The 142,378-nt window shown below is 41.0% G+C and overlaps 6 protein-coding genes, 1 long non-coding RNA gene and 1 pseudogene across 7 annotated transcripts; 2 read left to right on the top strand and 6 right to left on the bottom strand.

Annotated features, from left to right (window-relative positions):
* Positions 1–1,367: 1,367 nt before the first annotated feature.
* Positions 1,368–7,706, bottom strand: LOC134624507 (zinc finger protein 99-like). The gene is made up of 3 exons (XM_063469499.1): positions 7,001–7,706; positions 5,967–6,044; positions 1,368–5,029 (listed from the first exon to the last, which is right to left on the bottom strand). The coding sequence occupies exon 3, from the start codon at positions 4,965–4,967 to the stop codon at positions 3,267–3,269; it is 1,701 nt and encodes a 566-aa protein (XP_063325569.1). The 5' UTR covers positions 4,968–5,029; positions 5,967–6,044; positions 7,001–7,706; the 3' UTR covers positions 1,368–3,266.
* A 33,471-nt stretch (positions 7,707–41,177) lies between these two features.
* LOC135932710 (uncharacterized) lies at positions 41,178–116,972 on the top strand. The gene is made up of 3 exons (XR_010573601.1): positions 41,178–43,626; positions 116,157–116,338; positions 116,814–116,972. It is a non-coding gene; the product is annotated as an uncharacterized LOC135932710 (long non-coding RNA).
* LOC134624512 (zinc finger protein 99-like) lies at positions 45,945–51,979 on the bottom strand. Its single transcript, XM_063469504.2, has 3 exons — positions 51,627–51,979; positions 50,909–50,986; positions 45,945–48,960 (listed from the first exon to the last, which is right to left on the bottom strand). Exon 3 carries the CDS (start codon positions 48,896–48,898, stop codon positions 47,282–47,284), a length of 1,617 nt encoding a protein of 538 aa, XP_063325574.1. The 5' UTR covers positions 48,899–48,960; positions 50,909–50,986; positions 51,627–51,979; the 3' UTR covers positions 45,945–47,281.
* LOC135932539 (gastrula zinc finger protein XlCGF7.1-like) lies at positions 66,609–67,181 on the bottom strand (annotated as a pseudogene).
* LOC134624518 (gastrula zinc finger protein XlCGF8.2DB-like) lies at positions 79,574–86,685 on the bottom strand. The gene is made up of 3 exons (XM_063469516.1): positions 86,333–86,685; positions 85,409–85,486; positions 79,574–82,300 (listed from the first exon to the last, which is right to left on the bottom strand). Exons 2-3 carry the CDS (start codon positions 85,458–85,460, stop codon positions 81,378–81,380), a joined length of 975 nt encoding a protein of 324 aa, XP_063325586.1. The 5' UTR covers positions 85,461–85,486; positions 86,333–86,685; the 3' UTR covers positions 79,574–81,377.
* On the bottom strand, positions 91,873–93,779 carry LOC134624519 (gastrula zinc finger protein XlCGF57.1-like). The gene has a single exon (XM_063469518.1). The coding sequence runs from the start codon at positions 93,701–93,703 to the stop codon at positions 92,822–92,824; it is 882 nt and encodes a 293-aa protein (XP_063325588.1). The 5' UTR covers positions 93,704–93,779; the 3' UTR covers positions 91,873–92,821.
* On the top strand, positions 102,807–105,844 carry LOC134624514 (uncharacterized). The gene is made up of 7 exons (XM_063469506.1): positions 102,807–102,916; positions 103,108–103,784; positions 104,282–104,327; positions 104,684–104,775; positions 104,857–104,967; positions 105,087–105,360; positions 105,638–105,844. The coding sequence occupies exons 1-7, from the start codon at positions 102,866–102,868 to the stop codon at positions 105,842–105,844; spliced, it is 1,458 nt and encodes a 485-aa protein (XP_063325576.1). The 5' UTR covers positions 102,807–102,865.
* On the bottom strand, positions 106,089–109,117 carry LOC134624513 (G2/M phase-specific E3 ubiquitin-protein ligase-like). The gene is made up of 12 exons (XM_065470296.1): positions 109,085–109,117; positions 108,682–108,962; positions 108,564–108,599; positions 108,384–108,457; positions 108,205–108,282; positions 107,731–107,936; positions 107,549–107,648; positions 107,289–107,451; positions 107,080–107,186; positions 106,861–107,005; positions 106,597–106,723; positions 106,089–106,410 (listed from the first exon to the last, which is right to left on the bottom strand). The coding sequence occupies exons 2-12, from the start codon at positions 108,790–108,792 to the stop codon at positions 106,106–106,108; spliced, it is 1,452 nt and encodes a 483-aa protein (XP_065326368.1). The 5' UTR covers positions 108,793–108,962; positions 109,085–109,117; the 3' UTR covers positions 106,089–106,105.
* Positions 116,973–142,378: the final 25,406 nt, after the last annotated feature.

The raw sequence follows: 142,378 nt of genomic DNA, 5'->3' as shown, positions 1-142,378 counted from the left end.
TGCCACTGTTTTTTTAAGGAGACGTTCACAGGGCCATATCTTGACAAACACACACACACAGACAGTTGCTCTTTGTTTACATATATGCCTGTTTAACATATCACATGTTAATGAGACTATACATATTCATGTGTGTAAACAATAAAAGCAGCCTGCAGGGGGAAGCAAGTTGAAGTGAGTTGGAGACAACTGCTCCCCTCTCGCGAGTGAAAACTTGAGCTCTGTATGACCTCATTCCTGAGTGAGTTTCTGTTTATTCAGCAGTATCAGGGGTAAAACTCTGACGGGGGCGACATGGGCGGTTGCCCAGGGTGGCATCGTGGTGGGGGCGGCATCATGGGCATCTACCAAAAAAAGGTTGCTCGCATTCATGCTGCCCCATCATCAGTAGAGGTTTTTAGATACGGGCAACATGGGCGGTTGCCCGGGGCGGCATCACGGCCATCGGCAAAAAAAAAAAATAAAATTGCTCGTACTCATGCTGCCCCGACGTCATGCCAGCGCATATTGGGAATGGCATAGGCACCAATCTTTTTTTTTTCGCCCATTTGCTGGGAGTAAGGGCGCCCTCCGTTTGCCAGGTGCGCCTATTGCTTGCGGCGCAGAGAGGAGAGGGCGGGGCGGCGGGGGATTCTCTGACCGGCTGGAGCAGCATCTAATAACCGACTCGCAAAATAAAACAAGATAAAAACAAATCAACAAACACGAAAACACCAGACATTATGATACAGACTTATAATTTGCACCGATGTTTTTTCGAAACCTCGGTGCGCCTGCTTGCTGCTGTGCTTAAGTCAAATTAAACTTTATTGTTATCTCCGCTACATACAGTATAGTATATAGAGAGACGAGACGACAAGGCTCCAGTTACAGCACTGCAAGTAAACAAACAATAAATATAAGAAGAGTAAGAAAATACATATACACTTTAAGACTACGGGTAAAGGGATTAATAACAATTTAAAATGTATAATTTACAGTTTGATGATTTAAAGTCTCACACAACCTGTCGACAGAGGAGGGGGCCCTGCTGCTTCCAAATAGGGCACATTTCGATCATAATGTCGTAAATCCAAGCCCATTATGTATTCATGATTTGAATCCTGGGTTGTGTGAAATCCCAGAAATAAACCCTAGACAAAGTGAATCTGTCAACTAAGGTGTAGGTCTATTAGGTAATGTTGTGGTGATCCTCAAGTTGGAAGATGGGTGTTCATACTGGAGTACAAAAGTAAAACCAATGGAAGATGGACAAGAAAAGTTCAAAGCCATCAGGTCCTCAGTTTAGGAAAAAAAGACTAAAGAAGAGGAGGAGAAACGAGCAAAAGAGACAAGTAAGCAGACTTGTCATCGGATAATAGCAGGTCATGAATCCTGAAACAATCAGAATACTTTATTAATCCTTAAGGAAATTATATGGATTACAGTTATTCCAAGAGAAATTATAAAAATAGCAACAGTGACAGACTAAACTCCAAACAATACATTATGTTACAGATTTTACACATTTAGGAAATAGCACTAATATATAAAGATCAATCAATTATAAATATCATGGATTAACAGAGGGGATAATAAATAAATATCAAGAAAATTGACAAGAATATTACAGAGTAGAAAAGAGCTTATGTAAAAAGGGTGTAACTATTGCATATATATATATACATATATATACTATATACATATATATACTATATATACATATATATATACTATATATATATTATAGAGCTGGGCGATATAAGATTTTTTCATATCACGATATGTTTTTTTCATTTCAGGCGATAACGATATATGTCACGATATAAGCCAAATTATAACGGCGCTGGCACGGCTGGCAGCCTTAACCCAATTTCCCTCGGGATGAATAAAGTATAATCAATCAAATAACTATATTTGTAAGATTTAAATGTGCCGTTGCTCACGAGAAAAATGTGAAATAATCTGCAGCTTGTTTTGATTTAAATATTTATTTCCCATATTAAGTTCAACTGGGTAGATGTACTTAAGGAACATGAGACTTCAGTTTCAGATAAATAAAGGCAAATATTGCAAACTACACAAAAGGCAGCCGCTAAAGCGTTTAAGTTTCAAAATAAAACAAACAAAACAGACTACTAAATTGTCAATTCCACTTAGAAACAAAATTTTAATTCTAAAAATAAATCTTAGTTCGTTTTACAGAAGAACAGACAAAATTGACTAACTTTTGTCAATATCAAATAATAAACTGAGAACTAAAAGGAAATTCTCAATCTCTCCTTGTTGTATAGCTTAGCTTTTCAAACAGTTTTAACAGTGACTTTAGTCTGACAAAAGCCGAATGACGAATTAGCGCTTTCAGTCAGAGATTGAGCATGCACCGGTTTATTGTATTTCCAGACTTGCTTTCGGCACAATTTACAGTGCGCGCTACTCTGTTTTTTGTCAGACTTGAAATAGCCGAAATACCTTCACACTACAGAACTTCTATGGCCCTTCCGTTCGACAAGCTCTCCAGCATTGGAACCATCATTGTTTTTTTCTTCAGTAACCTTCGCTCACGCTCTCGGTTGATTTTTCTCTAGTTGGCAAACTCATTTCCTTCATTACCTGGGCAGCCCGGCTGCAAAAACAAATACACGTGCGCCTTGGCACTTGTGCTGTACGTAACAAGTCACGTGACGTGACGCTGCGGCTGTGATTGGTTCGGCTCTGCACTACTTAATTTGGATTGGCTGTTCTTTTTTCTTCTTTTTTTAAAGAGGACAAGAGGGATGAGGCCTATCGCAATAGTTTAATTTTTCTATCGAGAAAAAGTTATTTCGCAATACATATCGTTATCGTTTTATTGCCCAGCTCTAATATATTATATATACATATATATACATATATACATTATATATACATATATATTATATATACATTATATGTATATACATTTAGTACGGTTCCAACAAGTTTTTACAGTAGAATGTTTTATATGTTTTATATGCATGTACAATCTTTAATATACATATATACACATAATATTCACATGAAACATACATATATGTTATCTGTGTCTGCAATCAGTAGAGCCTCTTCAAACTTAAAATGATTGACCAGGATGTCCAAAAGAACTTTGTCAGAGTAATGTCACATTGGTCTGCCAGTTTTGTCATGAATTTGAAAGAATTTCATAATTACCACAATTCAAACACGCTACAATTGCAGTGTGAACAATCTGATTTTTTTTTAAATGTTTACATAAAAGTGGCCGCATTTCAGCACTGACCACTTAAATATTAATTAACTCCAGTGTGGATTAGTTGATGATTTTTTAAAGTCTCCATGCGACGAAAACCCTTTCCACACTGACAACAGACAAATGGTTTAATGCCAGTGTGGATGGCCTGGTGTTCTTTCAAGGAACTCATGCAGCTAAAAGACTTTCCACACTGATCACAGGTGAATGGTTTAACCCCAATGTGGAGGAGATGATGTTTTTTTAAGTTTCTACGCCGAGTAAAAGATTTTCCACACTGATCACAGCTGAATGGTTTAATTCCAGTGTGGATGAGCTGATGTTCTTTTAAATTTTTACTCTGAGTAAAAGCTTTTCCACACTGACCACAGACAAATGATTTAATACCAGTGTGGATGAGAAGATGATCTTTTAAGCTTTTACTGTGAGTAAAAGACTTTCCACACAGATCACAGGTGAATGGTTTATCTGTCGTATGGGTGAACTGATGTTCTTTTAAGCAGTTACTATGAGTAAAAAACTTTCCACACAGATCACAGCTAAATGGCTTTAATCCAGTGTGGATGAGCTGATGTTTTTTTAAGTTGCCTTTTTCAGTAAAAGACTTTCCACACTGATCACAGATAAATGGTTTTAATCCAGTGTGGATGAGTTGATGTTTTTTTAAGCTGCTATTCTGAGTGAAAGTCCTTCCACACTGATCGCAGCTGAATGGTTTAATGCCAGTGTGGACGAGCTGATGTTGTTTTAACTTGCCATTCTCAGTGAAACACTTTCCACACTGAGCACAGACGAATGGTTTATCTGCAGCATGGACGAGGTGATATTCTTTTAAGCCACTACTCGTAGAAAAAGACTTTCCACACTGATTGTAGCTAATTGCTTTTAATCCAGTGTGGATGAGCTGATGTTGTTTTAAGTTGCCATTTTCAGTAAAAGCCTTTCCACACTGATCACAGCTAAATGGTTTTAATCCAGTGTGGATGAGCTTATGTCTTTTTAAATGTCCATTTTCAGTGAAAGCCTTTCCACACTGATCACAGCTAAATGCTTTTAATCCAGTGTGGATGAGCTGATGTTTTTTTAAGCTGCCACTCTGAGTGAAAGTCTTTCCACACTGATCACAGCTGAATGGTTTAAATCCAGTGTGAGCGAGCTGATGTTTTTTTAAGGTGCCATTCTGAGTAAAAGCCATTCCACACTGATCACAGCTAAATGGTTTAAATCCAGTGTGAGCGAGCTGATGCTTTTTTAAGCTGCCACTCTGAGTGAAAGTCTTTCCACACTGATCGCAGCTGAATGGTTTAATGCCAGTGTGGACGAGCTGATGTCTTTTTAAGTTGCCATTCACAGTGAAAGTCTTTCCACACTGATCACAGCTGAATGGTTTTAATCCAGTGTGGAGAAGCTGGTGTTTTTTTAACTTGCTATTATGTGTGAAAGCCTGTCCACACTGATCGCAGCTGAATGGTTTAATGCCAGTGTGGACGAGCTGATGTCTTTTTAAGTTGCTATTGTCAGAAAAAGACATTCCACACTGATCACAGCTGAATGGTTTAAATCCAGTGTGGATGAGCTTATGTTGTTTTAAGCTGCTATTACGAGTAAAAGCCTTTCCACACTGATCGCACATGAAGCTTCTGTCTCCACTGTGAATGCACTCGCGTCTTCTGGCCTGCTTCATAGTGATGAAAGTCTTCTCCACAAGGATCACAACTCGTTCATCTTTACTTGCTGGCATTGGTTGGTTTTTGTTGAGGTCAAAAATTTGGAGAGGTTTCGGCACGCTTCCCCTTCTTTTGCCTATGATGACAAAGAACTAAAACAGTGACATGCACTTAACAAAACCTATAAAGTGTACATATATCTATACACAGATACAGATACACACACACACACAAACACTCACACACAGTGTGAAAAGTAGTAATCAATACAAGGCGTGGCTATTTTAAAGAATCTAAAAAATTTTAAGAATCTAATATATGAATATGTTTTGAGTTATTTAACAGTTTTTTGTCTCCTAATTCCATATGTGTTCATTTGGAGTTTTAATGGTTTCAATTAAAATCTATAATGTAAAAAGTCATTATAAAATAGAAAAATCATGAGAAGATGTGTCCAAACATTTGACCGGTGGCTTAGTCAGCCTGGCTACAGAGCTGTTCCTGTTTTCCTCATTTACTAAGATTTCATAACTTTACAGAGAGCTTTTTCTTGTCCAGGTCAAAAAAAGTTCTCCTAAATTAGTCTTCAGTGTAGGTGTACTTATAAGTTCTTCCAGGGAGTCAAACTTCTCTGGTTTGTTGCCTTCTTTTCCAGAGCAGCCAAAGTGTGCAGAGGATGTAATACTATTTACAAAATACACTATCAGAGATTATCAGAGGGAATAAAGCACAACTGTGTATCAGCTGTGAAAAATGTATCATGTGGAACACTAGAACATATTATTAGATACTTTATGATACAACATGTAGAGTGTGTAAAGGTTACAAAAAACTACAGGACCAAAAGTGATCCTTGAGAAGCTTATTTTCTGGAGGTTTAAAAACAGCCAATTCCAGCCATCCATTGATTTAATGTAAGCAGGTTGAGAACAGTATTTTTCTTCAGCAGTGATTTGTCTCTCATTTGGGATAAACAGGCAAAATGTCAGTGTGTACAGAATTAGATGTTATTATTATTAAAATAATAACCAATTAATGTCTGTAGAATAATGTTGGCGATTTTTCTTTGTCACCTTCGATGAAGAACCGATGTTTCTGACTACAGCTGCTGAGCTGCTCCTCCAGCAGATTCTTCGCCTCCTGCCAGTCGCCTGTGACAGCAAAAAGATTTTTATTTTTTAATCCAGTTAAATTTATTGCATTATTATAGGGCACTACTGCAGACCATTGTATTATGTAGCATTACTGTGCCTCGTAGGTTCAGCACCAACATCAGAATCAGAAAAATCTTATTAATCCCAGAGGAAAACTAAGTTGTCATAGCAGGACAGTTTCACCCCAACCGGTCGCAGCAGATGGCCGCCCCTCCCTGAGCCTGGTTCTGCCGGAGGTTTCTTCCTGTTAAAAGGGAGTTTTTCCTTCCCACTGTCGCCAAAGTGCTTGCTCATAGGGGGTCATATGATATGATTGTTGGGTTTTTCTCTGTATTTATTATTGTGCGATCTACTGTACAATATAAAGCGCCTTGAGGCGACTTTTGTTGTGATTTGGCGCTGTATAAATAAAATTGAATTGAATTGAATTGAAAATAAATTGAATTGAAATATACAACAAACAACATGCACTCACTGAGTGCAGAAACAGAGTTATGAATAAATATTCAATAAAAAGAGAAATATAGAGCTAATAGCATCAAAAACAAAATAAGTCAAAACAAAATAATTAAAACAAAATAGTAGGAACAAAAAGAAATTTTGTGTGTGTGTGTGTGTGTGTGTGTGTGTGGGGGGGGGGGGGGGCTTACGAAGACAGCTGCTAGATCAGCGCCATCTTAAAAGACACATTACTGTTATTAATTGTGGAATCTGTTGTATTCTATCCGCCTCATAAAATCATAATACTCAGTACAACATCTTCACATGAAGGAAAACAAATAGCTGAACACAAATGATTAAAAAAATTAAGGTCCTGAACTGCTGGATGCTCCAGGCAGACAAAATGACAGGGGCTGAACAGAACGTACAGACGAAAACAAAATTAGCTAAGAGAGAGAAACCCTGTAGACAGTTATCGAGTTAGGAAACTAATATAATTATAATGTACTCACTCTGGATCTCCTCTCAGAATAACCCGAACTAAAGATCCCCCAGCAGAGAAGGCCGGCTTTGTAGTTGGACTAGGAGAGAGACCAAGCTGTCCGAGCTCCGAGAGCCTATATCTTTCCGATCACGCATGAGAAACAGAAACGTACCAGTAGGAAAGCTCAGCACAGTCACACTATATTTGCCTTAGCCGACTTGGGAAAAAAACCACAAAAGTCCCCGTCGTAGATAACAAGTATGATGACTGTGGCTATAATCGTTCCTCCGTAAGTCTACTTTCCGCTGTGTGCACGCGCAGTACTTCGTCTTCTTCTTTGTGGTTTGTCGGCGGTTGGCAAATAACGATGTGACTCATTACCGCCACCAACCGGTAGTGATGTGTCCTGCGTGTCAAAGCTTCGAAGCCTGTGTCGGGTAATCTCGGGGGAGTTTTTGTAAAAAGCGCGTATCGAGGTTTGCTTTGATTACTTATGCAGTGACGTTCGAGCCCTCGCGGGCAGCCCGTATCATGTGACTGATTCAGGAACTGGCTCGCCGGTTCGCGCCAGATTCGAAATAAATTGGGCATCAAAACACAGCTGATTTCCCCCATCACATTGTGTTGTGGAATTGGGTTACGTACGTGCTACATAGTTGCTTGAGCATTTCATCTTCGATGGAACCATCAAGGAAGAGATTTTTTTTAATCTCATCTCTCCTTATAAAGTATGCACACAGTAATAAATATCACAAATGATAATTACCATAATAAAAATAAACAACACTACAGATCCTATAATCTGAAGTCTGTCTTTTAGTTTATTAAAAAGTGAAGCGCCACACGCTAGTTTGTGTCATTTTCCAGATGTACATAAGCATGATTACACAGTTACACAATCATAACAAAACTCTGTCCTGATAGTTTCCACTTTCTCTTTTGTGTCAGACATGCTGAGGCAATATTCGGGATAAATAACCATGAAAACAATTTATTTATTCAGTTTAGAGGTTTACACATCACATCATTATAATCACAGAGCCTGTTTCACTTGAATCGTTCACTTGATGGCGCAGTAGAGCAAATGGATCATCACAATGCTTCGAACCATGAGTCAACCAGTTGGATGGAAAGCTTCAGTTCATCAAGAGGCTTCATCTCACCATCACTACCAACTGGCTTAGAGTGTGATCAGAATTCGCTCATACCTAATAATAAATAAATAAATAACTAAATAAATAAATAAATTCTAACGGATAAATACAGACGTGTACAAAATTGTTGGTGCCCTTCGGTCAATGAAAGAAAAACTCACAGTGGTCACAGAAATAACTTTAATCTGACAAAAGTAATAATAAATAAAAATTATATAAATTCTTAACCAATGAAAGTCAGTCACCCGTTTTTAACCATGCTTCAACGGAATTATTTTAAAAAATAAATGCCTTAAACAGGCCTGTGACCATTGCAGATTTTTCTTTCATTCACCAAAGGGTACCAACAATTTTGTCCACGTCTGTATGTAAAAATTGTGTGTGTTTCTGTTCTGTCCTGTTCTGTTTGTATATACTTTTTGTTTTTGTTCTGTTTTGCTGCTGTTACAACCTAATTTCCCCTTGTTAGACAATTAAAGGATTATTCTATTCTATTCTATTCTATTCTATTCTATTCTATTCATCTCTTGTATGTTCTTCCAGTATTGCTGCATGGTGGAAATGTTCTCATTGTTCCCTTGCCACTGACTCTGGCCTTAGGTCTGGGGAGCTAGCTGTACTTCTGAGGCATCCCTTTCTTTATTACATCTTTCTTAGCTCTGATTAGGGATGGGAATTGATAAGGATTTTGAAGTTCCAATTCCATTATTGATATTACTTCTTACTAGCTCCACTTTGAGAGTTTCCACCAACAATGAGCACACACAACAACACAAAGACTTTACATTTGTGCAAATTATTGCATGTGGTCAAATATTTGTCCATGTTGCATGTATTTTATCTCTTTGTTGCGATAAGTGTTGGGTGATAACTCAAAAAGCTGACTTTCAGCTTGTTGTGTTTGTGGATATATGACTGACTTCAATTATCCATAAAATCATCACATTCTCTGTAAGATTAAGGTCAACTATTGAACGGCGTTTATTTTAAAGGCTTTAAAACAAAGTTAACGCTGAAAGTACTAACATCACTAATGTCACATAACTTTGCTGATGTAACCTCTGTGTAGTGTCTTCTCTGGTCTGCATTTACAATAAAAAGGCAACAGTTAGAATGCTTTCCTTTATTGTCGTGGGCAATCTGCACAAGATCTAAATGGAAAAGCAACAACAGAGTTAGCTATGTTCCCATTTTGTTCTCTCTTCCCAATAAAGAAATCTTTTATAAACGTGCACTCAATTTAACATAAAGACTGGAGAAATGACCCGCAACAAATTATGTATAATCGGGTCAGATTGTATTACTGTTACAACCTGCGATATAACTTTTCTTCCCCACGACATTTGCTCATTCTTTACCTTGCAGGAATCCTCCATTATTCTGAGGATCACCCAGAATCCCTTGCCTTTTGTGAATGTTGCAGGGTGACTTTTACAACAGTAGGTGGTGCTAATGTCCTATTTAGCGGGATTTAACTGCGACTCTATTAACTATGTTACACTGATATGTGGCCAACAGTAATGTTTTAATATTCTTCATTACTAAACATTTGGACATAAATAAGTGACATGATATTCAGTACTTACTTTTGAAACTTTGCTCTTCAGCCGCCCCGCTTCAGCCATCTGTCGTTTTTTTTCGGAGAAAATATCCACACCCACTGCCACGCTATGAATTGTGGGATATATGGGACCATGATGTCTACACCGGACCCACCCTTCTAAATGAACTGCTCATTTGTCAACCGCATTTGGAGTACACTTCGAATTGGGACACCCTTCGTCGCGTCGCTGTGATGTAATTGGTCTCCAAATGCGCACTACGAAGCTTGCGGTCGCTGGATTGGAAAACAGCCATGGAGCACAGAGAGAAACCAAAAGATTAAATACTACACAATACAATACAAATTTATTTATATATCCAACGGTATACCAAAGTGCTTCACAATAAAACAGCAGGTTAAAACATGAATAATATAAGACCATTAACAAAGTACTGAATATGCCAACAGGTCATTGGCATTAATTACACAAAAATAAAAGTGAATATCAAATCAAACTTGCTAAAAAACACACAGGTTTTAAGTAGAAGAAGATATATAGAAAGATAAAATTATACAGGTGTTAACTAACAGGGAAAGAAAGATTAAATAAGTGAGTATTCAATCATGGTGGATTCAAATTGAGCAGCTCCAGGCTGTGTATTTAATCATTAAATACTCTAAATAACACAAAGCCCAGTGAATAGCTTGTAATAGTACAAAAGTAAGTGGTGAACTGCTAGAGGTTCAAAATGGTTAGCAGTAGGCCTATCTATCTTAGATAGATAGATAGATAGATAGATAGATAGATAGATATCCATTTCGTCACATTTGCTGTGTGTTTTGGGTCATTGTCATGCTGAAATGTCTACGCTTTGGAAATTATAGCCATTTGTTTGGAATCCTCAATATCAGAAATAGATTTCAGAAAGCCCCCTCTCTGTTAGTGTATTTAAGGGCTACAGCAGATGCAGCTGTTTTGGTGGGGAAGAAGCAGCCTTTCTGATTGGTGGATTCAAATTTAGCAGCTCCTGGCTGTTTGACTGACCTAGATATACAATGGCCACACTCTTTACAGCCCCAGTTCACTTCAAGCTCTTAGAGTGTGTATGTGTGTTTCTATGACCCAAATTTCGGATGGTAACACCTGCTTCTTTCTGGCAGAAATTATCATGCCCCTCCCATGTTTTAAATACACTTTGTAACAGCACTCAGTAACACAACATATGAGCGGGTGGAGTGAGGTATGTTGTCTTTACACCCACGTTCTCTGCATTCCATCAGGGCAGGGAGCTGGGAGGAGTTGGCAGTCTATTCGGGGTTTGCGATGCTGGGTCTCCCTGCAACTACCGGGCAGGGGGTGGCCTGTTTGCCTCCCCCCACCGGCGATAATACCTGGACATGAGAGTATAGAGTATGTCTGGGGAGTGTGAATGGGTGTATAGTGTTCATTTCTGTTTTTTCTTCCATGTTGGGCGAGTGCTGAGTATTTGTATTTCTGTGAATAAGGGTGGGAATGTATGCTTGTGTCTGTGTGTGCCAGTTTGTCTATGTCTATGAGTCAGGTGGAGTCCCCACCTCCGCCTAACTTGGAATATCTCAGGCCCCGACAGTTGTGGAGGCCTAGCTTCACCCACCTCACTACCTGCTGGTGGCCGATGCCCTCAGTCGTCGGTGAGTTGGTGGTTCTCTGCGTTCGGGGCTGAGCACTCGGCCGTTTACCCAGCTCACTCCTGATGGCTGCTTGGTGGGGCCTGGTGCCTGTGGCCAGGTCGGGCACCTTCCGGTGAGGTGGCGTTGCCTTGGGTCTCCGTGGCTCGGTCCACTCTGGTCCGACTTGCTACCGGCGGGACCTGCGGGCTCGTCACTGCGGCCCTCTGTGGCTTCTGCACCGTGGTGCTGGGTGACACCACGTCTGGGGCTCTCCTCAGCTCTTTCAGGGAGGGTGGCGCGGTTGCCTCTCTGGTGGTCCTCCTTGGGCTTTTGCACTGTGGCTGTCCGGCCCTGGGTCTCCTCTGCGCCCGCTTCATGCTCTTGGGGGGGAGGGCTATGGCTCCCCAAACCCTCAAGCAGATCGTTACATGGAGAAACCCTTTGAACTCAAGCGCGCTCACACACACAGGTGTACACGAGGGTGCTCACATACACTACAGTGGGTACCAAAAGTATTCAGACGCCTTTAAAATTTTCACTCTTTGTTATACTGCTGACCTGTCCACCTTGTTCACTCCTGCTGCAACCTGTTGTGTGAAACTTGAGACAAGAGCTTTTAGTTCTTTCCAATATTCTGCATGAGTTCTGTTATTTTTTATGCTTTCTTCCCCCGGGATCACTGTCCAGGGCGCTGGAAACTGTCTTCCTGTCAGCAGCTTGTACGGCGCAAAACCTGTGGCTTGGTTAACAGAACATCTAATGGTCATTAATGCAATGGGCAGGGCTGCAACCCAATTTAGCCCTGTCTGTGGACAAATTTTGGCTATTTTGTTTTTCAAGTTTAGGTTCATTCTTTCTACTTTTTCTTGGGACTGACGGTGATACGCTGTCCCAAACGTATGTTTCACCCCCAGCATCTTTTCTACTTCTGCCAGATCTTTGTTTTTAAAATTGGTCCCGTTATCTGACCGAATTCGCTTGGGAAACCCATGTCTTGGAATGTAATGATTGATCAGACACTTAATCACACTTCTAGCATCCTCACTCTTTACCGCCCATGCCTCTGGCCAGCCGGTCAGAGCATCCACACATACCAACAATACCTGACTCCTCCTGGACCCACGTCGATCATGTCGGTGAAGTCAATGATAATCTCTTCCCCTGGTCTCTCTGGAATGGGAAACTTACCTGCTTCCGGTTTTATCACTGGCTTTGGATTGTGCCTCCCACAAATCAAACACTTCCTGGCTTTCTCCTTGATCATGTCTTTCAAAAATGGGTGCCACCAATGGCACAAACTTCTCTCCATCTGGACCACGCCCACATGACCAAGCCCATGTGCTTCCGTGATCTTTTGTTTTGCCAGTTTCGCGGTCAACACAGGCCGCCCATCAGGTCCTCTCCAGAGACCTCCTTCCTCCCATGCTCCTCGTTTCTTCCATGCTCCTTTTTCCTCCGGGGCTGCCTCCTCTTGCGCCTTTCTGGCCTCTTCCATCATGTTGACTCCTGGTTCCTCCTCTACACTTATTTCCGCCATCTGCTTTCTTCCCTTGTATCCGGCAGCCTCTTTTGCGGCTTCATCCTCTTTCTGATTTCCTTTGGCCACCATGCCTGTCCCTTGAGAGTGACCTTTACATTTTATAATACTCACCTCTTCCGGGTCTTTCAATGCCTGTTCGTGTTCCTCCATTTCCTTTTTGTGACAAATGGGCGCATTTCCTGCTGTCCTGAATCCCGCTCTTCTCCATTGGGCAAGCTCCACATGAGCTGCTCCATAGGCATAACCTGAATCTGTGTAAATGTTCACTCTCTTTCCTTTGGCGAATCTCAGGGCTCAGCTTAATGCTATTACTACTGCTCTCTGAGCCGACTGCTGCCCTTCAATCCTCCTGGCCTCCTTGATTTCAAATTCAGTCCCATTTCTCCAGACTAAAGCGTAGCATGCTTTCAGTCCTAATCCCGGTGATAGCATCCATCTCTGAACCAGTCTTCAGCTCCAGGGATGGATTCCGCCTTCAGATCTTCTCTGATATTCTCTTCGGCTTCCACTCTCTAGGTGCAGTCGTGCGGTTCCCCTGACCCCATTAAATCTGCCATATTAATTCTCTCATGTGTGAATGTCAGATTTGGAGTGTCTAAGACTTTACTCAGTTGCTGCTGTGTCAGGGGTGTCATAGTGAATGCTTGTGAGTTAACATATGCCACTACACTGTGTGGTCAGTAATCTCAATGGATGTTCCCTCACTGTATGTGCTGTCTTCTGTATAGTTTTTGCTACCCCAACTGCATGTTGTGTGCATATAGGGTGTCTCGTCTCCAGAGATGGGCAGTAACGCGTTACTTGTAACGTGTTACTGTAATCTGATTACTTTTTTCAAGTAACGAGTAAAGTAAGGGATTACTATTACAAAAACGGTAATTAGATTGCCTCTTCTAACTCCTTCTTCTTGTTGATCGCCTCATCCCGCTCCAGCTGAAGTCTGTATCTGAAGTCTTTTCTAGGTCAGTTCTCACCCGTTCTGGTAGACCTGCCATCACTGCTGAGCAAAACCATGCCGTATGTTCTCCCCCTTGTCCAGGATGCTCTCCAGTCTGAGTAATCCAGTGTTGTGTTCTGCACTCCACACTATTTTAGGTGTGGTGCCAGTGTTTGGGGTAGGGTACTTATCACGCACCGCGTCAGCGAGAGCATTCCGCACCCTGTCATACGGGACGTCGTTTGCTGCATACGTGGTTCCTGCTATCTCTTCCACATCCGCTAAGCCTCCTCCTCTCATAGATCGTCCACATACTGCTCGGAAATCTCCTAGGGCCAGCTCTTCTCCCTCTGTTAAACTCTGCAGCTTCCTCAACCAGGTGACTCCCCCCTCTGTGATTAGAGGTAGCTGTTTAACCAGTGCCTCCAGGTCTCTGATGTTATAAGCCTGGTACACTGGTCCTCCAGTCGGTCTCATTAGCAAGGGCATTGAGAGTCGCTGTTTTCTCTCCCCCTCAGCATCCACTTCCTCTTTTGGTTCCCTGGCCAGGCTCAGCCCTCGGTTCATTTGGAAAACCGATTGTCTCTTCTCTTTCCCTCTGGCCCCACCGTGGTCCCTTCAGCCCCCAATTTTGACGGTATGCTCAATTATCGTCATTTTGTTGCCAACATCTTAAGGTCATCCCCCAATGCCTCTTACTGTTCTTCTACTATTTTCTCTTCCACTTCCCTCACTTTCTCTTGTAGCTTTGTCAGAGCTTCCCGGTTGGTATACATTTTTCCAACGACCGCCCCCTGCCACTGATCTTCCGGAGCGTCGACAACATTTGGTCTCTGACAAGCCTTTTGGTTCACCTGAGCTGGCAACCTCCTCTGAGGCTCCGTCCTAAGTCCACGATTCCCAAGCTGCCACCTCTCGGCTTACGCGTTCTAGTGTCGCCTGGTCTGTGCTCCTAGAAGCCTCCCAACCAACATGTATATATGGGCCCCACCTGGTTTTTGCTCGAGCTGGATGGGTACCATGTGGGCATGGGCTCAAACTGGGCTTTTTGTATGGGGCCTACTTGGGTTCTTCACATTAAACCCATATGGGCAATCCCAAGTGGGCACTTTTAGTAGGTCCTAGCTGGGTCAAACATGGGAAACACTTAACTTGGTCCAAAATGGGAAACACATGTAGGACCCACTTGGGTTTTCCACCTGGGATAGACATGGGCAAACACAGTCATTTAAGGATAGGCTGTTGTTGTGTGCCCCAGGTGGGGCAAAGGTGAGGTAGTCGATATATTTTTTAGCACTGATGACACACGTGGGGCCCACCTGGTCAAACTATATGAGTCGCACATGGGCAAATGCAAGTCAGACCCTGAAAACATGTCTATGTGGGCCCCAGGTGGGGCAAAGGTGAGGTAGTCAATATATTTTTTAGCACTGATGACACAGGTGGGGCCCACCTGGTCAAACTATATGGGTCGCACATGGGCAAATGCAAGTCAGACCCTGAAAACATGTCTATGTGGGCCCCATATGGGTTATGTTAAGTTAATATGGGCATATATTTTACGTGGGCTCAAGATTGTTTAGTATATATGGGACCCACGGGTTTGTCACATGAAAGCCATATGGGCAAAACCAAGTGGAAACATATAGTAGGTCCTGGCTGGGTCAAACATGGGAAACACTTCACTTGGTTCAAAATGGGAAACACACGTAGGACCCACTTGGGTTTTTCACCTAGGTTAGACATGGGCAAACACAGTCATTTAAAGAAAAGCATTTGCTGTGTACCCCAGGTGGGGCAAAGTTAGGTAATCAGTATATATTTTTTAGTACTGATGACACAGGTGGGGCCTACCTGGTCAAACTATATGGGTCACATATGGGTAAATGCAAGTCAGACCCTGAAAACATGTCTATGTGGGCCCCATATGGGTTATGTTAAGTTAATATGGGCATATATTTTACGTGGGCTCAAGATTGTTTAGTATATATGGGACCCACTTGGGTTTCTCACATGAAAGCCATATGGGCAAAACCAAGTGGAAACATATAGTAGGTCCTGGCTGGGTCAAACATGGGAAACACTTCACTTGGTTCAAAATGGGAAACACACGTAGGACCCACTTGGGTTTTTCACCTGGGTTAGACATGGGCAAACAGAGTCATTTAAAGAAAAGCATTTGCTGTGTGCCCCAGGTGGGGCAAAGTGAGGTAATCAGTATATATTTTTTGGTACTGATGACATAGGTGGGGCCCACCTGGTCAAACTATATGTGTCACACATGGGCAAATGCAAGTCAGACCCTGAAAACATGTCTATGTGGGCCCCAAATGGGTTATGTTAAATTAATATGGGCATATATTTTACATGGGCTCAAGATTGTTTAGTATATATGGGACCCACTTGGGTTTCTAACATTAAATCCATATGGGTGGGCATCCAATGTAGGTCCTAGTTGGGTCAGTGATGGTAAATGTGTACATTGGTTCAAAATGGTAGCACATGCTCATGTGAGGATTCTTCTTCTGTGAAGAGCCTGAGAAAGTGTTATTTGAATAAAGGAGGATTTATTCCAAACAAGCCCATCACAGACTGCACACAACCCAGGGAGTTCTGAAAGTCAAATTGTAAAAAGAATCTCAAAAGAAAGTATGAACATAACTCTCTTTTATAACCTGCAGACAGCACCCATGGGGTACCATTCTCTAACAAATCACCCTAACTTTAACATATTTTGCACAACCTCAGTCTATCACTTTTGCTATCCTTAGTCAGATGTTCTTTACCCTTCATTTGTGACCCTCTCAGTATTTAGCCTTGGCTAGCAAATGTACTCAAAGTCCACGTTGAGACCTCAAGATGTTATGTGTTATCAGACACTACAACCCAGCTGTCAAGTGAGACTATAGGAACTTTGATGTTTTTGAACATTCAATGTTACTCAAAACACTCTGCACACTATTCCAAATAACTGGTTTGAAACTGGTAACTTTTTAATTTTAGATTTCATTTTAAGTACTTAATTTGAACTTTCAGCGCTTTGCATGGTAGGCTGCATGGTGAGGCTCAGATAAGATGAAATAAGGACTTCATGATTCTTCTTAGGTAAATTCACTTGTCACAGCAGCAATAATAAGTGATTAAAACGGACACAAGAGTAGAAAAAAAGAAAAGCAAAAAATACAAATAAAAAACCTAAGATAAAAGTGACTTACACAGACAAAATCCAGATTTGGCATTTGCAAATTAAGGATTACTGGTTGTTCAAACAATTAAGACTATTTACTTGAGGAAACATGCTGTTGAGGATTTTTAGTAGATCAGACACACTCTACAGTATTAGAGAAAATACAGTTAGCTACATGGAAGTTGGAAGTTTTGGTTAATCAGATCCAGTAAAGCTCCTGAAGCATATTACCGATCTGTTAAAATGTTACTCTTCAAACTTGTGCCCTCAAATATATAACCAGAAATAATTTATATTTTCTTTGAACTAGTGGAAAGGAGAGGGAATGGGGTCTTTCAAGCAGTCACACTTAAACTGTGAAACTCCCTTGTCCTTATGGTGTATTGACACTATTGAAACTTTTCAAAAGCAGTCTAATGTTAGAAGAGCTTTTTGTTAGGGTCCCTGGGTCGTCGACCCAGTGTTTTGTGTTTTTGGTTCTTTGATTTTTGTTATTTCATTATATTTTAGCTTTGCTTTATGGGTTTCTGGTTTTCTGTCTGTGTTCCATGTTTGCTGTATCCCCACGTCCAGTCAGTGTCTGTGTCTGCCCTGGTCCCACGTCTCTGTTCCCTCTGGTGTAGTGCCTGCATGTGAGTCTGTGTCTTTTGTTCAGTCTGTGTTATGTGTTTCCTGTTTTACTCTGTAGGTCTCTGTCTTATCTCAGTATGTTCAGTTTACGCTTCCTTGTCTCGTCAGTTCTGATTTGCCCCAGCTGAGGGGCCGAGGGGCCCGTCCAGCCTCCTGCCTCCGCTGGAGGGTCCGAGGGGCCTGTCCAGCCTCCTGTTCCCGCTGGAGGGCCCGAAGGGCCCGTCCAGCAACCTGCCTCCGCTGGAGGGTCCGAGGGGCCCGTCCAGCAACCTGCCTCGCCTGCAGCGCCACCGCCTGCGGCTCCACCGCCGTCGCCTGCAGCGCCACCGCCTGCGGCTCCCAAGCCGTCGCCTGCAGCGCCACCGACTGCGGCTCCCATGCCTCGCCTGCGGCGCCACCGCCTGCGGCTCCCACGCCGTCGCCTGCAGCGCCGTCGCCTGCGGTGCCACCGCCTGCGGCTCCCACGCCACCGCCTGCAGCGCCACCGCCTGCAGCGCCACCGCCTGCGGCTCCCACGCCGTCGCCTGCAGCGCCACCCTCGTCTGGTCCAGCCTCCGGGTTTACAGCTTCTGTGTCGCCTGGTCCAGCTTCAGCTACAGCTTCTGCTTCGCCGGGTCCAGATTCAGCTACAGCAGCAGACTCTGCTTCAGCCTCGGCGTCGCCTGGTCCAGCCTCCGTGTCTTCGCCTTCAGCGTCGCCTGGTCCTGCCTCACTCCATCTAGCTTCGTCTGCGCCTGAGGTCTCCATGCCGTCTGGTCCTGCACGTCCGGTCCGGCCTGCTCGTCCGGTCCGGCCTGCACGGCCTGCTCGTCCGGTCCGGCCTGCACGGCCTGCTCATCCTGCATGTCCGGTCCGGCCTGCTCGTCCTGCATGTCCGGTCCGGCCTGCTCGTCCTGCACGTCCTGTCCGGCCTGCTCGTCCTGCACGTCCTGTCCGGCCACCTTCCAGGCCGCTGACTGGCCGTCATTGCCATCATGGATGGCCCTCTGAACTCCGTCGCCGCCGGTGCTCCCCGCCCGGCCGGCCTCCTGAACTATTTACTGGACTCTTGGGCCGTCGTCCTCCGGGCCGGCCCCCTGAACCACCCGGATTTGGACTGTTGTGCCGTCGACCTCCGGGCTGGCCCCCTGAACCTTTCCGAGACTGTTGCCTGGGCCTCTGCGCCGTTTATGGGCCCTTTTGTTTGTTTTCTTTTGGACTGTTCCTGGGCCTCAGTGCTGTTGTTTTGTTCTGTTTTGGACTTTTGTTCCCTGTGTTTTGGTTTCTTCCTCCTTGTGTTCCGTTTATTTCCCTCCTGTTACTCATTCCCTGATTGCTCCCTTTGTGTATTTAAACCCTGTGTCTCTCTGTGTCCGTGTCGCAATCTACCGTCATTCATGCTGTGTGTTCTGTCTGTCTGCCTGTGTAAGTTTATTTTGTATTTTCGGGTTTTTGTTACGTTTTGCCATCCAGCAATAAAGCTGAGTTTTGGAGTACACTTTTGCCAGTCGAGGAGTCTGCACTTTGGGTCCTTTCCCTGCCTTCACACAGCCGGTACATGACACTTTTAGGTAAACTGTTATTATTCTTCTTACCTTTATTATATATTTTATTAATTATATTTTTATTATGATGTTGATTTGGGTGACAATTATTTGATAAATATTATATATTAATTTTTAAAACATATTAACCATCCCTATGCTTAAAAAAACTTTTAAAAACTAAAATTGTTCTTTTAAACTTGTGCATTGTTTGACTTTTAAAATTTTTGTATCAGGTGTAAAATTACTTTTTAAATAAAGTTGTTTTTAATGTGAGCAGCTCCTATTGCCTCATTTAAAAAGAGGGAGGAGCAGATTGCACCGCCTAGCCTCTAGTCTTCGCGGTCTTTCGTCAGTTGCGGCCTTTTCTCTCCCTGGTGTTTGAGAACGTGGAGGACAAAAGGATACCAAAGAATCGAAAACTATGACAAAGGTAAATACGTAAAGTTTGATAAGTTTTCATCAATGGTTATTTTAGTAACTTTCTATAGTCGTCCTAAACGGTATAACGGGGAGAAGCATAACATCTTTAGCTAGCAGGTAGAACTGGGTTAATTTACTGCATTGTCTTTGGCAAACATAATTTAAAGTTAATTACAAAACTCTTACTGCCTATATTCTACTCAGTAAAGTTCATCTTATCTTATTCTGTTTTCATTGCACCATTCTCTCTCTACAGTTTTTTAATTTACATACTATAACGTACACAGCAGTTTTTTTTCTGTGCTTCTGCAACTGTTTCTTAGGTTTTCCTATAAGGTTTTTGTAATTAATTAAAAAAATATATATTATTTTTTTGGCTTTAGTGGATTCCCACTCAGCTAACTCGGCCATTATGCACTACCCAGTAAACAAAATGGCTGAACAGTATCTTAAATGTTTGAACATGAGCTAGTCATACCATGTTACGTAATATTCATGTGCAGTGTAGCAAGCTCACCTTATAGGGGTGTAAAACATGAGGTGTATGAGGTGATTGTTTAAATTACAGGAGTAGATGCCTGCAGCTGAAACAGTTTTCTGATCTGAACGTGAACCTACTGGTCACGTTTACGGTAATGTTACCAGATATGTATTGTACTATAGGAAAACGGTGGTGGATCAGTGTGCAAAAAGCCCCCAAAAGAAACACACAGCTTCTTTAGCTCAAACACTGTCTGATCACTCTCTTAGATACTGTGCTGTTCCATCTTGTTATTGGTTACTGAGAAATGTTAGGTTATTAATTAATTAAGAGAGTGCAGCTGTTCAGATCAGATGGTGAAGTAGGAAAATGCAGAACATGTTACTATAGCTGAATGCTGTGTAAAATACTAGTAATAAATCTAACTCCCATTTATGGCTTTTACTACTGTGGGGCTAAATAAAAAATTACAGACATAATGAAATCTGCTACAATTACAAAGCTTAAGTTTAAAACTATTATTATATATTAAGGATTTTTTTGCTCTTTTTTTATTCTTTTTGTTAATAATGGACTCAATTTTATTATCAAGTTCAAAGACCTATTAAACTTTTAAACCATTAAATCCAGGAAATTAGATGCCCGTAAATGTACGAGACCCTCTTTATGGCTAGTGTCAGAGTATTTTCGTTTCAGTAAAGAAAGAGACACCAAGCTTGTTAAGACATGTACATGGGTGAGAGCTCTGAATGAGACTCACACCCAACTGTAGTCCGCCGTCTTTATTTATACACTTGTTCACACAATACACCCTTTCATAACTCTCATAAGGGCAACGGCGTGCTTCCCCTTTAGATTAACTCTACCATACGTCCTCTTCCTCGTGACTACGGCGTGATCTTCTAGTTTCAAATTCCTTAGGCATTTCCTGTTTTTCTCTAAAAGTGGTTGAAACTGGCTTCACAAACAATTATACAGGAGCAGTTATTTCCACATAGTTTCCATGTTAAATGAAGTAAAACATAAGCTTTATAAAAAGGTATAATAAAACAGTAAAATCTCTTAACAGCTAGTATCCCCAAATATTTAATAATCCTTTCTAAAATTTAAAAAATTTTGTTCTTTTCAATTAAATAGTGCATGTTTAATGTATTCTTGAGCAGGTAAAAATTCCACTAAATTAGTTTTTGCATATTTTAAAGTATAATCAAATTTTTATAGTTTGCGAGTACTTTTAATTTGGAGATTTTGCCACTTGTTTTGAAGTTTGGATAGTGCTTTATAGTAATTTGTAAATGTTTTGAAGTCATCTGGCTTCTTAATAATTTAATAAAAAATTAACAAGCCATGTAATAATTTGAAAACCACTAGGGACCACTTATTACTATGTCACCAATTTTTTACTTAAAGGAATTTAGGATTTATGTCTGTCAAGTCATTTGTTCTGGCATAAGTCACCATTTTGATATATCTTCCTGTGACTTTAAAGTCTGTCAGCTAGTTAGATACATTTTTGCACTGCTAGTGTTTGCTGCTTGAATTAGTCAGTTTACCATATAAACACATGCAGTGCCTTTCAAACTTTTAATTACACTGTTCATTTTGTGCATTAGTAAGAGAATCTTTTATATTGAATTATCCTGGGAAAAAACAAAAATGTTTGTATTTTTTTTCTCATGCACTTTCTTTCATTTCCTTATCACGTTTAGATTCTTCAAGATCACAAGCACCATCTTTGACATGTAAGTAACTTTCATATTATTTGTATTACTTATTATTATTATTACTTTTGAAAAGTGATGGTCTTTGGTGCATCCTTGAAAGGAGTGCATTACTTCTTTTTCTTTTTGTTTTACTGGTATTCAGTATATATATACATATACATATATATATATATATATGTATATATATATATATATACATATATATATGTGTGTGTGTGTGTATTTAGGCACAGGAGGCAATGATCAATTTTAAAATTTAACATTTATTTAAATTTACATCTTTTATGCTAACAATAATGCCAACAGTGTTCTCTTCACTTGTCCCACAACTCTGACAGTTTTGGTCCTCTGCTCTCCTCACAATTGGCTGATTTCCATCTGAGCTGCTACTGTCAACTGCATTAAACTGATTTTACATTGCCTTGTTATTCTAATGTTTATCTGCGTTTTGGACTCCAAACATTCACACCTGCTGTTAGTAACCAGAGCTCAAAAGAGTGTAAGGCGTCTAGTTCAATAAAGTGATCGATGTGTTCACTAGCTGATTTCAATAAACCGGTAACTTATCAAATCTATATTTTATAGGAAGTACATTACTGATAAAAGTGGTAATAAACACGGTAACCAATAAAAATTTAAATTTCCTGTTATAAAAAAAAATACTGCTGTGAGCTCGGTTTTCTAACACCAGGTGTGAACATCTACAGTCTTTAAGCTCTGGTAAAGATTTAAAAATGAAAGCATTAAATAACATAACATTAAACACTAAATTAGTTTGATGGTGTTGACTGCAGCAGCTCAATGTTAATCAGCTGATGGTGATGGAAGCAGATGAGCGTTTTTCATCATGGTTGTTGGTGATGTGTTGGTCGAAACGAAACGGCTCTTAGAGCCGACTCTTTGAAGTGAACGACGCGAGCGTGTTTTTTTTTTTCTTTCTCTCACCCTCTCTCTAGCACTTTTTTTCCGCTTCACTCCGCACACGAGCCTTGTGCTTTGCGCTGGGGAGAGGGGGGAGGGGCGGTAGTTACACACGCAGTAGCACAGTAACAGAGCAGGAAAAAGCTGAAAATTTAAATAGTTAAAAGTTGAAATGTAAATAGTTGTGTTTTGTATTATATGATTTATTTATTGCATTTTATGTGGAGAGAATAAATAAAAGTATATTTACGGTGCCCGCTAGAGACAAAGCATGTACAAACTCCAAAACACGTAAAAATTCCAAAACATGTAAAAACTCCATAGCACGTACAAACTCCGAAGCACGTACAAAACACAACAGAAGTGCTCCAGGATGCTAGGCACAGTATTGAGCTTTTGTTACGTAGTGGCTACACAAGCCAGGAAGTACCAACCACCGGATTTGGTGTGTGGTAGTAACAGGTAAATGAACAGTTTTTGGAATTATTTGAATATATATGAGTGTTTGTGTAGAAATACACAAACAATACACATATGCTTTCAATTGTGTAATTTAAGTGATCTAGGTAGCTCTGTTTGGGAAGTTCAGTTGGGTTTTGGAGTTTGTACATGCTTTGTCTCTAGGGGCCACCATATATATTTATATATAAACATATATAAATAAAACCCCGTTTCTTTTTTTACATTAGTAATTCCTTTTGTGCATAATTTTATATTGTTGTTAATAATAAATTAATTAAAGCAACAAAACAACCTGAAGAGCCGGTTGGGAGCTGAAAGCGCCGGCTCTTTTTAGTGAGCCGTGCCGAAAGAGCCGCTTCTCTAAAAAGAGACGAAAATCCCATCACTAGTTGTGTAATATGCTGGTATTGATATGATCAAAAATGAACTGAGTTGTTTCGTATTCTATAGAAATTGTACATCTAATTAATAACAAGGCTTTCTGCTGATGTTATTAATTAAACATTTATTGTTTTATTTTTAAGCAACAACTTTTTAGCATGCAATCAGTCCATGCTGTACAGGACAGATCTGTAAACTGTGCATACAAAAATAGATTATTTTACAAAATTGCTCAATCAACAAACGTAAATCACAGCAGATTTTTTTGTTGTAGTGCACTGTCACAACTAGAAATGTGGGGGGAAGTCCTCAAAATTGAAGGCAGAACAGGAAAATACATGGAAATAACAATTTTCCTTTAAGCACATCAGTAAAGGTCGATCCGGATACTTGATAACTGTTGGTATGACATGAATTTGAATCTCCATTATCACAGGTTTTAATTGGGAGGCAACATGCAGATATACAGGAGGACTATAAACAGCAATTCCTATTGCATACAACTGTTTTAGAAAATACCAACAACACTGTTAATTTATCACTTGCTGGTCTATAGACTTTACAGTGTGAATGGATGGAAAATCCATCTGGCTCCACTCTGGCTGAATTCGTGCTACAAACAACTCTGCGCTCGGCTTTCCTGGCTGTGTGTGGATTTACACATCCAAATTTTGACCCTTTTCTTCCTTTCAGCTGATTGGTCAATTTCATGTCAATCACCAATTAAACAATCCAATCAGAGAACATCTCCAGAAGTTGATTCTGTTCATCTGGACGTAGCCTTTTCAGTGGGAGAAAATGCTGCAAGCGCTACGTCCAGATGAACAGAATCAACTTTTGGAGATTAACTTACCTGGATGATTGAGCATGCATCAAGACAATCAGAGAACAGATAGGTTTGGCTGTTGGAGGGCTGCATTACGGAGCTTCAGGTCCTGGAAGAATAAATTCCCTTTTACATACCAGACCAGCCTTTTTCTTCATTACCACGAAGTGTTTTCCTTCGTGGTGGTCTGTGCGTGTCAGAGTTCAGTGGTTTTTGTGTCACAGGGCTTATAATATGTGTAAAAATCTGGCCAGGGACCATCACATCACACTGCTATCATATTTTTCTGTTGCTATCATTTTTCTTTTCTGAGATGTTGTTACTTTTATGACAGATGTAACGAGAAATCTTCCAGAGAGTTAAATTTTTTATTCTAATCAAATATTTGATTCTGATAACAGATAAAGATTTTTTTTTACTTTTGTTCTGCTATGATAGTTTATACAAATTTTGGCCAATTCCTATTTATTTTAACCCTTTAGCCCCCCAAAAGTCGCCAGAGACAGGTTTTTCCAAACCTGTCTCATCAAACCTGAGCTCTGCCAGGGGCCCAACACGCCTGGACTTTTAGAAGAAAAGAGATGTCCGAAAATAAACCACAGGGTCAAATACTTGATTTTGTTCAGTGTTTTAGAGTTATTAATTTGAATTGACTAATTTAAATATTTTATTCATGTACATTTTGATTGCCTTCAGTAAAAATGGCAAAATTTCAATTTCTTTTTTTTTTTCTGTTGTTAATCCTTGATTACATTCATATAGTATAGAGTAGAGGAAAAACCTACCAGATGTGTAAAGTAGTAGTAATACTGAAAAAAGGGAAAGCACACACACTCACAGCTGATTTTATGACACTTTTACAGCTAAAACAATATATAATTCCGGTTATCCTGCGTAACATTATTGGGGATAAAGGGTTAAGGAACTGGGTCTCTTCCTGGTGGGACGTGCCCAAAACACCTCACCAGGGAGGCATCCTAACCAGATGCCAGTATCTAATCTGTCCTTTTTGTATGTTCCCCTCAGGTTGCCATGGTAGCAGATACAGGGGGAACAAGTGTAGACGATGCCACATGAAGGATGATGAAATTCCTCATATCACCTGAGCTGGCTGTGGAGTAAGTTCAGAGATTTGCGTCTTTTTAATGTTGTGTATGGTAAGTTAGTTTCACTTGAGACATTTGAACTTTAGAAAACTAAACTTTTTTAATAAAGTGTTTGAAAGTGTAACTGAGATTGGTTATCATGCAATTTGTATATATTTTTTGAGGCAATAAAGTGAAATAAACATTGTTTTTTGCAAATCATCACCAAATGAAGTAAGCTAAGATTAACTTTACTTTGGCTTGCCCATTTTTCTTCTTCATTTGCAGAGGCACTGAAGAAGAATTATTTAACATCAAAAGTCAACTTGCAAGAAGCAGAGAAGGCTCTGTCCAAGTGGTTCACTGGAGCTAAAGACAGAGGAGGACCGAGGGCTGCAAGGGTACAAAATAGACTTACGGCTCTGTAAAAAAAACAAAAAAAGAAACCCTGCTGATTCAAGATAAGCTTTTGAGTTTTCCATCTGACTTTTTCCCACTGTTGCAACAGTTCCGAATATCTAAGGAATTTTGATGTAGTTTGACATTTCTAGTTTTTTAAAAGTTTACGCACTTTGGAATACAGTTACGTAAAATCACAGTTGTTGGACAAAATAAATGTGAAAAATGTTGTTTTGTGTACCCTCGTGATTTTTGAAATGGTTTTATTTACAAACTAGTTTTTGTTTGCGGTCAGCTTTAATATATTTGGTGTCTTTGTGTCACAGAACCCGTATTAGCCGTCTGAAAAATTGATTTTGTGACTGTTTTACTACATGGGGCCCACTCAGTGCCAGAAATTAGCCAATTCAAACTAGAAGTAAGATGCAACTACAGAACCCACTGATAATGCCATTCCAACTTTTTAGCTCAGGTTTTCCTCATGGTGTACCCACTAAGAACTTGAAAAATGGGGCCTAGGTGGGTTTCAGTGTACTTTGCCCAGTTGGGGTCCATTTAGTTCCCAGATTTTACCAATATAACACCGAGATGGGCTTATAAAATGGGGCCATTATGGAACGCGCGGACAATCCCACTTAAAACCCACTTTTTAGCCTATGTGTTAACCACATGGTACCCACAAAAAACTTGAAAGATGGGGCCCGGGTGGGTTTCTGTGTACTTTGCCCAGTTGGGGTCCATTTAGTTCCCAGATTTTACCAATATAACACCGAGATGGGCTTATAAAATGGGGCCATTATGGAACCCCTCGGACAATCCCACTTAAAACCCACTTTTTAGCCTATGTGGTAACCACATGGTACCCACAAAAAACTTGAAAGATGGGGCCCGGGTGGGTTTCTGTGTACTTTGCCCAGTTGGGGTCCATTTAGTTCCCAGATTTTACCAACATAACACCGAGATGGGCTTATAAAATGGGGCCATTATGGAACCTGCGGACAATCCCACTTAAAACCCACTTTTTAGCCTATGTGGTGCCCACATGGTACCCACAAAAAACTTGAAAGATGGGGCCCAGGTGGGTTTCTCTGTACTTTGCCCAGTTGGGACCCATTTAGTTCCCAGATTTTCCTAACATAACACCTATATGGGCATTTAATATGGGGCCATTACGGAACACGCGGACAATCCTATATGGGGCCCATTTTTCAGCCCATTTCCAAACCATATGGGCCCCACATATAAATGTTGGCTGGGCTCAGGTTGAGTCTCCTCCAGAGCTCTATCTGAGCTGAAGTGTGAAGGAGTAAGCAAAGTCACGCTCTTGGTCGTGATGCTACAGGGTAGCAAATATAGCTGCTAAAATACATTTCAAAATATATAAATATATTTTAAAATGTATTTCAGCACATATATTTTTGGCCATTTTTTGTATATTTTTAAATATATTTTTTTACCGTATGGGACACAACAACCAAGACTGTCGGAGCCGGGGCTCGAACCGGCAACCGTCTGATTACAAGATGAACTGCCAACTCTTGAGCCATGATCGCCTCGAACGAATAAATAACCTAATTCTTGCTATACCTTTGACGGTTTTGTTTGAATCAAATTGTTCATAAAACATGTTGTTCCTTTATTATTATTATCATTATTGCAGTAAATACATTTTAAATAAAGGATACTTTGATATACATTCTACTGTAAGGTAGGAAATGTATTTTCTTCACCCTAAAATATCTTTTGAAATGTATTTCGGTTTGAAAAAAATATATTTTCCATTTCAAAAATATTTTTTTTGAGCATCACAAATACAACATATATTTACCATATATTTGAAATATACTTTGGCCAGGAAAAATGTATTTTTTTACCTTATGGGTCACAACTCTCACAAACAAAATAAAAATCATCTCCACTTCAGCAATTTTAAACCCGCCACTCTCCCAGTCACTCCATCAGCACGTTGCAAAGCTTAAATAGCTTAAAATAGAAATAAACCACATGCACAAGCGCTTCTTCACACTCAATACAGAGAAGAAATAAATCAAACCACATGCCACCATTTTCTCCACCCTGAATAAAATGTCAAAAATAAACCACACACACTTCTGCCTTCTTTAGACCAAATGAAAATATCAAACATCAATCACACAGTTATTCCTTTTCAATTATATGATGAGCACAAAATCAGCAGCCTTCTTTTTACAGCAGTTCTTTCAATAAAACTCCTCATGAAATGTTACGGCGCCCGTACTCACAGCTTGTAATCACAAACACAAGACTACAGCATTCATTCAGAATAATCAAGATTATTACACGCAACAAAATCAGCAAAAACTCTGTTGTGCTATTTTCTCCAGCACACAATAACACAATTCATCAAAGCCACTCACTCACTTCAGCGCTTCAACACTTCACAAGCTTCGAACTTGACAAACGCTTCAAAAAATTCACCACACTTTACCACGGTTCAGCAGCACACCATCCACTCTTCCAGCTTTTCAACAGCAAATTTCACACATCACTTTTCACACAATTTTAACCTCATGCACTCAACGCCTTTATCAAATCTCTTTCACACACCACACGCTCCTCTATCACACTTTCAAAGCCAACTCCACTTGTGACCATACACTCAACAACAATTTTACGCTCAATTATATGTTCAGACGTGTATGCACATAACAAAAGACACTGAATGCCAAGACACAATATTCAACATTTCCATTACTCAGTATTCAACACTTCCATTACTCGATATTCAGCTTTTCCATATCACAACTTCACATCATCTTCCTCTGGTACCAGTCATCCTACCAAATTTCGACTAATTTAAAAGCCTCTAAGCCCAGGTCTGCCCACCTTGCTGGTCAATCGACCGGCTTCGGGAACGCCGTCACCGACAGCGGTCAAATTTCTAGGCCCTATGTTAATTTAAAAGTGCTTCCCGCAGCTTGACTAGAAGCTCCACTTAACCAGCGTCTCAGTAAGCAACTGTCGCCTGAAGCTTTACTTAAAGCTTTACCGGTCACTCCACGTTTAAATAGTCACGCCCGAGCCTCGCTTCGCCGCCCAAATAGCGCAGTAAAGAAGTGATCCTTGACCACTTAGTTTTTAACGGGCTTTCGAATCCCCGCGGGAACTACCCGGGCTAATAACTCACCGTGCGTCAACAGCCAGGAGTCGTTGCCACACGCTGAACAAACCGCGCTCCTAGGGATCGCCCTCCCCGTCCTAAATAATTAAATAAATTTATAAGCACCACTGTGGACTCTAACCACCAGTTTACTTACCTGATGCTCGGGTCCAACCCTCTCATCAATTGGGAATTAAATCCATTAACCGAATGTCCTAATCTAATCTCTTTCCTTGGCTGATATAACACAATTGACACACACATAAAACATCAGCTTTAAACACACGTCACATCAGCTTTGAAATTCACCCCAGCATTAACAACAAGTTTTCATCCAATATTCCCCAAACTATTGCTTTTATCACCAATTACCCAAAATCACCATGAACGTTTCACCAGAAAATTGAGTGGACATTTAATTGAGCTTGATTCCCAATTCAGCACCTTTTGGATATTTTCTTTAATCAACAGGCGGTGCCTTACCTTTCTATTAAGGGCCCCTCACTCACTCGACCTGCTGGCTCCCATCCGTCCGTTTGACCGCCCCTGGACCTCGGCCTCCTCTGTCCGAACCACCAAAAAAGTCCCCTATCCTATGTGCCTTCCAGAGTGTTCTGGCATACACACACACCCTAAGGTCACGAAAGAGGTTGTACCTTCTCTCTCTGATTTATACACTTATTCTACAGGTCCTTCTCAAAAAATTAGCATATTGTGATAAAGTTCATTATTTGTAATGTACTGCTAAACATTAGACTTTCATATATTTTAGATTCATTACACACAACTGAAGTAGTTCAAGCCTTTCATTGTTTTAATATTGATGATTTTGGCATACATAACTTATGAAAACCCAAAATTCCTATCTCAAAAAATTAGCATATTTCATCCGACCAATAAAAGAAAAGTGTTTTTAATACAAAAAAAGTCAACCTTCAAATAATTATGTTCAGTTATGCACTCAATACTTGGTCGGGAATCCTTTTGCAGAAATGACTGCTTCAATGCGGCGTGGCATGGAGGCAATCAGCCTGTGGCACTGCTGAGGTGTTATGGAGGCCCAGGATGCTTCGATAGCGGCCTTAAGCTCATCCAGAGTGTTGGGTCTTGCGTCTCTCAACTTTCTCTTCACAATATCCCACAGATTCTCTATGGGGTTCAGGTCAGGAGAGTTGGCAGGCCAATTGAGCACAGTCATACCATGGTCAGTAAATCATTTACCAGTGGTTTTGGCACTGTGAGCAGGTGCCAGGTTGTGCTGAAAAATGAAATCTTCATTTCCATAAAGCTTTTCAGCAGATGGAAGCATGAAGTGCTCCAAAATCTCCTGATAGCTAGCTGCATTGACCCTGCCCTTGATAAACACAGTGGACCAACACCGGCAGCTGACATGGCATCCCAGACCATCACTGACTGTGGGTACTTGACACTGGACTTCAGGCATTTTGGCATTTCCCTCTCCCCAGTCTTCCTCCAGACTCTGGCACCTTGATTTCCGAATGACATGCAAAAGTTGCTTTCATCCGAAAAAAGTACTTTGGACCACTGAGCAACAGTCCAGTGCTGCTTCTCTGTAGCCCAGGTCAGGCGCTTCTGCCGCTGTTTCTGGTTCAAAAGTGGCTTGACCTGGGGAATGCGGCACCTGTAGCCCATTTCCTGCACACACCTGTACACGGTGGCTCTGGATGTTTCTACTCCAGACTCAGTCCACTTCTTCCGCAGATCCCCCAAGGTCTGGAATCGGTCCTTCTCCACAATCTTCCTCAGGGTCCGGTCACCTCTTCTCGTTGTGCAACGTATTCTGCCACACTCTTTCCTTCCCACAGACTTCCCACTGAGGTGCCTTGATACAGCACTCTGGGAACAGCCTATTCGTTCAGGAATTTCTTTCTGTGTCTTACCCTCTTGCTCGAGGGTGTCAATGATGGCCTTCTGGACAGCAGTCAGGTCGGCAGTCTTACCCATGATTGCGGTTTTGAGTAATGAACCAGGCTGGGAGTTTTTAAAAGCCTCAGGAATCTTTTGCAGGTGTTTAGAGTTAATTCATTGATTCAGATGGTTAGGTTAATAGCTCGTTTAGAGAACCTTTTCATGATATGCTAATTTTTTGAGAAGGACCTGTATATCTGTTTAAGTATAAGAGCCCTTTGTTTAGGTGGAGTCCTGCCACTGTTTTTTTTAAAGAGGTGTTCACAGGGCCATATCTTGACAAACACACACACACACAGACAGTTGTTCCTTGTTCACATAGATTCATGTGTAAGATATCAGATGTTAATGAGACTATGCATATTCATGTGTGTAAACAATAAAAGCAGCCTGCAGGGGGAAACAAGTTGAAGTGCGTTGGAGACAACTGCTTCCCTCTCGTGAGTGAAAACTTGAGCTCGTTCCTGAGCGAGTTTCTGTTTATCCAGCAGTATCAGGGGTAAAACTCTAACAGGAGCGACATGGGCGGTTGCCCAGGGTGGCATCGTGGTGGGGGCGGCATCACGGCCATCTCCCAAAAAAAAAGTTGCTCGTATTCATGCTGCCCTATCATCAGCCAGTGCATTTTGGAGATGGCATAGGCACCGATCAGTTTTCTGCCGCCCATTTGCGCCCTCTGGCGCCTTCCGTTTGCGAGGTGCACCTGCTGCTTGCGGCACAGAGAAGAGAGGGCGGGGCAGCGGGGAATTCTCTGGCTGGCTGGAGCGGCATCTAATAACCAACTCGCAAAATAAAACAAAATAAAAACAATCCAACAAACACGAAAACACCAGACATTATGATACAGACTTATAATTTGCACCGATGTTTTTTCGAAATTCTATAAAGTGAGTGTGAGAGCCCTCAGTGCGCCTGCTTGCTGCTATGCTGAAGTCAAATTAAACTTTATTGTCATCTCCGCTATATACAGTACAGTATATAGAGAGATGAGACGACAAGGCTCCAGTTACAGCACTGCAAGTAAACAAACAATAAATATAAGAAGAGTAAGAAAATAAATATACACTTTAGGACTAGGGGTAAAAGGATTAATAACAATTTAAAATGTATAATTTACAGTTTGATGATTTAAAGTCTCACACAACCTGTCGACAGAGGAGGGGGGCCGGCTGCTTCGATCATAATGTCGTGAATCCAAGCCCATTATGTATTCATGATATGAATCCTGTGCTGTGTGAAATCTCAGAAATAAACCCTAGACAAAGTGAATCTGTGAACTAAGGTGTAGGTCTATTAGGTTATATTGTGGTGATCCTCGAGTTGGGGGATAGGTGTTCATACTGGAGTGCAAAAGTAAAACCAATGGAAGATGGACAAGAAAGGTTCAAATCCATCAGGTCCTCAGTTTAGGAAACAAGAGAAAAGGAGAATAAACGAGCAAAAGAGACAGGCAAGCAGACTTGTCATTGAATAATAGCAGATCATGTATCCTGAAACAATCAGAATACTTTATTAATCCCTAAGGAAATTATGTGGATTACAGTTATTCCAAGAGAAATTCTAAAAATAGCAACAGTGACGGACAAAACTCCAAACAATACATTATGTTACAGATTTTACACATTTAGGAAATGGCACTAATATATAAAGATCAATCAATTATAAATATCAAGGATTAACAGAGGGGATAATAAATATCAAGAAAATTGACAAGAATATTACAAAGTAGAAAACAGCTTATGTAAAAAGGGTGTAAATATTGCAGTGTTTACAGTGTATTGGATGAAGGAGTTGTACAGGGAGATGGCCACAGGTAGCAAAAATTCCTGTGTTGTTTGTTTTTTGGTAATCTCAGTCTCTCACTGAAAGTGCTCCTGTGACTAGCCGGTACGTGATGGAGTGGGTGGGAAGCATTATTGATGATTGTCCTTATCTTGAACAACATCTGCCTCTCAGACACCACCCTAACGGAGTACAACATTACTGGCCTTGTGGATCGGTTTATTTAGTCTGTTGGCATCTGTGACCCTCAACCTGCTGTCCCAGCTTGCAACAGCATAGAGGATAGCAGTGACCTTACGCAATCTTGGACTGTGTTGTCGTTGATTTGTCCTATTCTCATTGTCTGATGGATTATAATGGCTGTTAGTACGCAATTTTGAATACTATGCATACTCACTCTTTCAGATATATAGATATATATATGTGGTGTGGATCAGTGAATCGATGTCTCGTTCACTCTTGGCATACAGCTTAATGTCATCCATGTACAGGAGGTGGCTGACAACCGCTCCGTTCCGTAGTCGGTATCCGTAGCCAGTCTTGTCAATGATCACACTGAGGGGGTTAAGGCCTATGTAGAACAGCAGTGGGGACAGGGCATCTCCTTGGTAGATCCCGCACTTGATGGTGACTTGTCCTATGGGCTTAGAGTTGGCCTCTAGTGTTGTACACCACATACCCATTGAGTTCCCGATGAAGGCGCTCAGGGTCCTGTTGATCTTGTACAATTCTAGGCATTCCAGGATCCAGGTGTGGGGCATTGAGTCATAGGCCTTCTTGTAATCAATCCAGGCAGTGCACAGGTTGGTCAGTTTGGTCTTGCAGTCTCGGCTGACTGCTCGGTCTACCAGTAGCTGGTGTTTTGCGCCTCTGGTAGTCTTGCCCATACCTTTCTGTGCCCCGCTCATGTATTGACCCATGTGCCTGTACATCTTAGCCGGTATGATGCCTGACAGGAGCTTCCACGTGGTGCTGAGGCAGGTTATTGGTCGGTAGTTGGAGGGGACCGGTCCCTTCTGGGGGTCCTTGAGGATTCCCAGATAGCAAGACGACACTGAATTGATGTTGATTTTTCATCCGATCCGTCGTTATGGTCAGGGTTGAAATGCCAATGTTGTAACAACATTGAAATACTGTGGTAAACCGTCAGTCTTACTATAGGGACGTTGTAATAATGTTGATTTACCGTTGTTTTTTTGTCATTGATATTTGATCTATTTGTAGTCGACCAGGTAACAACAATAACGTCGAGAAAATCTATTTATAGATGAAGATCATTCCGCGCCGGTCACCATCAAAAAGCCATTGATTTGTAGTTGAGCGTTAAATTGCATTGCAACTGAGCGGGTGTAAAGTACCGGAGAAAGTAGATTTATTGTTCTTTTGTTATCAATAATTTCTGGTCTAGTTCACCAGCTTTAAAAAATCGTGTCGACGTGCAATTTATGTATAGTTGACTGGAAAATTAAAGCAACGATCACTTGGATTATTCCGCAGCACCCCTCTAACAGTGGTACATCCCTCCAGGTAACCATTGTCTTGTACAGTAGAGTGGGACATTACGTTTACTCTCAGCAGAATTAACCAGAGAAGTCACTGCACTGGCCTGCACCACGATTAGTATAAGGTAAGAATGAATGAATTTTCTTCTATTCGTTATTTCCACGGTTGCATTTGAATAACAGTAAAAAACTCGTTAATGTACAGTTTCGGACAAAATGTGGGAGCCCAAAATTGTGTCTACTTTCATCTTACAGTCCGGCAACAAATAAATTGCACTGCGAACAAAGTCTATCAACAAAGAAAACATTTTCGTTTCATACTTTTCTGTTATATTCCCTTACAAAGCTATCCTAACGCTTCAAGGGTTCCTTTGTTAGCCTTGCCGTCGCATCGGCGACCATTGACCCAGACTTTCGCTCTGTAGTTGCTTTTTAGCATAGTACTACAAAAAATTGTAAATCTGTGATATATGATTGGTAAACGTAAAGTTAACTGTATAAACGTGTTCAATGACTTTGTTACTTTTGATGATTGGAGAGCACCCGCTTCAATTCGCACACGAAAACTTTAGACTCAGTTTGAATGCTCACGCGGCATGCCCACGTGACTGTACGTTGCACGCTCACCTAACTTTACGTTGCACGCGTACATGACTTTCCATTTGTACCTTGAATAATGAATAAGGCTACGTCCACACGTACCGGCGTATTTTTGAAAACGCTGATTTTTTTATGCGTTTGCACCTTTTGTCCACACGTAATGTGTTCTGCCTTTTATAACTTAAAATGGATATTATAGTTGTAAACTGCCCTAGAGCTCCCTCTAGTGGCTGCTTTGTAATATGCGTTTGGTTACTTTGGGAAGGGAAAAAATGAGAACGTGAAGAAGAAATCAAAGATGGCGGAAAGTGATGCCGTAATGTTATTGTTCTAAGCTGATACGGACTTTAAAATGTTGTTGCCTTGGACAAGATATGTCTTTTTACGATGGTCAAAGAGAAGGCAATGGTCAGAGGCCATTCTTCAATAAATCAGCGCAAAAAGGAAAATAAGTCTGGTTATTGGAGCATCGTTATCTCGCTGTCTAGCTGGTGAAACTAAGAGACTCAGGGCGAGGACAGCACAGTAAAAAGACATTAGCGCAGCGGGCACAACCACGAGGAGCTATTTTCAGCGCATCCGTTATGAGCCTACGGTCAGGAAAGCAATATCAACTGGATCTTCCAGAAGAGGGAGAAACACCAGACCAAAAAGAAACAGAACAAGTGCACAGCGCAGAGGATATGGAGAATAAGGATAATGCAAGCAATGCAGACACACAGGCGGAGTCTAGACGCTCGCGTACATCCAAGCGTTCATCCACAAGTTCTGCAGCACTTAAAGCACGAGCAAAGGCAGAGATTGCACGTGCACAGCTGGCTTATTCAGAAAGAGAAGCAGCTATAATGAAACAAAAAACTGAACTTGAGGCTAATTTACATGTTTTGAGTTGTCAAAAGGCTGTTGCAGTTGCAGAAGCAGAGGTTGCAGTTTATGAAGAAGAGGAGGAGGGACTCTCAAAAAGTGAACTGCGCTATCCATTGGTGGGACCACCTGCTAGTCCAAAACAACGCACAGCAGAGTATGTACAAAAACACTCAGATATTTGCCTTGAAGGATTCAAACTAAAAGTAGATCCACTTGCCTGTCACAAAGCTGCACGTGAACAATGCGAAATGGCTATGAATGCAGAGACAGACAATGACGGCTCACACAGTGCTCAAAAGGCTAATGTTAAAGTGGAACTCCAAACACAAGAGAGAGAGAGACTGGATTCCCCCAAACCTTATCCGTACAACACTCTTCAAACATCAACAGAGATACAGGGTGTCCAGGATATTACAAGGTACCTGACACGGAGGGAAATGTTAAGTACTGGACTTTTGCAGTTTGATGACCACCCAGAAAACTACTGGGCGTGGAAGGCATCATTTCAAAGTGCTATTAAAGACTTGCATGTTACAGCTCAAGAGGAGCTAGATTTAATGGTCAAATGGCTTGGAGTTGAGTCTGGTCAGCAGGCCAAAAGAATCCGATCAGTCCATGTCTTTAATCCAGCTGCAGCTCTCAACCTTGTGTGGCAAAGACTCGAGGAATGTTATGGATCTCCAGAAGTGGTAGAAAATGCACTGTTAAAAAAGATTGAACAGTTTCCCAAACTAAACAACAGAGACAACACAAAGTTAAGAGAGCTGGGTGATGTTCTGCAGGAAATAGAATGTGCAAAAGATGGAGGATACCTACCAGGCCTCTCATATTTGGACACAGCTCGCGGAGTCAACCCCATTGTGGAAAAGTTACCCTATGGACTGCAGGAAAAATGGATTGCAACAGGAGCAAAGTACAAAGAAGAACATAAAGTTTCTTTCCCCCCTTTCAGTGTCTTTTCAAAGTTTGTAAGACAACAAGCCAAAATAAGAAACGACCCAAGCTTCGTCATCACGCCTCCTGCCGACACAAGTTTCAAGAAGGAGAAAAGCTTCAGAGGCAGTAACAGGCAAGTGATTAGTGTACACAAAACGGACATTCCTACAGACACTAGTTCACCTCAAAATAGTTACAGCAAGCCAATAGAAAGCCCTGATAAGGTATAATACATAAGAAGCCTCACCCTCTTAAAAAGTGCAAGAGTTTTAGAGCAAAGCCCATAGATGAGCGCAAGTCATTTTTAAAAGAGAACAGAATCTGTTTTAAATGCTGTGGCTCTACTCAACATCTAGCAAGAGACTGCAGGGTTCAAATAAAATGCATGGACTGTGGTAGCGACAGGCATTTAGCAGTGCTACATCCAGGTCCACCCCCTGCTCCAGCTGAGAGCTCTGAAGCTGATAAAGATGATGGCGGGGAGACACAGGATAGTGCAATTGCCTCAGTTGTTTCCAAATGCACAGAAGTCTGTGGTGATGCAGATAGCCCACATTCATGCTCAAAAATAAGTCCTGTGTTAGTCTATCCAGAAGGCGAAAAAGAACGGGCTAGAAAGATGTATGCAGTGCTTGATGAACAAAGTAACAAGTCACTAGCTAAGTCTCAGTTTTTTGAGCTCTTTAATATTAAGACACGCTCAGAGACTTACAAGCTCAGAACATGCTCAGGACTGTCAGATAATGTCGGCAGAACAGCAGTAAACTTCATGATTGAGTCAATGGATGGTAAAGTGAAGCTCCCACTCCCAAACCTGATTGAATGTGACATGATTCCAGATGACAGGAGAGAGATTCCCACTCCACAAGTTGCCATGAAGTTCCCACACTTACAGAAGATAGCTGAAAAAGTACCTCTTGTAGAAGAACAAGTACCTATTCTGTTGCTTTTGGGAAGAGACATTATACAGGTACACAAAGTCAGAGAGAGAATCAATGGGCCACACAATACACCCTATGCGCAGCGTTTGGATTTAGGCTGGGTTATAGTTGGGGAAGCCTGCATGGGGAAGACGCATAAGCCCCCTAATGTGAGTGTTCTTAAAACACATATTCTTCAGAATGGCCGTACTTCTTACCTCTGCCCATGTCCTAACACGTTTCAAATCAAAGACCAGTTAAACACCACACCTAACCCCAAAAAGGACAGGGGAAACACAAACACCAATCAACTGGGAGAAACTGTTTTTGACAGGACACAAGATGATGACAAACCAGCACTGTCAGTAGAGGACAAAGACTTTATTGACATCATGGAGAAGGAGGTGTATCAAAACGAATGTAACAGCTGGGTGGCGCCTTTGCCATTCCGCTCTCCAAGACCAGAGCTTCCAAGTAACAGAGAGCAAGCATTCAAGCGCCTCCAATCTCTCAGAAAGACACTGGACCGGAACCCTGAAATGAAAAGACAATATATCGAATTCATTCAAAACATGCTGGACAATGACCATGCAGAAGTTGCTCCACCTTTGGACTCAAACAAAGAACACTGGTACTTGCCATCCTTCGGTGTGTACCACCCACAAAAACCTAATCAGCTGAGAGTAGTCTTTGACTCAAGTGCAGAATTTGAAGGACAGTCCCTTAACAAAGTCTTATTAAGTGGACCCGACCTAAATAACACACTACTAGGTGTCCTTATGCGTTTTAGGAAAGAGCCTGTAGCATTTTCAGCTGATGTGCAACAAATGTTTTATTGTTTTGAAGTGAGAGAGGATCATAGGGATTATCTGAGGTTCCTTTGGTATGAAGATAATGATCCCGACCAAGGTATTTGTGACTATAGAATGAGGGTTCATGTTTTTGGGAATAGCCCTTCCCCAGCTGTGGCTATTTATTGTATGAGGCGTGCTGCAGTCGAGGGAGAAGAAGAGCACAGACATGATGCAAAGCAGTTTGTAATGAGACATTTTTATGTTGATGATGGTCTCGCATCCACAGCAACAGTGGAAGAAGCTGTTGAGATGCTCACAAGCGCTCAAAAGATGCTGGCACAGTCAAACTTAAGGCTACATAAAATAGCCTCTAATGACCACAAAGTAGTGGAAGCGTTTCCTGCTGCTGAGAGAGCCAAGGATCTAAAAGACTTGGATTTAGAGTTGGACGACGTACCCCTGCAAAGGAGCTTGGGGGTACTGTGGAATCTTAAAAATGACTGTTTTACCTTTCACGTCACCACTGAACAAAAGCCGTTCACCAGGAGAGGTGTCTTGGCCACTGTTAACAGTCTGTATGACCCGCTGGGTTTCGTGTCACCCATCACAATGCAGGGAAAAGCTCTTCTCCGTGAATTGACCTCAGAGCAAAAGGACTGGGATGAATCACTTCCTGCAGAAAGAGAAGATGAATGGAGCAAATGGAGAAGCTCATTGAAGGATCTTGAGCGGCTACAGATACCGAGGTGCTACCTCCCATTCTCCCAGGCCATTGCTGTGAAAAAAGAACTGTGCATATTTTCAGATGCCTCCACCATGGCCATAGGAGCAGTGGCATATCTGAGAGCTCTTGATGGTGAAGGTCAGTGGCACACAGGTTTCATCATGGGCAAGTCCAAAGTAGCCCCAAGACCCGCTCACACTGTTCCTAGATTGGAGTTATGTGCAGCAGTGTTAGCTGTAGAGATGTACGAACTCATTAGAGATGAGATTGACGTTGAAGTAGACACTGTCAGATTTTTCACAGACAGTAAAATCGTTCTTGGTTACATACACAACAACACAAAGAGGTTCTACACTTACGTGGCTAACCGAGTGATTAGAATCAGAAAGACTACACATCCAGCACAGTGGTTTTACATAGCCACTAGTGACAATCCAGCAGACACAGCCACTAGACCGATTGCAGCTTCTGCATTGGCTTCCACGAACTGGTTTAGTGGTCCTTCCTTTTTGACACAACACGACATAGAGAAGTCTCACTGTGATAGTTTCACACTGATCGATCCTGACACAGATGCAGAGATCAGACCTGATATAACAAGTTTTGTTACCAAAGCCTCAGTAACACAGCTAGAGCCATGCCGTTTTGAAAGATTCTCTCATTGGATGAGATTGTGTCGCACTATTGCATCACTAAAACGTGTGGCAGCATCATTCAAGAAAACAAACACAGAAGGTAAAGGCTGGAAGTGTTTCAGTGAAACTAACACCGCAGATGAAGTGTCTAAAGCAGCAAAGTTCATCATTCACACAGTACAAAGTGAAACGTTCAAGGAAGAGTACAAATGCATAAAAGAAAATCAGCCATTTCCAAAACAAAGCTGTCTTCAAAGGTTAAATCCAGTTATTGATGAAGATGGGCTCCTCAGACTAGGAGGTCGATTGGCACCTGCTAACCTAACAAAAGATGAGAAACATCCACTCATTATCCCAAATGCTCATCATATAGCCGTCCTTCTTATTAGATACCATCATGAGAAGGTAGCACATCAGGGGCGTCACATAACAGAAGGTGCGCTCAGAGGTGCTGGATTTTGGATTATTGGCAGTAAACGGCTTGTCTCTTCTGTTATTTACAAGTGTGTTCTCTGTCGAAAGCTTCGAGGACGACTTCAGACCCAAAAGATGGCAGATTTACCCGTGGACAGGCTGACACCAATGCCACCGTTCACTAGTGTAGGACTGGATGTCTTTGGACCCTGGACGGTCACCACACGTCGCACCAGAGGAGGGAGTGCAGACAGTAAACGCTGGGCTGTGCTTTTCACCTGCATGTCCACGAGAGCTGTGCACATTGAGCTCATTGAATCAATGTCAACATCCAGCTTCATCAATGCGTTAAGGAGATTTTTCTGCATCCGTGGACCTGCTCAAATACTCAGATCTGATAGAGGTACAAATTTTGTTGGAGCATGCAATGAGTTGCAAATTGATCACAAGGAAACAGAACTAAACTCATACCTGCAAGAAAAAGGATGCACATGGCTGTTTAATCCTCCACACTCGTCACACATGGGTGGATCGTGGGAGAGACTTATTGGAGTTGCAAGGCGCATCCTAGATGGTATTCTGTTGAAAGCCGTACATGTCCAACTGACGCATGAAGTGTTAAGTACATTCATGGCAGAAGTAATGGCAATAATGAATGCAAGACCACTTGTACCAGTCTCAACAGATCCAGACAAACCAAACCTTCTCACTCCAGCAATGCTCCTTACACAAAAGGTCAATGCATTATCTGCACCAACAGAAAGCTTTGGACCACCAGACCTCTACTCAAAGCAATGGAAGCAAGTACAGTGTTTGGCAGACTCTTTTTGGAAACAATGGAAAAGTGAGTATCTTTCAACACTACAGCAAAGGAGAAAATGGACTGATGAGAAAACAAACATAAGAGTTGGTGATGTTGTGTTATTGAAAGATGCTCTCGCACACAGAAATGACTGGTGCATGGGAAAAGTTGTAAAAACATTTGAGAGCAAGGACAATAAGGTTCGAAAAGCAGAAGTAAAGACTGTGAAAGATGGAAGTGAAAAAGTGTTTTTGAGACCCATCGCTGATATGGTTTTGCTTTTATCAAGTGATAAATAATTGTGTTTGTAATAGCTGTAAACTGTTCTAAATGTTTATCAAAAAAGTTTGTTGTAGTGGCACAATCGTATTGTACCAGGCGGGGAGTGTTCTGCCTTTTATAACTTAAAATGGATATTATAGTTGTAAACTGCCCTAGAGCTCCCTCTAGTGGCTGCTTTGTAATATGCGTTTGGTTACTTTGGGAAGGGAAAAAATGAGAACGTGAAGAAGAAATCAAAGATGGCGGAAAGTGATGCCGTAATGTTATTGTTCTAAGCTGATACGGACTTTAAAATGTTGTTGCCTTGGACAAGATATGTCTTTTTACGATGGTCAAAGAGAAGGCAATGGTCAGAGGCCATTCTTCAATAAATCAGCGCAAAAAGGAAAATAAGTCTGGTTATTGGAGCATCGTTATCTCGCTGTCTAGCTGGTGAAACTAAGAGACTCAGGGCGAGGACAGCACATAATGTATGTCTGGCCGTACATTGTGTTTGTATTTCCACATTTCACGAAGCAGAACGCAGTCTTCAGAGATCTCTACGTGAACACTGTGATACGTCTGACCTTCAGTCCGAAGCAGAAACCCAGACCAGTCTTAAAAGAAAGCACAAGTAAAAATTTTTTATTCACAAACATATCTTTGATTGTTAAGAATTTATGATCTTGTCTTTTATAAATATCTGTGATGCTTGCATACTGCAATATCACCACATAATATAGTCCAAAAGGTGGAAGTTTGTAAACTTTTTAAAAATGCAAAGCCGTGTACACTTGTGCACTTCAAAAATTCCTTGTATACTGTACCTTCTTGCACGTCTCTGTTTCCTGTGTGTGTTGTTAGAAATCAAACTGTAACTTTAGGAAAAATATGCCAAAAGCACATTTACAATTACTTATGACCGTTTTTAACTTCTTTTCTTCAGACCAAATCCCCTATACACATATACTGACTCAGAGGATGAGCAGCCTACAAAAAACAGTTTCCCCAGGCCCCTCGAGTGAAAATACCAGGTAATAAAATAATGTCTAGTGTCTGTGTACATATCTGTGTCTGACACAAGGAAACTTTTTTGACAAGTTGTCTGTATTCTTAAATACTTAAAAAATGATCTTTTTCTAAACAGCCCTCACCACTCCGCAGTCTGCCCCCCAGCCCACTGATAGCAACCATCATAATGCCCCACCCAGCTTGCGGCACCTTTCGCCACTCCGAAACAACACACAAACCAACAGAGATGGGCAGTAACGCGTTACTTGTAATGCGTTACTGTAATCCATTACTGTAATCCGATTACTTTTTTCAAGTAATGAGTAAAGTAAGGGATTACTATTGCAAAAACAGTAATTAGATTACCGTTACTTTCCCGTAGGAACGCTGCGTTACTGCGTTACTAAAACCGTGTGTTTTTTGCGAGAATGTCTCATGACAATGACGTAAGTGTGTGTGACGTTCGTGACAACAGCTGTGTGCAGATCAACAATGGATAATATATCTAGTGCGGGAGAGAGTATGAGCATGCAGCGTTTAAAGCGTGGAAGTACTGACCTTACTTTAAGTTTGATTCCATAAAAAGTGACAAAAACATTAGCGTCCGTTGTGCGTGGGAAGAAAACTTCTTTTTACAGCGAAAAAAACCCCCTAAACTTCCAAGCAAGCAAGTGCGCTACGATGTAATGGGAAATTCACAGAGAAACTCACGGAGTCTTCAACTGACCGCTGCGGCACACCTGCACCAGGGTAAACCTCCGCCTACCCCACTCCTGCTTTACAGGTGAAAATAGAGCAACTAGTCTTTGACTTTATTTATTTTCTGCTGTGTTTTACTTGCATCTATTTGAAAGAGTGAGTGTAAACACACACAAAAGTTTTTATTTTATGCGCTGGATTGTGCAGAAAATAGGTTTAAATGTTAAACAAATTTCTTCCAGTCAGAGAATGTTGCATATAATTTAATTTTTGCTTGATGCATAAAGTTAAAAGATTAAAACTAATAAAACAAGTTTAAAAAGAGACTTTTTCATTTGATTACATTTTGTATGATGGATTATGCAGAAAAAGTAGAATTGGGCTGAAAGATCTATCGCTTTATCACCTATTCAGGTTGTAAATCGTGTTTTTAAAAAGTAACTAAGTAATTAATTACTTTTGAAAATAGGTAATCAGTAAAGTAACAGGATTACTTTTTTGGGGAAGTAATCAGTAATTAGTTACTGATTACTTTTTTCAAGTAACTTGACCAACACTGCAAACCAACACAGCTTTGCGATCTCCCCAGCATGCAGAGTGTGATGTCGATGTCTTCCCTATAGATGGTATGCTTTTAAAATAGTTTTAAAGCTGCATCACAATGTCATTGTACTCTTATCTTCAAAACACCAATTTATACTCCTGAATGTCATCTTTTTGTGATTTTTTTTTTTCTGTAGATTCCAGAGACTCTGTGAGGCCACTATTACAAGGCAAGTTTGAAAATCTTGGAATTTCACAGTTTACATGGTATAAATGGTAAATGGCCTATATTTGTATAGCACTTTTACTAGTCTAGTAAAAATAGACTAGTAAAAGTGTTTATATAGCGCCTAGTAAGGCGCTATATAAATACAGGCCATTTACCATTTAGTCTCTAAGGACCCCAAAGCGCTTTACACATTCAGTCATCCACCCATTCACACACACATTCACACACTGGTGATGGCAAGCTACATATACAAATATCGAATATATGTGACAGGAAAAAACTAGTAAACACTTTTAGGAGTTACAACAACTTATACTTGAATGCAGAATGTTACACCATCACTTATGGATATATTAGTTTTATCCTCCCACTGCTTAAGCCATTAATCTTTGAGGGCTACAAGTTGAACAGCCACAAGGGGCAGTACCCTCCATGGAGAAGGAGGCTAGAGAGCAAGATCAAAGTAGCAGAGGGAGGTTAGCCAACTAACGGAGTTGCAGAAAGGTGCTACAAAGAAGGTGCATAAGAAATACAGCAAGCTGTCCATATCTGAGGCCTTGGAAACTGCCAAGCAAAGACTCACAGTACCTCCCCAGCCGCTTGAGGAGGTACACCAGAGAGATAGAAGGCAGGAGAATTAACCAGCTGTTCTCCACAGAACCAGCAAAGGTGTACTCTCAGTGGCAAGGGAACAATAAGAGAACAGCATCACCAAGGCTGGAGACGGAGCAATACTGGAAGAGCATATGGGAGAAGGACGCAACCCATAACGGCAATGCTCAGTGGCTAGTGGATCTGAGGGCAGACCATAGCGAACTCCCTGAACAGGGTCCAGTAACCATCACAGTGGCAGATATCCAAGAAAGGGTCTCCAGTATGAAGAGTTGGACAGCACCAGGGCCCGACATGGTTCACGCCTACTGGCTGAAGAAGCTGACTGCACTCCACGAACGTCTGGCAGCACAAATGAACCAGCTGCTAGTTAACGAGAGACACCCAGAATGGCTAACCGAAGGCCGGACGGTCCTGATCCCCAAGGATGAACAGGCACATGGGTCAATACATGAGCGGGGCACAGAAAGGGATTGGCAAGAATACCAGAGGTGCAAAACAGTCAGCCGAGACTGCAAGACCAGACTGACCAACCTGTGCACTGCCTGGATTGATTACAAGAAGGCCTATGACTAAATGCCCCACACCTGGATCCTGGAATGCCTAGAATTGTACAAGATCAACAGGACCCTAAGAGCCTTCATCAGGAACTCAATGGGGATGTGGCGTACAACACTAGAGGCCAACTCTAAGCCCATAGCACAAGTCACCATCAAGTGTGGGATCTACCAAGGAGATGCTCTGTCCCCACTGCTGTTCTGCATAGGCCTGAACCCCCTCAGTGAGATCATTAACAAGACTGGCTACGGATACCGACTACGGAACGGAGCAGTTGTCAGCCACCTCCTGTACATGGATGACATCAAGCTGTATGCCAAGAGTGAACGAGACATTGATTCACTGATCCACACTACCAGGCTATACAGCAATGACATCGGGATGTCATTCGGGCTGGAGAAGTGTAGTCGGATGGTAACAAAGAGAGGGAAGGTAGTCAGAACTGAGGGGATTGAACTACCAGAAGGCAACATTGCAGACATAGAGGACAGTTACAAGTACCTGGGGATCCCGCAGGCGAATGGGAACCATGAAGAGGCCGCTAGAAAAGCTGCAACCACCACCAAGTACCTCCAGAGGGTCAGGCAAGTCCTGAGGAGTCAGCTGAACGGTAAGAACAATATCCGGGCTATCAACACCTACGCCCTGCCCGTCATCAGGTACCCTGCTGGGGTAATAGGCTGGCCAAAGGAGGAGATAGAAGCCACTGACATAAAGACAAGAAAGCTCCTTACCATGCATGGAGGGTTTCACCCCAAGTCCAGCACCCTGAGGTTGTACGCTAAGCGGAAGGAAGGGGGCCGGGGACTGGTGAGTGTCAGCACCACAGTCCAGGATGAGACAACGAACATCCAAGAATACATTGGGAAGATGGCCCCAACTGACCGAGTGCTCAGTGAATACCTCAGGCAGCAGAAACCCAAGAAAGAGGAGGGAGACGAGGAACCATCATGGAAGGACAGGCCCCTGCATGGTATGTACCACCGGCAGATAGAGGAGGTGGCTGATATCCAGAAATCCTACCAGTGGCTGGACAAAGCTGGACTGAAAGACAGCACAGAGGCACTAATCATGGCAGCACAAGAACAAGCTCTGAGTACAAGATCCATAGAGGCTGGGGTCTAGCACACCAGGCAAGACCCCAGGTGCAGGCTGTGTAAAGATGCCCCTGAGACAATCCAGCACATGACAGCAGGGTGCAAGATGCTAGCAGGCAAGGCATACATGGAACGCCATAACCAAGTGGCCGGCATAGTGTACAGGAACATCTGTATAACCTGGAGGTCCCGAGGTCAAAATGGGAGATGCCCCCCAAGGGTGATGGAGAATGACCGGGCTAAGATCCTGTGGGACTTCCAGATACAGACGGACAAAATGGTGGTGGCTAACCAACCGGACATAGTTGTGGTAGACAAACAGGAGAAGACGGCCGTAGTGATCGATGTAGCGGTTCTGAATGACAGCAATATCAGGAAGAAGGAACACGAGAAGCTGGAGAAATACCAAGGGCTCAGAGAAGAGCTCGAGAGGATGTGGAGGGTGAAGGTAACGGTGGTCCCCGTGGTAATCAGAGCACTAGGTGCGGTGACTCCCAAGCTAGGCGAGTGGCTCCAGCAGATCCCGGGAACAACATCGGAGATCTCTGTCCAGAAGAGCGCAGTCCTGGGAACAGCTAAGATACTGCGCACGACCCTCAAGCTCCCAGGCCTCTGGTAGAGGACCCGAGCTTGAAGGATAAACCGCCCGTAGGGGCGTGCTGGGTGTTATACACACACATACATACATACATACACATACATATATGTGTGTGTATGTGTGTGTTTGTGTATGTTTATCTGGCTAAATTCAGTATGGTTCCAACAACAGTTTTTACAGTAAAATATGTTTTATATGCATGTACAATCCTTAATATACATATATAGACATAAAACATACATATATTTTATCTATGAGTGTGGGGGCAGAGTGGGTGTTTGCCCAGGGCACCAAGCAGGCTAGGATTGCCACTGCTGACAAAATACAGAATGTGAACAAGAGGGGAGGTGTGATAACAGAACCTAAAGACTAGAAATTACAAATATTACATCAAGCAGAAAAACAATTAAAAGAACATAAATAGAAATAAACAGTAAATATTACAATATTCAATAAAATGGAATGCTAATGTCCAAAAGCACAAAACACTGGGTCAAGACCCAGTACAATGACAGGTATAGGAGTCTGCAATCGGTAGAGCCTCTTCAAATTTAATATGTCCAAAAGAACTTTGTCAGAGTAATGTCACATTGGTCTGCCAGTTTTGTCATAGCAGGACATATGTTGTGGATTTGCTGATGCCTCAATAACATTTGTCATGAATTTGAAAGAGTTTCCACAAATTTCACAATTACCACAATTAAATACACGCTATAATTGCAGTGTGAACAATCTGATTTTTAAAATGTTTACATAGAAGTGTCCGCCTTTCAGCAGTGACCAATAAAAAATTAATTAACTCCAGTGTGGATAAGTTGATGATTTTTTAAAGCATCCATGCGACCAAAACCCTTTCCACACTGACAACAGACAAATGGTTTAATGCCAGTGTGGATGGCCTGATGTTCTTTCAAGGAACTCATGCGATAGAAAGACAGTCCACACTGATCACAGGTGAATGGTTTAACCCCAATGTGGAGGAGATGATGTTCTTTTAAGTTTCTACGCCAAGTAAAAGATTTTCCACACTGATCACAGCTGAATGGTTTAATTCCAGTGTGGATGAGCTGGTGTTTTTTTAAAGTTGTACTCTGAGTAAAAGCTTTTCCACACTGACCACAGATAAATGATTTAATTCCAGTGTGGATGAGAAGATGATCTTTTAAGCTTTTGCTATAAGTGAAAGACTTTCCACACAGATCACAGGTGAATGGTTTATCTGTAGTATGGGTGAGCTGATGTTCTTTTAAGCCGTTACTCTGAGAAAAAGACTTTCCACACTGATCGCAGCTAAATGGTTTTAATCCAGTGTGGATGAGCTGATGCTGTTTTAAGTTGCCCTTTTCAGTAAAAGACTTTCCACACTGATCGCAGCTAAATGGTTTTAATCCAGTGTGGATGAGTTGATGTTTTTTTAAGCTGCTATTCTTAGTGAAAGTCCTTCCACACTGATCGCAACTGAATGGTTTAATGCCAGTGTGGACGAGCTGATGTTGTTTTAAGTTGCCATTCTCAGTGAAACACTTTCCACACTGAGCACAGACGAATGGTTTATCTGCAGCATGGACGAGGTGATATTCTTTTAAGCCATTACTCGTAGAAAAAGACTTTCCACACTGATTGTAGCTAATTGCTTTTAATCCAGTGTGGATGAGCTGATGTTTTTTTAAGCTGCCACTCTGAGTGAAAGTCTTTCCACACTGATCACAGCTGAATGGTTTTAATCCAGTGTGAGCGAGCTGATGTCTTTTTAAGTTGCCATTCTCAGTGAAAGTCTTTCCACACTGATCACAGCTGAATGGTTTTAATCCAGTGTGGAGAAGCTGGTGTTTTTTTAACTTGCTATTATGTGTGAAAGCCTGTCCACACTGATCGCAGCTGAATGGTTTAATGCCAGTGTGGATGAGCTGATGTCTTCTTAAGCTGCCATTGTGATTGAAACACTTTCCACACTGATCACAGCTAAATGCTTTTAATCCAGTGTGGACAAGGCGATGCTTTTTTAAGCTGCTAACATAATTGAAACACTTTTCACATTGATCACAGCTGAATGGTTTAACTCCAGTGTGGATGAGCTGATGTTGTTTTAAGCTGCCATTTTGATTGAAACGCCTTCCACATTGATCACAGCTGAATGGTTTAACTCCAGTGTGGATGAGCTGATGTTGTTTTAAGCTGCCATTGTGATTGAAACGCCTTCCACATTGATCACAGCTGAATGGTTTAACTCCAGTGTGGATGAGCTGATGTTGTTTTAAGCTGCTATTACGAGTAAAAGCCTTTCCACACTGATCACACGTGAAGCTTCTGTCTCCACTGTCAATGCACTCGCGTCTTCTGGCCTTCTTCATAGTGATGAAAGTCTTCTCCACAGGGATCACAACTCGTTCATCTTTACTTGCTGGCATTGGTTGGTTTTTGTTGAGGTCAAAAATTTGGAGAGGTTTCGGCACGCTTCCCCTTCTTTTGCCTATGACAAAGATGACAAAGAACTAAAACAGTGAAATGCACTTATGGAATAATATAACCTATAAACTGTTCATATTAGGGCTGCACGATTTTGCATAAAATGAGAATCACGATTTTTTTGCTTAGAATTGAGATCACGATTCTCTCACGATTTTCTTTTCCAATATAAATATTTATTGCACTTATTAACTGCACATCAACTTCGTAACAGTTGAGACTGAACATAAAAACAATAAATAAACATAAAAACAATAAATGCCTCACATTTTGTGGTTGCCGCAAAATGTTGTACTGCTTGAAATTCCGTCTCCACCGTTGCTCGACATTGCATGTAGAGAGCAGGTAGTGCAACAATATAAAAATAGTTGCGGGACTGTGTAGCGTTTGTCTAGGGTGTTGATCATTTTCCTAAATCCCTCGTTTTGCACAGTGTTGATGGGAGCCATATCTTTGGTCAGGTGATAAGTAATAGCCTCTGTAATTTCTTTGTGCCTGCGGGAGTTCGACGTTTATAGTGTTACCGCGCCAGATCCGCGGCTCCGAACCGTAGTAAGGAAACCTCTGGCAGTTACTTGAAGGTTTCATGACTGGCTCGTAGCCGGCAACTAGCTTACTGTACAGGTCAACTCCACTAGTAAAAAGATTGAAGGAGGCGTAGGAAAACCGCTTCACCGAACTTTATTTCTTCTCCAAGGCACGAACACCGTGTACAGTGAGCTGAAACAATTTACTCACAGCAAGCATCGCCGACACAACTCTGGCTGCCGAGGGAGTCATTATATTCCTTTTACTAATTTTCTTTCCGTCTCTTCTGTCGCTAACCGTTACTTTTCCCTTCTCCTCTCTCTCTCTTCACTCACACACACACACACACACACACACACACACACACACACACACAGGGCAGTCCCGCTACACACATCCCGAATACATTTCCCATCAGGCTTCACCCTTAAAGGGCCATGCCGGTAACAATAGGGAAGCGCTGTATAAGGTTCCCGTTATTGATGTTTGGGTGGTTGACCGGGACGGATTTTCTCCTGTCACTTTCTCGTCATCCCTGACGTGTTCTCCGTTGTTTTTCCTGCCAATTTGAGGATGCTTGTTTCATGGATCGGTTAAAACACTCGACTCCAGGTACACGACGCCCAGCTGGAAACACTTCATGCAAGTCGAGCTGCCCGAGATTCACAGAATTTACAGAAAATCTTACATTTTTGTGATTTATATCGTTATCGGGACGATAGACGTCTTATATCAGGATATGAGATTTTAGTCATATCGCACAGCCCTATGAGAAGGTGTGTCCAAACATTTGACCGGTGTCTTAGGCAGCCTGGCTACAGAGCTGTTCCTGTTTTCTCATTTACTAAGATTTCATAACTTTACAGAGGGCTTTTTCTTGTCCAGGTCAAAAAAAGTTCTCCTAAATTAGTCTTCAGTGTAGGTGTACTTATAAGTTCTTCCAGGGAGTCAAACTTCTCTGGTTTGTTGCCTTCTTTTTCAAAGCAGCCAAAGTGTGCAGAGGATGTAACACTATTAACAAAATACACTATCAGAGATTATCAGAGGGAATAAAGCACAACTGTGTATCAGCTGTGAAAAATGTATCATGTGCAACACTAGAACATATTATCAGATACTTTATGAGAGCAACATGTGGAGTGTGTAAAGGTTAAAAAAAAATACAGGACCAAAAACTAATCCTTGAGAAGCTTATTTTCTGGAGGTTTAAAAACAGCCAATTCCAGCCATCCATTGATTTAATGTAAGCAGGTTGAGAACATTATTTTTCTTCAGCAGTGATTTGTCTCTCATTTGGGATAAACAGGCAAAATGTCAGTGTGTACAGAATTAGATGTTATTATTATTATTATTATTATTATTATTAATAATAATTATAACCAATTAATGTCTGTAGAATAATGTTGGCGATTTTTCTTTGTCACCTTTGATGAAGAACCGATGTTTCTGACTACAGCTGCTGAGCTGCTCCTCCAGCAGACTCTTCGCCTCCTGCCAGTCACCTGTGACAGCAAAAAGATTTTTATTTTTTAATCCAGTTAAAATTATTGTAGGGCACTACTGAAGACCATTGTATTGTGTAGCATTATTGTGCCTCGTAGGTTCAGCACCAATATCAGAATCAGAAAAACCTTATTAATCCCAGAGGAAAACTAAGTTGTCATAGCAGGAAATATACAACAAACAACATGCACTCACTGAGTGTAGAAACATAGTTATGATGGCTAAATGTTATATAAAAAGATAAATATTGAGCTAAAGGTATCAAAAACAAAATAATTAAAAAAAATAGCAGGAACAAAAAGAAAGAAGTCAGGGAGCTGCTACAATAGCCTGCCGCCAGAACAGCGCCATCTTAAAAGACACATTATTGGTTGGTGATTCTGTTATTGTGGAATCTGTTGTATTTTTATCCACCTCGTAAAATCATAATACTCAGTACAACATCTTCATATGAAGGAAAACAAATAGCTGAACACAAATGATTAAAACAAAATAAGGTCCTGAACTGCTGGAAGCTCCAGGCAGACAAAATGACAGGGGCTGAACAGAACGTACAGACGAAAACAAAATTAGCTAAGAGAGAGAAACGCTGTAGACAGTTATCGAGTTAGGCAACCAATATGATTATAATGTACTCACCCTCGATCCCCTCTCAGAATAACCCGAACTAAAGATCCCCCAGCGGAGAAGGCCGGCTTTGTAGTTGGACTTGACTAGTAAAGACAGCTGGCTCACTCACCTCCCAGTATGTTAATGGCTACCTTGCAGAGAGACCAAGCTGTCCGAGCTACGAGAACGTATATCTTTCCAATCACGCATGAGAAACAGAAACGTGATATGCCGGAGACCAGAAGCTCAGTACAGTCACACTATATTTGCCTTAGACGGATTAAAAATACAAACAAAGAAAAAAAACTAAAGGTCCCTGTGGAAGATAAAAAGTATGATGACTGTGGTTACACTCTTCCTTCTGAAAGCCTACTTTGTGCTCTGGGCGGGCACGCGCACTACGTCTTCTTCGTCTTTGTGGTTTGTCGGCTGTTGGCAACAAACGTTGGCAAACAATGATGTGGTGCAATACCGCCACCAACTGGTTTGGAGTCTGGTCATGATTCGCTCATCCCAAATAATAGAATAGAATAGAATAGAATAGAATTGAATTGAATTCAGCTTTATTGTCATTGCACATGTGACAGGTACAAGGCAACGAAATGCAGTTTGCATCCATCCAGAAGTGCTTTAGCCATGATATAGATATATTACAAATATATACTGGCAACAATATAGATATGTAAATATATTACAGAAATGGGTCTATTATGGTATGTTATAATGTACACGGTATGAAAGTATGTTATGAATATGATATGAACTATATGTGTGTACAGGCTGTAGTGGTGTACAAGCTATGTACAGGCTATGAACAGGATATAAATATGAAAAACTATACAGACATATGAAATAAAAAAACTATACAGAAATATGAGATATACAGCTATACAAAAATGTGAACTATGCAAGCTATAAACAGTTGTAGAATTAAAATTATCGTATTGTACAGAATGATTATTTACACAGAATTATACAGTAGTGCAGTTAAGATAAGTGAGATATGTGGATAATTTCTACAGAGGCTATATAAAGTGCTAGTGGTTGTGAATGGTGGTTCAGTCCATGTTATTATTGTGTGTATGAGGGTACAGTTGTCCATTGTGTGTGTGTGTGTGTGTGTGTGTGTGTGTGTGTGTGTGTGTGTGTGTGTGTGTGTGTGTAGGTGGTTGTGGCTGTTTGTATCTCCAGTCCATGTGTCTAATGTGAGTCAGATGTCAGGAGGCAGAGTTCAGGAATCTGACAGCTGTGGGGAAGAAGCTGTTCCGGTACCTGGTGGTCTTAGTCCGGAGGCTCCTGTAGTGCCTCCCAGAGGGCAGGAGGTTGAAGAGTCCATGTGATGGGTGACTGGGGTCTTCGATGATTTTCCCAGACCTTTTCAGACACCGCTTCCTCATCATTGTTGTTGATGAGGCCAATCACTGCGGTGTCATTTTGATTGTAGATGAGCAGTGGTTATCCAGCCGGACATGTTGGGGGCGGTTGGTCAGAAAGTCCAGTAACCATTTGCACATGAGGGAACTGATGCCTAGGTCTGTCAGTTTCCTGATGAGTTGTGAGTGGAGGATTGTATTGAATGCTGAACTGAAGTCTATAAACAGCATTCTGGCGTAGGTGTTGTTGTTGTCCAGGTGTGAGAGGACAGAGTGCAGTGCGATGGAGACTGCATCCTTTGTGCTCCTCTTCTGACGGTATGCGAATTGGTGGGGGTCCAGGCTGGGGGGGAGACAGGATTTGAAGTGTGCTAGGACCAGCTGCTCTAAGCACTTTATGACGATGGGGGTGAGGGCTACTGGGCGGTAGTCATTGAGGCTAGATGGATTGGAGTTTTTTGGTATCGGGACGATGGAGGTGGACTTGAAGCAGGCCGGTACCACGGTGTGGGCCAAGGACAGGTTGAATATGTCTATCAGCACTCCTGTAAGCTCCCCAGAACAAGCTCTGAGAACACGGCCGGGGATGCCATCAGGACCTGCAGCCTTGTGGACATTAATCCTGCTCAGCACCGCTCCTACATTGGTGGGGGAGAGAGTCAGAGGTTGGTGATGTGGCATCACGTCTGCTTTGGTTGTAGTTGTTGGATTCCCTCGCTTAAAACGAGCATAAAAGTTGTTGAGCTCGTTGAGGAAGGAGACATCAGAGGATGCGGGGGAGGGTTTGGTGGTCCTGTAGTCTGTAATGGTCTGGAGTAAATAATAACAATAATTTAAAAAATAAAATAAAATAAATAGATGAATACTACCGGATATAAACATCCTCATATCCTTCCATACAAATTAGTCTGTTTTAGAAACTTAAATAAAGCCCCAAAAAACTTTCACATCTGGATTTCCTTTTCAATAAGTCCTTTATATCTCGCTTAATCTTGTATTTCCCCTGGTTTTGAATCATATGGCTTCTATCTTCCTGATAATTTTCACAGTGCAACAGAACATGTTCTGTGTTTGTCATTTATTCCACAACCAATGTTCCCTCTAATTTTTCATGTGTCTGAGCGAACACACAAACTCCCTGAGCGGTCCCTTGGACCACTGTGAGCAACATCAGACGTGTGCACTGTGGTCACACCAGCATCGAATCCATCCAAGTTACATGGTTTATTAAAATAATAACATTACAGCATTTACATTTATGTTAGACTACGTTAAATTAACTGCTTTAGCCCACTTACAATGAAAATTTAAAAAAAAATCTTGTTCATGAAATGTGTAATATGTTAACACTATTGGAAGTTATATATAACTTGTACTCTAATTTTGAAAACACAACTTTCTTTTTTTAAAATAAAACTCTGACTTGTATTATGAGTATAAGTCTGTGGTCTGTGAGAGAGTCCTGTAATGCTCTGTCTGCAAAATACAGTATATAATGACCAATATTGGGCAATTAATTATATAGGGCTTTGGAAAGGATTTTGGCCTGATGCGCCATTTTCGGGGTCAAAACAAAGCGCAAGCGAAAAATGAGCGAAGGCACACACAACAGCCATGGTTCATATTTGCTGTGTGGTCGGCTGCAATGTTCGATCACACCACCGGCAAGAGAATAAGCTTGAAAATGGTTTATCTTTTCATTCTTTCCCAACCTGGAAGCAACATGAGGCAGCTCGTGTATCGGATGTTACCAAACGAAGGCGTCTAGTCTGGATAGCAGCTGTGAGACTTGTCATATCCAGTTCTCTTCCATCTCCAAATATCTGTTGGTGCTCCAGACATTTTCATTCCGGTAAGTTCTAAATATGTTCATATCACTCTTTATAGCCTATTAGTTTTATTTGCGATGCACTCTGAGTTCATAGCAAATTAGAACAAACATCCTAATGAGTGATTTTGCAGAACTACCTTCTATTTATAGAGTTGCTAATTATTTGGCATTATTGCAGGCAAACCAGCCTATGAAATGGATGAAACACATCATGACTGGGTTCCAGCGCTACGCAAGGGACCTGCTTCAAACATACCACCATGCCAATCAGATTACTTCTTCCATGTTCGGGTGAAGAGGTGACCCTTCTGGATAAGATGGTGAAGGTTTGCTGCGTTTGGTGAACAGTGTGGTAGTAAAACCAGGGAAAAATGAAACTTGCTCCTGTTAAGTATTCTTAAGTCTTGTGCTGTATAAATAGCGGCAATTTTTCAAAAGATACAGTGAATATAGTAATGTTAGTAGTGGGTGATATCATGTAAACACTGTCATGATTTTGTGTAAACATTTTGTCATTTGTAAACTATAAATGACATGGATTACAAGGCGAACTCCCAACTCTTGAGCCACGATCGCCCTGATGCAAAATTATTTACATGGCAGTGCACTTCAGGCATAAATCTAGACCCCTAGATAAAACATTATGGCATTATAGCAGTGACAACTCCTCCACAGTAGCGGCTCCTTTTACCTTTCAATACATAGTGTAAATCTGCCTGTTCTCTGTCAGAAACCTGCCTGCAGAAAATGAACCTAAAGTATGTAATGCCAGGATGTAATCACTGTCAAGATGGAGAAAGCATAAAGTGACAATTATGAACCACTTAATATGATAAGGAGATTCTGCAGGTCATTAATCAATGTATAAAACTAAAATAAAATGTATTTTTAGTGACACAGGACACAAACACGGAAGCAAGATGTATAATTTGAATTATTTATAATAAATATTAATAAATCATTGCAATTTCTTTAACCATAAAGAATAACTAAATCCTTCAGGACAATGTCACATCAATGCACTGAACTCACTATGTTATCCCTCTAACAGAGCCTCCACATGTTCTCACTGTAATTTCCCCCTCATGAATGAATTTATGCTGCACTAATTTGAATGTTTGGAGGGAAACCAAATGCATTTCACTCGCAGTACTCGAGTTGACTTACCTTTGTTTGAATGACGACTTGTACGCGCTGACTCCACAGACAAGGTACAGAAATATGTCAGGCTACGTCAATAGCGGTAGGTCTTCAGGGTTTCTACTCCACAGCCGTATTTCATACGGGTCCACATTTCCAATGCACGCTATTTTCTGCAAGTATCGCTGCTTGGGCTCTGGACGCAAGACGGTATCAGTCTCTATACCGTCCGTTTTCCTTTCAGCTGCTTTTAAGCATGTTTCTTGTAGTCGTCGTTCCAACACAGTGTGTTTGTTTTGATTTGTGGACCTGGAAAATGGCGCCGCGCTCCCACAATACATTGCGGCGTGACGTCAACTCCAAAGCCCTATAGTTACTTCTTCAAAAAAGTTACTGAGTTTTGCAATCAACAAAGTTTTTTGCAGCTCTGAATACAGCTCAGCTGAATACAGGGCTCTAGACTAACTTTTTGCCATGGCTGCACCGGTGCGCCTGACTTTAAAAATTTAGGCGCACCGGCACAAAAGTTAGGCGTACTCAAATTTTTCAACCTCATGGCATTTACTTGTCCACTTTTTTTGGGGGGTGGGGATTTGCAGTCCATACAGACAATATTCATTTGTAAATGATTAACTAACAATCTTGTGCTTAAGGTGCTTTGCCACTCTTTGGCAGTATTGTAGAAAATGTTAAACTTAATCATCATCTCGGCCTCCTCTGACGACCTGTTTGCTGTTACATGCTACTGAAAGGCAGTGGGGAGAGGGGACACTTGGGCAGTGCATTTATTGAAGCATATAATGTGTTTTCTGGATACACTGTGCTTTTTCAGCGTTCAAAGATTGATGGCTCGGTGTCAGAGCACTGCCTATGAATTTCAGAAGGATCAGGCCTTAACTTAACAAAAAAGTTATCAATAGTTCTTTTCATCTTTTCTTATTACCCACAGCTACATCCTCTTCTGTCAGGCCTAGGCTGCTCACTAAGGCAGGGCATCATCACTGATTTCTATAATCCATTCGATTCCGGTTCTCAAAGTCTTGATTCGATTCAATTTTGCTCCAGACAGTCAGAAATATTATAATTCTGATCATTTATCAGTACTGATACATGTGAGACCTCATCAGAATTGTGAACATCACAGCAGATGCCTTTGTGTGAAAGTAACTGAGAATAAAACACAGAAAAACATGAAGGAGATTTTTCTGGCCTGGCTTTTTATACCAGATAACCTTAAAAATATTCTGCAATTTTGCATAATTTTAAAAAGTTTAAATTTCTTCAGTATTGAACAGCAGAAATTAGGCTTTCTTGTCCGAGGTCATTTAAGTGAAAAAAGAAAAAGAAAAGAAAAAGACAGCGGCCGACAGCGCTGTAAACAATGGTAGACTGGTGGGTAATAAGCAAATGAATAATGCAGAAAACAGAGATTTGAGACGGGAAACTGTTCTTGAAGTACACAGAGAGAGAGAGAGAGAGAGAGCTGTGCATGAAGTGTGATTTTTATCGTGGTGGAAGCAAAACAGCAAAAGTAAGAGGGAATTCATGACGACATTTATCAAATGTGAAGCGTAGTTTTCTGCTTCTTTTGCTGCTGGCTTGGTGAATTTTGGTTGGAGAGAGACAAAACCTGCAGCTCAGAATCAGCGCAAAAAGAGGTAAACACAGAGCTGACCCGACGCATCAGAATCGGTGAGCTCTGACAGCGTATCAGATTTTTTTTTAGTCGCACCATTGAAAAATTTGGTCGCATTTGCAACCAAATTAGTCGCACTCTAGAGCCCTGGAATAGGATTCACACATCCAAGAAAGTGTCGCAAACATGAAGAGTTGGACAGCACAGGCCACAACATGATTCACATCTACTGCCTGCAGAATCTGCCTGCATTCCATGAGCATCAGGCAGCAAAAAGGAACCAGCAACGAATGGCTGACACACCTGGAATGGCTAACCAAAGGCTGGAAAATCCTTGTCTCCAAAGGATCCCCAGAAGGGACCTGTCCAGACCAAATAGTCAATAAACTGCCTCAGGATGAAAGCACATGTGGCTGACCAATCTGTGCATCAACTGGATTAACTACAAGAAAGCCATGACTCAATGCCTCATGAAGGAAAACAAACAGCTAAACTCAAATGATTAATTAAGGTCCTGAACTGCTGGAAGCTCCAGGAAGACAAATCGACAGAGGCTAAACGGAAGGTACAGATGAATACAAAATGAACTAAGAGAGAGAAACGCTGTAGAAAATTATAGAGTTAGGGAACCAATATAATTATAATTTACTCACTCTGGTTCCCCTCGCAGAGTAATCCGAACCAAAGATCCACCAGCGGAGAAAGAAGCAAGCGGGCCGGCTTTGAGACAGTCGGCTCACTGACCTCCACTCCCCAGCATGTTACTTACCAAGGAACTGACCTCACTTCACTTGAATGAGTGATGAAACTTTTCTCATATTGAAAATGCTATGTCTAGATAAACTTTTGGGATTTACTTACCTGAATGATTGAGCATGCGTCAAGACCTTCCTTAAACTCATAGGACCTGGTGTCCACATATATGGACATCACATTTTGGGTTATTTAGACCAAAATACTAAAGTTTGTTCTACAAGGGCCTGATATCCACTTACAAGGACATTATACTGCTACAGTTCTATCGAAATTTTAAACAAATATCCTCATATGTGGTTCTCATTTTTCTTAGAAACCAAAAAATTAGTTAAAAAAAAAAAAGATCAGGTAACTCTTTGTTTTTACATTTATCGGGCCCCAATAAGCCCAAATATTAAATAGAAATTAAAAAAGCATTCCGTGGAAGAGTTCAGGTCTTAGGAGGTTAAGCCTATTTTCTGCTGTGTGCAAGCCCACTACTTCTTTTGAGCTCCCCTACTTGGACATCGTGGCTCAATAGTTGGCAGTTCGTCTTGTAATCGGAAGGTTGCCGACTTGAGCCCCGGCTCGGACAGTCTCGGTCCTTGTGTCCTTGGGCAAGACACTTCACCCGCTGCCTACTGGTTGTGGTCAGAGGGCCTGGTGGCGCCAGTGTCCGGCAGCCTCGCCTCTGTCAGTGCGCCCCAGGGCAGCTGTGGCTACAATGTAGCTTGCCATCACCAGTGTATGAATGACTGAATGCAGTGTAAAGCGCTTTGGGGTTCTTAAGCTGGGCATACACTGTGCGATTTTTTCAGTTGCGCGATTCAGCTCCTGCTCAAACTGTACGATTGACTCGCAGGGGTTAGAAGTTCGTAGGTCACGATGCAGGGTCTCACACTATACGGCCTGATGCTCTGCTGCGACCTGAGTGCTCACACTGTGCGTCCATAAAAATGAAGGTTATAACAAAAAATCTGGCGCTCGCTCTCCCTCTCTGTCTTTCACTCACACAGACACGCACACCACCACCATCAACTTTGCTAAATTGCTAATGAAAAACATTGATCAGGCAGCTGTGATTAAGCAGTAATGTAAATCCAACTATTTTCACGGTTGTTGTGGTCGTGATAATTTTGTGAGTCCACATCGAAAAGGCTCGGATGAGCTTTCCAAAGTTCTACAAGTGCCTCCATCACTTGTGTCCAGATCACACGCTGCACTGCCGTGCTACTTCGTCTTTTTCATCGATGTTTATGTGCTTGCGCGTGCGCAGTGTGAGCGCCTGCGGTGACACCCTCACGACGGTCGGGACCAAGCGACTTATGATCGGGTGCTGGTCGTGAGGTGTTAATCGCTTCTCGTTATCCCACGTATACTACACGATGCACGATGAAGGCCAAACTCGGGCCGATCACCAAAACGGTCGCACGACTCAAAAATCGGCTCAAAATGGGCCCAAAATCGCGCAGTATATGCCCAGCTTTAGGGACTAAGTAAAGCGCTATACAAATACAGGCCATTTACCATTCTTTTTATTTATTGGCAGCTGGCAAGCAACATTTGTGGTGCATTACCACCACTAGCTGGAACAGAACAAAAAAGCATCTTTGACTGTCTCAACAATAACATTTAACTGTTAATCACAATTTAGCTAAATAAAAATGTTCTGGTTTGCATCAGTCGCATGATGGCCATTAGCCAAAGGCTGAATTTAATTTAGCTGCATCAGTTTGTGGGCGCGTTCACTGTCATGGCTTGCTGGAATACTTGAATACAGCAGAAGCTTCATTACATTACTACTAAAACATGAAGTACTTCTGGAGGACAACAATTTCACTAAAAACAATGTAATATGCATATCCACATAATTATTATTATAATTACGATATTTAGAAAAAAAATACTGTATCTAAAAAAAGTACATTGAGAGACAGACTATATAGAATTATTTTTCATGTGTCCCAAAAGGCATGGGAATAAGTAGTAGGATTTAACACTGTAATAACGGACTGAAACAGAAGATGGCAGCACTGCATGTACAAGGATGCCAGCCCTGCATTTACAAGGATGTAGTGATGGTAAATTCGATTCTTTTTACTGAATCGAGTTTTAATGAGTCACTCACCAAAGTGAATCGGGTTTCTTGAGTCATTTGAGTCACTGAGTCAGTTGACCAGAGAGTGCAAAAATGTATATTTTCAGTCAAACTTAATTTGTTTCTCTTTTAATGTAAATCCTACTGCTAAGATGAATGATTGTAAAAGAAAACAACAATTTTCTTTAGAGCAAAAAAGAGCAAAAAATTCTAAAGGGAACATTTATTTATTTTTATTTTATTTTATTGGTATTTTCCTTAAATGTGTCAAATATATATTTTCTCATCTACATGTTCACTGAGCTGTGAGCCAGGGGGCGGTAAAGTGCCTTAACATTGGTTGCCAACCAAGAAGAGAAAGAAGAAGCTGTGAGCCAGGAGGGAGGGGGTGAGTGAGTGGCCGTTTATCAATTGTCAAGTACACGAGTACGTACTCGCGTTCTCGGCGAGTACGTACTGGCCGAGAACGCACGGGAGTACGGACTCGCCGAGAACGCGAGCACGGACTCGCGATTTGTACAATTGGAACACCAGTGAGATGTTAGAACGCTTTTATTTTTATTTTAGTGGACACCCAATACTATAGACAGCTGCTGGGGTTTCTTTAACCTGAGTAGTGAGAAGAGCGGGGGGGGGGGGGGGGGTGGAAACGATGTGCCGGGAGTCCGCTGTTGAGTTTTGGACGAAATGCATTCTGGGATATTTAGCTGTACCAAGTCCACACCGATGCACGCTCGATAAAACGGGCGGAGCGAGAACACATCCGGGACTTTTTCGCGTTCTCGGCTTGATGCGTACTTCGAATTGGAACAGTACTTGGTCTCCGACTGATGACGTATCACGAGTACACGAGAACGCAAGTACGCACAAGTACGCATATTGATAAACGGCCAGTGAGTCAGTAGCTGTGTCCAAATTCATGGGCTGCATCCTCCTGAGGACCCGGCCTTCGCGGTCTACGTGGGCCGGGTCCTCAGGAGGTTGGGGAGGCCGGAAGTAAACGGCAGTGAAATTGGACGGTCTAGCCTTCAAATTTGCGTCACCGCTGTCTTGGTGGAGTTTAATAAACTCGGCCGTCTGCTCCTTGCTATCTAAAATATAACAGGACACTGGCGTAAATTCTCAACCGTCTCATACTTCTTTTAAATCAGTTTTCTGTTTGACGTTTAGTCAGCTGTGTGAAAACCAAGGAGGAACCCACCCAGGGGATTAATAAAGTTTTATTTTATCTAATCTAATCTAATAACTCTAATCTCAACCAAACCGATTTACTCACGAACAAATAAAACACTGAAAAAAGCCAAACAATAACATTTTTAGGTTGTCTAAGTGGCTTATATATTACGTTTAACCTGAGTAGCGAAAGTCCGCGGTGATCTGAAAATGATGTGCCGGGAGTTGTGCCGTTCTCAGCGGCTTCAGTGACCCTCGAACTCCCGGCTAGCTATCGAGCTGGTGGGTAACAGACGTCTCCAAAAACGTCGAAGCACTTTTGCAAATATGCGATATCTTGATAAACCGAGTAGATATTTGATGTTTACACAGCTACATTCTCGTCTGAAAATATGTTAAAAGTTTATTTTGTGACTCAGAAAGATTAGTAAGAGTAATTTTAAAACTTAGTAGCGGCCGCCATTGTTGGAAACTAGAGTTTGGCTGGGCCGCGCTATGAATTCTGGGATATGGTGGGCCACGAAGGACACACCCGACCCATCCTTCAAATTCGGGGAAAAGGAGGACGCATTTGTCGGCTGCATTCGGAGGAGTCTACGAATTTGGACAGCCTTCGGCGCATCGCTGTGACGTAATCGGTCTACAAATGCGGCCTCAGGAGGATGCAGCCCATGAATTTGGACACAGCTAGTGATTTGTTCAACTCGTTTGAGCTGTGAGCCAGGAGGGAGGGGGTGAGTGAGTGAGTGAGTGATTCGCTTATGCTATGATTCAGCACAGCAAGGGAGGGGGTGAGTACCTCAAATGTGCTGTTAGCATGCTAGCTGAGCGATGCTACTGTGAACCGAGGAGCTATTGTCTTGATGTGAGCTTCTACTCAGGGTTTTTTCTTCCAGTTCAGAGCAGGAATGTTTTTGTTAATAAACTGGCTGTTGTTTTTTTCCCCACAATTTTAATTATAAGCTAGATAAATTTCTACTAATGGAATTAGTTTGCTAACAGCAACAGAGATGAGTCAGTGAGTCAGCTGCGCTTGCGAATCATGATTCACGAGTCAGTAAAGTGATTCTCGAGTATTGAATGATTCGTTCACGAATCAAACATCACTACAAGGATGCCATTAAACCCCGAAGAAGAAGACGCAGTGTCCGGTATCGTAGCTGTGTCCAAATCCAGGAACCGCATGCTGCGCCAAAAATTGGTCCACCCCAAGGATCGTGTCCCCTGACACAAACAGAGTAACATAGTCTACGCTGTTAAGTGCCAGGAGGATTGCCAGGATTTATACATCAGGGAAACCAAACAACCTCTGGCGAAGCGGATGGCACAACACAGAAGAGCTACCTCGTCAGGCCAGGACTCTGCAGTCTATTTACACCTACAGGCCAGTGGACACTCTTTCAATGATGAGGATGTACACATCCTGGACAGGGAGGAACGCTGGTTTGAGCGCGGAGTCAAGGAGGCCATTTACGTGAAAAGGGAAAGACCATCTCTGAATCGAGGAGGGGGCCTAAGGGTACATCTTTCGCCATCTTACAATGCTGTGATTGCAGCCATTCCCCAACTCTCTGTGAATGATACTCATGGCCATTGATCAGTGTTCTTTGATCAGTGGGTTTTGGTCAGTGGTTGTTGATCAATGGTCATGAGAATTTGCATAATTATGATTAAGGAACTGACCTCCCAGCCCATTGTTCCTTCAGTGGGCTGGTTTCAGTCATTATGCAAATGTACTGTTTATAAGATTTGGGGAAACCTGCAGTCAGCTGAGACTGAAGAAGTCACTTGGATGAGTGACGAAACGTTTCTCCCACAAAACGCTACGTCCAGATGAACAGAATCAACTTTTGGAGAAACTATCATCTTGTTTTTATTTTTAGTTAGCACATACCTTAAACACTTAAAGCTGTAAGCTAATGATAGTTATATAAGAGCAGATGCATGCTTGTGCACTAAGCTGTACGTTTTACGTCCAACTGGATGCATGATCTTTAATAACAGACTAATCGCAAAAATAATCGGTGACTAGTCGACTATCAAAAGAATCGTTTGTGGCAGCCCTAATTCAGAAGCAACCTCATTACATGTGACCCACACAGACTTCATGTCAGAATGTATAAGTATTTATAAGTAAGTTCACAGAAAATAAAAGATGATCTTATCTTTTATACATTTCTTTTGTTATAGGATAATTATAGGATGTAATTTTACACATACCGCCTTTTTAAGATGACACAAATTTATAATATACAATAACATCTTTAATGCAACATAAAATGACAGAATTCTAGTTTCTCTTCATGCAGCAAAACAGAGTCGCATCCTATTTTATGACAACAGAGACCATTTAAAACACAATTCACATGGGTAAGTGACAACAGAAACAGCGCCGCATTGACTCCACTAATTTCTTTATGATTAACAGCCAAATAAAGAGCATCAAGCTTTCAGATCCACCCAGAAGGAAATTTGTTGAGACGTTCTGCTTCTCTTTATGTTCACATGATGGAAATAATGTTTCGTCTGCACCATCACGCAGATCTTTGCACAGAACACAGATAGTCAACATTTTCTGCATGATACTAATGTGACAAACATTTCCTCAAGTTGTTTCCAATGAACAGTTACTTTTGTTATGAGTGCAGAAATTTCTAACCCATGATGCATCAGTGGCTTTTTAAATCATGAGTTTTACTTAGGGTTCTAGTAAATAGCCAATACATTCATGAAACAAGAATCGAGAGTTTCTGAAAGGACTCTGCTGCTTTTTATTAGACAGTTTGATTAAAATCAGAACATGTAAAAAAGTAATATCAACAATTCAAAGAAAGTCTTTCTACATGCTGGCTGCCAGCTTCAAATAGGCGTGTTTGTTCCCCTCCATTATTCAATGGGATAGATGGACATTTAAAAAAAATTGTGAAGCTCTGACAGACAGTTAGCAAACACATTACTCCACCTCATTACAAAAACAACATGTTCCACCAAATGGAGAAACTACATACTGCAGTGACAATAACAATTCATGTTTGAATACTTACAGAATTAAACACTGCTACAATCAATATGTACATGCTGGTAAAAGATTTTTTTAAGGCAACGGGAAAAGTTCCATGACTTTTTCATTCTGCCTGGTAACTCCATTTTCATCATCCTTTGCCAAGTATCCTTTGACCACTGTTACACCGGTCTCCCCCTCCTTTACATACATGTATTCTTTCTTGCCACTGATAACAATTATGCCTCTTCTCTCCAGAGTATAACTCCACCTCTCCAGGTTCTCTTCCACCTGATTCCTGCTCTCACTAGTGATTACAATTTCATCTGCAACATGATAATCCAAAGAGGATCGTGCATGTCAGCCTGTCCATCTCTACTGAAAGCAAAAAGGGGCTCACAACTGATGTAATCCCACTCCACCTCTAATCAGTCTGTTCACCATTCTGTCTTTATACATGTCCTACACCACCAGATCCACAAAGACAGTGAAGATCTGACAATCAAACCCTCAACGCTAACATTACATCTGTAATGCTCCTTCCATTTACTTGCTCATTTTACCTGGTCCTAAGTCTTTCTAGACACTTAGCTTGCTCAGTGCTGTCAAAGTTTATCTGCTTTCACCAGACAGCATAGCTAAGGTCATAACTGATATAATGGACTTTCTCACAGTAGCTTTGAACAGGAGATTAAAGCTGAATTCTGTGAAGCCTGATCTCAAGTTTTTTAAGTTTGATGCAGCATACAGAAGATTTGTTCAGATCAACTATGTTTCTCACTGTGTCCAAAAGAACTCAGAGTACTGTTACAATGGTCTCCCAGTTTTGTTACAGTGGGACACTTTGTCGCTTGAACAAGTTTGAGTTATGGATATAAGACTTTCCACCCTGCTCATATTTCAGTGTTTTAATTTTAAGATGGTTGATATCTTTATTTTTTTAGATGATTAAACTAGCAAAAGACTTTCCACGCTGTAAACAAATTATTTAATTCCAGTGTGAATGATCTGGTGCTTGTTAAATGGGACTATATACACCTAACAAAAATATAAACAAACCACTTTTGTTTTTGCTCCCATTTTTCATAACCCCACCACGGGCCACTCAGTCCACAATGTTTACATCAGCAAACTGCTCATCCACATGATGCAACACAAGCCATCTTCCATCTGCCCAACATTAAAAAAATCTGTCAACAGAACACCTCTCCAACGTGCCAGACACCATTGAATGTGAATATTTGCCCACTCAAGTTGGTCACAATGACAAACTGCAGTCAGGGCCAGACCCCGATGAGGACGCCGAGCATGATGATGAGCTTCCCTGAGACAATTTCTGACAGTTTTTGTAGAAATTCTTTGGTTATGTAAACCAATTGTTGCTGCAGCTGTCTGGGTGGCTGGTCTCCACCTGGTCGACCATCCTGGAGGTGAACATGTTGGATGTGGAGCTCCTGGGCCAGTGTGGTCACATGTGGTCTGTGATTGTGAGGCCGGTTGGATGTACTGCCAAATTCTCTGAAGTGCCTTTGTAGATGGCTTATGGCAGAGAAATTAACATTCATTTCACAGGCAACAGTTCTGGTAGACATTCCTGCAGTCAGCATGCCAATTGCACGCTCCCTCAAAAGCTGCGACATCTATAGCATTGTGCTGTGTGATCAAACTGCATATTTCAGAGTGACCTTTTATTGTGGGCAGTCTAAGGCACACCTGTGCAACATTCATGCTGACTAATCAGCACCTTGACATGCCACACCTGTGAGGTGGGATGGATGGTGATAACAAAAAAATTATTTAACTCCAGTGTGGATCAGTTGATGATTTTTTTAAGGTACCGATTTGAGTAAATCGCTTTCCACACTGGCCACAGCCAAAACGTTTAACTCCAGCGTGTACGATCTGATGTTTATTTAAACTACTAATATGAGTAAAAGCCTTTCCACACTGATCGCAGCTGAAAGGTTGAATTCCAGCATGGATGAGCTGATGTTGTTTCAACGTGCTATTCTGAGTAAAATCCTTTCAACACTGAGCACACTTGAATGGTTTAATTCCAGCATGGATACGCTCGTGCTTTTTTAAGGTGCTATTCTAATTAAAAGCCTTTCCACACTGATCACACTTGAATGGTTTAACTCCAGCATGGATACGCTGGTGTTCTTTTAAGCTGCCATTCTGAGTAAAACACTTTCCACACTGATCACAGTTGAATTGTTCAAATCCAGTGTGGATGACCTGATGTTCTTTTAAGTTACTTTTGGAAGTGAAAGACTTTCCACACTGATCACAGTTGAATGGTTTAAATCCAGTGTGGATGACCTGATGTCCTTTTAAGTTACGTTTGGAAGTGAAAGACTTTCCACACTGATCACAGATGAATGGTTTAAATCCAATGTGGATGAGCTGATGTTGTTTTAAGTGGCCACTGTGAGTAAAAGACGTTCCACACTGATCGCAGCTGAATGGTTTAACTCCAGTGTGGATGAGCTGATGTCTTTTCAAGCTGCTATTATGAGTAAAAGACTTTCCACAATGATCACATCTAAAGCTTCTGTCCCCTCTATCAGTGCGCTGGTGTCTTCTGGCTTGCTTCATAGTATTAAAAGTCTTTTCCACAGGGATCACATCTGGTTCGTCTGTAGTCGCTGCCGTTGTGTGGTTTTTGTTCATGTCATCAGTGTGCAGAGTGTTCAGCATGCTTTTCCTTCTTTTACCTATGATAACAAAGAACAAAAAACGGTGACATGCAGTTATGGAACAACAAAACCTAACAAGTGTACATATAACGACACATATATATACACATAAACATATACATACATATACATATAAATATATATATATATATACACATATACATACACATACATATAAATATATATATATATACACATATACATATATACACATATACACACACACATATATATATATATATATACATACATATACATATATATATACATATATACTAGAGCTGGGCGACAGAACGATAACGATATGTATTGCGAAATAACTTTTTCTCGATAGAAAAATTTAACTATTGCGATAGGCCTCATCTCTCTTGTCCTCTTAAAAAAAAAAAAAAAAAAAAAAAAAAAGAACAGCTAATCCAAATTAAGTAGCGCAGAGCCGAACCAATCACAGCCGCAGCGTCACGTCACGTGACTTGTCACGTGCAGCACAAGTGCCAAGGCGCACATGTGTATTTGTTTGGGAAGCAGCTAGCCGGGCTGCCCAGGTAATGAAGGAAATGAGTGTGCCGACTAGAGAAAAATCAACCGAGAGCGTGAGCGAAGGTTACCGAAGAAAAAAACGATGATGGTTCCAATGCCGGAGAGATTGTCGAACGGAAGGGCCATAGAAGTTCCGTAGTGTGAAGGTATTTCGGCTATTTCAAGTCTGACAAAAACAGAGTAGCGCGCACTGTAAATTGTGCCGAAAGCAAGTCTGGAAATACAATAAACCGGTGCATGCTCAATCTCTGACTGAAAGCGCTAATTCGTCATTCGGCTTTTGTCAGACTAAAGTCACTGTTAAAACTGTTTGAAAAGCTAAGCTATACAACAAGGAGAGATTGAGAATTTCTTTTTAGTTCTCAGTTTATTTGATATTGACAAAAGTTAGTCAATTTTGTCTGTTCTTCTGTAAAACAAACTAAGATTTATTTTTAGAATTAAAACTTTGTTTCTAAGTGGAATTGACAATTTAGTAGTCTGTTTTGTTTGTTTTATTTTGAAACTTAAACGCTTTAGCGGCTGCGTTTTGTGTAGTTTGCAATATTTGCCTTTATTTATCTGAAACTGAAGTCTCACGTTCCTTAAGTACATCTACCCTGTTGAACTTATTATGGGATATAAATATTTAAATTAAAACAAGCTGCTAATTATTTCACATTTTACTTGTGAGCAACGGCACATTTAAATCTTACAAATATAGTTATTTGGCTTATATCGTGATATATATCGTTATCGCCAGAAATGAAAAAAGCATATCGTGATATGAAAAAATCTTATATCGCCCAGCTCTAATATATACACATATATATATATGTGTATATATATATATATATATATATATATATATATATATATATATATATATCTATATATATGTATATATATATATATATATATATGTGTATGTGTATATATATATATATATATATATATAGATAGAGGCACTAATCATGGCAGCACAAGAACAAGCTCTGAGTACAAGATCCATAGAGGCTGGGGTCTAGCACACCAGGCAAGACCCCAGGTGCAGGCTGTGTAAAGATGCCCCTGAGACAATCCAGCACATAACAGCAGGGTGCAAGATGGTAGCAGGCAAGGCATACATGGAACGCCATAACCAAGTGGCCGGCATAGTGTACAGGAACATCTGTGCCGAGTATAACCTGGAAGTCCCGAGGTCAAAATGGGAGATGCCCCCAAGGGTGATGGAGAATGACCGGGCTAAGATCCTGTGGGACTTCCAGATACAGACGGACAAAATGGTGGTGGCTAACCAACCGGACATAGTTGTGGTAGACAAACAGGAGAAGACGGCCGTAGTGATCGATGTAGCGGTTCTGAATGACAGCAATATCAGGAAGAAGGAACACGAGAAGCTGGAGAAATACCAAGGGCTCAGAGAAGAGCTCGAGAGGATGTGGAGGGTGAAGGTAACAGTGGTCCCCGTGGTAATCAGAGCACTAGGTGCGGTGACTCCCAAGCTAGGCGAGTGGCTCCAGCAGATCCCGGGAACAACATCGGAGATCTCTGTCCAGAAGAGCGCAGTCCTGGGAACAGCTAAGATACTGCGCAGGACCCTCAAGCTCCCAGGCCTCTGGTAGAGGACCCAATCTTGAAGGATAAACCGCCCGTAGGGGCGTGCTGGGTGTTTTATATATATATACTAGGGGTGCAACGATACACAAAATTCACGGTTTGGTTCGGTTCGATACTTTGGTGTCACGGTTCGATATTTTTTCGATACAAAAAAATGTTCATGCCTTTTTAATTTGTCATTTATTAAAATTATAAATATATATTTTAACTCAAAAGTACAGTTTTTAAATTTAATGTTGCTGAAACAACAAAGTAATAAATCTATCTGATCGAGAAATCACTCATCTTTGGAAAAAGAGAGTTTATTACAGAGAAATGGCTCTTTCCAAAATAAAAGCTATACTATACGCTTCTTCCGGGGTATATTCTCAGCAGCATATTAAACATATCAGATCCCCATAAGGAGAATCATGTGCTAACGGCTGTCTAAATGACTCGGGTAAAGTTTGTAGCATGCGTGCTTGTTGTTTTTGTCTGCTTCCACTTGTCTTCGCATTAGGATGATGTCGGCGTAAATGTGCAGTCATATTCGTTGTGTTCCCACTAGTGCTGTCAGCGTTAATCTCGTTGAAATGACGTTAACGCCACAACACGGCAAATCTCCGTTAACGAGCTACCGCGGATCGCCCCGTGCGTGGGGCTGGACGGCGTCAACACGTTAACAAGCTAACTGCGCTAACGCACTAGTTCCCACCAATGTAATTGAGCATTGCGTGGCACATCCGACATACTGTTTTACTTTTGTCCATGACGCGCTTACCTTCAGGGTCATACTTCACATGAAGACCAAAATAGTTCCAAACGCCAGATCTGAATTAGGGTGGGGGAGGTTCAATTTGCCATGTTGCAACAAGCAACTTCTGCTTGGCTAGCTTGCGCTGCGCTCAGTGGATCTGCGCTCGACAGTGCAGCCTAGGCGGATATATATATATATATATATATATATATATTAGGGGTGCAACGATACACAAAATTCACGGTTCGGTTCGGTTCGATACTTTGGTGTCACGGTTCGATATTTTTTCGATACAAAAAAATGTTCATGCTTTTTTAATTTGTCATTTATTAAAATTATAAATATATATTTTAACTCAAAAGTACAGTTTTTAAATTTAATGTTGCTGAAATGACAAAGTAATAAAAAAATAAATATCTCATGGAGAAATCCCTCATCTTTGGAAAAGAGAGTTTATTACAGAGAAATGGCTCTTTCCAAAATAAAAGCTATACTATACGCTTCTTCTGGGCTATATTCTCAGCAGCATATTAAACATATCAGGTCCCCATAAGGAGAATCATGTGCTAACGGCTGTCTAAATGACTCGGGTAAAGTCTGTAGCATGCGTGCTTGTTGTTTTTGTCTGCTTCCACTTGTCTTCGCACTAGGATGATGTCGGCGTAAATGTGCAGTCATATTCATTGTGTTCCCACTAGTGCTGTCAGCGTTAATCTGAAATGACGTTAACGCCACAACACGGCAAATCTCCGTTAACGAGCTACCGCGGATCGCCCCGTGCGTGGGGCTGGACGGGGTCAACACGTTAACGAGCAAACTGCGCTAACGCAGTAGTTCCCACCCATGTAATTGAGCATTGCGTGGCACATCCGACATACTGTTTTACTTTTGTCCATGACGCGCTTACCTTCAGGGTCATACTTCACATGAAGACCAAAATAGTTCCAAAGGCCAGATCTGAATGAGGGTGGGGGAGGCTCAATTTGCTTTGTTGCAACGAGCTTAGCTTCTGTCTTGCTAGCTTGCACTGCGCTCAGTGGATCTGCACTCGACAGTGCAGCCTAGTCGGAGTAGTCGAACGCAGATCCACTGAGCTCTCAACACAGACAGCATCGTCAGAAGAAAAGTTGATAAAATAAATTAAAAATTTTGTATTGTTCGATACACATGCGTACCGAACCGAAAGCACTGTATCGAACGGTTCAATATCGATACGAGTATCGTTGCACCCCTAATATATATATATATATATATATATATATATATATATACACACACACACACACACACACACACATATATATGTATGTGTATATATATATACTTTTACACCCATCTCGCCCCTGCGGGCGGTTTATCCTTCAAGCTCGGGTCCTCTACCAGAGGCCTGGGAGCTTGAGGGTCCTGCGCAGTATCTTAGCTGTTCCCAGGACTGCGCTCTTCTGGACAGAGATCTCCGATGTTGTTCCCGGGATCTGCTGAAGCCACTCGCCTAGCTTGGGAGTCACCGCACCTAGTGCTCCGATTACCACGGGGACCACCGTTACCTTCACCCTCCACATCCTCTCGAGCTCTTCTCTGAGCCCTTGGTATTTCTCCAGCTTCTCGTGTTCCTTCTTCCTGATGTTGCTGTCATTCGGAACCGCTACATCGATCACTACGGCTGTCTTCTTCTGTTTGTCTACCACCACTATGTCCGGTTGGTTAGCCACCACCATTTTGTCCGTCTGTATCTGGAAGTCCCACAGGATCTTAGCCCGGTCATTCTCCATCACCCTTGGGGGCATCTCCCATTTTGACCTCGGGACTTCCAGGTTATACTCGGCACAGATGCTCCTGTACACTATGCCGGCCACTTGGTTATGGCGTTCCATGTATGCCTTGCCTGCTACCATCTAGCATCTTGCACCCTGCTGTTATGTGCTGGATTGTCTCTGGGGCATCTTTACACAGCCTGCACCTGGGGTCTTGCCTGGTGTGACAGACCCCAGCCTCTATGGATCTTGTACTCAGAGCTTGTTCTTGTGCTGCCATGATTAGTGCCTCTGTGCTGTCTTTCAGTCCAGCTTTGTCCAGCCACTGGTAGGATTTCTGGATATCAGCCACCTCCTCTATCTGCCGGTGGTACATACCGTGCAGGGGCCTGTCCTTCCATGATGGTTCCTCGTCTCCCTCCTCTTTCTTGGGTTTCTGCTGCCTGAGGTATTCACTGAGCACTCGGTCAGTTGGGGCCATCTTCCCAATGTATTCTTGGATGTTCGTTGTCTCATCCTGGACTGTGGTGCTGACACTCACCAGTCCCTGCCCCCCTTCCTTCCGCCTAGCGTACAGCCTCAGGGTGCTGGACTTGGGGTGAAACCCTCCATGCATGGTACGGAGCTTTCTTGTCTTTATGTCAGTGGCTTCTATCTCCTCCTTTGGCCAGCCTATTACCCCAGCAGGGTACCGGATCACGGGCAGGGCGTAGGTGCTGATGGCCCGGATCTTATTCTTACCGTTCAGCTGACTCCTCAGGACTTGCCTGACCCTCTGCAGGTACTTGGTGGTTGCAGCTTTTCTAGCGGCCTCTTCATGGTTCCCATTCGCCTGCGGGATCCCCAGGTACTTGTAACTGTCCTCTATGTCTGCAATGTTGCCTTCTGGTAGTTCAATCCCCTCAGTTCTGACTACCTTCCCTCTCTTTGTTACCATCCGACTACACTTCTCCAGTCCGAACGACATTCCAATGTCATTGCTGTATAGCCTGGTAGTGTGGATCAGTGAATCAATGTCTCGTTCACTCTTGGCATACAGCTTGATGTCATCCATGTACAGGAGGTGGCTGACAACCGCTTCGTTCCGTAGTCGGTATCCGTAGCCAGTCTTGTTAATGATCTCACTGAGAGGGTTCAGGCCTATGCAGAACAGCAGTGGGGACAGAGCATCTCCTTGGTAGATCCCGCACTTGATGGTGACTTGTGCTATGAGCTTGGAGTTGGCCTCTAGTGTTGTACGCCACATCCCCATTGAGTTCCTGATGAAGGCTCTTAGGGTCCTGTTGATCTTGTACAATTCTAGGCATTCCAGTATCCAGCTGTGGGGCATTGAGTCATAGGCCTTCTTGTAATCAATCCAGGCTGTGCACAGGTTTTTTTTTTTTTTTTTAAACCTGTCCCGTTTGGTTCTTTTGCCATCAGAATTATTGTCTAAAGGCGAAGAAAGATGCCCAACGGATTTACTTTACCAAATGGACCATCCCAGCCTTGCCGTAATGGTCCATTTGATTTACCTTTTATTGTTTATTTTATTTTATTTTATTTTTTTAACTTGCTAGATACGGGACAGGGGAAAAGAAAAGGGAGAAAGAAAGAGGGGGGAAAAAACAAAACAAAACAAAAAAAAAACAGCGGAGAAGAGGGACTGGGATAAAGGGCAAAAAACAAAAACCAACAAAATAAGCAGACAAAAAATACATATATCGATCACCTGGATCACCTGTTGAGAAAGAAAAAAGAAAACAAGCAGAAGAAAACGAGAGTAATAGAATAAACAACATCACAATGATATATGGGAATATAACACTAAATACTTAATATTAAACATTATTGTGCAGCACGTAAGATCGACAGCGCACAGTGTGCTTTGAGGTAGGAGCCAAAAAGGGTGTAGTTTGTGTGTGTGATCACCTGTGTGTACACCTGTGAGCATGAGCGCGCTTGTATTTAAAAGGTTCCTTAATGTAATGATCTGCTAGAGGGTGTGGGGGGCCACAGTCCCATCCTCCAGGGCATGAAGCAGGTATGGAGGAGATCAAAACTCCAGACATCCAGAGGCCCCCAGAACACAAGAGACCAAGGAAGACCAACAGAGGGGCAGCCGCGCCACTGTCCCAGAAAGAGCTGAGGAGAGTCCCAGATGAGGGATCACTCAGCAGCCACGGAGCAGAAGCCAGGGGGGGTTGCAGTGACGTGCCCGTGAGCTCCGCCGGCAGCCAGCTGTGCCTGAGTGACCGAGCCCCAGGCCGAGAGGCCGAGGGCACCCCACCCCCGAAGTGGCCCGAGCGAGCCCCAGGTTCCAGGCCCCGATAAGCAGCCACCAAGGAGTGAGCCGGTGTGTACCCGGACGCCCACCCCTGGACACAAAGAACCACCAACGCATCGATGTCTGAGGGCGTCTGCCACCGGCAGGGGAAGTGGTGGGGGGAGATAGGCCTCCAAACCTTGGAGGGCCTGAGATGTCCCCAGAGAGGTGGCGTCTGATACCCAACCTGACATATAGACACAGACACACAGGCACACTCAAATACAAACATCCATTCCCACCCTCATGCTCTCATAGGCAATTACTCCACACTCAACCAACGTGGAGACAGACATAAAGAGACGCTGTACACACAATCACACTCCCCAAGCGTACTCTAAGAACCGGGTCTAGGTACCCTTGCCCCTGGAGGGGGAAACTGCACCCAGACCCAGGTGGTGTTACCCTTTTCCCTGCAGTGGGGAGAAGCAGACTGCCCCGACTCCGCAGCAGCAGGGAGGCCCCACACACCAGACCCCAGTCGGACGGCCAACTCCTCCTCCTAGCCCCCCCGCTCCAGCAGGCCGCAGAGACCGGGGGTGTGAGAAGACTCCAAACCTCCCTCTACCCGCTCATATGTAGTGTTGATGTATATGTGTTCTAAGGTGCAATTAAAACCCAGGAGGGCATGGAGCTACCTGCCAGAGAGCAGCAGGTAAGCGCATAGCCCCTCCTGATAGCCCTCAATGTCTACGTGTATTTAAAATTGAGAGGTGGGCAACGACGCCAGGGGTGAGGTGTACACCCTGATGGTAATTTGGAGTCCGTGTTGTGAGCCCACCCCCAAGATCCTATATGTATGTGTTATGAGAGTGTGAGTAATGTGAATGTGTAAGTTGTGAGATAAAATTGAGGCAGAGGCAGCCAGAAGGGGACAGAGGGGGGGGATGCCTCCTCTGCATCCTGGTGACACACCCCTACCCCAAGGCCCTGCATGTGTGGGTGATTGTGGTGGAGCGGGAAGAGGGTGGCAGCTGGAGATGGGGAGGGAAGAAAGGGAGGGGCAAGTGACCCCTCCCTGGGGCCAGCTCCCCGGCTGACCCCAGTAGGCACCCCCATGCTCTGCAACCCGCCAGGGAAAGGGGGCCCAGGCCCATCCGGACCAGGGCCCAGTGCAGCAGCGCCACCCGGCCCCACAGAGCCCGGGACAGCCCACCCGACCCCACTACAGAGAAAACTGCACCCACCCCATCATCCACTCATCTTCCAGACTACACAAGACAATAGACGCCCAGGCTGAGATCTTCCTCCACCTCTCCTATATCTCCCCCTCCTGCAGAGAGAATTCCTGAGGAGAGGAAAGCTCCTGCAAGATGTGACAACCTCCCCCACCAGTTGAAGAGTCCCCCAGGTGGCTCGATGCACTGGCGGCGCCCTGCGCCAGGACTGGGCCCCCATACACCCACCCGCCCACAACCCCAGCAACACACCAACCAGGACCCGAGCCCCCGAGGCCCGGCCAGGGCCCCAGCCCAGAGACGGAGCGCCCCCAGAACCTCACGCCCGTCCCGGACCCACCCAGGGGCAGCCAGGCTACCAGGTCAGTAACCCACGTCCGTCAGCACAGACCCCTTTGTTGTTTCAGCAACATTAAATTTAAAAACAGTACTTTTGAGTTAAAATATATATATATATATATATATATATATATTAGGGGTGCAACGATACACAAAATTCACGGTTCGGTTCAGTTCGATACTTTGGTGTCACGGTTCAATATTTTTTCGATACAAAAAAATGTTCATGCTTTTTTAATTTGTCATTTATTAAAATTATAAATATATATTTTAACTCAAAAGTACTGTTTTTAAATTTAATGTTGCTGAAACAACAAAGTAATAAAAAAATAAATCTATCTGATCGAGAAATCACTCATCTTTGGAAAAGAGAGTTTATTACAGAGAAATGGCTCTTTCCAAAATAAAAGCTATACTATACGCTTCTTCTGGGGTATATTCTCAGCAGCATATTAAACATATCAGGTCCCCATAAGCAGTGTTGGGCAAGTTACTTTGAAAAAGTAATTCAATTATAGTTACTAGTTACTTCTTCAAAAAAGTAACTGAGTTAGTAACTGAGTTACAATATTCTAAAAGTAATTAATTACTTGAAAAGTAACTATTGCGTTACTTTAAAAAAATTTAAAAAAAAAACAAAAACGTTTAACCCTCTGGGGTCCAGGGTATAATTGGCCATTTTTTACTACTTTTGATTTTCCCTCCACATTTTACCTTTAAAAACTATTTACTTTGCCTTGTTTGGTATCATTCTTTTCAGCACAACCTCACATGTCTGAATTTACAGTTATGTAAATGTATTGTATTAACACAATTGATCTAAAATCAGAGTAGAAAAAGTTATATTTTTTACTGTAACAACCACAAACATCTTTAATGATATCATATATTTCATAACTTTAAATGCAAATATTAATTGTCAATTTTAAAATCCTATGCACAAGTTTTGCAAACAAAGTTATTTGCATCCATTTACCTTTTACCCTTTTTTAAAATAACCATTTCAAACTATTTACAGAACAAACTGTTCTGCATTCAATAAGATGCCACACAAATTATTTGTGCCGCTCCAAAAAAATAATTTCTGTCCACTATAAAGGAGAACATCACAGTCTGATACCTGCAGGTCTGACAGCAGCAGGTGTATCACTCCTGTTTCTACCTGGAGACAGCAGTCGCCTCATTGCTCTGACACACAACACAAAACACAACACTACACACCGACTACACAAGACAACACATTAACTACACACTCCAAACACGCTAAACGTCACAAATCTCTCACATCTCAAAACTCGCTCTCTCTCTTTTTCTGCTCTCTCTCTCTGTCACTCCTAAAACGTCCTTTGTGTGGGGTTTTATTTGCTCATAAGCAGAGAGTGCTTCCTAGCGCTAACGTGGCGAAACTATTGAGGAAAAAACGCCGCGTATATATTGTTTATCATGACTCTGGTTTTACGTGGCCTATCAACACAATTTAAAACTGGTATATATCACCTTGTTGTTTTGTCTTTAAGTGGTCATGTGATTGGCTTACCACGACTACTTTATTCTTCCTCAGTCAGACAGCAGCACTCATGCGATTGTTTTGCCCCCTTAGCTCCAGGTGTTGTGCTAGACAGTGATCGTGATTACCGTCCGCTGCTTAAAGCTGTACTTACATAGTCAGCTACTTCCGTGCAACTGATATAAGATGCGGTAAGCTGAACACAGCTTCAACCGTCTGTTTGTTGAAAAATAGTAACGGACCACGTTTCCTTGTTAGTAACTGTAACGGCGTTGTAACGATAGGAATAGTAATTAGTTAGATTACTCGTTACTGAAAAAAGTAACGCCGTTACTTGTAACGCCGTTATTCCCATCACTGCCCATAAGGAGAATCATGTGCTAATGGCTGTCTAACTGACCCGGGTAAAGTTTGTAGCATGCGTGCTTGTTGTTTTTGTCTGCTTCCACTTGTCTTTGCACTAGGATGATGTCGGCGTAAATGTGCAGTCATATTCATTGTGTTCCCGCTAGTGCTGTCAGCATTAATCTCGTTAAAATGACATTAACGCCATAACGCCGCAAATCTCCGTTAACAAGTTACTGCGGATCGCCCCGTGCGTGGGGCTGGATGGCGTCAACACGTTAACGAGCAAACTGCGCTAATGCAGTAGTTCCCACCCATGTAACTGAGCATTGCGTGGCACATACGACATACTGTTTTACTTTTGTCGATGACGCGCTTACCTTCAGGGTCATACTTCACATGAAGTCCAAAATAGTTCCAAAGGCCAGATCTGAATGAGGGTGGGGGAGGTTCAATTTGCCATGTTGCAACGAGCTTAGCTTCTGTCTTGCTAGATTGCGCTGCGCTCAGTGGATCTGCACTCGACAGTGCAGCCTAGGCGGAGTAGTCGAACGCAGATCCACTGAGCGCTCAACACACAGCATCGTCAGAAGAAAAGTTGATAAAATAAATTTTGTATTGTTCAATACATATGCATACCAAACCGAAAGCACTGTATCGAATGGTTCAATACCGATACAAGTATTGTTGCACCCCCAAAAAATAAATAAATATATAAATAAATATATGACATGCGGCGAGTGCTACGCTGTGGGCTCTTGCTGAATGAAGCTAGGACAGCCACTGACGTTTCTTCAAATCCAACACTGAACCAGTTTCACGAAACTTAGCAAGCAGTTTGCTAACTGTAGCTTGGGAGATGGGTGGTCTCGTAGGGTGTCTTGCATTGAAATCTGCTGCAATGACCCGGTTACTGAGTTCACCAGTTAACCTCTTCGACATGTCAATGGCTGTGAACAAAGAGAAACTTGTAAATAACTCATAAGAACTCACCTGTTAATAGAATAATGGATTTGCCTGTGACAGCTGTGTTTAAGACTGCCAGTTGTCATTAGATGCAGTGAATTGTTTGTGAGTTGTATGGTAGGTAAATAAATACCCCTTGTTCAACTATGCTTGTCTTAGACTACCTTACTGTAAATCCAGCCTCAAAAGGCCATCCTGTTACACTGCACATGGCACATGACAACACAGTTACAGGGAGATTTGGATTGTAAGTCTGGTCCTGTGATAAATGCTGCAGTTCCACTGTAATTATATGAAATTTCAACTATACCATTTGAAATTGCATTTTACTTTTACAGAGAAAATAAAAAATGATAAATAATTATACTGACATGACTTTTAAGTAATGTTTAAGTTCACAAAAAATATACAATGTAACTGTTATATATCTTAATAATTATAGGATACATTTAATTTTACACGTATAGCCCAGTTAAAATGACACAAACTGATGAAATACAATAAAAACATTTTTGATGCAACATAATAATGGCAGGGTTTTTTTTCTCGTCATGCAGCAAAACAGACCCACATTATGTTTTAAGACAACAGAAATCGTTTAACACACATTTCAAATAGGTACCTTAGAGAAACAGCGCTGCATTGACTTCACTAATTATCTCATGATGAACAGCCCGATAAGTAGCAACAGGTCTTTCAGATCAACCCAGAAGGTAATCTGTTTAGACACTCTGCTTCTCTTTGTGATCACATGGTAATAATGTTTGGTCTGCAAGATCACATAGATGTTTCCACAGAACAGATAAAGTCAACAGTTTTTGCATGATTTCAATATAAGACAAACGTTTCTTCAATTCGATCTTCACTAAACAGTTTTGTTATACATGCATAGATTTCTAGTCCTTGGTGCATCAGTGGCCTCTTAATCATTAATTTAATTTCGTTTTCTAATAAATAGACATTAAAAATTAATAAACATTTATGAAAACAACAATCACAAGCTTCCGAAAAGACGATGCTGGTTTTTATTGAACAGTTTGATTAAAAATCAGAACATGTAAGACGTTAATGTCAACAATTCAGAGAAAGTCTTTCTGCATGCTGGCTGCCAGCTTAAGATAGGCATGTTATTTCTAGCGGTGTGCGTATCAATATTGAAATATCTATTCTTCCGATACCAGTAATTTATGTTCTAGAATCGATTCTCATATTAAAATATCGATATTTTAGTACTTTGGGTATCATTCGGATCTAAATTGGAATATTACACCTTTCACAGTCATATGCGAAATACGGCTGTATAAATGTGTCGCAGCCCCTGGCATGCGCACTCACAACAATGGCTGAGCGTAAACAGAGTCATGTGTGGACATTATATTTCCACGAACAGCCAAGACGTGGTTTGCGATACATGTGGCAAGAGAGTGAGGTGTTGTGGCAACACCTCTAACCTCGTCAAACACCTTAGAGTCAATCATATCACAGAATATGATGAGCTTATGTTGAGGCGAACTGAACAGGAGGAGTGGGACAGGTGCTGCTAGGCGTCTCTCGCAGAGTCCTTTAGTGCTGCAGGCAGGCAACATACTCAAATAGCGCACAATTTCAAGTTTTTTTTATTTCTATATGATAATTTTACATTATTAAGCAATATGAACAAGTAGTCTGATGTCCTGTAATCATTATTAAGCTATATTGTTACAATTACATAATACAATTATATATTTTTTCTTGATGCATTCTCAATCATCCAGGAAAGTAAATCTCCGAAAGTTGAATCTGTTCATCTGGACGTAGCGTTTTGTGGGAGAAACGTTTCGTCACTCATCCAAGTGACTTCTTCAGTCTCAGCTAACTGCAGTTTTTCCCAAACCTTGTAAACAGTACATTTGCATAATGACTGCAACCAGCCCATTGAAGGAACAATGGGCTGGGAGGTCAGTTCCTTAATCTTAATTATGCAAATTCTCAAGACCATTGATCAACAACCACTGACCAAAACCTTGATCAGTGGTCTTTGATCAGTGGGTTATTGATAACAATGTCATTTGCAAACATGATAATCCAAAGAGACTGTTAACTTGTCTTGCATGTCAGCCTGTCCATCACAATTGGAAGCAAGAAGGGGCTCAGAATTGATGTAATCCCATCCCCACCTCCAATCAATCTGTTACTGCTACCACACATTTCACCATTCTGTCTTCAATTCCTGCACCACCAGATCCACAAAGACATAGTGAAGATCTGACAGTCTCCATCAAACCCTCAAAGCAAACATCACATCTGTAAATCTCTTTCCATTTACTTGCTCATTTTACCTGGTCCTAAGTCTTTCTAATACTTAGCTTGCTCAATGCTGTCAAAGTTTATCCACACTCGCTTTCACCAGAGAGCATGTAGAAGGTCTTAACTGATATAACGGATTTTCTCGCAGTAGCATTGAACAGGAGATTAAAGCTGAATTCTGTCAAGCCTGATCAATTTTTTAAGTTTGACCAGGCATACAGAAGATTTGTTCAGATCAGCTGTGTTTCTCACTGTGTCCAAAAGAACTCTGTCAGAGTACTGTCACGATGGTCTGCCAGTTTTGTTACAGAGGGACACTTTGTCAGTTGAACAAGTTTGCATTATGGATATAAGACTTTCCACCCACTCAGGTTTCAGTGTTTTAATTTTAAGATGGTTGATATCTTTATTTTTTTAGATGATTAAACTAGCGAAAGACTTTCCACACTGACCACAAATGGTTTAATTCCAGTGTGAATGATCTGGTGCTTTTTAAATGTGTCTATATAAGTAAAACCCTCCACAGTGATCACAAAAAAATTATTTGACTCCAGTGTGGATGAGTTGATGTTTTCTTAAATTACTAATATGAGTAAAAGACTTTCCACACTGGCCACAGACAAATGATTTAACTCCAGTGTGGATGAGTTGATGTTTTCTTAAATTACTAATATGAGTAAAAGACTTTCCACACTGATCACAGCTGAATGGTTTAACTCCAGCATGGATTAGCTGATGATCTTTTAAGTGACTTCTATGAGTAAAAGACTTTCCACACTGATCACAGCTGAATGCTTTAACTCCAGCATGGATGAGCAGATGTTGTTTTAAGTGACTGTTGCGAGTAAAAGCCTTTCCACACTGATTGCAGCTGAATGGTTTAATTCCAGCATGGATGACCTGATGTTGTTTCAAGTGACTTTTGTGAGTAAAACAGTTTCCACACTGATCACACCTAAAAGGTTTTACTCCAGCATGGATGAGCTGATGTTCTTTTAAGTGACTTTTGTGAGTAAAAGAGTTTCCACACTGATCACAGCTGAAAGGTTTTACTCCAGCATGGATGAGTTGATGTCCTTTTAAGTGACTTTTGCGAGTAAAAGACTTTCCACACTGATCACAGCTGAATGGTTTAACTCCAGCATGGATAAACTGATGTTCTTTAAAGTTCCTTTTGTGAGTAAAAGCCTTTCCACACTGATCGCAGCTGAATGGTTTAAATCCAGTGTGGATGAGCTGATGTTTTTTTAAACTGTGATGCTGAGAAAAAGACTTTCCACAACAATCACATCTAAAGCTTCTGTCCCCACTATCGGTGCGCTGGTGTCTTCTGGCTTGCTTCATAGTGGTAAAAGTCTTTTCCACAGGGATCACAACTGGTTTATCTGTACTTGTTGGCGTTGGGTGGGTTATTTTTAGGTCATCAGTGTGCAGAGTGTTCAGCATGCTTTTCCTTCTTTTGCCTATGATGACAAAGAACCAAAATAGTGACATGCAGTTATGGAACAACAAAACCTACAGAGAAAAAAGAATATAGTTGTTTTTTTCCCTTTTAATCCTTTTTTTTTTTTTTTTTTTACTGTGTAAGAATATTCAACACTGCTATCAATACATTTTTCAAAAATGTTTCTGTGCAAAATCGGTTTAAAAACACAAACAACTGTGGGATACTGTTTGTCCATGATTTGGACCGGGGTAACAAATTGTCGCAGGATCAGTGCTGTGCCAAGGTAGGTATCACCAACTAAATTTGTGCCCCTGCATTGTGAGCATTCGCTGGGCACCGACTGCAGATCCAGTTTACTCTGCCTCCATTACAGACGATTAGACGTGGAAGTAGTGATGTTTGAGTTTTGTGATAAAGCAAAAAATGAGTGGCACTACGTTAACATTCAGTTTGAGGGTTACAACAGAAAATTATATATTTATTGTTCTCACGAGGTACCGGACAGGATTATTTTAACAAACAAAGGACATTTTGCCTGATAATTATTTTTATTCTCCTGTAACTTTACTGTATGAAGAACTAAAGCCTCCAACATTTCAAGAGTAGTTAGTCGTTATTTTCTAGTCTTTGGCTTGGAAGGAAGTTGGTTTGGAAGCATATTTGGCAATGCATCAACGTCTGCTTTGCGTTTGTGTGCAAACGCAAAGCAGTTAAAAAGCCTGTCTATTATTCTAGCAGTGTGTGACAAAGTGGCTAGGACTGAATTCATTTACCATTCATCACTTGTATATATTGTTATTTTGTGGTCTGTTATCTTATAGTCTAAGATCCATCAGGTGCTCCATCAGTTGCAAAACCAATTGACTAAAAAACACCTTCTTCCCGTGAGCTGTCAGAACTTTTAATGCAAACTAAGAACGTGAACAGTCTTCTTCCATACAATAACTCTCTTGCTGCTGTTGATTGACTATGTTGCTGCCATCCCATGTGCAATATCTTAGTCTTTCCTTGTTCTGTGCAATATTTTGGTTATCCCTTTTTTTGGTGCGACGTTTTACCCCCTGTGCTATATTTAGGTCTCTGTAAAAAAGCCCTGGCTTTTTATAGCAGATAACCCCCTGAAAATATTCTCCAGTAAATCACAAAAGGAAGAAAACCATGAATCGACATCTGAACATTACCTGAAGCTGCTGAACTGAAGTAGAGCAACGTTGAAGAGGTTTTGTTAGAGACATGGCTACGCTTTTTGCAATTTGGCATCGCTTGTAAAAGTTTAAATTTCTTCAGTAGAAATTAGCAGAAATTAAGTTTTCTTGTCAGAGGGCACTTTAAAAAAACAAACAAACAAAAACAATTGGCAGCAACACTGTACACAACGGTAGACTGATGCATGATAAGCAAGCAAATAATGCAAAAAACAGATTTTTTTATAATGGCAAACTAGTCTTGAACTACACTGAGAGAGCTGTGCAGCAAGTGTGATTAGTGGTGGAAGCAAGACAGCAAATGCAAGAGGGAATTCATGACAATATTTATCAAACATGAAGCATAGTTTTGATGCTCTTTTGCTGCTGGTTCAGTGAATTTAGTCAGACAGTGATACAACCTGTAGTTTCAGAATCTGTGAGATGTCGGCTTTCAGCACCAGACGGCAGGTTGGCGCGTTATATTTAAATATTTTGGCGGAATCTGTTTGCCTGCGCTTTAATCATTATTGTGTTATTCAAACTTCAATACATTTCAATCAGGGAAATGTATTTTTTTAACCTCCCCTAGATAACAATTTAAAGCTGTTCTGCAGCAATGGAAGTTCATCAAGCCTTGAAACCTGGTGCGACTAACTCCTACAAGTGTTCCAACTTTTCTGAATTACTTACAAACTTCTCTGTCTGCATAAAAGCAGTGTTGGAACACACTGTGGTACCATATCCTGAAGAGCATCAGCTGAACATTATTGTACTGCAGAAAGTGATGTTTTGCCACAAAAATTGTGAGGAACAAGGCAGTTAACTCTAGAAGAGAGAAATTGCAAAGAAAGTCAAGGGGTCAATCATTACAGTTTCCTTCACCATTCAAAAGCACTCAGAAACTGGGACAACTCTGACAGGAAGAGGTCTGGCAGACCCAAAGCCACAACTGAATACCAGGACAGGTTTCTGAGATTTGACAGGTTGTGTGATAGCTGAGTCACAGGACAAAAGCTTCAAGCACAGCTAAATAGTGGTCATAGTAATCAAGTGTCAGTTTCAAGAGTGAAGAGAAGACTTCGAGCTGCAGGTTTGATAGGATGAGTTGCAGCAAGGAAGCCAATGCTGAGACATCAGAATAAGAATAAGAATCAGTATAAGAGGTTTCCCTGAGCCATGAAACACTGCCATTGGACTACGGAAGACTGGAAGGTATAATGAATCAAAATTTAAAATCTTTGGTTCATCACGGAGAACTTATGCAGCATATATGGACAGAAATTTCTGAAGAATATAATGAATAACACAGGTGTGTTCAGCTGTTTTATCTGCCAGGCCTATAAATTGATTCCATGATTTCGTTCATGATTTGTTTAACTCCAACTCCTTATTTATACTATGGTTTCATTTCAGAGGGCAATGAAACACTAAGCTACACAATTTTCAATTGAAAAAAATGGAAAAATTAGGGTGTTCTACCACTTTTGACCGGTAGGGTACGCTTCCACTCAAAAGTTGGACACACACTCTCATTTAATGGTTTTGCTTTATTTATTTTACTAATTTCTACTTTATAGCTATATATGTCAAATATATGAAGTGAGATAAAAGGAATTATGTGGTAAAGAAAACAATAATGAATAACTGTAAAATATATTATTCATTTTTCCATTCAGTGTGGGTATGTACCATAAATATATATTTTTTTAAACAGAAGCAATCTTTTTGAAGTATTTCAGTGAAAAAAAAAAGATTAGAAACATTAAGAAATACTAGTTGCTTTACATTATTTTTCTTCAGCAATGATTTGTCCCACATTTGGTATAAACTGGCAAAATGCCAGTGTGTGCAGAATTAATGTTATTATTACTAATAATACTCATAATAACAACAGCTTAATTTCTGTAGAATAATGGTGGTGATTTTATTTTTGTCACCTTTTATGAAGAACCGATGTTTCTCACTGCAGTGGCTGAGCTGCTCCTCCATCAGACTCTCCTCCTCCCGTCAGTCGCCTGTGTCATCAAACAGATCTTTATTTTTCTATTCAGTGATTTATTGTACGGCACTACCGAAGAGCATTGTATTGTATAGAATTATTCTTCCTCATACATTCAGTACCAACATTAGAATCAGATTCAGAGAAACTCTATTAATCCCAGAGTGAAATTGAGTTGCAAGCAAATATGCAACAAGGAACAAGCACTCATAAAAATGAGCCTAGAAACAGTTATGATGGATCAATATTAAGACAAATACAGAGATAAATGAATAAAAAACAAAATTATTGAAAGCAAAATAATTAAAACAAAATAGTAAGATTAAACAGAAAGAAAATGAAAAAAAAAACATAACTGCAAAAGAAACTAAAGAACACTAAAGAACATTACGAAGACAGGGAGCTGCTACAACAGGCACTAGAACGGTGCCAATTTAAAGACATTACTGGTTGGTCCCTGAAAGTTTATTCTGGACGTTTTCAGCAGGAGAAATGTTTCGTCACTCATCCAAGTTGACTGAAAACGTCCAGATGAACACAATCAAATTTGGGGATTTACTTACCTGGATAATTGAGCATGCATCAAGGCGTATTACTGGTCAGTGATTCTGTTATTAATTGTGGATTATGTTGTATTTTATCCACCTCATATAATCGTAATTTCCAGTACACCACCTTCATAAGAAGTAAAACAAATAGCTGAACTCAAATGATTAAACATTTAAGTCCTGAACTGCTGGAAGCTCCAGGCAGACGAACCGAGACGTTAAACACAAGGAACAAACGGAAAAAAAATAGCTGAGAGAGAAGCCCTGTAGACAGTTATAAAGTTAGGCAACCAATGTAGTTATAATGTACTCACTCTGGATCCCCTCTCAGAATAACCCGACATAAAGATCCACCAGCGGAGAAGGAGACACGTGGGCTTTGTAGTTGGACTAGGACTAGTAGAGACAGTGGGCTATCTGACCTCCCAGCATGTTACTGGCTACCTTGCAGAGTAACAAGCTGTGTGAGCTACGAGAGCGTTTATCTTTCCAATCACGCATCAGAAACAGAAACGCGATCTGCCGGAGACCAGAGGAGAAGCAGAAAGGAAGCTCAGCACAGCCACACGATCTTTGCCGTAGCCGGCTTGAAAATAAAACCTAAAGTTCCCCTTGGAAGACAAAAAGTATGATGACTGTGGTTATACTCGTTCTTCCTTAAGCCAACTTCCTGCTCTTTACACGCGCCGGGAGCTACTCCTTCTTCTTCTTCTTCTTCTTATTTGATGGCGGTTGGCGACCAACGTTTCTGGTGCATTACCGCCACCAAGTGGAACAGAACAATAAAGCATGTTCAATTGTCTCTTATTGAAAACAAAAGTCTTATTTCCATGTACCATTTTTCCCCAATTTACAGAATGTATTGTTAAACCTTTCAGATGTTTATTTCCTCCTTCCTTTCTTTAAATGTTATGAAGCCACCAGTCAGTTGTTTCTTCTTCGTACTGTTTCTGCCATCTCACATTGACCTTTTGTTAGTTACTGAATTCATTTCTTTGCTCAGCTCCCCACTGACTCCAAACCAGACAAGTAATTTTGCGGAATCACTTTGCCTTAGCAGTGCTCTGTGGTACCGTCCTCTTCTGTGGCCACCACACTCACGTGATTTTTTTTTCTTTTTTTCATTTGAAACATTGCTCTTTGAGAAAAAAAATTTATGAACTCAGAAAGAGCCACTTTTACTCTACAGCACAGAAGACTCTGCATTTGAATCTAATCCAGCACACCTGGGGAGATCAGTGACTGAATGAAATGTTTGATGGAAAAAAGAATTAAAGTGTTGTGCTGCTAAATTCTGAGGTTCAAAATCAAAAATATTTATAAAAGAAAATGCCAAGAGGAGACCAGCAGTCCTGAGTCTGCATGCAAAACAAGAAATCTCCATAGCAGTGCTACTTGCTCTTTCATATGTGCATTTATTCTTTGCTGTGGTACTTTGATGTTCCTTGTTCCTGTCATGTCATTTGGCATATTCACTTGATATCTTAGCGCTATTTCCAGGACCAAGATTCTATCTTGAATCAGGTTGCGATCTTAAACTCACTCTCATAGCACTGATCTTAGAATAACGTACAAAAGTGTAATGTCATTTACATTTCCAAACTGATCTCCAGTAAGGCTTATGGTGAAATTGAAGTTGTTCTTTTGTGTCATTGCACACTGCCCATGAAAGGACTCTTTAGTGAGCTCTACAGCAGTTTCAATTCAGTTTTATCTATACATCGCCAAATTACAACAACAGTCACCTGGGAATGAAAATGTTGTTCACAAAAAAGGAGGCAGCAAATACTTTTCCATGTAAGAATAAATCAAATTGCTCAATTAACATATTTTGTTTTACTTACTATTACACCTTTTTTCAGTCCTCTTACATCAATGACAAAGTGTTTATAGGTATCTGCAGGACCATAACTTCACTGTTAAGCTCAGTGTTTATAGAGAGGAGTTTATAACAGTTTTTCTTTTCTCAAAGAAAAGACAGAAAAATTCACAGGGAAATAGCACTCCTTGCAATATGTGGTTACGGTACAATTTCCCTAAATTTGCACTTCTCTTTTTCAGTCACAGTGCTTTGACAACATTCACGTTTTTTTAACGCGAAGGTCGTACAACATGTGCAACAGGTAGTACCAAAAGGGTGGACCTGCCACTTGTAGCTGGTCTAACTGGTGGCACCACATGCACTGGCTCCACTGGGGTAATGAGATGTGGACAATAGTAGAAAATCAGCGGAAACTGACTTAATGCTGTCAGAGGCAACTCTTTCAGCCGTTCATATATCTTCACAGGGCATCAGATATCTGGAAAAACCATGATCCAATATTGCATGTTGACAAAAGTTTTCTCACTGCGTCAGATAGTGCTCAGAGTTGGAGCAGTAAGGACAATACAGTTGTAGGTCTTGTGGTTGCTGCTTGATGGTGAAGGGAACTCCAGTGTGGTGACACTTCCTGGCAGATCAGCACCGTGGAGAATGATTGTGAAGTTATTTGGCCTTTGATAGTTGCGTCAGTCTTTCTGTGGGTCCCTATCTGCTTTAACAGCATCTCTGAAGATCTCAAACACAGATTTCTGTATCCCCAGCTCATAGTCTAACAACTGTGGGGATGTGCATATGTTGAGGGTATTGCTGGGATTTATTTTTACCTTTAAGGCTTATATCTCATAATTAGCATCACATATTTCTATTTTGTCTTTTACTCTAAACAGTGTATAGTTGAATAGTCTTGGATTCACTTGCAATCATAAACATTGAGAGGACGCCCTCACAGCAATGTGACCTCAGCCATAAATCTGCTCTTATTTAATGCACTCTTCCCCTGTCTTTAAATCTACAGGCTAGACTGGAGCACAAGAGGCATTTTACATAGTAATGGCAGCGTTGCTTGCAAAAGGGTCATCTCCAAATAAGGAGATGCTTGGAAAATTATAGAAGAAGAAACTAATTTTTCACCTTAGTAGACTCTTTATTGCACATAATAAAAAAGTGTTTACTGCCTGTTTGTGACAGCCTATTGTCCCTCAGCCAGTAAAAGGAAGTCCATGGCACCATGTAAAACTAATTTGAAATTCTAACCATTTTGATAATAAATTCTGAAAAAGTATAATTGGAGCACATTTGTCTTCTCTCGTTAAAGAACCTACAGTACAGTTATCTTTTGAACTCAGTTCTTATATCTTATGATAGCTTTAGCAGCAACCCACACTGAAGCTCAACATGGCCACTGTTTCCAGGCTGCTCAAGCATTACCAGTAGTGCCTGTGCACACATGCATGCAAGCCCCTTAAAGACTCGTGTAATTCATGTGGATGTTCGGAGCTTCCATCACTTCTGCTTTACATCTCACAGCCAACTGGTGTGGTTTTCCATAATGTTTATTAAGAGACGACATCACATCAGAATACAGTTGTCTTGAGTTAGTATTGTCATGATGGTACTAAGTGGGAGGCAGGACACAGGAGTCACAGACAGGGTAATAAACTCAAAGAGCCACCTTTATTGCTGTAGAAAAAATACTCAAACAAAATACAACAATACTAAAAAAAAACAACAACAACAACAACAACAACAACAATAAAACACTAGAACTGGAAGTACAAAGGTGGAGCGCAGGGAAACAGCGCTAACGGACGTTACACAAGAATGAGCAGAGGAGGACACAGGACTTAAATACACACATGATAACAATAGGAGGGAATGCCGCTGAAAGTAATACAGACTAACAGGATATGGAAGGCAAAAGTGAACACACCGAACACAGGCAGAATGCTAACCACTGACTCAACAATGGGCCAGGGGGAGAAACAGAGATGTGAACAAGACTGACTGGGGAGACAGAAGGGGAACCCCAAACATGGAGAAGAAAATAAGAAAAACTTAAAGAAAAGGCTGACGAAGCATGGAACATGAAAAACAGGGGAGCGATAATAATAGAACCTAAGGACTAGAAATTGCAAATATTACATAAAGCAGAAAAACAAGAATTGCTGGTACTGGGAGTGACTGAGGCCTGGTTAAGACACAACTGGCTTCCAAGTTCCTGCCTGGCTCTGGGATGCAAAATGCAGATGCACAGTGAGGGCTCCCATGTGTTGCAAAACACTCCGATGTGGCCGGAAAACACTGTGCTGGCCAATGAAGACTGCTGCTCCTAAGGGGGTTGGGTGACACCATAATCTTCAAACCAGGAAGGTGGCCTTCTCTCCTGTTTGGGCCGGACAACTGGAGCATAGCTTGACTGTCTGGCACTACTTTCTTTAAAGGCTGGTATATCGTCTTGTACAAAATGTGGTGAAGCCACTGTGGTGCATTTGTGGTGAGAGATGGTCCAGACGATGTACTCGAATAGTGGGCTTTACTGCATGTAATGGAGAGGACACCCTTACTACCACTTATATTATAATTTGTATAGCACTTTAGGAGCACCTTTCACTTTATTAAAAGCACCTTATCTAGCACTTTATTCAGCATTGCACTTTAAGCCTAGCACAGGAAGAACATTTGCACACAAGTTGAATTTTCCATTGAGTATTTATTGTGTATTTTAAAATCAGTTGGTAGCCTTTGTTCTAGATCCTGCTCCCCATCAATAAATGTGGTGGTTGTTTGTGAAGAAGACAGTTTGTGATTGAGAGCAAATAAGGTTTACCAGTAAGGATAACTAATGCTAGTGTGTGTGAAAGTCTAGAAATAAAGGTGGTGCAAAGAAGTGACAGTAAGATGTTATTACTCACCTTTCTTTCCCGTGTTCACTCCAGGGTGTTTGGGCAAATGTTTTCCTGGGGTCCAGACACATTTAAAGGTTCCAGGAGAGGCCATGGGTTAAAGGAGCGTGGGAAATCTTTTCTACTTGGGTTTTTTTTGGTGTTTTTACAATAAGGGGTATGGTTTAAGGATAAAGTGTAAAATATTTATTAATATGAAAATGTATTTATATATATTTTTATTGAAGTTGATGTATTATATAATGTGGTGGAAGGTTAGGATTTGAGAACTCACCTGTTAATAGAATAATGATTTAACCTGTGACAGCTGAAAGTATTTAAGACTGCCAGTTGTTATTAGATGCAGTGGATTGTTTGTGAGCTGTATGGTAGGCAAATACCCCGTGTTCAACTATACTTGTCTTGGTCTGCCTCATAATAAATCCAGCCGCAAAAGGCTGCCCTATTACACTGCATATGGCACATGACAATACAGTTACAGGGGGATTTGGATTGTAAGTGTGGTCCTGTGATAAATGCTGCAATTCCACTGTAATTATATGAAATTTCAATTATTCTCTTTGAAATGGCATTTTAATTATATTTATGCACAAATACTTAACAGTAGGTACACTGGAGTAAAGGGGTAGCAAGTCGGTTTCTTACAGAGAAAATACAAAGAATGATTATAGCGACATAACTTTTAAGTAATGTGTAAATAAGTTCACAGAGAATAAGAAATATACATTATAAGTTTTATATATCTTAATAATTATAGGATACATTTAATTTTACACATACCTTTGGTCAAAATGACAAACTGATGAAATACAATAAAAAAAGTTTGATGCAACATAAAAAAGACAGTTTTCTTTTTCTCATCATGCAACAAAACAGACCCACATCATGTTTTAAGACAACAGAAATCATTTAAAACTATTAAATTTTGTTCTTTGAATTCTTTTGGCGGCAAAGAAAGACTGGACCCAGGGTGGTCAAAGCTCAAAAAATGATCTTTATTTTACATTCCCGGGAACGGAGACCTGAACACACAAACACACACGCTCAGGTCTGATAGCAGCAGCAGCCAACATGGTTATATATATATATATATATATATATATATATATATATATATATATATATATTTCCGCAGCACGTCACACACTCTAAGTTTGGATCGAATCACTTTGCTTAGTTTCACTTTCTGTCTGCACCTCCTGTGCTCTGCAAAAGCATGCAGTTTGCTGTCAGCCTGCGACCTAGTTTACACTCAAATCCCAACAAAAAACATTTCAACACATTTCAAATAGCTACCTTAGAGAAACAGCGCTGCATTGACTTCACTAATCATCTCACGATGAACAGCCCACTAAACAGCAACAGGTCTTTCAGATTGACCTAGAAGGCAATCTGTTCAGATGCTCTGATTCTCTTTGTGATCACATGATGACAATAATGCTTGGTCAGCAAGATTACATAGATGTTTGCACAGAACAGATAAATTCAACATTTGCGTGACTTTAACGTGACAAACTTTTCCTCAACTTGATCTTCAATGAACAGTTTGTTTTGTTATGCGTGCATAGATTTCTAAACCTTGGTGCATCGTGGCCTCTTATTAAATTCCGTTTATAGTTCTGCTATACATCACACACTCATAGTTTCGATATAAACAACTCCTTCTGTGTTACTAGTTCTGCTTTTCTGTCTGGTTTCCTGTGTTTTATTAATATGCCTATGCAGCTCTACCCTAGCTTCCTGTGTTTTAACTTCTCCTTACTGAAGTCTCTGTTACCAAGGCGACCAGTCTCCCTCTGACCTAGTTTTCCTCACAGACCTTACTACAAAGTACAAAAAACAAAATAATCAGAAAATAAGCACTAAGAATATATGTTTATTCCTTAACACTCGTAATCATGGGTTTAATTTAGGTTTCTAGTAAATAGCCATTACATTTATGAAACAACAATCAGAAGTTTCTGAAAAGACTATTTGATTAAAAATCAGAAAATGTAAGAAACTAATATCAACAATTCAGAGAAAGTCTTTCTACATGCTGGCTGTCAGCTTAAGATAGGCATGTTATTTCCCTTTCCCTATACAGTGTGGATGAGCTGATGTTTTTTTAAGTGGCCATTCTGAGTAAAAGCCTTTCCACACTGATCACAGCTGAATGGTTTATATCTAGTGTGGATGAGCTGATGTTTTTTTAAGTTGCCTTTGTGAGTAAAAGACTTTCCACACTGATCACAGATAAATGGTTTGAATCCAGTGTGGATGAGCTGATGTTTTTGTAAGCTGCCAACCCGAGTAAAGGTCTTTCCACACTGATCACAACTGAATGGTTTAAATCCAGTGTGGATGAGCTGGTGTTTTTGTAAGCTGCCATCCTGAGTAAAAGACTTTCCACACTGATCACAACTGAATGGTTTAAATCCAGTGTGGATGAGCTGGTGTTTTTTTAAGTGGCCATTCTGAATAAAAGACTTTCCACACTGATCACAGCTGAATGGTTTAAATCCAGTGTGGATGAGCTGATGTTTTTGTAAGCTGCCATCCTGAGTAAAGGTCTTTCCACACTGATCACAACTGAATGGTTTTAATCCAGTGTGGATGAGCTGATGTTTTTTTAAGTGGCCATTCTGAATAAAAAACTTTCCACACTGATCACAGCTGAATGGTTTAAATCCAGTGTGGATGAGCTGATGTTTTTTTAAGTTGCCTTTGTCAGTAAAAGCCTTTCCACACTGATCACAGCTGAATGCTTTAAATCCAGTGTGGATGAGCTGGTGTTTTTTTAAACTGCCACTCTTAGTGAAAGCCCTGCCACATTGATCACAGCTGAATGGTTTAAATCCAGTGTGGATAAGCTGATGTTGTTTTAACTTGGCATTCTGAGTAAAAGACTTTCCACACTGATCACATCTAAAGCTTCTGTCCCCACTATCAATGCGCTGGTGTCTTCTGGCTTTCTTCATAGTGGTAAAAGTCTTTTCCACAGGGATCACAACTGGTTTATCTGTACTTGTTGGCGTTGGGTGGGTTATTTTTAGGTCATCAGTGTGCCGAGGTTTTGGCTTGCTTTTCCTTCTTTTGCCTATGATGACAAAGAACCAAAATAGTGACATGCAGTCATGGAACAACAAAACCTACAGAGAAAAAAAAACAATTATTTTACATGTAGTTGTTTTTTTCCCCCTTATTTTCTTTTTTTTTTCCTTCTTTTTTTTTTTTTTTTTACTGTGTAAGAATATTCAACACTGCTATCAATACATTTTTCAAAAATGTTTCTGTGCAAAATCGGTTTAAAAACACAAACAACTGTGGGATACTGTTTGTCCATGATTTGCACCGGGGTAACAAATTGTCGCAGGATCAGTGCTGTGCCAAGGTAGGTATCACCAACTAAATTTGTGCCCCCTGCATTGTGAGCATTTGCTGGGCACGGACTGCGGATCCAGTTTACTCTGCCTCCATTACAGACGATTAGACGTGGAAGTAGTGATGTTTGAGTTTTGTGATAAAGCAAAAAATGAGTGGCACTACGTTAACATTCAGTTTGAGGGTTACAACAGAAAATTATATATTTATTGTTCTCATGAGGTACCGGACAGGATTATTTTAACAAACAAAGCACATTTTGCCTGATAATTATTTTTATTCTCCTGTAACTTTACTGTATGAAGAACTAAAGCCTCCAACATTTCAAGAGTAGTTAGTCGTTATTTTCTAGTCTTTGGCTTGGAAGGAAGTTGGTTTGGAAGCATATTTGGCAATGCATAAACGTCTGCTTTGCGTTTGTGTGCAAGCCCCATTAAAAAGCCTGTCTATTATTCTAGCAGTGTGTGACAAAGTGGCTAGGACTGAATTCATTTACCATTCATCACTTGTATATATTGTTATTTTGTGGTCTGTTATCTTATAGTCTAAGATCCATCAGGTGCTCCATCAGTTGCAAAACCAATTGACTAAAAAACACCTTCTTCTCGTGAGCTGTCAGAACTTTTAATGCAAACTAAGAACGTGAACAGTCTTCTTCCATACAATAACTCTGTTGCTGCTGTTGATTGACTATGTTGCTGCCATCCCATGTGCAATATCTTAGTCTTTCCTTGTTCTGCGCAATAGTTTGGTTATCCCTTTTTTTTGGTGCGACGTTTTACCCCCTGTGCTATATTTAGGTCTCTGTAAAAAAGCCCTGGCTTTTTATAGCAGATAACCCCCTGAAAATATTCTCCAGTAAATCACAAAAGGAAGAAAACCATGAATCGACATCTGAACATTACCTGATGCTGCTGAACTGAAGTAGAGCAACGTTGAAGAGGTTTTGTTAGAGACATGGCTACGCTTTTTGCAATTTGGCATCGCTTGTAAAAGTTTAAATTTCTTCAGTAGAAATTAGCAGAAATTAAGCTTTCTTGTCAGAGGGCACTTTAAAAAAACAAATAAACAAAAACAATTGGCAGCAACACTGTACACAATGGCAGACTGATGCATGATAAGCAAGCAAATAATGCAAAAAACAGATTTTTTTATAATAGCAAACTAGTCTTGAACTACACTGAGAGAGCTGTGCAGCAAGTGTGATTAGTGGTGGAAGCAAGACAGCAAATGCAAGAGGGAATTCATGACAATATTTATCAAACATGAAGCATAGTTTTGATGCTCTTTTGCTGCTGGTTCAGTGAATTTAGTCAGACAGTGATACAACCTGTAGTTTCAGAATCTGTGAGATGTCGGCTTTCAGCACCAGACGGCAGGTTGGCGCGTTATATTTAAATATTTTGGCAAAATCTGTTTGCCTGCTCTTTAATCATTATTGTGTTATTCAAACTTCAATACATTTCAATTAGGGAAATGTATTTTTTTAACCTCCCCTAGATAACAATTTAAAGCTGTTCTGCAGCAATGGAAGTTCATCAAGCCTTGAAACCTGGTGCGACTAACTCCTACAGGTGTTCCAACTTTTCTGAATTACTTACAAACTTCTCTGTCTGCATAAAAGCAGTGTTGGAACACACTGTGGTACCATAGAAAGTGATGTTTTGCCACAAAAATTGTGAGGAACAAGGCAGTTAACTCTAGAAGAGAGAAATTGCAAAGAAAGTCAAGGGGTCAATCATTACAGTTTCCTTCACCATTCAAAAGCACTCAGAAACTGGGACAACTCTGACAGGAAGAGGTCTGGCAGACCCAAAGCCACAACTGAATACCAGGACAGGTTTCTGAGATTTGACAGGTTGTGTGATAGCTGAGTCACAGGACAAAAGCTTCAAGCACAGCTAAATAGTGGTCATAGTAATCAAGTGTCAGTTTCAAGAGTGAAGAGAAGACTTCGAGCTGCAGGTTTGATAGGATGAGTTGCAGCAAGGAAGCCAATGCTGAGACATCAGAATAAGAATAAGAATCAGTATAAGAGGTTTCCCTGAGCCATGAAACACTGCCATTGGACTACGGAAGACTGGAAGGTATAATGAATCAAAATTTGAAATCTTTGGTTCATCACACAGAACTTATGCAGCATATATGGAAAGAACTTTCTGAAGAATATAAAGAATAAAAGAGGCTGTCAAGAGGCGGCTGTGTGAAGGCAAGAGAGGAACCAAACGCACGGCTCAAGACACGCGGGGATAAACTCAAAAGGCAGGTCTTTATTAATAGGAACATAAAAAGTCATATAAAACTATACTGGGAGAAACTAAAGCTGAAGCACTGGGAAGAAACGAGGGAATGCACACAACCTAGAGGGACGACGCAGCACGGGACAAAGGGATACTCTGACATAAATACACAGAAGGTAATGAGGGAAGTGGGAACACACGGGGAACACAGCTGAGGACAATTACTCATGACAGAGCGGGGAGGACACGAAACTGAAAATACTGACACCAAGATGTGGACCTTAAACACAACACAGAGTACACAGAGAGGAGCACAGAGAGAGGCAGAGAACATGAAGGAATACACGAGGGGATGAGGAGAACACAGAACACAAAGGGTGGGAACACGGTACCACAACAAACACCACAATATAAGCACGGACACAGGGGGAATCCAAATACCAAACCAAACAATCCTATGAACATAAAGAACAAAATACAAAACCACAGGAAAACTAAAAAAAACTGGGTCAAAATGACCCAGGACCATGACAAAAACAGGTGTGTTCAGCTGTTTGTCACGATCCTGGAGCTTATGACCCAGCGTTTTGGAGTTTTAGTTTATGTTCATGTTTATGTTTAAGCCCTTGAGGTTTTCTAAGTTCATTTTTTATCATGCCTAGGTTGTTATAGTTCTTTGTTATTAGATTCCCCTTGTGTCTTCCAACCCCTGTTAAGTCTCCCTTGCCCTTCATGTGTTTCATGTCTGTGTCTTACGTTGTCAAGTTCAGGTTGTCATGTCTGCGTCTTATGTTTCCTGTTTTATTTTGAAGAGGTCTTGTGTTTCTATGTTCACTGTATAGTTTTACTCTTTCCCTGCGAGTTCATTATGTTCATGTGGGCCTATGGTTATCATAGGCTTAGTTCTTGTAATATGGCTTCACTGAGTTCCATGGTGTGTCTTCTGTGCCTTTCTGTACCATGTTTCAGGTTCCTATGTTCTGTCTCCCCAGTTGCTGTTAAGTTTACATGTCTAGAGTTCAGTCAGTGTGTATCCTGTTTTACTCTGAAGGTCCGTGTCTCTTCTTCTTCTTCTCCTACATTTTAATGGCGGTTGGCAAACAACTTTTAGGTGCATTTACCGCCACCTTCTGGAAAGGAGTGTGGGTCAGAACGGTTTCGTAACCTACAGTCTCGGATACACACCCGTCAATCTTAAAAAGCCAAACACTGCCCTATAAACAACATCCCCTGCATCCCTTTGAAATATGTCTCTTACCCTTAGGTGAACACTATTTTTTTGCAATTCAAACTGCAATCTTTCCCTTTCTCGCTTATACTTATCGCACTCCAACACTACATGCTCAAACGTCTCCTCCTGTCCACAGAAGTCACAAGTCCCCGTGTCATGTTTGCCCATCTTCTTAAGCGTGCTATTCAAGCCTGTGTGACCAAATCTTACCCTGGAGATTATATCCTCATCTCTTCTACTTCTAAAGCTCCTTCTACATTGCCCGACTGTTTTCTGCATGCTATAATAATACCTGCCTTTCCCATCCCCATCCCATTGTGCCTGCCACTTCTCCTTCAACTTTACCTTGATTAAACTTTTCACCTCACTTTTACTGTATTTGATAGTCAAACCCACACAACTTCTTCTTGCTGCACTTTTTGCAAAGTTATCGGCCTGTTCATTACCATCAACACCGATATGCGCAGGAACCCATAAGAAAACCACTTCTATCCCTCTATGTTTAATCCTATACAATAAATGCAATATCTCAAAAACAATATATTGTCTAGAGACCGAAGACATATTAAGGTCCGTGTCTCTTCTTCTTCTTCTGACATTTGTATTGGCGGTTGGCAAACAACTGAAAGGTGCATTACCGCCACCAACTGGTATGGAGTATGGTCTGGAACAACGCTCAAAAAAAAAAAAAAAAAAAAAAAAAAAAAAACCCTCAAATCCTGCCAAACAGGTTCCCCTCTTTTAAAAACAGAAATAAGGCCTGATGGTCCGTGTCTCATGTCAGTGTTTCTAGTTTTGCTTCCCTTGTCTCATCCAGCCTGATTACTCCCAGCTGTGCTCTCCTTCTGTGTCACATTCCCTCGTTATCCCTCAGTGTATTTAAGCCCTGTGTTTCTCTTTGTCAGTGTCGTAGTCTACCTCATGGCTGTGTTTCCCCTGCGTGACAGTTTATCCATGTCCCAGTTTAGTTTTTCCATGCCATTCTGCAATAAAGCAGCTTTTTGAGTTTAATTTTGTTGTTGTGAGTTTTGCGTTTGGGTCCTTCTCCTGCCTGCACATAGCCGAAACATGACACTGTTTTATCTGCCAGGCCTATAAATTGATTCCATGATTTCTTTCTTTAACTCCAACTCCTTATTTATACTATGGTTTCATTTCAGAGTGCAATGAAACACTAAGCTACTGTTACGATCCAATGTTGTTAGTGTTTGTTTTATGTGTGACTCCTCCCACCAGAGGATGGCTGTGGGTTTTTTCCCTTTCTCTCTTAGGAGGTGGACACCTGGGCATGCCTGCTGAGTAGCTGGGTGGAGTCTCTTCCTGTCCTGGGATTGGATATTGGCTGATCACCTCCAGTACTTAATGACCGGATGACAGCCACCTGGCCCCCTCTCTACTAGCCTCCACCATCCAACAAAGAGCATGTATTTTTGATTCATTATTTTGACAGAGTGTCTGTGCCCAGTGATTTGCAAGTATAACCGTGTGTGTCTGGCGTTAGTACTTCAATTTTGTAAATAGCTGTAAATAGATTTGTCATGTAGCAATCGTGCATTTTGTTCACCTTGTATATATTCTTCACTGCAGCAGCCTAGTAGGCGTGAGAAGCCATTTTTGTTGATTAATTTTTCTGTTTTTCATTTAGGAAGTTAGGTAAGTGAATTGTCTTTTGTTTGGTTTTCATTTGTGTAGGAAAGTATAGGGACTATTAGGGAGTTTTGTTTGTTATTTTTGGCACTGCTCACTGCTGAAGCAAATAAATGGCTGCTTAGCACTTTAAAAAGATATTGTTGTTTGTGTTCTTGCTTTGGTGGAGCGGGAGTGGGCCAATTTCTTGTTGCGTTCAATACACGCCTAGACAAAGAACGTAACACTACATAATTTTCAATTGAAAAAAATTGAAAAATTAGGGTGTTCTACCACTTTTGACCGGTAGGGTACGCTTCCACTAAAAAGTTGGACACACCCTCTCTTTTAATGGTTTTGCTTTATTTATTTTACTAATTTCTACTTTATAGCTATATATGTCAAATATATGAAGTGAGATAAAAGGAATTATGTGGCAAAGAAAACAATGAATAACTGTAAAATATATTGTCTTATATTTTAGACTCAAAGTGACATCAAATAGATATTCATTTTTCCATTCAGTGTGGGTATGTACCATAAATATATATATTTTTTTAAACAGAAGCAATCTTTTTGAAGTATTTCAGTGACAAAAAAAAGATTAGAAACATTAAGAAATACTAGTTGCTTTACATTATTTTTCTTCAGCAATGATTTGTCCCACATTTGGTATAAACTGGCAAAATGCCAGTGTGTGCAGAATTAATGTTATTATTACTAACAATACTCATAATAACAACAGCTTAATTTCTGTAGAATAATGGTGGTGATTTTATTTTTGTCACCTTTTATGAAGAACCGATGTTTCTCACTGCAGTGGCTGAGCTGCTCCTCCATCAGACTCTCCTCCTCCCGTCAGTCGCCTGTGTCATCAAACAGATCTTTATTTTTCTATTCAGTGATTTATTGTACGGCACTACCGAAGAGCATTGTATTGTATAGAATTATTCTTCCTCATACATTCAGTACCAACATTAGAATCAGATTCAGAGAAACTCTATTAATTCCAGAGTGAAATTGAGTTGTCATAGAAGCAAATAAGCAACAAAGAACAAGCACTCATATAAAATGAGCCTAGAAACAGTTATGATGGATCAATATTAAGACAAATACAGAGATATATAAATAAAAAGCAAAATTATTAAAAGCAAAATAATTAAAACAAAATAGTAAGATTAAACAGAAAGAGAATGGGGGGGGAAGAAAAAAAAAAAAAAAAAAAAAACAGAACCGCAAAAGAAACTAAAGAACATTACGAAGACAGGGAGCTGCTACAACAGGCTGCCACTAGAACGGTGCCAATTTAAAGACATTACTGGTTGGTCCCTGAAAGTTTATTCTGGACGTTTTCAGCAGGAGAAATGTTTCGTCACTTATCCAAGTTGACGAAACGTTTCTCCCACTGAAAACGTCCAGATGAACACAATCAAATTTGGGGATTTACTTACCTGGATAATTGAGCATGCATCAAGGCGTATTACTGGTCAGTGATTCTGTTATTAATTGTGGATTGTTGTATTTTATCCACCTCATATAATCGTAATTTTCAGTACACCACCTTCATAAGAAGTAAAACAAATAGCTGAACTCAAATGATTAAACATTTAAGTCCTGAACTGCTGGAAGCTCCAGGCAGACGAACCGAGACGTTAAACACAAGGAACAAACGAAAAAAAATAGCTGAGAGAGAAGCCCTGTAGACAGTTATAGAGTTAGGCAACCAATGTAGTTATAATGTACTCACTCTGGATCCCCTCTCAGAATAACCCGACATAAAGATCCACCAGCGGAGAAGGAGACACGTGGGCTTTGTAGTTGGACTAGGACTAGTAGAGACAGTGGGCTATCTGACCTCCCAGCATTTTACTGGCTACCTTGCAGAGTAACAAGCTGTGTGAGCTACGAGAGCGTTTATCTTTCCAATCACGCATCAGAAACAGAAACGCGATCTGCCGGAGACCAGAGGAGAAGCAGAAAGGAAGCTCAGCTCAGCCACACGATCTTTGCCGTAGCCGTCTTGAAAATAAAACCTAAAGTTCCCCTTGGAAGACAAAAAGTATGATGACTGTGGTTATACCCGATCCGTACCGGAAACCCGATCGGTACCCCGCATGCGCAAATCTTACGTCACTTCCTCTCTTTGCCAACATTGCGACATTGGTCGTGTCCAAATTCATGGGCTGCCTCCTCCTGAGGCCGCATTTGTAGACCGATTACGTCACAGCGACGCGCCGAAGGCTGTCCAAATTCATAGGCTGCTCCGAATGCAGCCGACAAATGGGTCCTCATTTTCTCCGAATTTGAGGATGAGTCTGATGTATCCTTCTTTGCCCATCATATCCCAGAATTCATAGCGCGGCCCAGCCAAACTCTAGTTTCCGGTAATGGCGGCCGGTACTACGTTTTAAAATTACTCTTATTAATTTTTCTGGGTCACAAAATAAACTTTTAACATATTTTCAGGCGAGAAAGTAGCTGTGTAAACATCAAATATCTGCTCGTTTTATCAAGATATCGCATATTTGGAAAAGTGCTTCGACGTTTTCGGAGACGCCTGCTACCCACCAGCTCGATAGCGAGCCGGGAGCTCGAGGGTCACTGAAGCCGCCGAGAACGGCACAACTCCCGGCACATCATTTTCAGATCACCGCGGACTTTCGCTACTCGGGTTAAACGTAGTATATAAGTATAATCATGAAATATAACCTGAGACAACCTAAAAATGCTATTGTTGGGCTTTTACAGTGTTTTGTTTGTTCGTGAGTAAATCGGTTTGGCTGAGATTAAAGTTATTAGATTAGATTAGATAAAATAAAACTTTATTAATCCCCCGAGTGGGTTCCTCCTTGGTTTTTATACAGCTGACTAAACGTCAAACAGAAAACTGATTAAACAGAAGTGTGAGACGGTCGAGAATTTACTCCAGTGTTCTGTTATATTTTATATAGCAAGGAGCAGACGGCCGAGTTTATTAAACTCCACCGAGACAGCGGTGACGTTAATCAGAAGGCTGGACCGTCCAATTTCACTGCCGTTTACTTCCGGCCTACCCGACCGTCTGAGGACCCGGCCCACTTAGATTGCGAAGGTATGGCGTTATTTCAGTGCCACTATTCTGAGCGCACGTAAAAAAAGATTGCAAGTGCAAGTGTTGCATTTTGAGGAGAAATTTATTTTGAGCGTACAAAAGCTGAATTTGAGTGAACAAAATTCATTGCTGCGTGCAAAAAATGTATTTCAGTGTTTGCGCTTATCCATATACACACACACAATAGCACCCCCTCTCGCTCAGTTTTTTCATTTGCGCTTGCTCGCAATGTGTTGCTTGCGCTCACAACATTCTCTGCTGCAAGCGCTCAACTCTCTGTACACCGTTATAAGTGTGCCACAAAACCAACCAATCACAGACTTGGTTTCAAAAATTCTGATTGGCTCTTACGGTCTCCAATCAGCTCGCTAGCTGCTGCATTCCGGAAACAGTCCGAAATGTAGCTAAATCCAGCTAAACTCAATTAAACCCCAATTTGCGGATAATATCTTTAATTATTTTATTTTAAAATATATTATTTGTTAAGACTATCGTTGGTGTAGTATAATGTAGTTGCATTATACAACCATGCCAACTGACTCTCCAAATTATATTTGAGTAGCTCTCTTTTATGTCGTCGAATACTGAACAGCAGCACGAAAACAACATGTCCCGGCCACATGTAAGTAATATAAAATCATTTTGTACATTATTATTCGCTTGATAACTGACGTTAGCTAATTTGCAAACTATGCAAACTTGCAAAATGATGTACCTCATGTAGTTCGTTTTATGGGTTGTTTATTTTTGTCTGAGATACGTCATTTCATTGTATTTTTCTAACTACTTGTCCATGTTTGCTGCTTTTAACAGGACATACTGAGACAGCAAATGATGCATAGACTCCTCTCTAAACTGGAAGCTGCTTTAAACCAACAACCACTAAATCTGGATTATTTGGAGTTCTTGACTCGTCATGAGCTTGTTCTGTTTGAATCTTTCTCTCAGCAAATAGGTGGTCTGTCAGAGATTACAGAGGCTCTACAAAACGTTCATCATCTGGTTCAGTGTGAAATTAACATCACCTCTGTGGCCATTATTGAACTGGAAACAGAAGTTGGTCTGGGACCTGGCCACCCCAAAATCGTACTAGAGAGAGAAAAACTGAAGAACTTGTTGGACACTCAGCTGCCAGTCAGCTGCATCGCTAAATGTCTTGGTGTTTCAAGAAGAACAATCTTCAGGAGGATGCAAGAATTTGACTTGTCTGTGAGAGGAACATACAGCACAATGAATGACCAAGAGCTGGACAACATCATATCGGCTATCAAAAATCAGATGCCAAATGCTGGCTATCGAATGGTTCAAGGACATTTGGTTTCTATGGGTCTCCGTGTTCAGTGGTGGAGAATGATGGCCTCCATGCATCGAGTTGATGCTGTTGGGATCTTCACACGGATTACAGAACTAGGCTGTGTTGTGCGAAGAAGCTACTCGGTGCGAGGCCCTCTCTCCCTTGTCCACATAGACACAAATCACAAGCTAATAAGGTAAAATACCCACTTATATAGCTCTAATAAAAGTTGGGCAGAAAGATGCACGTTATACTTTAAATCTGTTTTAATCAACCTTATCTGATAGGTCTTTCAGTGTGTTTATAATATTTTAAAAAGCACTTCATAGAGTAATATTAAGTAAAAGGATTACAGGATGTGTAACAAAAGCAGTAATATTGTTAATTGTAAATTTTCTTGAGCAATTATTTACACTTTGTATATCGATATTTTCCATGATAACAAGCCTATCAACACATAATATGGTAAGTGCTCCTGAAAACTTAAAAAAAAATCATGACAAGGGAACTCAAATATTAAGTCTCATTGAACTTATCCACTTTCACATATAAAAATGTTGGTATTATTTTCAGCACACCTGACAAGTGTCCAGTTTAAATCAGTGGCAAGTGTGCATACTGAAAAATGTATTTTCAATGTCTTACATGTTCTGCAAATCAAGCCTTAGTGAGATTGTTTTCCCTCTGAAACAGGTACAATGTTGTGATCTTTGGTGGAGTGGATGGCTACTCAAGGAAGGTAAAATTTTAACTGTTATGTAGAATATTTGGTAGTTTTGAAATGAGAGCTGTATTAGGTTATTTTTTTATGAACATCAATTATTCAGCAAGCCAACATAGTGGACGATTTGCAATTTTAAAAAAAAAATTATAATCAGTTCTTTACAAAAAAAAAGGTTCAACTAAAAGGCCATTTTTATTTTTTGATAAGTACTACCAATATTGATGTATAGACTACTCAAGCTTTGAATTATGGTTTTGAACATAGAACCGTACAATGTTCCTTGAACACTTATTATGGAACTGCATTATTAACTGAAAAACTATACATGATCTGAAACCAGATCTTTAATTTTCCATTTGTTTTTACTGCAGGTCCTGTATTTGGATGCAGCAACTAACAACAGGGCAAAAACTGCATTCTCATTTTTCCTGAGATCAGCCCAGCTTCACGGCTTGCCATCAAGGTTTAATGCCCTGATCAAATTTATATGCTAGCAACAAGTTTCATTAAAGACAACTTCCTTAAAAATGTATTTTTATCATAGGGTTAGGGCAGATCAAGGAGTAGAAAACCTGGACATTGCACATTTCATGTTTGCCACAAGAGGAACAGGGAGAGCGAGTTTCATATCTGGAAAGAGTGTCCACAATCAGAGGTTAGTCTTTTGATGTTTTTTTTATATTATTATTGACTGCAGGGGTAGATTGTTGTAGCAGTTCTGATATTGATTTAAAGCATATAATACCATAAATCCAAATTCAAATGTATTTACAGAGTAGAACGACTTTGGCGTGATGTCTGGATTGCAGTCACTAGCAAGTACCATGATGTTCTTCACTCACTTGAGGAGGATGGCCTGCTTGACATTTCAGATGTCATTCATCTCTTTGGTGTCCACTACATCTTTGTCCCTCGACTCCGAGCAGATCTTGTCACCTTTGTTGGAGGATGGAATAATCATCCCCTCAGGACAGAAGGTGGTCTCACTCCTGAACAGCTCTGGTGTATGGGACATCTACAAGAGCTGGACGAGGGCGAGAGACTTGAGGTACCAGATCATAATTTTTTGCTCTTCTGAAACTCTGCTCTTCTGAAATTAACATATTAAACACTTGTGGCACATCTGCGAGATGCTTCTGGTGATTTTATACATTCTTGCCTATCAATTACCACTAATGTAAATCACAGTAAGAAGAACATGAAAACAAAGGCATTCTTTTTAAATTGTTGTATTTATTGGAAAAAAACGCTTACACAAAATAACATTACTCCCAAAAGTACCTATTCTGGAATAATGACTATTATATATGTTTGTGGATTTGAAGGAGCTTCAGGATCCAGGCATTGACTGGGAGAGTGCTGTACTGCAAGAAGAATCTAACAGCACAGTTGTGGTTCCTGAAATTGAATGCCCACTGGATGAGGAAACCCTGGAGGGACTTCAGAGAACAATTAATCCCTTGGAACATTCAGAGTCTTACGGTCATGACCTGTATATACAATTCTTGCTACTGGTGTCAAACCAACAGTGACACTTAAGATGGACGTGAAAGTCAACGCTCTTTTGTTCTCAAATACTGGATTTCTTTGCTGAAAGATTACAGATTACAGATTACAATTCAGATTACAAGTAGACAATCAAACAAAGCACTTGCTTAATATCTATCAACGTAGGACCCTACACAAAGTTTTGAAGTCTTATCATTTTCATGAAACAGCTACGAACATCTTAACAGCTAATGTTTAGAAACATTTTTACTCATTTAGTTTCCAAATTACAAGACAACAATGTGTTAAACTCTGTGGAATCCACCACCATATCTAACTGCTGCACTCATTATGGTTTTAAACATTGTGTACGTGTCCAGATGCTGCACTGGAAAAGTCACAGTACAAGTGCATGCACTCACAACTGGGTAACAAATTGAGTGATCTCCCAGCCGCTCCTTACATTCGTGGTCAAACTTGCATGTTATTTTGAAATGTCTCTTTTCATCAGGAAGGATGGGAACATGGGACTGGCCGGTCATCCACTGGAGCACATGCTGGACAGCAAGAGACTCTGATTTTTCACCACCTGCACCGCCTGTGTTTCCATCTGTGATGTTTGAAAATGTTTCTGAAGTCTTTTCTAAATAAAAAGCAATCTGGATTACAATGTTTTAAAGTAACAACTAAGAATACTTCCTTGTGCCCTGTATGTTAAAGCAAAAATATTTAACAGATGCATACGGTATATATATGCACAATACTATAGGTATATACAGCTAATACTATATAGTACCTGATGCTTCAATCTCCTGCAAGAAATCTTGCAAAAAATTTATGATCTTCCTCTCAGTTCTCTCCCTAGATGTCCCCTTTTCACTGAAATGTGGTTGGCAGCTCATCATAATGAAATCAGCGTCTGGCTGTAAATAAGGAAATAAAGTAGATTATATTATAGATATATTGTTCATTCAAAACTAATAAATAAATACAGGATAACTACAGTACAGATAAGTGGACTGTCTTCGGATCAGACTGAAGCTGCTATGTTAATACTTACTTTGAGGATTTTCCCAGGCACAAACAAACTGTGGCAAGCTTCAGGATTTACAGCCATCAGGTTCACAAGACCATACAGTTCCATGCCCTTTCTGAGCTGCTGTAGCATTGGAATCAGTCTTGTTGTAGAGTGTAAGACAATGGCACTTAAAGAAAACAAAACAAAATGAAAAACTAGTTGGGGATGGGTTAATGATCTCACTGACTTTTTCTCGCTTACCGTATCATGCTTTCCTTACTATCCATCTTTATCTGGTTTGTGTATCCACAGGTGACAATTTCATCAGCCCACAACATCAGAGACTGTATGTCTGCTGCATCTTCAACCTGGAAATGTATGATGTGAAAGAGGAAATACAGAAGGTTAAAAGTGTTTAAAAACACCATACTCATAATATATCATGTGCCAGAGCTAAACCAGGTGCTCACTTTGCTGATGAGCAGGGAAGATTCCACATCTGCAACATCCTCCTTAGACAGACAGCTGAAATCAACCTCTCCTGAGCAGAGGAAATTGTAGCACCATTCTTTGAAAAAGGCAGGAGATGGGCCACCTTGGGCGAGGCTGACTGCAATTATTTCACCAACAGTTCTGTGAAGACAAATGATTATAATTCATTTTCAGGTAACATTTACAAAAATATCGGATGCGTATTAAATGTAATGCACAAAGCTCGTATGTAACCAACCTGAAGTTTTCATTATCAAGATCGGTCAGAGAATACTTGGGGTTTTTGCCCTTGTTCTCAGGTCCTTCAAAGAATCTGCTTTCAATACCTGAAATCATGTCTTTCATACAAAAAATATCCGCATTTTTAAGTTATCCATTATTTTTTTGACACTAGGACAAAACAGGTAATAGGCAACTCACCACTCAAAAACTCTTTCCTAAGTGCTCCTGTATCCACGCCTGCCTCTCCAATGAAAACCACCCTAAGAACACTGGTGGGAGATGCAGATTTTTTTCTCTGCCACTGGAGAATGCCTCTGTCTGGAAGGTCTTCTCTGTCCACACACAACTTAAATTCTGTTGTGGTGTCGACTTGTTGTTCAAGGCAACGCAATACATCTTCCACGCTTAACAAAAACAGGTTAGAAAACATCCTAAGTTCTCAAAGAAAAATAATCATCTTTAGATTAAAAGAGGCTACCACATTAAACTTGATTAGAACTTATCGCAGCATGTTCTGTGCAACAATCTTTAACCATAATTTAAAGTAGTGTGATCATAAAATGTTTTATATGAAATTAAAACCCAGCTATTGTTTAAAAGATCTTACACATAATTTTAACAAATGGTTCTGCATAATAGTGTGTATATGAACTATAATAGAGCAAAGATTACCTGTCTGTTGTGCATACTGAAGTTTGAGCTGGTGTGCATGTAGTTTGGTCATTTTCTTCAGTCACCATGCATTGAAAGCTGTTGACGAAACAAAGTAAAAAAAAAAAAAAAAAACTACATATGTTTGCGTGGACTGTTACTGATTAACATTTTTTCATAAATGGCTGAAAAAAGATTACCTATCCCCACACAGACTCGCGTGGACTGTGATCTCATCTTCAGGAAAGTCCTTAGTGCATATTGGACAAATAACCTACAATTTCAAAAAGGGGTACATGTTATGCATAGTGGGAAAAAGATCATTACCGATACAAAATTCATTGTAGTTACTAGGGTTTTTAGTAATTTGCTAGGTTTACCTTGCATTTGCTTTTCACAATGCATAACTCAGATTCCTGCAGAATTAAAAAACAGTAATTGTGATACTATATTATTTAATTAAAATTGCTCATTTTGACTTCATCAAAATTGTCTCACCTCATCATCAGTCTCATCAGGAGAGAATTTTCCTTTGCACGTATTGATGTGTACTGCAAGCATCTGCAGAGGCATAACTTCATTACACTGGTAACATAACTTCTTTGGCATCTTTGAAAAGTGCTGTGAGTCGGGAGGTAGAGGAGATGTGTCTAGTGTTTCCTGAAGAGGTACAATGTAAAAAGTGGATTTGCCACCTCCTGACACAGCTTTCAGTGTTTTGACAGAATATCCTTCTGTTTCAGGTGGAATTACAGTGAGCTTTCGTCGACCACTGCCACCTTTATTGACAGAAAGATAGCACATACAATCAAGCAGCAAAAGTATCAACTACATAATTCTAATGCAGTATGAGCACGCAAGAATGCCAAAAACACACATAAGAACTGAATTTACAACAAACCTGTTGCCTTATGCAAGAGCCATCCTCCACAAAGATATTCAGTTTTTGGAAAGGTTTCTTCCAGAAGTCTTGAAATCTTAGTTAAAAACACAGTTAAGCAGAATGGAACACTAAATGGACTGTGGCATATGATTCAGGCTAAATGCGTCTGCCAATGACTTATTTTAATACTGACTATACAAACTTACCTCTGCATGGTCACCATCTTCTGGAAGAGACACGGTTTGTCTCCCCATGCCAGCTTGTAGGAGTTCAAGCTCCTCAGCTGGCAAAGGAGTGTAGGATGTGTTTTTTGACAGCAAATAAAAACTGAGGCCTGTCGTCTTACTGCCTGCCTTGACAAGCTGCTTAGTAGATGTAAAACATCTCTTTTTACCACGGCTCAAGTTTGATTTGAAATGTCCTGGAAATGATCTGTGTGATGAAAATGCATGAGTTTAAAAAAATCCAGTGTTGCATAACATAAGGGTTATTGTTTAATAAAGTTATTAAATATGACATCAGTCCCTAATAGCACATTTTAATTTAGAAATCAATGTTGATAAATCGATAAACCAAATAACTGTAACAGAAAAGATTGCAAAAAGTTTAGAAAAAAAAAACCACACAAAAAAAGCTAACACCTTGTCATCTCTTGCTGGATAGTCAGATTTCTAGGCTCCTGCTGCCCACTCTCTGTTGGCCTCCCTGAAGGATTTGTGGATATGTTGTTAAGCAGCAAAGACACCAGATTTCTTACTGCTGACTCAACTGCACCATTACCCTAAAAAGCATGATTGGGATACACTGCCTCAGTAAGACAACTACGCTGGTAATTACCCATTAGGCTAGCTTAAACTCTACAGCTGCATCTGTAACTACAATTTCACAGCATATTAAACAGAAAGGACAGCAAATTACTAAATTCACACAAAAAAAATTAAACTCACCTGATACTGTGGTGTAGTATTATTGGAGCCATTATTTGATTCTGCCATCTCTTCTTTGGCTGCAGAGTAAATCAAAACTCCCTCTATCTGCAAGAAGCGAGGCTGAGTGGACAGTGTTTCCGGTGTCCGGAATGCAGCAGCTAGCGAGCTGATTGGAGACCGTAAGAGCCAATCAGAATTTTTGAAACCAAGTCTGTGATTGGTTGGTTTTGTGGCACACTTATAACGGTGTACAGAGAGTTGAGCGCTCGCAGCAGAGAATGTTGTGAGCGCAAGCAACACATTGCGAGCAAGCGCAAATGAAAAAACTGAGCGAGAGGGGGTGCTATTGTGTGTGTGTATATGGATAAGCGCAAACACTGAAATACATTTTTTGCACGCAGCAATGAATTTTGTTCACTCAAATTCAGCTTTTGTACGCTCAAAATAAATTTCTCTTCAAAATGCAACACTTGCACTTGCAATCTTTTTTTACGTGCGCTCAATATTTTTTTACGTGCGCTCAGAATAGTGGCACTGAAATAACGCCATACGAAGGCCCGGTCCTCAGGAGGATGCAGCCCATGAATTTGGACACGACAATTTAGGGCGTTTATCAATATGCGTACTTGTGCGTACTTGCGTTCTCGTGTACTCGTGATACGTCATCAGTCGGAGACCAAGTACTGTTCCAATTCGAAGTACGCATCAGGCCGAGAACGCGAAAAAGTCCCGGATGTGTTCTCGATCCGCCCGTTTTATCGAGCATGCATCGGTGTAGACTTGGGACAGCTATATATCCCAGAATGCATTTCGTCCAAAACTCAACAGCGGACTCCCGGCACATCGTTTTCAACCCCCCCCCCACCGCTCGCGGACTTCTCACTACTCAGGTTAAAGAAACTCCAGCAGCTGTCTATAGTATTGAGTGTCCACTGAAATAGAAATAAAAGCGTTCTAACATCTCACCTGCTTGTTTTTATTAAGGTATGTGCACGTATGTACATGTACACTATTTTTATTAATAGAGGTTTCACTACTGAGGTTAAAAATGATATATAAGTCACTTAGATCACTTTTAAATGTTAATGTTTGGTTTATTTCAGTGTTTTATTTGTTCCTGAGTAAACCGGTTTGGCTGTGATTAAAGTTAAGCTTCATAACACGTTACTCACAGTTAAATTAAGAGGGGACGGCAGTAAAAACTCCGGACCTGTGACATCATCACGTACGCAGGTGTTCCGATTGAGAGTACTCCCGTGCGTTCTCGGCGAGTACGTACTCACCGAGAACGCGAGTACGTACTCGCGTACTTGGGCATTGATAAACGGCCTTCATATATTTGACAATAGGGCTTTGGAGCGTGATGTCACGGGAGGTGGGCCACGCCCCCTTTCGCCATGACAGTAGGCCAGACACAGGATACAGCTTCAGCTATGGTTCGTATGTGTTGTGTTGTCAGTTACAACGTTAGATCACACGATCGTGAAGGCAAGAAGCTGGATAATGGGCTCTCTTTTCATCATTTTCCATCCTGGAGGCAACGTGAGGGATCCCATTTATCCGATATTACTAAACAAAGACGTCAGGCTTGCATTGCAGCGGTGAGACAAGCGGATATCGAGTGCTCTGCAATCCCCAGCTTTTTGTTGGTTTGCTCTCCGCATTTTCTTTCCGGTGAGTTCTAAATTAATACATATCACTCTTAAAAGGCTTTTAGTGTTATTTTCAATGCGCTGAGGTCATAGATAATGAGATAAAACATGCTAATGTGTGATGCTGCAGAACCACGTCATGTCGACTGAGTAGCTTATGATTTAGCATTATTGCAGGTAAACCAGCATATGAAATGAATGTAACAAATCCAGACTGGGCACCAACACTGCACATGGGCCTCTAAAAACATACTAAATTGCTATCATTGTACACTAATCCGCACATAACTTCCAGATGAATCACACACCTGTCATTGGAATATTGGTGTACATTTACCTTATGTGTATGCACTAATTTTATCTTACAGGCTTTTGTTATGCAGCTGCAGAGTCTGAAGGTGTGCTGCGTGCAGAAGTGATCGATGAAGATCTGACAGAAGACGAACAACAAAATCACAATGTCATGGAGGCAGTGGACAGCAGTTGTGTTGGACAAGTCGAGGTTGAGGTACCAGTTGCAAATGTGGGCAGAAATAAACACAACACTGCTTGATAAGATTAAGGTTTGCTGTGTTTTGGTGAATATGTGCCCCAGTGTGGTTGTCAAACCAGCGCCAAATGAAACTTGCTGTTGTTGAGTATTCATAAAGCTGTTGTGTTGCATGTGTAGTTCATTGTAAATAATTGTACTTTGTGTGAAGTAGTTTCAATAAAACAGAAAAGAATAGTATATTTGTTTGTTTGTTTTTTATTCTTGATCTGTTCACATGTACTTAGCAAGTACATAAAAATGAAATGCAAACTATTTACATGGCAACACACAGCTGGCATCAATCTTGAACCACAAAATGAAACATTACAGGCTATTTAGAGCAGCACATTGTTTGGAGAAGTATTTCCCAACAAGTTCAGGAAGACACACTTTAAGAAAGAAGTCTTGTGCTTGCTTTAAACGTGGTTCCCAGAAATCCACTTCAGGGAAGATGCGTATCACAGCAAGGTCTCTCTGTGTCCACACAACGAGGTCACAGTGGTTGGCGCTGGTAACAAAGATTTGTATTTGTACCTGACAGTAGTGCATCCAGTAATGGTGACAAATCCTCCAGCGTTGCAGGAATCTGCCGTTTTTGCGATCGCCTCCTTTTGCCTCTCAAAGGCAAAAGGAGGGTGTGTTTATGTTTTCATCAAGACCATGTTTTTGGGCAGCTGCTGAGGAGAAGTCAATGTTATGTGCAACCTCGGGCTGTATCTTGGTCATATTTCCGGGCAATACCCAATATGCTGGCTCGTCTGTTACAGTTCTGGTGACTCTGATACGCACTGTAGCCTCGACTTTAAACAAAAGAGCAGCGACATGGGTGCAGGTCTCTGCAACTCCAGCCATGCATGTGCAGTGAGCAGCCTCAACCCTCCCATTGGTGCTCACAATGACCCATGGCTGTAATGCAGTTTCATTCAGTCGTTGTGAGTGCAGTACCTGAAACACACAAAAACCACTTTTATTAAAAGGTCTGTAATGAACCAAGGCTAATATAGATGGGTTGGCTGTACGTGCAAATCAAAAACTGTAACAAGGAAGTTGTTTAGAAAGTTATCAAGTTCAAACCGACTTACCTTTGTCTTAACGACAACGTACTCGCAGCGTGGAGGCTTAAAGATGGACAAATCTTGCACCCAGCCGTTCGTGAATTGGATGTGGGCCTCCAGGGATTTATAATTCTTAAACTGGTTTGCTGTGTATGAGCTGATTCCACAGACAAGGTATGCGAAGATCGGGATAGGACAAAGGCGGTAGGTTTCCACTCCACTTCCTTATTTCATACGGGTCCACATTACCGATGCACGCAATTTTTTCAAAGTACCGTCTCTTGGCGTCTGGGCGCAATCGGTCGCGATACAGCCCTTTGTCTTTTGCGCTGATTTTGAGCATGGTTCTGGCAGTCCCGATTCCAACACTCCAACATTGTGCGCTTGTTTTGCTTTCTACCCAGATAGCAAGACAACATTGAATCTATGTTGATTTTTCATCCGAACCGTCGTATATGGTCGGGGTTGAAATGCCAATGTTGTAACAACATTGAAATACTGTGGTAAACCGACGGTCTTACTATAGAGACGTTGTAACGATGTTGATTCACCGTTGTTTTTTTGTCATTGATATTTGATCTATTTATAGTCGACCAGGTGACAACAACAACGTCGAGAAAACGTCTATTTATAGTTGACGATCGATCGGCTCTGGTCACCATCAAAAACCATCGATTTGTAGTTGAGCATTAAATTGCATTGCAACTGATCGGGTATAAAGTACCAGAGAAAGTAGATTTATTGTTCATTTGTTATCAATGACTTGGTCTAGTTCACCAGCTTTAAAAAATCGTGTCTACGTGCAATTTATGTATAGTTGACCGGGAAATTAAAGCAGCGATCACTTGGACTATTCCACAGCACCCCTCTCACATTGGTACATCCCCCCAGGTATTGTCTTCTACAGTAGAGCGGGACATTTGATTTACTCTCAGCGGAATTGACCGGAGAAGGCATCAGTTCATGCACTGCACTGGCCTGCACCACGATTAGTATAAGGTAAGAATGAATGATATTTTTTTTCCTACTCGTTATTTCCATGTTTGCATTTGAATAACAGTAAAAAACTCATTAATGTTGTACATTAACGAGTTTTTTACAGTTATTTACGTTGCTCCCACAAAATGTGGGAGCCCGAAATTGTGTCTATACTTCTTACAATCCGGCAACAAATAAATTGCACTGCGGACAAAGTATATCAACAAAGAAAACATTTTCGTTTCATAATTTCTTCGTTATATTCCCTTACAAAGCTAGCTTTAACGCTTCGAGGTTTATTTTGTTCTTGCCGTCGCCTCGGCGCTTGACCCAGACTTTCGCTCTGTAGTTGCTTTTTAGCATAGTACTACAAAAAATTCTAAATCTGTGATATATGATTGATAAACGTAAAGTTAACTGTATAAACGTGTTCAATGACTTTGTTACTTTTGATGATTGGAGAGCACTCGCTTCAATTCGCACACGAAAACTTTAGACTCAGTTTGAAAGCTCACGCAGCGTGCCCACGTGACTGTACGTTGCACGCTCACCTAACTTTAAGTTGCACGCGTACATGACTTTCCGTTTGTGCCTTGAATAATGAATAAGGCTACGTCCACACGTACCAGCGTATTTTTGAAACCGCTGATTTTTCTATGCGTTTGCACCTTTTGTCCACACGTAATGTATGTCTGGCCGTACATTGTGTTTGTATTTCCAGGCACATTTCACGAAGCAGAACGCAGTCTTCAGAGATATCCACGTGAACGCTGTGATACGTCTGACCTTCAGTCCGAAGAAGAAACCCAGACCAGTCTTAAAAGAAAGCACAAGTAAAACCTTTTTATTCACAAACATATCTTTGATTGTTAAGAATTTATGATCTTGTCTTTTATACATATCTGTGGTGCTTGCATACTGCAATATCACCACATAATATAGTCCAAAAAGTGGAAGTTTGTAAACTTTTTAAAAATGCAAAGCCTACACTTGTGCACTTCAAAAATTCATTGTATACTGTACCTTCTTGCACGTCTCTGTTTCCTGTGTGTGTTGTTAGAAATCAAACTAACTTTAGGAAACAATATGCCAAAAGCATATTTACAATTACTTAAGACCGTTTTTAATTTATTTTCTTTAGACCAAATCCCCTGTACACATATACGGACTCAGAGGATGAGCAGCCTACAAAAAAACGGTTTCCCCAGGCCCCTCGAGTGAAAATACCAGGTAATAAAATACTGTCTAGTGTCTGTGTACATATCTGTGTCTGACACAAGGAGACTTTTTTGACAAGTTGTCTGTATTCTTAAATACTTAAAAAATTATCTTTTTCTAAACAGCCCTCATCACTCCGCAGTCTGCCCCCCAGCCCACTGATAGCAACCATCATAATGCCCCACCCAGCTTCCGGCACCTTTCGCCACTCCAGCACAAACCGACACAGCTTTGCGATCTCCCCAGCATGCACAGTCTGATGTCTTCCCTATAGATGGTATGCTTTTAAAAAAGCTTTAAAGCTGCATCACAATGTCATTGTACTCTTATCTTCAAAACACCAGTTTATAATCCTGAATGTCATCTTGTTGTGATTTTTTTTTCTGTAGATTCCAGAGACTCTGTGAAGCCACTATTACAAGGCAAGTTTGAAAATCTTGGAATTTCACAGTTTACATGGTATAACAAATATATGTGACAGGCAAAAACTAGTAAACACTTTTAGCAGTTACAAGAACTAACAAATGAATATCCAACAAAAGGGAATAGAAATACATTGTACTGCCAATACTTTGGTTTATTCTTTGTATGACTTGAAAACCAGGCTTTAGGGAAAACCAAATGACATGTTTCTATCATCAATTACATGAAGTAAACACACAAGCACTTGCATACACATTTAAGACATGAGACACGCTAATTCCATCTCTTAAAATGTGTCTATAGGTGAGACGCTTTGCGTTGATTGGTGCTGCTGGACCACACTGGAGGTGCGAGTCCGCCGTGTAATGGTTTATGCCATTACAAAGGAGCTGGCCTCTGTACTCAACTGGGCAGGGAAAAAACCAAGGACCAGACAAAGCAAAAAAGGGCATTTAAAGAGACAGCGCTGTGCAGATGCATATTTGGTAAGTTTTAACATTTATTGTAGTTTTATGAGCCTAAAGTGAACAATAAAGGGATCAATTGATGTGCTGGGTGCATTTCACATTTCCTATGTCTGTTTTTTGCTATATTACTTTGTCTTTCTTAATAACAAGACTTTCATGTCCGGTTAATCTGGAGATGGAGTCTTTGGTCTTCGGCTTGTTTTGTCCTCGGGTTGTACACTTTGTACAGCCCGAGGACCCATGTTTTCTTTTTCTTTTTTTTTTAAAGGATACACGGCACACCATGCTAAGACATATCACATTTTCAGCTTATAGCTCTTTGGGAATCAAATGCGGCAGTTTGCTGATTTCCGCCTGGTGACTTTCATGTTTATCAGCCTAGGAGTTTACATACTTTCTCCCTGCTGAAGACAATTAACAAGAGCTTATTCATGTGCTCTAATTCCCTTTTTTTGTCTTTGTTTTTTTGTGTGTGTGTCTATTTTTGTCCTAGATGGCCTGGCGCAGCAGGTAGGGGCGAACTCTATGTCTGAGTTGGTCTTTGCTCAAGCAGTCCAGAAATGGCTCAGATATGCTCCAGATCGTACGGGTGGCACGCAGGACGCACATCATCCATCCCCATCCCGGAGTAAATAATAAAAAGTGACGTGAAACATAGAAATGTAAATACGAAACTTTGTCTTTTAATAAAGTATTTTGCAAATGATACATGTCTATTGACCTTTTTTGTTTTTGTTTTTTTTCAATAAAAAGCAACTGCGAAAGAGGTGGAAAATCAACACCATAGCTCAACAGTGTTTCAATATCAGAATCTGACATTGTTTCAATGTCAACAGTATTAGAAAATATAACATCGAATCAATGTCAGGTTTCAACATTGATTCAACATCAAAACCTGACGTTGTTTCAACATTAAAAATGGGTGCAAGAGTGACGTTAGGTCAACGTCAGATCTCAACGTTGGTTCAATGACATCGCCTGATATTGACTCAACATTGTTTCAATGTTTCCTTGCTATCTGGGTAGCCTACCTACTGACATGGCGCCGCGATCCCACAATGCACTGCGGCGTGACGTCAACTCCAAAGCCCTATACGGTTAGCGCTGTAGCGACAAGCGCTCAGTTTGGAGGGAGGAGGAACAAGATGGCGGAGTGAGCAGCAACTTTACTGCAGGCGTCCGAACTTTTTTTGGCTTTCTTTTGTCCTAAAACTGTGAATTTATTAAAAGCAATAACCCGTTTTTTGCTCTTTTTGTGCACTTCAACCAGCCACTGAAGAACTAACTGCAAACCAGCTTTAATTTGTATTTTTTCCGGGGTTAATTTTGATAATTGTCCTGTGACTACGATGGATCATGACTACAACGTTTCGGTGTAGAGAGAGGCATGTGACGAGGAGGATATTCAAGATTTGGAGATCACTGACATGACTTCTAAGTACTCCAGAATCAACTGGGCTCACACTCCGACGAAAAGCCCTAATCCGAAGAAAGCAAGAGGGGTGCGAGCGCAGCCTCTGGAGGAGGAGGACACCGCCGCAGCTATCTTGCAAGCAGTCAATGTGTTAACGCAAAAGATGGATGAACAGACGGCGTTGCTGCGTAAGTTTGAAAAGCGCATTGACATGAACACAGCGGAAATAAGAAAAAATAAAGAAAGTATAGTAGTACTCCAGGAGAAAGTTGGTGAGCTGCAGAAAGAAAACAAATCCCTGCGCAGCTCCTGTGAGGAACATGCTCGATATAAGAGGAGATGGAACCTAAGGCTGACTGGTCTTCCTGAGAAAGATGATGAAAACACGAGAGAGTCAGTTATCGGGATTCTCACCAGAGTTGTGCCCTTGTCTGTGGATAAACTGAGAGAGACTGTTGACACTGTCCATCGGCTGGGAAAAAAGGGGAACTCTGCAGCCATAATTATCCAGTTTGGCATGAGAACGGTCCGGGACGACGTCTGGAAGGAATCGAGGTATGCGAGGGTTTGCAAGGAGATGAACATCCGCTTTAAGGAAGACTTCTCCAAGGAAGATCGGGAGGCTCGAGCTAAGCTGTGGCCACTGGTCCAGGACGCCAGGAGTAAGGGAAAGAGAGCGTTTTTGAAGGACGGCTACGCTCTGATTGATAACCAAAGAGTGGACCCGAACTGATTTTCTTTTGTGTGACCTTTTTCACCTCTCAGGTATGCTGTTGTTGAATAAGTCTATTGCTTAGCATGTCATTTATCTTAAAATTTCCCGGTTGTTAAGGGTTATTGCACTGAATATGTCTTTTATACAGGGCACGGCTGCTCGTTCCTGCGTGTCTTCTTAAGTTTCTTTTTTTTCCCCCTAATACTTTTGTAATAGTGTTATATGTTATCTGTTATTTCTTTGAACGTCAGGGGGCTAAAAAACATTGTGAAGCGTAAGGCTATCTTTCTTTTTTGCAAGGAGCAACAGGCTAACTGTGTCTTTCTACAAGAGACCCATTCGGCTGAGGCAGACACAAAGTTCTGGAAAACACAGTGGGGTGAATCTGTTTTCTTTAGTCATGGCACGTCTCACTCAGCTGGAGTGATGATTTTATTTAATAGGTTTCCGGGAAATGTCATAGACTGTAAAAGTGATTCTGATGGTCATTGGTTGATGATAGTGTCAGAGATTAATGGTTCAAATTACATTCTGTTGTGTGTATATGGTTATACTAACAGAGCTCAGAATAAGAAACTTCTAACCTTCCTTTGTGAACAGCTAGGGAAATGGAAGTTGAGCTATCTTGTTGACAAAGTTGTTGTGGGGGGAGACTTTAACGTAGCTCCTGATCCCTCTGTAGATCGTTTTCCACCCAGGACTTCATGCCACAATTATGATGAAAGTATCCTTAATTTGGCCAACAAAGTTAGTCTCTGTGACGCTTGGAGGCTGAAAAATCCATCTGCGTGCCAATTTACTTGGTTTTATTCATCTAATAATGGTCAGTGTTCCAGGATTGATTACTGGTTAGTCTCTAACAATTTGATCAACAACATTTCTAAGTGTGATATCTCAGCTTCCCCTCTAACTGATCACTGTTTGATTTCCTTATTCATCTCATTAACCAAGGTGAAACATCAATCCCTTATTTGGAAATTTAACAACAACCTTCTGCATAATGACAACTTCTGCCTTGAAGTGAGAAACTTAATTGTGGAAATTGACAAATTAGATATGTCACATGTGAGCAAATGGGAATGGTTTAAATTCCAAGTTAAACAGATAGCAATTCAAATTAGCAAATCCATTGCTAAACAGAAAAGACAGGAGCAACAAAGCATTATTGAGGGAATTAACAGGCTATGCTGCAAACAGGATTTATCTCTGGACGAACAAATACAACTAAACACTTTTCAATCTCAACTAGATAAACTGTTCTTAGAGAAAGCCAATGGTGCCTATGTTCGTTCAAGAGCCCGATGGATTGAGGAGGGCGAGAAAAACTCTTCCTACTTTTTTAATTTAGAGAAACACAGACAAGCAAGTAAGAAGATTCAATCACTGAATATCAAGGGGGTTTTGACTGAGGACCATGACAAAATAAACGTGGAAATACTTCATTTTTACAGTAACCTTTACAAGTCAACCTATTCAACAGAGAATGGCACTGTGTTTCTGGAAAGTCTTAGAGGCCTTAATGGGACATTGGATGTGGATGTAAAGGATCGTATGGAGAGTAAACTTGCAATTGAAGAGCTGGACAAGGCGATCGAACAAATGCCCAGGGGCAAATCACCAGGAATTGATGGGCTAACAGTGGAATTTTACTCCTTTTTCTGGCATGACATTAGATTAATGCTTTACAGTGCATACCTAGAATGTATCTCATCAACTAATCTTTCACCTACAATAAAACAAGGTCTAATCACTTTAATTCCAAAACCCAACAAAGACAAACTACTTCTGGATAATTGGAGACCCATAACCCTTCTGTGTAATGATTATAAATTACTGGCTCATGTTTATGCGAACCGCTTAAATGATTGTTTAACACATTTAGTGGATGAATGTCAGTCAGCGTTTATAAAAGGAAGACATATACACAATCACATTAGATTGATTTTTGATATGCTTGATTATCGCCAGTATATAAAGACTGAAAGCTTAGTGTTGTTTTTGGACTTTTATAAGGCTTTTGACAAGGTTGAACATCCCTTCCTGCTTAAAGCCTTGCATTTCCTGGGTTTTGGGGTAAACTTTCGTAATGTGATCAAAATGTTTTACAGTAACATTTTTAGCTCTGTTTCGCTTAACCCTGGAATGACACCTAGGTTTGAAGTGCAGCGAGGTATCCGTCAGGGATGCCCTATTTCCCCCAAATTGTTCATATTAACCACTCAACTGCTGGCACTTATCATCCAAAAAGACCCTGATTTACATGGTATTAACATTTTTGATAAGGAATTCAAAATAAGCCAGTTTGCTGACGATACTGCACTGTTTTTAAGAGATAAATCCATGGTAGCTAAAGCGCTTAACACTATCTCATTATTCTCCCAGGTGTCAGGACTGTGTCTGAATATTAACAAATGTGAATTGTTACCTATTCACACGTGTTCTGATTCTAATATAGCTTCTATAAGAGTAGAATTGGAAGTTAAATATTTAGGTATAGTGATTTCTAAAAATATGTCCTGAAGAGAAGACAACAACATCTGCAATCGTATCGTCGACATGAAGAAATCCCTTAGTCGTTGGTTGACCAGGGATATCACTATATTTGGCAGAGTCATCCTTTCCAAAGCTGAAGGTATTTCTAAATTAATTTACCCATGTCATTCTCTTTATATTTCTCCCCAAAATATTAGGAAAGCCAACTCAATTATTTTTCAATTCCTGTGGAAAAACAAAACCCACTATATTAAGAGATCACAGTTGGTTAAAGACTATGAGAAGGGTGGTGTCAGAGCCTTAGACTTTGAATCAATGATCGGAACTTTTAAGATCAACTGGCTCAGAGCTTGTTTATCTCAGTCTGATTCCATGTGGTTTCATATACCCAGATCTTTATTTAAGGAACTAGGAGGAATTGATTTTCTATTAAGATGTGACTTTGAAACTAGTAAAATACCTGTTACACTCTCTAATTTTCACAAACAGATTCTTCATTTTTGGAAAATGATGTTTACACACAACTTTTCTCCTCACATGTCTACCCTATGGAACAATAGAGTGATAACTGCCAACAAAAAGCCATTATTTATCAGGAACTGGTTTGAGAGTGGTATCTTGTTTGTAACTGACTTGCTGGATTCGAGTGGTGCTTTATTGGATTACGTGTCTTTCTCGAAGAGACATGACTTTAATTGTCCATTAAAAGAATACAGAAAAGTTTGCTGTGCTATCCCTTTGGCCCTAAGGCAGCTGATACGCAACACAATGCTACACTCTGAGGTCAATCCAGCGCTGCCAAGCTTAAAAATTGGTAACTGCAACCTAAATGATAGTAAATGTAACAATAAATTTATCAGTGTGAATTTCAAATCTATTCTTTTCCAGGGGTTTAACTCAGGTAGATATTTGCAGGCCCTTCATGGGGATCAGTCACTCATGGAAAAGGCGTTCTCAAAATTCATCAAGTGGCCTGTCTCCCCAAAAATAAAAGAAACTCATTTCAAGATAATTAATAATATATATCCTGTGTCTGAATTTCTAAAGAGGAGGTTTAAATTTGAGGTTAACCAGTGTGCATTTTGTGATTCAGCATGTGAAACATTACACCATTTGTTTTTCTCATGTCCTGCATCAGCTGCCTTTTGGTTAGAACTACACAGCTGGTTATCCCTCAAGATCAACGATATCCCCCAGTTTAATATTTCTGATATTATTTTCTATATGGCTAAACAACATCCATCTGTCTCTACTGTGATTAACATTGTCATCCTGTTAGGTAAATACCATATACATTGTTGTAAATGGAGGAATAGAAAACCATCCTTTACATGGTTCATCAATGACTTCAAACATTATTTCATGTCACTTAAAAAACTGAAGTCAAGCAGATTTGCCACAATCTATGATGACATTTCCCATTTGTTACTGTTTTGATCATTACCTCTATTGTGTGTCAACCTCTGCTCTTTTTTTAATTTTTCCCCGTTAATACTGTGAATTTTTGTCTAGCCCCCTCCCCCCATATCCTTGCTGTTAGTTTTGTTGTATTGACTGTGTTCTTTTTTATTTATCCTCCACGAGAGTTCATTTGCACTATATTGTGTCATGTTGTTTGTGACTGTATTGTTCCAATTGTTAATAAAAAAATAAATTAAAAAAAAGACAAGCGCTCAGTTAGCTTCTAGCATTTGTCGACAGCTCTGCCTCCTTTTCGACTGCCCGGGACATTTAAACAATGGATGTATACAAGCAAATTCATGCTTTTCTCCTCAATGGAGAGCTTCCCCCGACTGAAGAACTGCGCCGTAAAATACGAAGAATGGCACATAATTACAAACTGAAGGGTAACTACGAAAATTAATGTTGATCTTTTATTAATTTTTTTTATTTATTAATTTTTTTACTTTTATTTTTTAAAACTCTCTCTCTCTCTCTCTCTCTCTCTACATATATATGTATATATATATATATATATATGTGTGTATATATAGATAGATATATAGATATAGATATATGTGTATATATATGTGTATATATATATGTATATATATATATATATATATGTGTGTATATATATATATATATATATATATATATATATATATATATATATATATATATATATATATATATATATATATGTGTGTATGTATATATGTGTATATATATATATATATATATATATATATATATATATATATATATATATATATATATATATATATACACATATATATATGTGTTTTTTCATCTGATAGAAAATAACGGAGGTTGTCATGTCGTCTTTTCATGGATGATGATAACATGTCCATTTCAGGTTATATTGGTAGCTGAGAGACAGATACTCTTTCTGGACTCACTTCGCCCTGATGGTTTTGGAGATGATCTCTACCGAGCCATATTTATGTTGACACTAAAGAAATGACAAGTTTTTCTGGCCTTGTTCAATGGCCAAGTGCGTTCTTTGGCAAGATCATCTAAAAGCAGCCTCGTTCTCAGGCTTAAAGGTTCAGGAAGGAGCCTCGTTCTCAGGCTTAAAGGTTCAGGAGGGAGCCTCGTTCTTAGGCTTAAAGGTTCAGGAGGGAGCCTCGTTCTTAGGCTACTTCATGATAGGGATGCACCGATACTGCTATCCGGGCCCATACGGTTCAAATGAAATCGTATCCATATCTTTTGTTAACCAATACCATGAACAGATACTTGAAATGTGGAAAATCGGTAAAAATTTAGAATTTTTGGGTCATTTCTATTAATATACATTTAAAAAAAAAAATCTTATTCACCGTTATTATTTGTAACAAACACACAAAAAAAAACCTGCCTTCTAATTCATTACATTTTTTGTGTGGTAGAAGTATCAGCATTGGTACTTGGTATCGGCAAAAACTCAGATCCAAGGATCTGACGGTTTGAAAAACGTATTGTTGCATCCCTACTTTATGAATTTTTATGTTAATGGCAAACATTTGATTTTTGTGTTATGTGTATTCTCTACAATGCCAGGAGAGTAGCAGCCTTTATTGACTCTGGATCCTGGATGGAGAAAACAGGAAGAGACCTTGAGGTATGTTTGCGAAAGTTTGAAAGGTCATCAGGTACATAATAATGCAATTAAAAAAAATAGCAGGTGCATGTCATCTCTCCTCATTTAAGGACACGTTTTTCATTTTACAGTTCTTTCCTCAGCAGTTCAATGGAAATTGCTGCGGCATCTTTATGCTGATGGTGAGAATTTTTCTTTTCCTGCCATTACTTAAATATAACATTTAAACATGTTAAAAGTTTCTTTTACTTTACAGTATGCTCTCTGCATCTGCACCTCATCTCCACTATCTTTCACAGAGGTAAGCTTTTTCATAAAGTACAACCAAAATACCTGTGCCAGTCTCCAACCTTAAAAACTTTATATTATATTTTTCTTAAGGAGGACATGCCAGCAATTCGCCTGTGGTGGTGTATTCAGCTGATGGAGAGATTCTGCATTGATGGGTATGGCTAGTATTATAGACAAACTGGCACCATCATAATCACAGTTTTCAAAGTTAGTATTAATTGCAGTTTTGGCTCAGGCAACACATCAGGTCAAGCAAATGTTTGTGAAAGTGGCTTAATGTAGTCAATTATAAACCCTGTGACTGAACATACAGAAGAGAGCAGCAGTACACAACTAGAGTCCATTCAGACTGGCATTGCTTTTTTTAAGGCTTGGACAGAGATTCACCTTCTGGACAGAAGAAGCATCCCTTCTCCTCCAGGGAACTCTCCAGCCTGTATTCAGGGTACCAAAGGCAACCTCCTCCAAGCCTTCACCAAGTCTAATCAGACAGGTGAGAGAGGACAACAATGAGATAACCATTTGTAGAATATAACCACAGAATTTTACTGTTGAGACTATTCATCACAATGCAGGTTTACATACATGGTGGTAATCTTCATTTCCATGTAATGTGATAATCATGTTTTCCATTAAAGGCTGACGCTGACAGGTGTCCTATACTGGAGGTAATCTCTTTATTTTCCCTTTTATTTAAAATGCTGATGTAACTGAATTAGTAATTAGAATCACAGGTAGCACCATCAGGGCAGAAAGAGGCATTATTCAGTAGTGAAATGAAGTAATAGTTATGAAAACACCACTAAATGTAATGTATTTTCAGTCCTCATATTTCTGAAACTTGGTGGACAAATTTTGTATTTTCATTATTGTTGCCTGACCTATATTTTACAGTTACCAGCATGTGTCCTCATCGACATATTGGAAGAGGTTGTTCTACATGAAGGGGATACAGCCATCTTCAAACTGGCTCTGGTGTGCTCCATGTTCAGAGACCTTGTGTCTACTGAATATTTCAGAAGACGAGCACACTTCAAGTGGCTTCACAGTAAGGGCTTCAGTAAATTATGAAATTATATGTACAGTTTTTTTTTTTGCTGTTGTCACATGTTTTTCACTGGCAGAATGTAAATGTTTTGTGTTTTTGTGTTTTGCTTGTGCTTTACACAGGCGTCTGCACATGGAGCAGCTTCTCGGAAAAGTACAGAGAACAGTACTTTAACATGTACACAATTGAGATCTGCCTTCAATGTGGAGATCAGTACAAACACTGCCCCCGAGGTATACAACACTGTATAATCTTATATTGCTGTCATTACAAACAATGAAAATCTCACTGGTGCATGACATAATGAAAACCATACCTTGGAGCCAATTCTTCTCTCTGTTTGATTTTTGTTTTTCTGTATTACAGGATATGTTGAAACAGGTAAAAGAGGACAACTACGGGCATTTTATTCGGAGGAGATGCGCCCAGGCTACTGCAGCCACATTTGCATGCAACTGAACAACTAATGTGTTTGCACTGTTCACACACACACACACACACACACACACACACACACACACACACACACAGTGGTTTTAGTGACAGGGTTCCCCATTTGTGGTTCCCCCACATGTTGGTTCGTGTTCTGATACCTGTTTTCATTTGTGACAGTTTTTGCTAACTCTTGTGTTATTGGTTATCACCGATTTCTTTTTATTGTTTGTTTAATTTCTTTTGCCCTGTGTGGCCTGGCCTCGGTGGAGTTCTTTGTTACTGCGTACTAGCCAAGAAGTCATAATGAGCTGTGTTTTGTTTAATGTTGTTTATTTTAGTTCCTTAAATTACATTTATGAAACAAATCTGGGTTGTAACACATCCTCTCTAGCTGTATCTGTTGTTCATGTTCTTGAAATCTGTTGTTTGTTTTCAGTATTGTTACAGTAAACCTGTGAAAATTATAAAGTGGTCCTGTGTAATTTTATATGGATATATACAAATGAGTGTAGTAAAATCTCAATTTAACAAATGGTTAACCTAAGAATACCCTTTTAAAAATATTGTCAAACATTAATTTTGCAACATTGTTAAATTTGTGGTTACAAAGAAGAAAGTTAATTCAAGACAAAGTGGCAAACCAAAAAATCTAATACAAAAATAGAAAGTAAAACGATTTTAGGTGATGAGCCACATTGTCTTTAGTGCAAGAATATATTATATTTTATTATTAGAAAAACATTCCTAGAATATGTAGTAAAAATTGAAAATATCTGCTGTATTATGATGGTGCATTTTCAGCTTTCATATCAAAATATAGCCTATTGAGTATATAAATAAAAAATTGTAATATGTCACGTGAAAATTCATGAGCCAGATTAAGTGTTTACTGACAATTGACAGTGAGGAGTGGACATCATCATAACTATTCCAATCAATCCTCTCCACAGAGACAATCATAAACACACTCGACTGTCACTAAATCAAATTTTACACGCATTTGTAATGACGCTAATTCAGTTTACAATACAGATCATTCGCTCGGTCAGCAGGGTGCGGTATCCTCGTACACTGGGAGTAAACTGCCATTAAACGAAACAGAAGAAGAAGAAAACATCTGCACATGCGCGGTACGGATCGGGTAGACCCGATTTGTACGGTCCGACTTTCCACATGCGCAGTAAGGATCGGGGAGTCCTGATCTGTAACTATCTTTTTATTTTTCATTTTTGTCTACATTATATTGAAATGTTTCACTATTGGAAACATTTTAAGAGATACTTATTATTCTTAACATCTTAACAGATACTCTGACCCGTAACTATCGTAAAACGCTTCGACCGGAAGTAGACACTTTTCGCGCATGCGGGGTACCGATCGGGTTTCCGGTACGGATCGGGTAGTGACAATACTCTTAATTCGGAGGAGCGAAGAAGATGGCGGACTGAGCAGTCGCATCCGTCTGAACTCCTCACTAACGTCCCGATGTTCTCATCTTGAAGTTATATAATCCACTGCTTTGAGTTATATTGATGACGTTTCAGCCCGAACATGAAGAAGAGCAACAACACGAAACCTCCGGCAGTGAAAAACCTCCCTTTCACAACTCAGAGAAACAGCGAGCATGACTACTCAGCCCCGATGGAAACGGCTAATTCCAGTAGCAACAAGAGGGACAGACTGTTAACAACCCCTGATAATACTCCCGAGAAACCACATATGGAGAAAAAAGCAAAAGGTACGGCTAATGATAACGACTCCAACACATCCACTGACACTATACTGAAAGCTACTGAGAGTCTTGGAAAACGTGTTGATGACCGCATGGATGAAGTTAGCAAACAAATTCAACAACATAGCGCCATGCTGGCTTTCATCGCTAAATCGGTGCAGTTTAATTCAGAGGAGCTGCAAGAATGCAAAAAGAAAATAAAACACCTGGATAAAGAGATTGAATCACTCAAAAAAGATAATGACGACATTAAAGATCGTGTATTGAGCCAGGAAAGATACAAAAGAAGATGGTGTCTCCATATCAAAGGGAAAAAGGAGAAAATAAATGAAAATATCAGAGAAGAAGTGGTGGAACTTCTAGGAAGGATTGCTCCGGACCTAAAGATGAAGATGGAAGAAGCGGTCGATGTTGTCCACAGAGTGGGAAGAGCGGCGGAGAATAAGCATCGACAAATCATTATTCTGTTTGTGAGACGTGCCGTGAGAGATGACATCTGGAGGCGAACAAAGGCTTCTCCCGTGTGCAAAGAAGAAGGCATCCGCTTTGCTGAAGACCTGACCCCGGAGGACTGGAGATCCAGACAAGCACTGTGGCCAAAAATCAACCAGGCTCGGAAGGAAGGCAAGGCTGCGGGCTTTAGGGGCCCTTTTGGTTTCATAGAAGGCAAACGCATCAGGGAAGAGACTCCAGGTACGGGCTGACATCTGACTACGAAATGAATATACAGTGGAACATTTCGGATGATGGGACTTTTACCTCAAGACTTTCCTACTCCACCTCCTAAACTTCCTCTTTAAAGCTGTTCATGTGTTCCATGTTCCAATTGAAAACTAACATTTCTTTTTTTTCCTTTAACACAAGGGGACTTAAAGACTCAATTAAGCGCAAAGCTGTTTTTCTGTTCTGCAAGGGGCAACAGGCAAATTGTATTTTTCTCCAGGAAACTCATTCTGAGGAATCTGATGTGAAATTGTGGTCACAACAATGGGGAGATCAAATTTTTTTTAGTCATGGTACAAACAGGTCGGCTGGGGTTGCTATTTGCTTCAACAGATGTCCTGGTAGGTTTTTGTGCAACTTGGCAGACAAAGATGGACATTGGGTTGCTTGTGTGTTAAATACTGATAATACTCTGGTTACGTTGGTTAATGTTTATGGATACAACAATGATCAAGAGAATAAGAACCTGCTGTATCAAATTTCTACAGTTATAAAGGAACTTAATACCAAATTCCCCACTGATAATATAATTGTTGGAGGTGATTTCAATGTGACTCCCGATGAATGGTTGGATAGATGGCCTTCAAAATTTTTAAGTGAACATAAAAACCCAATATTTGAAAATTTTGCTAATGATACTAAATTAATAGATGTATGGAGATTGTTAAACAAAGATGTAAAACAATTCACCTGGCACAAACCCAATGGTCAAAGCAGGTCACGTATTGATTATTGGTTGGTATCCAACTCAATTTTACAATATGTTAAGGAAACAGTCATCTCTAACGGTCCCTTAAGTGACCATTGCACCATTATTCTAAGACTACAAAGCAAAGACCAAAACAACACATTTAAGGATTATTGGAAATTTACTCTCAGATGCTGAGAAATAAGGAGTATTGTAATTCTATTAAAAAATCAATCTTAGATATCCAGAATGATGAAGCCATCAATACACCGATACTCAAATGGGAATATCTTAAATTTAGAATCAGAAAAACCTCAATCGCATTCGGTAAAAAGTTAAACAGACAAAGGAAAGAAGAGGAATCAAATGTAGTTAAAGAACTTATTAATCTTTATGGCAAATTGAATTGGACTGAGGAAGAAAAAGGAAAAATTAACAACTTACAATCTAAATTGGACGAAATGTACCTTTATAGAGCCAAGGGCGCTTATTTGCGATCCAAAGCCAAGTGGATAGAAGAGGGTGAAAAGAACACTGCCTATTTTTGCAATCTAGAAAAACGTAGACAAGAATATACAGTCAGGTCCATAATATTGGGACACAATTCTAACATTTTTGGCTCTATACACCACCACAATGGATTCCAAATAAAACGAACAAGACATGCTTTAACTGCAGAGTGTCAGCTTTTATTTGAGGGTATTTACATCCAAATCAGGTGAACGGTGTAGGAATTACAACAGTTTGCAAATGTGCCTCCCACTTCTTGAGGGACATCTTATATCCAGGTAGGACAAAACATTCACTCATCCTTAAAGATTATAACAAATCTGAGATCTTGTTGATCAGAACCAAATATTTAAAATTTTCAATTCCCCCCAAATTTAAAGAAGTCCATTTTAGAACTACAAAAAATATTTACCCCTCCAATGAATTTATGAGAGACAGATTTAAATTTGTGTTAGATAACTGTTATATTTGTAAAACATCTTCGGAAACAACAGAGCACATGTTTTATGGGTGTGTGACAATCCAGAACTTATGGAAATCCCTCCATGTCCTAATATTGTCCCAGTATGGAAATATTGATTTTTGGTCTTTTCAAAATATTCAAATTGGAGTAATCCTTAAGGACAAAAATAGTGAGTTAGTTAACAATCTCATTATTATAACAAAGTATTACATTCATAAATGCCGATATGCTAAATCCCCCCCTTCATGGTCTGCTCTTAAAAACGAACTCTCCCTGTTCCGTAAATCTCTTAAGCTAATAAATAAGCCCCAAGCAATCAAATTGCATGGATTTTTAGAAGAGTTTGATTTTTCTTAACCCCTTATTTAAGTTCTGTGTCTTGTTTATGGAACCTCACTTTTAGAGATTTTATGATCCCCCTTGTCTCCTTTATTTTTGTTCCTTGTTTTTCTTTTTTTCCTTTTTTTAATTGTTATTTATTTATTTTATTTTTGTATTGGCTATTCTTTTTTTTATATTATTATTTTTATGTAGACGTGTGTGTATAAATGTGTGTTTGCATATGTATGTACATATGTATGTATGTATGTAAGTTTACTTTCAGTCATTGTCGATTTCATTGATTTCATTGTGGTGTACCAACTGCACTGTGGCAATGTTGTGTATTCCTCTGATTGGGAGAAAAGAAAAAGGAGGTGCGATTCTGTTCTGGATGATTCTATATGTCACTTGTCTCTTTGAGATTGTCATTGTTATTGTTCTAAATAAAGTTCATTAAAAAAAACAAAAAAAAACAAAAAAAAAACAATACTCTTAATTCCTTAAGCCAACTTTTTTTTTTAAATAAACTTTATTTAACAAACAATGAGTATACATACGAACGGATGAAGTATACAAAACAACAGAACATGAACACACAAAGCCAGGGGTAAAAGAAAAAAGTAACAATTATAAGAATACACGCAAAAATTCACATACATATATTGTTTTGAGAGCCTTTTTGTTGGTGGAGTCTGATATTGATTGTATGTACAATTCCACATCCTTAAAAAAATGACAGAAATATGGTGTTTTGTTAGTAAACTTACATTTATGAATAAAGAATTTAGCTAAAAGTATTAACAAATTTATCATAAAAAAAAATTTATCATTCTTCTTGGGGAACTTAAAGAAACAGAATAAAACATTTTCCCATCGTAAAGAAAACTCCCTTAAAATATGGACAATAACAAAACTGCTAAATTCCTTCCAGAATCTCTGTGTAAAAGAACAGTACCAAAAAAGATGCGTCACAGTTTCTGGATGATCCCCACAGAAAGTACAATTAGTATTTATGTCCCTTTTAAATTTTACCATGTAGTGACTGGCTGGATAACATTTATGTAGAATTTTAAATGAGACTTCTTTCACCTTATTTACAATCAAATATTTATGGGGGATCATCCAGACTGTCTTCCACTTGATATCTGGAACATATCGGTTCCAATAAGATATTATATACGGGAGAGAGACGATATCTTCCTGGAATAAACTACGTATTCTCTTATTGCTGTTACCAAGTTCTTGTGAAAAGCAGATTTTTCCTATTGGTGACTCAGCTGGATCAGGGAGAGTGACTGAGGTAGATATTGAGCTGTCAGTGTTTTTATATAACATTAAAGTCCCTGAGGGTATGGCACCAAGCACCATTGAGAATTCCTGAACACTGATTGGAAAATTATATAGTGCAATGAAGTTGTTGTAAGTAAGTAGTTGTCCCTCTGTACAAAAGGCCCCGTAGTTGTGAGTTTTATTCTGTTCAGTTGTTCACTTGTAGTTTCTTAGAGTGGCCAGTAGAGGTCACCCCACCGCTTTGTATGAGAGAGGATTTGGGCAGGGAGATACGTGGGTGAGATATATGAGCGTTTCCGCTCCCGATTACCGGCGGAGAAATGGTCATTTCGTGAGAAGTGTGCATTACTGAGCAACAGACCACACACACACACACACACGCTCATCTCCACACCGATACACCCCCCACACTCCTACCTGCGCACCTAAACTTGTATGTAACACCTGCTCCTCTGACAAGCCTGTTACCTTTGACCGTGTGAAGGCAATACAAGTGTCTAAACCATCCTCGGTGTCCTCATTGTCTCCTTCCTGAATATCCATCCGGGCCTAGAGTAGTGTTCTGGCCGACACTCCGGGGAGTGGTGGCTGCAAACCCGAATCAACACCTTACAGTCCTCCCATTCCGGGTTATCTACCCAACATTAGTGGTCCTTCGAGCCAGATGTAAGCTGCTTCTACCCTAACAAGATGGATGATATTCAGAACTTCTCAGCCCTTGGTGCGTGCCCACGGCGGAATGTACGTCGTCCCCTCCGCTATGAAGCTTATGAGACTGACTTCCATGGGCTTGGTGCAGGTTACCAGGAAGAAAGTGAGACAGGAGGCGACACCCGTTCTCCCCACCATCCTCTGTCTGACACCCCTGATGACCGCCCACACGGCCATGTCACCCCATTGAGGGCAGAGTTAGCAGATATGCAACGGGAGAGGTTCCTGTTTCAGCAGTCCCATGACCAGATGAGAGCCGGGCTAGCTGATTTCCAGGCCATTCATGCTAGTTTGCTGCAGCTGCTGGACCGCGCAGAGAGTCTGCAGCTCAGTCCACCGCCCAGAGGCCCTACTGTTCATTTCCAGCCACCCCCTGCTGAAGAGGAAGAGGACTGGCCTCCACCACCTCCTCCGGTTGTGTTCAAGGAGGAATCTGTCTCCAGCCAGGGTCCAGTTGCGGACCGCATCGATACAATGATGAAAGAGCTCCAGGATCTGAAGAGGGAGTCTATGGCTGCACAGAAGAGTCAGATCATCCCCCCACATGAATCTAAGCCAGGGTTCACTTCTCCTCAGCCAAGGACCACCTACCCTCCAGCGCCGCCTCCGAGAGCACACCCCCCTCCATTGCAACCACTGCCAGCTCCACCTCCGTCCTCATCTACTCCTTTCTTGACCTCACAGATGTATAGACCCCCTGGCTTAGCAGCGGCCCCAGATTTGACCTACAGGGGGCCTCGTCCGAGCATTCCCAAGCTCACACGTCCTGATCCCGGGGAATTCGCTCATCTGAAGATGGCACTAGAGAACTTACTGCCCTTGGAGAATTCAGAGCTCTTCAGGTACCAAGTCTTGTTAGATCACCTCCACCTAGAGGAAGCGAAGTTGATAGCGGATGCTTACCTCCATTCTGCCACGCCCTTCAGTGACACCATGAATGCTCTTAACGACCGGCTTGGACAGCCCCACCAGCTTGCCCTGAGAAGAATTGCTGCTGTCATGGACTCACCTGACATCCGCCAAGGGGATGCAGCCGCATTCGAGCGATTCTCTCGCTCGAGACTTTAGGCCCGGATGGGGAGGTCGAACTCCAGTGTGGCTCCCATGTGGCTCGACTCCTTGGTAAGCTTCCTTCAGAGCAAAGAGCTGATTTCCGTCGGTGCATGTACAGCCATTCTGGTCAGGCTTACACCCTGGACGACCTGGCTACCTGGTTAAAGTACTAATCCTGGTGTCAGGGCTATGACGGTTTGCCCACTCCAACAATCACCAAAGAGAAGCCTGACGTCAGACCAAGTAGGCGCCCTGTTGCCGTTCTTCACGGTGCAGAGACCTCACCCAGGTCACTAGGTACCACTCCAAACAAAGCTAGGCAGCAGCCCTACTGCGCCTTCTGTGATAACCGTGCCCATCACCTGAGTCAGTGTCCAGAGGTCGTTAAGCTGAGTAGCGAACAGCTCACAGACTGGATAAAGACCAACAAGAGGTGCTGGCGTTGCGCTCGTTCCCATCAGGCAGCCCAGTGTACCCTCAAGAAACCCTGCAGCCTGTGTCAGGGTCGCCATCTGCAGGTCCTTCACGACGTGAATTCTAAGCCCTTAACCCTTTAAGACCTACCATAGAACCAAGTCCGCCAGAGCTTATATTATATTTTTACATGCTGTAGTGCCAATTTTGGGAGCATTTCAAGTTGATATACATCAATACAACCATTACAGCCCAAATTTTAATAATATGTATGCATTAAGCGCATAGTAATTACATAAATTGCAAAAAAGTGCAATAAACTAAAAAAAACCTGAAAATCGTTTTTGTTTTTTTAACATATATTTCTAGTTAGAGAAATTTAAGAGGCTTATCCCTCAAAACTGTAAATACAAAAAAGTTGCACAAACTAGTTTCCCACCACAGGAAATTTATTTGAAGTGTCTTCATAGTTTTACTTTTGAAATACACCAATTTTTATATACAGCAGGAAAAACGAAAATAAATATTATAGTGCAAATTTGCAAAAAAGCAGCATATGCATCAAAATAAACTATTTCCAGCAGTGCAATTTGAGTTCTAAGCATCCCAGAAACGACACAGAAAGTCATAAAGTCAAAGATAACTTTTAAAAACACCAGTACAGGCTCTGAGGCCCTGACAGTAAAAAAAACTACATTTCCGCGAAAATGACGTCACTTCCGGTTTCGGGCAGGTAATGGCGGACATGCGAAAGTTCGCGCTGACGTCTATTCCAACGTAGGAAGTGTTATGAACAGCTGATCGACTCGGCAAAGCGTGTTTCTGGAATATTATGTTTTTGTTGCTGCAAGCGCTTTTTATGCAGTTTTTGCAAAGCTATATGTGGAAGAAAACCGTGACCTAGGACAAGCTGATGGCATAAGATGTAAGTACAACTTCTCCGGTTTCATATGCAAAAAAAATTATTGCGCTAGCTTACGTGGTTGCAGTGATACAGGGATTTAAAAATAGATACGCAAATCGTAGCGGGGGCGCTACGCTCGGCTCTAAAGGGTTAAAGACCCCTGGCCCAGCGTCTGTTCCCCCACGAGAAGGTGAGAATCCTACGGGCGTCCTGTACCTCGATCATCCCATAGAGAGCAGCCAAGTCCTGTTAAAGGTTGTCCCAGTCATCCTTCACCATAATGGCAAGACTCTGAGCACTCACGCAGTTTTGGATGATGGGTCTGTTAGAGTGAATTGTTAAATGTTTGTCATTTTTATGCTTACCATCCATTTCTACATTGTTTAACTGTGGGATGAAAGCAATTCCACAGTCCCCCTCCCCAGATTCTTGAGTTTTTGGGTGAGGGGCTGTAGGTTTGATTACAGACACATCCTATCTGGAAGGTCTGTTTGATGTAAGCTTCCTGCCCAGCAGGAGGTCTCTCACACACACACACACACACACACACACACACACACACACACACATATATACATACAGTGCCTCGTCTTTGTAACCAAGGGGGGTTAAGAGGGGAGGTACGTGTTGTAAACTATTGTGTGAACTGTAACAGTTTGTCAATAAATAGCTGCGAGGGAAGCTGCTCTTTGAAGGACTTTGGGCTGGAGACAGGTTAGGAGCGTGAGCTCCAAGAGCTGGTTCTTGACCAAAGGCCTCCCTTGCGCAAGTAATCGATCGAACGCTGTTGCCTTGTTTTTCTTTCATGGGAATAAGTCCTGGATACAGCGGGGTCTGAGTTTAGACCCAACATTTATTTGGTCCTTCGAGAGCCGGATCCTAACACATCGCATTCACCGAGGAGAAGGAGAGGACGCCACCGCAGTCTGCTAGCAGCCATCGTCTGGGACGATTGACGAAAGCCCTGGTACTTTGCTTTGTTCCAGGCCGGACAGTTTGCGCCTGAACTCCCCTCAGAATGGATGGCGATTGACGGGAACCAGAGACTCTTCCCATGAACGGAAACAACACGAACAGTGAGTACAGAAGGCCTTAGAGAGCGGCTACGTGCCCGTGCGTTAAAGCAGGTACGTGAGTGCGCAAGCTGTGCGTGTAGACGCAAGCTATCTGGTTTCTCCGCCAGTGTTTTTGTTTTTGTTTTTAATCTTTTTGATTTATTTAAGGAGGGTTAAGTCGGTTTCTCCACCGAAGGAGGTTTAAAGAGGTTTCTCCACCGAATAGAAGGATGGTAAGGACGGTTTCTCCACCGAAAGGAGGATAGAGCTCTATAAAGATAAAAAAAAAAGTTTCTCCGCAGTTAAGGGCGTTGAGTGTATGGTTTCTCCACCAATGGTAAGGAGGAAAGAGCTCGCCGCGGTAAGGGGGATTATAGGCCTAAAAAGAGTGTGAATGAGCGTATATGTGTGTGAGTGCCAGTAAAGTGAACGCAGCAATAGAGAAGGAAACCTAAGTGGTGTTAATGGAATTCTGTGACCTGTTGTGTACACGTAGCCTGGGTTTTGGTGTAAGTCGCGTTGCCTGCTGCAAACTTAAAAGAAGTCTGCCTTGAAAGAGGATGAAATACACTGCAAAGTTTTTATTGGGCAGAACGTGGTGTGTGGATCGTTGAAGAATGAAGTGAAATTGTGCGCTAAGCAGAAGTGCGTGTGAGCGTGTCTGACGTCACGGTGTGTGTGAAGGTATCCAGCTGGGGCAGAGTTGATTCTGCAGGTCACCTGCCCAGCGGACAAAGAAATAACAGTTGTGTGGTGAATGATAGCACGAAGAGTGTTTGGTGTTTCTCAGCCTGAAACAGCTGTAATGCTACTTTCTGTTTTGAAGGAAAGGACAGTTTAAAAAAAAAAAACCAGAGAGAGATGTGTGTTGTTTTAAGCAGTGATGAGAATAATGAAAATGTGATGAGAGGAACACAAAAACATACAGAAAATACATCAACTATACTAACCCTACATGCATACACAATAAATGATACTCATGAAGACCAGACAGCATCTTAAGCATGAGATTCTGTTTGTCATCTTGTCCAAGTCACTAGTAAGATGAAAGTATAGGCTAGTGGACTGAATATTATAGGAGGACAGATGACTGCATCATAGAGGAAAACAGAATGCTGATGAGGGGTCTTACATGAGTGAGCTGAGTGAGCTGATTGTGAGTTTCTGGTGTGTGAAGAAGTTTTACTATGGCACACATTTGGTTACATGAGAAGAAACTTATTATGTGATGAGACAACAGGGTTATGCTGTATGTTGTGTGTGGCTGATTGGATGAATGTTTGAGATTAAACTGGCTGTTGATTTGTCTTTTGTTACTAAATTGAGCCTGCCAAATGGGTTGTTACAATTTATCCCCCTGGCATGAAAAACACGTGTCATGACTTAACAAGGCCTTTCTTTCCTTTGCTTTCCTTTATTTTCTTTCCTTTCTTTTTATTTTGTTACTTTCATGGTGCACTGAAAGTTTCGGTTTATGATCTCTGTTTGAGCAGAGATGCACGATTAGAACAGAAGCGCTATACGACTCGTCGTCGAGAAAACTGTTGCAAGTGAGTTTCTCCAAAAATTAAAATGGGCTTGAGAGTGTATAGGAATTTCTTTCACTTATGTATTAATCACATTATTTTATTGTAATGCCTTGGTGCCACTGGATTTTAACATGTCTGACACCCATACTGTAAGACAAATGGTGGGGGTCTAGTTAGGAAGTTGGGGGAAGCAGACAACTCCACAGGAAGAGTCTTTTGTCTCTTCCAGGGAATGGTGAATCTTAAGGTGTGAAACATCTGTGTACTGCCTTTTGTTCCTGGAGAAGGTATTTAAGTGAGAGCCACACTACTCTCAGGGAGACTCTGCTGACCCTGCCCCGTGGTCATGCAGGCTCTCCATCAAGCTTGGTTGTCCGTTGTCTTTGTGTGTCCGGATTAAAGAATGTTAGCTACCGCTCACCGCTCGTCTGCAGGCTTTATTTAAGTGGAAAAACTTCCACAACAGAATGGCGCTGTGAGCAGGGTGGTCCGTGTGGTCGCTGAACAACGGTTCCGTGGATGGGCTGATCACCCCTGAGGGAAAAGGTACCTTTGTCCTACCAGCTGTTGAAGCAAAGGAAATGGAGGAGTCACGGAGCCGTGTGTTTCAGTCACCACCGAGACCATCAACTTTGGGGGGACTCCTGCAGATGGGTGAGTTGTAGCTAACTTGTATACAGTCATGGAGAGTTTTTTGTCTGGCCGAGGGGGGGAACGCTGGCCGACTCCGGAGTTCGAGTCTCCGGAGGGAAAATCCTGGCGGTTTGAGACCCCAGGCTTGTGTTGGGTACGGTCCATCACAAGGACATTGGTTCGAGTGCGCTGTTGGGGAGAAGCCGGCCCAGACCTGTGTTCGGTCCAAGTACGTCACACGGACAGCGATTCGGGTACACTGTCGGGAAAATCCTGGTGGTTTGAGACCCCAGGCTTGTGTTGGGAACGGCTCATCACAAGGACAGTGGTTTGAACATGCAGTTGGGGAGAAGCCGGCCCAGACCTGTGTTTGGTCCAAGTACGCCACAGGAACGGCGGTTCGGGTACACTGTCGGGGACCATTTCTGCGTACTACAGTGCGCAGAGTGGCGGTGTTCGTTCCTTGGTCCGTAGAAGGCAAGGGACCTCATGGGGGACGCCTCGTGTAGTAATGGGAAACTGGATCCAGTAAAGCGGCAGGCCTTCCACCAGGCGGCCAGGGACAAAACTCAATGTGTGACTGTATGTTAAGAACTGAGTAAATGTGTGGTGTGTAAGATTGCAGAGAATGGATGTGTGGGAAAAGTTGTTGTGTGTGTGTGTGTGTGTGTGAAAAAAAAAAAAAAAAAAAAAAAGAGAAAATGGGGTTCAAAATTTTGAAAATGGGGAACAAAACAAGGAAAAGAAAAAAAAAAAAGAGAGGAGTGTAGAAATTGTGTAAAAGTTGTTTCCAATTAGCGGGAGAGGGTGGTACTGCAGGCCACCAGCTCCCCTAGTTGACACACAAAAAATTCCTTTTTAGCAGAATTGTTGATGAAAATAAGCAAAAATAGGAAGAGGGTGATTTTCAGTGTAGAACAACTACAATCTCTCTGGGTTTTTAAGAAAAGGGAGTTCAGAGCCAGAGAGGGGAGACGTGTTGTTTTAAGCAATGAGAAGAATGATCAAAATGTCTCAGTGTGTCACTTGCAGGTGAAGAGCAGACCCGGATCAATTTTCCACGTTCAGCAGTCGGGAAAATTATAGGTCAACACCATTAGAAACACTCAAACCAAGTTTTGGCTGAATTGTTTTACAGCTTAACTTCCATGTGTTTGTCACCCTGAGAACACAAGCTCCAAGAATCTCTCCCTGAAGACAAGAAATGCAGTTCCAGAACAACGAGATGGATATCAAGAGCTCAGAGCAGTGTCCTGAGCAGTGAAGAAAAGGTCCAGCAGTAGCAGCAGCTGTGCAAGACAGCGACAGCAAGGAGAAAAATGGCATCATCATGACTGGATGGATGGATGTGCATTTCCAACGAGCTGCAACTTCACTGTGTGTGAATGGACCTTTGAAAAGACTGTCTGAGTTGGACATTTGCCACTTTTGGAGCAAAATGGCAAGATGAGACAGTGGAAAACACAGGACAAAGCTGAAAGACAACTGACTCTCACTGGACTGCTGCAAAGGGGGAGAGATGAGATGAGAGCACAGCGGAAGGAGCAGGGGAGAACATGGCTGTTTTAGTGTGGGAACTGAAATTTGGGTTTAGGAAACTGGGAAGAAAAAGCGACTGCCTTGCGTGGAGAATTGAAAAGTGTCTGGAGCACCGCAAAGAGGAGAGGTACACAAAAATTACACAAACAGAAAATGCATTAATCCTACTAACACAAACACACATGCGATGAAGCTCATGAAGACCAAATAGCATTTTAAGCATGCATTGCTGTTACCATCATCTTGTCCGGTTCACTTAGTGGGTTAAGAAGTGATACATAGACTAGTGAACTAGTATTATTTTGGGGAAGGATGATTGAATCATTGCAGGGGTGAACAGAATGCTGCAGGGGGGTCAGATGAGTGGGGACCAATAGGCTATTGAGTTTCTGGTTTCTGATGTGTGGGGGAGGTCTTATCATAACACACATCTGGGTACATGGGAGAAAACAACACTCATTATCTAATAGAATATTGTTGTGTGAGGTGTGACTGGTGGATGAAAGTTTTGGGGATTTACTTGGCTGATGCATTTTCTTTGCATTTTCCTTTGGTACCACTTTTAACCTACCAATTAGTTTTGTTTTGATCTATCATTCTAAGAGAGTATGCTTAGACAACTTCTAAAAAGAGGCCTTCATATTTTTTTGATTTTAACAGTGCACTGAGATTTTTGTTTGGCAATTTTCTCTTTTCAAGCAGGCCTGCAAGATCGGGATCGAAAGCGCTACACAACATGTTGAACAATCGCAAGTGAGTTTCTCCAAAAATTAAAATGGGCTCGGGAGAAAGCCACTTATTTGGGACAATCAGAAAACAAGTCCCTGCCAAAAAGGATTCAGCGATGTAATCCAGTCTAAATTATTTTTCTTTTTGAAATGACGTCATTGCTGGCAGTAGAAACTTATTGCGTCACGAGAGGTTCTACTGTCAGCAAATAAAAAAATGGGGACTGACTGGACTGACAAAAGCTTTGACTGACTTGACACCAGAATGCAAGATTGCACCTCCACCTTGACCTGACAAAAGGGTGGATGTATGTATGTTTCTTTTTACAGGAGCAGAAAGATGACAGCAACAGGTTGCGTGACCTTTGGGGCATGCAAACTTAACCTTTAATCGCCACTTTCTGTGTCTTTGAATTTACCAGCAGTGTGTTTTCCATGACCTTGTATTGTTTACAGTGCAGAGGTCACTGTGAGAAAGTGTGCATACAGATGCGCTGCGCTAACATCACTTTTTCACAGCAAAGGGCTAATCATATGATCCAATCACATGATTTACAGCAGGACACACCGCTGGCTAATGTTTTACGTTTTCTTACGACAGGGCCTGGAGTGAAGCTACTTCAGGGGAGAATCCCTGGGAATTTTTTAAGAGACAATGCACAACTTCATTGTGCATGTCTAATTGTGCTAAGCTGACATAGGGCAAAAGAGGGTTTTCCGTGGAAGCTTTCATTTTTAAATTGCAGAAACCGTGACATGAGGGATATGGAAGGATTGACGTGGATACAGACCACGACCGGGACAGAACGCTTCAACAGGACCAGTGAGAAGCAGGGATCATCTGCAGGACAGCAGACAAACGACAGTGGGCTGCACCACTGGGCTTCCAAAAGATTGTCACGAGGAGATTTTGAACAGCAAAATCTTAAAATGAAATGGAAAGTTTCTACGTTGACGTTGAGGAAGACAACTAAGGTGTACGACGTGCTCTGCCTTAAATCTACAGCCGCGTTGGAATGGAAATTGAGGGATGAAGAGAGCATGCCAAGCTCCAAAGGTGACAGCACAGAGAGAGATCAGCGTTGGAATTATGACTCTGTCAATGGCACAGACACCAGGAGCCATGACCGGGACTAATGACCATCTAATGCTTTTTTACTTTGCCATGCAAAGTACTTTGACACTCTGGAGAAGACCTTTCCTCTGTATCATTGTTGTTGCCATTTGCATGTGAGAGCTTAGATGGGGGGGAAGATTAAAGATGAACAAAGGGTGATGGGAGAACAGTGAAGTGAGGATACACAGTGTGAAACTCCTTTAAGTGTACAATAATGTTGATGTGATATACAGAATGTTGGGAAAGAAATTCTGGTTTTAATGTGATTCTTGATTTAAGAATCAAAGGGTGGGATTGTATAGGAATTTCTTTCACTTATGTATTAATCACATTATTTTATTGTAATGCCTTGGTGCCACTGGATTTTAACATGTCTGACACCCATACTGTAAGACAAATGGTGGGGGTCTAGTTAGGAAGTTGGGGGAAGCAGACAACTCCACAGGAAGAGTCTTTTGTCTCTTCCAGGGAATGGTGAATCTTAAGGTGTGAAACATCTGTGTACTGCCTTTTGTTCCTGGAGAAGGTATTTAAGTGAGAGCCACACTACTCTCAGGGAGACTCTGCTGACCCTGCCCCGTGGTCATGCAGGCTCTCCATCAAGCTTGGTTGTCCGTTGTCTTTGTGTGTCCGGATTAAAGAATGTTAGCTACCGCTCACCGCTCGTCTGCAGGCTTTATTTAAGTGGAAAAACTTCCACAACAGGAGAAAGCCACTTATTTGGGACAATCAGAAAACAAGTCCCTGCCAAAAAGGATTCAGCGATGTAATCCGCTTCTAAAGTTTTTCTTCTTCTTTTTTGAAATGACGTCATTGCTGGCAGTAGAAACTTATTGCGTCAAGAAGGGTTCTACTATTAGCAAATAAAAAATGAGTGGGAAAACTGACTGACAAAAGCTGACAAGACTGACTGACTTAACACCATTGTGTGAAGTTAACCCCCACCTGACAAAGGTGTGGATGTATCTCTGTGTGTGTCTCTGTTGCAGGAACAGAAGACCACAAGAGGAAACTTGGGTCACACGACTATGTGAACTCTGCAAATTTAACCTTTTAGTTTAAAATTTTCTGTGTCTGTGAATTCACCATGGGTGTGTCATTAACTACTTAGTGTTGCTCACAGAGATTACTGTGAGAAAGAGTGTATACAAATGCGCAGCGCTAACATTTACCTTTCTTTTTACAGCAGATGGTTAATCATGTGAT

The sequence above is a fragment of the Pelmatolapia mariae genome, linkage group LG3_W (assembly GCF_036321145.2).
Source record: "Pelmatolapia mariae isolate MD_Pm_ZW linkage group LG3_W, Pm_UMD_F_2, whole genome shotgun sequence".
Taxonomy (NCBI): domain Eukaryota; kingdom Metazoa; phylum Chordata; class Actinopteri; order Cichliformes; family Cichlidae; genus Pelmatolapia; species Pelmatolapia mariae.
Note: the sequence above shows the minus strand (reverse complement) of the source record. Positions and strands in the feature narration are given on the sequence as shown.

Excerpts from the sequence above, each read along its gene's own strand:
- LOC134624519 (XM_063469518.1), bottom strand. The coding sequence starts at position 93,703 with ATGAAGAAAGCCAGAAGACACCAGCGCATTGATAGTGGGGACAGAAGC.
- LOC134624512 (XM_063469504.2), bottom strand. The coding sequence starts at position 48,898 with ATGCCAGCAAGTAAAGATGAACGAGTTGTGATCCCTGTGGAGAAGACT.
- LOC134624513 (XM_065470296.1), bottom strand. The coding sequence starts at position 108,792 with ATGCCAAAGAAGTTATGTTACCAGTGTAATGAAGTTATGCCTCTGCAG. Across the intron at positions 108,283-108,383 it reads GCGAGTCTGTGTGGGGATAG|CTTTCAATGCATGGTGACTG; the intron begins GTAATCTTTTTT and ends TTTCGTCAACAG. Across the intron at positions 107,006-107,079 it reads AGTAAGGAAAGCATGATACG|TGCCATTGTCTTACACTCTA; the intron begins GTAAGCGAGAAA and ends GTTTTCTTTAAG.
- LOC134624514 (XM_063469506.1), top strand. The coding sequence starts at position 102,866 with ATGTCGTCGAATACTGAACAGCAGCACGAAAACAACATGTCCCGGCCA. Across the intron at positions 103,785-104,281 it reads ACAAATCACAAGCTAATAAG|GTACAATGTTGTGATCTTTG; the intron begins GTAAAATACCCA and ends CCTCTGAAACAG. Across the intron at positions 104,776-104,856 it reads CTTCACGGCTTGCCATCAAG|GGTTAGGGCAGATCAAGGAG; the intron begins GTTTAATGCCCT and ends TTTTTATCATAG.
- LOC134624507 (XM_063469499.1), bottom strand. The coding sequence starts at position 4,967 with ATGCCAGCAAGTAAAGATGAACGAGTTGTGATCCTTGTGGAGAAGACT.
- LOC134624518 (XM_063469516.1), bottom strand. The coding sequence starts at position 85,460 with ATGGAGGAGCAGCTCAGCCACTGCAGTGAGAAACATCGGTTCTTCATA. Across the intron at positions 82,301-85,408 it reads ACATCGGTTCTTCATAAAAG|GCAAAAGAAGGAAAAGCATG; the intron begins GTGACAAAAATA and ends TTGTCATCATAG.